The 144,179-nt window shown below is 38.1% G+C and overlaps 5 protein-coding genes and 1 long non-coding RNA gene across 16 annotated transcripts; 5 read left to right on the plus strand and 1 right to left on the minus strand.

The window, feature by feature from the left end:
- The first annotated feature begins 19,322 nt into the window (after positions 1-19,322).
- On the plus strand, positions 19,323-21,358 carry LOC118482025. The gene is made up of 3 exons (XR_004866894.1): positions 19,323-19,524; positions 20,690-20,777; positions 21,277-21,358. It is a non-coding gene; the product is annotated as an uncharacterized LOC118482025 (long non-coding RNA).
- Positions 21,359-40,500: 19,142 nt separating this feature from the next.
- On the plus strand, positions 40,501-72,219 carry LOC118482026 (histone deacetylase 5-like). Of its 8 annotated transcripts, none has more exons than XR_004866896.1 (4): positions 40,501-40,924; positions 41,005-42,883; positions 71,789-71,925; positions 72,022-72,219. XR_004866896.1 is itself a non-coding variant. In XM_035977450.1 (4 exons), the coding sequence occupies exons 1-3, from the start codon at positions 40,565-40,567 to the stop codon at positions 41,211-41,213; spliced, it is 456 nt and encodes a 151-aa protein (XP_035833343.1). In that variant the 5' UTR covers positions 40,513-40,564; the 3' UTR covers positions 41,214-42,883; positions 71,789-72,218. The 8 variants fall into 8 exon arrangements, 2 of the variants coding, with proteins under 2 accessions (XP_035833342.1, XP_035833343.1); XR_004866898.1 differs by having other exon boundaries at positions 41,005-41,298; positions 41,394-42,883; positions 71,789-72,219; XR_004866900.1 differs by having other exon boundaries at positions 41,005-41,516; positions 42,733-42,883; positions 71,789-72,218.
- A 9,430-nt stretch (positions 72,220-81,649) lies between these two features.
- Positions 81,650-86,992, plus strand: LOC110877408 (G-type lectin S-receptor-like serine/threonine-protein kinase At1g11330). The gene is made up of 7 exons (XM_022125544.2): positions 81,650-82,828; positions 84,580-84,705; positions 84,833-84,969; positions 85,384-85,594; positions 85,674-85,911; positions 86,038-86,188; positions 86,265-86,992. Exons 1-7 carry the CDS (start codon positions 81,754-81,756, stop codon positions 86,568-86,570), a joined length of 2,244 nt encoding a protein of 747 aa, XP_021981236.1. The 5' UTR covers positions 81,650-81,753; the 3' UTR covers positions 86,571-86,992.
- Positions 86,993-91,401: 4,409 nt separating this feature from the next.
- LOC110875486 lies at positions 91,402-92,282 on the plus strand. The gene is made up of 2 exons (XM_022123683.1): positions 91,402-92,167; positions 92,245-92,282. The coding sequence occupies exons 1-2, from the start codon at positions 91,402-91,404 to the stop codon at positions 92,280-92,282; spliced, it is 804 nt and encodes a 267-aa protein (XP_021979375.1).
- Positions 92,283-95,882: 3,600 nt separating this feature from the next.
- On the plus strand, positions 95,883-112,800 carry LOC110877409 (protein ENHANCED DISEASE RESISTANCE 2). 4 transcript variants are annotated; one of them, XM_022125545.2, is made up of 22 exons: positions 95,884-96,253; positions 97,876-97,950; positions 98,506-98,559; positions 98,753-98,818; positions 98,901-98,959; positions 99,381-99,463; positions 100,217-100,342; positions 102,076-102,110; positions 102,290-102,390; positions 102,832-102,927; positions 103,771-103,835; positions 103,925-103,996; positions 104,533-104,703; positions 108,188-108,393; positions 108,504-108,555; positions 109,495-109,625; positions 109,696-109,797; positions 110,513-110,560; positions 110,768-110,911; positions 111,846-111,941; positions 112,348-112,449; positions 112,525-112,800. In XM_022125545.2, exons 1-22 carry the CDS (start codon positions 96,080-96,082, stop codon positions 112,615-112,617), a joined length of 2,151 nt encoding a protein of 716 aa, XP_021981237.1. In that variant the 5' UTR covers positions 95,884-96,079; the 3' UTR covers positions 112,618-112,800. The 4 variants fall into 4 exon arrangements, with proteins under 4 accessions (XP_021981238.1, XP_021981239.1, XP_021981237.1 ...); XM_022125546.2 differs by lacking the exon at positions 112,348-112,449 and having other exon boundaries at positions 95,883-96,253; XM_022125547.2 differs by lacking the exon at positions 112,525-112,800 and having other exon boundaries at positions 95,883-96,253; positions 112,323-112,413.
- A 21,044-nt stretch (positions 112,801-133,844) lies between these two features.
- LOC118482027 lies at positions 133,845-134,295 on the minus strand. The gene is made up of 2 exons (XM_035977451.1): positions 134,203-134,295; positions 133,845-134,133 (listed from the first exon to the last, which is right to left on the minus strand). The coding sequence occupies exons 1-2, from the start codon at positions 134,293-134,295 to the stop codon at positions 133,873-133,875; spliced, it is 354 nt and encodes a 117-aa protein (XP_035833344.1). The 3' UTR covers positions 133,845-133,872.
- Positions 134,296-144,179: the final 9,884 nt, after the last annotated feature.

Below are 144,179 nucleotides of genomic sequence, written 5' to 3' on the forward strand. Positions count from 1 at the left end.
CCTTCAAGGATACTTCAATGTAAGGATCACATGCAGGAAGGATCATGTTCACATGAAGTATTTCTTTAAGTGAACAGCATTCCAGGCTCTTGGTAACAAGTTTCCTTCCATGGTTAGCAACCTATATGCCCCCTTTCCTGCTTCAGCTTCAATCAAGTAGGGACCTTCCCATTTTGGTGCTAGCTTCCCGTCAGCAGGATTGATAGTATTTTGAAATGCTTTTCTCAACACCATATCTCCGACTTGAAACTTCCTTATCCTGACATTCTTGTTGTAGGTACCAGCCATTCTTTGTTGGTAGCTTGCCATCCTTATCCTAGCTAGATCCCTGTTTTCCTCAATAGTATCCAAATCCTGAGCTAGGATTGTAGCATTTTCTTCAGGATCACGAGCACTTGTTCTAGCAGTTGGGATCACCATCTCTGTTGGGATCACTGCTTCTGCCCCAAATACTAAAGAGAAAGGTGTTTGACCAGTGGCATTCTTGGGAGTTGTTCTATCAGCCCATAGCACATAAGGTAACTCCTCTGCCCATTTCCCCTTCTTGGATCCTAGCTTCTTCTTCAGATTGTTGATGATGATCTTGTTGGATGATTCTGCTTGACCATTGAATTGGGAGCCATTATCACATACAATTTCAGAGGGAATGCCAAATCTAGTTATAATGTTTCTTTTAATGAAGGATATGACTTCCTTTTCTCTGACTTGAGCGAAGGCTTCAGCTTCTATCCACTTGGAAAAATAGTCAGTCATGGCAAGCATAAATACTTTTCCACCAGGTGCTTTAGGGAGCTTGCCAACTATATCCATTCCCCATCTCATGAATGGCCAAGAGGATGGTATGGGGTGTAGTAATTCAGCTGGTTGGTGAAGGATATTGCTATGTCTTTGGCAAGGATCACACCTCTTAGCATACTCTACAGCATCCCTTTTCATGGTTGGCCAGTAGTATCCTGTTCTAAGGATCCTTGAGAATAATGCCCTGCCCCCAGTGTGGTTTCCACAATCTCCTTCATGGAAGTCTCTCAATACTTCTTCAATTTCAGGATCCTCAATACATCTTAAATATGGTCCTGCAAGGGATCGTTTATATAGCATATTATTTAAGATTGTAAATTGAGATACCTTGATCCTGAAAGCTCTAGGATTTTCTCCCATTGGGATCTCTCCGTTTTGCAAGTATTTCATGATTGGTGGGATCCATGATCCTGAATAAGATCGAGCTTCTTCACTAGGGGTTACTGCAGTATCCTCTTCTATTTCCATGGCTACTTGATTTTCAATAGCAGGAGCCAGGATATGGATGATAGGGATACTTATATCTTCTGGAATTTTTAAGGATGATCCTAGGTTGGCCAATGCATCAGCTTCCGTGTTATCCTCCCTTGGTACCTGTGTTAAGCTAAAAGAAACAAAAGAGAGTGCCAATTCTTTGACTATCTCTAAATATTTGGTTAGTTTTTCACCTTTAACAGCATAGGATCCATTAAAGTGATTGGTGATCAATAATGAATCTACATATACTTCGAGATATCTTACCCCCATATCCTTAGCAATCTGTAAGCCAGCAATTAAGGCTTCATATTCAGCCTCATTGTTAGTTGCTTGGAACTCACAGGCTATGGAGTGGGGTATTATGTCCCCCTGTGGCGATTTTAGTAGGATCCCTAGCCCTGTGCCTTTGATATTTGAGGATCCGTCGGTGTGTAGTATCCAAGGATCCTTGGTCTCATCCAGCTGCTGGACCTCCAATTCTGCTTCCTTTTGTAGATCACTACTGAAATCAGCCACAAAGTCAGCTAGTGTTTGAGATTTAATGGCTGTTCTTGGTTCGTATCTTATATCATGGGCACTAAGCTTCACTGCCCACTTAGCCATTCTCCCTGACATATCCGGTTTCCTGAGGACATTCTTAATTGGAAAATTAGTTTTCACAACAATAGTATGGGTTTCAAAATAATGCCTTAACTTAGTGGATGCCATGATTAATGCAAGGATAAGTTTTTCGAGGTGTGAGTACCTGGATTCGGCATCAAGTAGACTTTTACTTACATAGTAGATAGGATATTGTGTACCTTTGTGATCCTTGACAAGGACTGCACTTACAGCGGTTGAGGATACCGCCAGGTATAAGGATAACACATCTCCTTTTTCCGGTTTTGCTAATGCTGGTGCTGAGGACATATATTCTTTGAGGGCTTGTAAAGCGTTCTCATGTTTCTCAGTCCATTCAAACTTCTTATTCTTCCTTAGGATATCGTAGAATTCTTTGCATTTTTCTGAGGATTTCGATATGAACCTGTTCAAAGCTGCTATCCTGCCTGTCAGTCTTTGGACATCCTTGGCATTGGCAGGAGATTTGATATTTATCAATGCTTTGATTTGTTCCGGGCTTGCTTCAATGCCCCTTTGGGTTACCATGTATCCTAAGAACTTTCCTGCCTTAACACCAAAATGGCATTTTGAAGGATTAAGTTTCATGTTGTACTGATCAAGGATATCGAATGCTTCTTCTAAGTCCTTTAGGTGATCCTCAGCTTTCTTTGATTTGACCACCATATCATCTATGTACACCTCCATAGTTTTTCCAATTTGATCCTTGAACATCATATTTACCAGCCTTTGATATGTTGCACCTGCATTTCTTAGTCCAAAAGGCATGGCAATATAACAATATAAACCGGTTGGGGTCATAAAGGCTGTGTCCTCTTGGTCAGATGGTTCCATCTGAATTTGTTGGAACCCAGATGATGCATCCATAAAGGTCAACAGTTCATGCCCCGCTGTTGCATCCACCATGGAGTCAATGTGGGGTAATGGGAAAGGATCCTTGGGACATGCCTTATTCAAATCAGTGAAATCGACACATACCCTCCACTTTCCGTTTTTCTTTTGGACAACAACCACATTGGCTAACCATTTTGGATACTTTACCTCTCTGATCATACCTGCTCGAAGTAGTCTCTCTACTTCTTCTTGGATAATGGCATTCCTTTCTGGTGCAAACTTCCTCCTTTTTTGATGGATTGGCTTGATAGACCTGTCAATGCCAAGTTTGTGAGTAATAATATCCTTAGATATACCTGTCATATCTTCATGTTTCCATGCAAAGGTAGATCTTCTTCTTTTGAGGAAGGATATCATGTCTTCCTTCATCTTGCCAAGGATCCCTGATCCGATATAGATTTTTGATTCAGGATCACTAGGATCCAAGAGGATTTCATCTACATCTTGTTCCCTTGCCTCCAAGACATTCCTCGGAGGATACTGTAATTGCTATTGCTCCCTTGGCTTCGAGGTTGGCTTCATGGATGAGGTATAGCAATCCTTAGCCTCTTGCTGATCACTGTCGATCTTGATTATCCCCCATAGGCTAGGGAGCTTCACACATTGATGGTAGGTAGATGGAACTGCTTTCATGTCATGTATCCAAGGCCTGCCAAGGATAACGTTGCAACAAGATAAACAGTCAATAACACAAAATTTTTGGTAATTATGTAATCCTTCCACGTAGATTGGGAGTTTGATGTCCCCCAGAGTTTTCTTCGTTTCCCCACTGAATCCTACAAGCACGGAGGATCTGGGTGTGATGTCTGATTCTGGGATTCCCATCTTCTTCAAGACATCAAGCTGGATAATGTTCACTGAGCTCCCTCCGTCAATAAGGATCCTGCGGACAAAATGGTTAGAGATAAAGAGAGTGATCACTAAACTATCATGGTGAGGATCCTGAATGTTAATGCGATCATTCTCATCAAATGTTATCATCTTCCCTTCTGAGACACTTGAGGTTCTAATAGGCCTTTCTCCATTATCCATTTTTGATTCTTTTGCATGTCTTTTGGCCGCTGAAAAGGATGTACCACAAATGTCCGATCCTCCGGATATAAAGTTAATCACTTGTGCGTCTGCCGGAGGTGCTGGAGCCTTTTCAGGGATCCTTTCAGGATCCTGGGTCTTTTGCTTTTTTCTCCCCAATAATTCTTTTAGATGCCCCTTGCTTAGCAGGTATCCAATTTCTTTTCTTAAGGCTATGCAATCTTCAGTTAGATGCCCGAAATCCTCATGGTATGCACACCATTTGGACTTATCTTTAGTCCCGGATGGTTTATCATTCTTCCTGGGCCATCTAGCTTTTTCACCTAGATTCTGCATTGCAAGGATCAGTTCATGATTATCGACGGAAAAACAATATTCTGAGATTGGAGGATATTCTTCATCATCCTCTTCTTGGTCAACAGCATGCACATTCTTGTTCTCGTTTCTATGGTAGGATTTGAACTTGTTGCTTTTGAAGGAGGATCCTTGCTTATCTTGTTTTGAGGATCCTACTTGTCTTTCCTGGATCCTCTTGTCATCCTCTAGCCGGATAAACCTGAGTGCTCGAGTTCTTACTTCATCTAAATTCCTGCATGGTGTCATAACAAGATCATCATAGAATAATGAATCCTTAAGCAGTCCCATTTTGAAGGCCTCAACAGCCGTAGCCATATCCAAGTTGGGAATGTCCAAGGATTCTTTACTAAATTTAGTTATATAATCCCTTAATGATTCGTTATGATTTTGAGTTATCCTGTATAAATCGCTAGTTAATTTTTCAAATTTTCTACTACAAGAGAATTGGTTATTGAATAAATTAACTAAATTGGCAAATGAAGTAATAGAGTAAGGGGGAAGACTTAGCAGCCATTTAAGAGCTGATCCAGTAAGAGTAGATCCAAATCCTTTACATAGGCATGCTTCCTTCAATTTTTCTGGGATAGGATTGATCTCCATCCTCTCCCTGTATTGTGCTATATGCTCCTCTGGATCCGTTGTGCCATCATACAGCTTCATGGTAGGGATATGGAACCTTTTGGGTACCTCTGCATCACAAATTGGTGGTGCAAAGCGAGATACCTTGTGGCTTCCATCTGCAATCTCTGGGATAGGCTCGACTACCCCTGGAACACTTGAGATCATGTCCTTTAGTTTCTGTAATTCCCTGGCCATAACATGATTGGTACCTGTATCCTGCATGAATCCAAGGTTAGTAGTAGGATAATTATTTAAAGTGTTACCTCCCATTGGGTTCAGGTTAGGGAATCCATATTGCTGGGATTCTGGAACAACGGAGGGACCAGTGGAAGCAATGGTCTGCATTGGAATGAAGTCCCCTTGATGGACATCTAGACTTCCTGTTTGCAAACTTTTTAGGGATCCTGGCATCTGTAAGGATCCTGGTATCTGGGATGATCCTGGAATGAAGGAGGATCCTTGAACCTGGGATGATCCTGGAATGAAGGAGGATCCTTGAACCTGGGATGATCCTGGAACAAAAGAGGATCCTTGGCCCTGGAATGATCCTGGAATAAAGTAGGATCCTTGAAACTGCTGTGCCCCCGGATAGGCTCCCGGATTCATGAAGGATCCCATGTATTGAGGATAGGATCCTATTGGCTGAAAATGTGAATCTGATGTCTGAGTCATTGCTGCCGAGTTGAGACGTGATCCTCTTGACTCCCCTATGATTTGCACGTCGGGGATCCCTGATGGCTGGGAAGTGATCATTGGAGTATCGAAGCTCAAGGATTTGGGCATCAGTGGAGAATGATCCTCTGTCGCTTTCTTTTGTCTTTTGAGATCTCCAATTTCCCTGAGGATCCTTTCGTTGGTTTCATCTTGCTGCTGCATACGATCCTTCATCTACAAAATTAAAGCAAATACATCACTAGTACTGGGAATAGAAGAATTCATAGCAGAAGAAGATAGAGGTTTAGAGGAAGTGGGAGTTGATCTCTTCTCAGTATTTTTTTGAGATCCTGCCGGTGGAGGAGGCAAGGTGATCTGTGATGAGGTGACTGCAGACATCGCCGTGGACGTGTTCTTCAATGATGAAGCCATGTAACTCTTTGAAATGATTTCGAACAAAAGATTTTCTTATGAATGAAGCACCAATTGCCCCACGGTGGGCGCCAAACTGTTTTGGTCAAAAATCACACAAGGACAATGTAACCAAACTTTATGTAAACGGGGTATGATGCTTGGTTAACTATGAAAGTAAAGGATCACTTCTGTGATAAAGGATGCAAAGACACAATGATTTATACGAGGAAAAAGCCCTTGATCAATGTATGATCTCCGGCATAAAAAACCTCGGGTGATGGCAATTACCGATCACCAACTTCAATATAATAAAAATGTAGTTACAACTTCGGATAGTAATGAGCTGAGTACAAGGATTACTGAGTGTCTAGGTGTTTGAGAGTTGTGTCGTATGTCGTGTGTGTTCTTCCGAATGAAGAAGAGTGGTACTTATACATGTGTAGGTGACCTATTTTAGGTAAAATGACTAAATATCAGCTCATTACCCCTTTAGAAATAAAGATAATCTAGCCTAAATTGCTGCTCTTAGATCAAGCCAAGTTTCCATATCCGGTACAACGTCCATCTTCAATTTAGCTCTTGCCATAATTGTGAAAACGCGTTCCTTGATCATGATGCCTAGAGCATATCCTGCTAGATGTTCCTGCAAAATAATATTGTAGTAAGCGAAGGTGACCGTTAGTATAAGGATCACCATAACGTCCCATGATCCTGATCCTGAAGTCCGGCTGAGGATCACTGCCTGCCAAAGAAACAAGGATCACTGGTTAGGATCACGTATAAGGATCACTTATAGTAAAAATCCAGCCCTAACAGCTAGGTACAAGGATCACTATAGTATCGTGTGTCAATGCGTGTGAGAAATGTGTCGTGTGTCTTCCGAATGTGGAAGAGTGCTATTTATACAAGTGTGAGTGGTAGTATTTTAGGTAAATAACCTATCCATTAGCTCGTTACCCCTTTAGGAATAGAAGTAAATCTAGCCTAAATTATCGCCCTTAAATTATGCTGGGTTTCCATATCGTCCACAACGTCCATCTTTGATTATGCATATGCCAAAGTTGTAAAGACGAGTTCCTTGCTTACGTTGCCAAGAGCGGATCCTACTCGAAATTCCTGCAAGATAACATTAAATCCAAGGAGAACAACTGTTAGCATAAGGATCCCTAAAATGGTCCGTGATCCTGATCCTGGAACTCTTCTGAGGATCACTATCTGCCAAAGAATCAAGGATCACTGGTTAGGATCACATGTAAGGATCATAGGTCATAAAAATCCAACCCTAACAATTGCCCCCAAAATATAAGGAGTTATATTGTAAATAAACGAGTTATATTTTGTTTGATCTTATCCGTAATCAAGTTAACGGATAACTAGCCGTTGAAGACGGACTAGCCGTTGCAAACCTTACGTCACAGAAGTGACAGCCCTGCAAATCATCATTATAAATAGGAGTTAGAGATAGGATCAATTTGCATTTAAATTCAAGAGAAACTCCCTTTATATTCTCGTCCGAAGATCAATCAGGTATCTCTCTTCCTCTTTCTTCCTTCTCTTACTCTGTTTCTCTGTCTCTTTCCATCACTCTGCAAAGATGTTGCTCCGGAACTCCTCTCATAAGGATCCTAAGAAGAACAGCCCCTTGAAGGGTCAAGGGATCATCAAAGATTCTCCCACCGAGAGGTGCTGTTTTACTAATCCTCAGGTCGATAGAAATCGTCACTGTTTTCCGGCGAACACTATCTTCAAGTCTTTCACTCCCACAGCTTTGAGTGACTTTATTTCTGATACTTGGGTAGCCTTTCCTGTTACTCCGTTCTTGATAGGATATTCGTATCCTTTCCCTCAATTCACCCAATCCTTCTTTTCCCTCACCGGCATCTCCTACATCCAGGCCATGCCAATGATCTGGAGGGTTTTATATACCCTTGAAAGGATCATTGAGCAGGAAGGGATTGACTTAGGAATGTCAGAATTGGCTGAGATGTACGATCTCACAACGTTTGGATCCCATCGATATCTGTTTAAGCGGAAGGCTAGAGAGGATCACCCTGTTCTCAAGGTTACCAAGAATGACACAAACTGGAAGCATCGGTTCTTCTTTGTTAGGAGAGATACCATCCCTGATGGGAAGGATTTGCCCAAAGAGTGGGCTACTCATGGTAGGATAGAGGATCCTAGAAGGATCACCATAAGATTTGTTCCTTAGGATGAGGATCACTAATATTTTCTTTGTTTTTTGTGCAGCCATATCCGTTGCTCATCTCAAGTTGACTCCTGCTGCAAAAGAGAGACTTTTGGCCTTCAAGAAGCTTGATCCTGAGATTAGAACTTTTCAAGTTGCCACCCAAGATTCACAGGAAGTATCCTCCGCATCTGCCACAATGTCAAGTAAGTATCCTTATTAAAAAGTAGTTTTACATAGGATTTCTAAATTAGTTAGAATACTTATCTTATTTTGGTTGTGTAGGTGCTGGAAAATCTGCTAAGTCTGCCTCAAAATTTGGCGTTGAAGATCTATCCAACGTCAAGCCTTCAAGGAGGAAGAATCCTGCCAGCCCAAGTACTTTTGTTCCCAAGGCGCCTGTTAGAGGTAAAGGAGGCAAGAAGAGAAAAGCCTCTGAGGATCTTCAAGGATTCCCCCTGCTCCGCCAATAGTTTCTTGATTACTTCAACGAGGTAAGGATCACTGCCCCTGCTTGTATATCCTGCTCGTTTGAGGATCACCTGGTCCTGAACTTACCCTTCTCCTTTTTTGCAGAAATTTGCTGAGATTGAGACTTATGTCGGCCATGTTGAGGATCAGGACCGCCAAATCGCCGACCTCCAACAAATGGGTGTGCTGAAGGATCTCAAGATCGCTGATCTTGAGAAGGAGCTCCGGGCTACCAAGGATGAAGCTGCCAAAATGCTGATCAACTTCGATTATGAGAAGCATGATATCACCCAGGATGCCAAGGTCTCTGCTGCGATAACCATGTACAAGATCCAGTTGCAGATGGCTGCGGAGGCTCAGGATCCTTCCTTCGACAAAAGCACATGGGACGTGGAGGGCTGGAAGGCGAGGCTGGCAGAGTTGGAGGATGATGATGAGGCTGAGGAGATCCCTATGCTTGAAGGTGGTGATGTTGGCAAGGATCAAGGTGGAGAGGCAAGTGGAGCTGGTGGAGCTGGTGGTGCAGCGAAGGCTTGAGCTGCAGGATTGGGCGATGAAGGAAACTTCTAGACATAGCCGGAGCCCAATTTTTTAAATTTGGTAGTGGTTTTTTTGTGGTTGTGATGTTTTGAACAATGATGGTCTGTAACTTTAAACAATAGTTTTAGGATTAAGGATCCAGGATCCTTCAGACAATAGGTAGGATTGCAAATGGTGGAGAGATCCTCTGTTTGGGGGATGAAGCCATTGTGATCCTGCCGCCTTTATATCCCTGCATTACTTTTGAACCTATTATCATGGACACCCTTTACCTACCCCAGCGGACGGGCCACGTATTGCTGGTAGATGCTCGGGGTAGGTAATTTTGACAACCTTTGAAGGGTTAATCCTTTCGTTTATAAATAAAATCTTAAACTTTTGTCGCTTATCTTGTGTTATTATCCTTTTTGCTCCTTTAATTCCCATTGTTTTGATGTACATTCATTAAATAAGTAATTTTGAATAAGTCAGATTGAAAACATTTAGGATATGATCCTTGATCAAATATCCTATAGTTGAAAAATCCCAAAAAGTAGTACATATTTTAAGGATCACAAGTTCAGTTGTCAAATTTCAAGGGTTAGCATAAAGAAACAATGAATAGGATTAAAAACAGTTAAGGATCATACCTGAGAATCCAAGTTAGGATCCTAACCTTTAATCAGGATAACCGTAAATGAAATTTTAATGGATAATAAGGATTAAGGATCCTTAATTGTTTTGACTTCAAACACCTGAAAAATAGAACATAACTTGGGACTAAGCCAATATAAAAGATAAGTTAGTTTCTGGGGACATGCCCAAAGGATCACTGGGGACAAGCCCAAAGGATAACTGGGGACAAGCCCAAAGGATCACTGGGGACAAGCCCAAAGGATAACTGGGGACAAGCCCAAGGATCGTATGTAAACTGGAGTATGGCCCTTGCTGGCGACTATCCAAACTTAGTGACATGAAAATGCCAAAACCTTAGCTAACGTGAAAACGTTAGAAACCTTAGGAACGGATGTATGGTACGTCTACCATTATACGTAGGATCCTAGATATAGCCAGTACGATGGGGTTGTCAGCCCCGAAGGTGGGTACTGGTCCCAAAGACGTGAACTATACCAGGATCATCGTGCGCTACAGGCGAAAACTGGGGACAAGCCCAAGGATAACTGGGGTTGAACCCAAGGATCTGAGATGCTTTTGAAGATTCTTGATGATATGCTGAGGATACCTGGACTATCAGAGCTCAAATTTTCGTGAGAGGAGGATGAAGGATACATGATCCTTATCCTTAGGCAAAAATAAGAAGATGGAATAGTTTAAGATTAGCACTTTACCAGAGTAAGGATCATTGACATTGCTGGGATCCTTTGAGGATACTTTCAATGTAAGGATCATATGTGCTAGGAGGATCCTGCTTACATGAAATATTTCTTTAAGTGAACAGCATTCCAGGCTCTTGGTAACAAGTTTCCTTCCATGGTTAGCAATCTATATGCCCCCTTTCCTGCTTCGGCTTCAATCAAGTAAGGGCCTTCCCATTTTGGTGCCAATTTCCCATCAGCAGGATTGATGGTATTCTGGAATGCTTTCCTCAACACCATATCCCCAACTTGGAATTTCCTTAAACTGACATTTTTGTTGTAAGCACCAGCCATTCTTTGTTGGTAGCTGGCCATCCTTATTCTAGCCAGATCCCTCATTTCCTCAATAGTATCCAAGTCTTGAGCTAAGTTTGCAGCATTCTCTTCAGGATCACGGGTACTTGTCCTAGCAGTTGGAACCACCATTTCTGTCGGGATCACTGCTTCTGCCCCAAACACTAAAGAGAATGGTGTTTGACCAGTAGCATTCTTGGGAGTTGTCCTATCAGCCCAAAGCACATAAGCCAATTCCTCTGCCCATTTCCCCTTCTTGGATCCAAGCTTCTTCTTCAGATTGTTGATGATGATTTTGTTGGATGATTCTGCTTGACCATTGGCTTGTGGATGGACTGGTGTTGATGTTATCATCTTAATTCCCCAACTGTCACAAAAGTTAGTAGTTCTGCTCCCAATAAATTGGGAACCATTATCACATACAATTTCAGAGGGAATGCCAAATCTGGTTATAATGTTTCTCTTAATAAAGGATATAACTTCCTTTTCTCTGACTTGGGCAAAAGCTTCAGCCTCTATCCACTTGGAGAAGTAGTCAGTCATGGCAAGCATGAATACTTTTCCACCAGGTGCTTTAGGGAGCTTGCCAACTATATCCATCCCCCATCTCATGAATGGCCAAGAGGATGGTATAGGATGTAGAAATTCTGCCGGCTGATGAAGGATATTGCTGTGTCTTTGACAAGGATCACACTTCTTAGCATACTCCACAGCATCCTTTTTCATAGTTGGCCAGTAGTATCCTGTCCTTAGTATCCTTGAGAACAATGCCCTGCCCCCAGTGTGGTTTCCACAATCTCCTTCATGGAAGTCTTTTAAAACTTCTTGGACTTCAGGATCCTCGATACATCTTAAATATGGTCCTGCAAGAGATCGTTTATATAGCACATTATTTAAGATTGTGAATTGGGATACCTTAATCCTGAAAGCCCTAGGATTTTCTCCCATAGGAATCTCCCCGTGTTGTAAATATCTCATGATTGGTGAGATCCATGATCCTGAACAAGATTGAGTATCCTCACTAGGGATCATCGCAGAATCTTCTTCTATCTCCATGGCCACTTGCTTTTCAATAGCAGGAGCCAGGATATGGATGATGGGGATACTTATATCCTCCGGGATCTTCAAAGATGATCCTAGATTGGCCAATGCATCAGCTTCTGTATTTTCTTCTCTTGGTACCTGTGTCAAACTAAAGGAAACAAAGGAGAGTGCCAATTCTTTGACTATCTCTAAATATTTGGTTAGTTTTTCACCTTTAACAGCATAGGATCCATTAAAGTGATTAGTGATCAACAATGAATCTACGTATACTTCAAGATACCTGATCCCCATATGCTTAGCAATTTGCAAACCAGCAATTAAGGCTTCATATTTAGCCTCATTGTTAGTTGCTTTGAACTCACAAGCTATGGAGTGGGGTATTATGTCCCCCTGTGGCGATTTTAGTAGTATGCCGAGCCCTGTGCCTTTGACATTTGAGGATCCATCAGTGTGTAGTATCCAAGGATCCTTGGTCTCATCCAGCTGCTGGACCTCCAATTCGGCTTCCTTTTGTAGATCACTACTGAAATCAGCCACAAAGTCTGCTAATGCTTGGGATTTGATGGCTGTTCTAGGCTCATATCTTATATCATGGGCACTAAGCTTTACTGCCCATTTAGCCATCCTTCCGGACATCTCTGGCTTCCTGAGGACATTCTTAATTGGAAAATTAGTTCTAACAACAATAATATGGGTTTCAAAATAATGTCTTAGTTTAGTGGATGCCATAATTAGTGCAAGGATAAGTTTTTCGAGGTGTGAATACCTGGATTCAGCATCAAGTAAACTCTTACTTACATAATAGACAGGATATTGTGTACCTTCATGATCCTTAACAAGGACCGCACTTACTGCTTTTGAGGATACCGCAAGATATAAGGATAACACATCTCCTTTTTCTGGTTTCATCAATGCTGGAGCTGAGGACATGTATTCTTTGAGGGCTTGTAAAGCATTCTCATGCTTTTCAGTCCACTCAAATTTCTTGTTCTTTCTTAGGATATCATAGAATTCTTTACATCTTTGTGAGGATTTGGATATGAACCTGTTTAGAGCTGCTATCCTGCCTGTTAGCATTTGCACATCCTTAGCGTTGGCAGGGGATTTGATATTCACCAATGCTTTGATTTGTTCCGGGCTTGCTTCAATGCCCCTCTGAGTTACCATATATCCTAAGAACTTGCCTGCTTTAACACCAAAGTGACATTTTGAAGGATTAAGTTTCATGTTATAATTATCGAGGATATCAAATGCTTCCTCCAAGTCCCTTAGGTGATCCTCAGCTTTCTTTGACTTTACTACCATATCATCTATGTATACTTCCATAGTCTGTCCAATTTGATCTTTGAACATCATATTCACCAGCCTTTGATATGTTGCACCTGCATTTCTTAATCCAAAAGGCATGGCAATATAACAATATAAACCAGTTGGGGTCATAAAAGCCGCATCCTCTTGGTCAGATGGTTCCATCTGAATTTGTTGGAATCCAGATGATGCATCCATAAAGGTTAACAGCTCATGCCCCGCTGTTGCATCCACCATGGAGTCAATGTGGGGTAATGGGAAAGGATCCTTGGGACATGCCTTATTTAAATCAGTGAAATCGACACATACCCTCCACTTTCCGTTTTTCTTTTGAACAACAACCACATTGGCTAGACATTTTGGATATTTTACCTCTCTGATCATACCTGCTCGAAGTAGTCTTTCTACTTCTTCCTGGATAATGGCATTCCTTTCTGATGGATTGGTTTGATTGACCTGTCAATGCCAAGTTTATGAGTGATAATATCCTTAGATATACCTGTCATATCTTCATGTTTCCATGCAAAGGTAGATTTTCTTCTTTTGAGGAAGGATATTATGTCTTCTTTCATCTTGCCAAGGATCCCTGATCCGATATAGATTTTTGATTCAGAATCATTAGGATCCAGAAGGATTTCGTCCACATCTTGTTCTCTCGCCTCCAAGACATTCCTTGGAGGATACTGTAATTGCTATTGCTCCCTTGATTTTGAGGCTGGTTTCATCGATGACGTGTAACAATCCTTAGCCTCCTGCTGATCACTGTCGATCTTGATTATCCCCCATGGGCTAGGGAGCTTCACACATTGATGGTATGTGGATGGGACCACTTTTATATCGTGTATCCAGGGCCTGCCAAGGATAACATTACAACAAGACAAACAGTCAATAACACAAAATTTTTGATAATTATGTAATCCTTCCACATAAATTGGGAGTTTGATGTCCCCCAGGGTTTTCTTAGTTTCGCCACTGAATCCCACAAGCACGGAGGATCTTGGAGTGATATCTGATTCAGGGATACCCATCTTCTTTAGAACATCAAGCTGGATAATGTTTACTGAGCTTCCTCCGTCAATAAGGATCCTGCGGACAAAATGGTTAGAGAAAAAGAGAGTGATGACTAAACTATCATGGTGAGGATCCTGAATGTTAATTCTATCATCCTCATCGAAGGTTATGATTTTTCCTTCCGAGACGCTCGATGTTCGAATAAGTCTTTCTCCGTTATCCATTTTTGCTTCCTTTGCATGCCTCTTAGCTGCTGAAAAGGATGTGCCACAGATGTCTGATCCTCCAGAAATAAAGTTGATCACTTGTGCATTTGCCGGAGGGGCTGGATCTTTTTCGGGGATCCTTTCAGGATCCTGAGTCCTTTGCTTTTTTCTTCCCAACAACTCTTTTAAATGCCCCTTGCTTAGCAGATATCCAATTTCCTTTCTTAATGCGATGCATTCTTCAGTTAAATGCCCGAAATCCTCGTGGTATGCACACCACTTCGATTTGTCTTTAGTTCCAGCCGGTTTGTCACTTTTTCTGGGCCATCTGGCTTTTTCTCCTAGATTCTGCATGGCAAGGATTAGTTCATGATTATCAACAGAGAAACAGTATTCAGAAATTGGAGGATAATCCTCATCATCCTCTTCTTGGTCGACAGCATGCACGTTCTGGTTGTCATTTCTATTGTAGGATTTGAATCTGTTGCTTTTGAAAGAGGATCCTTGCTTTTCTTGTTTTGAGGATCCTACTTGTCTCTCCTGGATCCTTTTGTCATCCTCTAGCCGGATGGACCTGAGTGCCCGAGTTCTTACTTCATCTAGGTTCCTGCATGGTGTCATAACAAGATCATCATAGAACAAGGAATCCCTAAGCAGTCCCATTTTGAAGGCCTCAACAGCCGTGGCCATATCCAAGTTGGGAATGTCCAAGGATTCTTTACTGAATTTGGTTATATAATCCCTTAATAATTCATTATGACCCTGGGTTACCCTATATAAATCACTAGTTAATCTCTCAAATTTTCTACTACAAGAGAATTGATTATTGAATAAATTAACTAAATTAGCAAATGAAGTAATGGAGTAAGGGGGAAGACTTAGCAGCCATTTAAGAGCTGATCCAGTAAGAGTGGATCCAAATCCCTTGCATAGGCATGCTTCCTTTAACTTTTCTGGAATTGGGTTGATCTCCATCCTCTCCCTGTATTGTGCTATGTGTTCTTCAGGATCCGTTGTACCATCATACAGCTTCATAGTGGGGATATGGAACCTTTTGGGTATCTCAGCATCACAAATTGGTGGTGCAAAACGAGATACCTTATGGCTTCCATCTGCAATCTCCGGGATAGGTTTGACTACCCCTGGAACACTTGATATCATATCCTTCAGCTTCTGTAGTTCTCTGGCCATAGCATGGTTGATACCTGTATCCTGCAAGAATCCATGGTTAGCGGTAAGACAATTATTCAAAGTGTTACCTCCCATTGGGTTCAAGTTAGGAACATTGGAGGTGAATCCCTGTTGCTGGGATTCTGGGATGATGGAGGGACCAGTAGAAGCAATGGTCTGCATTGGAATAAAATCTCCTTGGTGGACATCTAGACTTCCTGTTTGCAAGTTCTTCAAGGATCCTGGCATCTGAAGGGATCCTTGAACCTGGGATGATCCTGGAACGAAAGAGGATCCTTGAACCTGGGATGATCCTGGAACAAAGGAGGATCCTTGAACCTGGGATGATCCTAGAACAAAGGAGGACCCTTGGTATTGTTGTACTCCTGGGTAGGCTCCTGAATTCACGAAGGATCCCATATGCTGAGGATAGGATCCTGCCGGCTGGAAATATGAGCCTGATGCCTGAGTCACTATTGCTGAGCCGAGGTGCAATCCTTTTGATCCTCCCACAATTTGAACGTCTGGGACCTCTGATAGCTGAGTAGTAATCATCGGAGTATCAAAATTCAAAGATTTGGGCATTAGTGGGGAATGATCCTCTGCCGTTTTCTTTTGTTTTTTGAGATCTCCGATTTCTCTGAGGATCCTATCATTAGTTTCATCCTGCCGCTGCATACGATCCTTCATCTGCAAAATCAAAGTAAATATATCACTAGTACTGAGAGCAGAAGAATTTAAAACAGAAGAAGACGAAGGTTTAGAGAAAGCATGAGTTGATTTCTTCTCAGCATTTTTCTGAGATCCCGCTGGTGGTGGAGGCAAAGGTGGAGTGCTTTGAGACGAGTTGACTGCAGACATCGCTGTGGAGGTATTCTTCGACGATGAAGCCATGTAGCACTTCGAAATGATCACCAACAGAAAATTTTCTTATGAATGAAGCACCAATTGCCCCACGGTGGGCGCCAAACTGTTTTGGTCAAAAATCAAACAAGGATAATGCAACCAAACTCTATGAAAACGGGGAATAATGCTTGGTTTGAAGAATAAAGTATAGGATCACTTCAATGTAAAAATATGCAAATGACACAAGGATTTATACGAGGAAAAAGCCCTTGATCAATGATCTCCGGCATAAAAAACCTCGGGTGATGGAAACTACCGATCACCAAACTTCAATATAACAAATTATAGTTACAACTTTGGATGGTAACGAGCTAGGTACAAGGATCACTATAGTATCGTGTGTCAATGCGTGTGAGAAATGTGTCGTGTGTCTTCCGAATGTGGAAGAGTGCTATTTATACAAGTGTGAGTGGTAGTATTTTAGGTAAATAACCTATCCATTAGCTCGTTACCCCTTTAGGAATAGAAGTAAATCTAGCCTAAATTATCGCCCTTAAATTATGCTGGGTTTCCATATCGTCCACAACGTCCATCTTTGATTATGCATATGCCAAAGTTGTAAAGACGAGTTCCTTGTTTACGTTGCCAAGAGCGGATCCTACTCGAAATTCCTGCAAGATAACATTAAATCCAAGGAGAACAACTGTTAGCATAAGGATCCCTAAAATGGTCCGTGATCCTGATCCTGGAACTCTTCTGAGGATCACTATCTGCCAAAGAATCAAGGATCACTGGTTAGGATCACATGTAAGGATCATAGGTCATAAAAATCCATCCCTAACACATGACATCACATGTGACATCACCTTGATGACATCACATGTGATATCATGAACCATAAATATTAAAATTGTCCGTTTGTAGTTTCTCTAGTTCATGAGAAAGCCTTTTGGTGATTGGACCAACTAAAGGTCCAATGAGGTGTTTGTTTCAAAAGGCCCAATAGCATGGAGGTTCACTAAAGACAAATGAATAAAGAGATGGCTTGATGGTCAACTTGATGGATCGCTTATTTGACAAGTTGTAGGATCGCTTTTACGGTTAATCATGATGGATCGCTTTTACGGCAAATATATGAATCGCTTTTGTGGCTTCTGTCATTACGAGCGGTCCTAGATTAGTATAAATAGGCTTCATTGTCATTTCATTTGTAACGGTAGTTCAGATCTGATACTGAGGTATTGCCGGTTTTCCTTGTAAACGAAAACGTTGTAAAATCAATATAAAAGAGGATTAAAGTGTGATACAAGCTGTGTACACGTCCGTTTCCTTGTTTCCGCCTCTGAAACGGAGTTGAGCTCTTCCGAACGACTCGTTTAGGTCGAAATTCGATCCTACACATATAATATCTACTGGCATTGAAGCCCATGTATGAACTATACCAGTCTTTAGATACACCAATAAGAGGTGCTAGTGTCCACTTCAATGTAACGTATTGTAGTATCATGTGAGGATATTGCCTTCTTTTGTCAATGACTCGTATAGAACCTTCATGCCCTGTTCAGATGAAAGTTTTAGAAAAAAATGTAAGCAACAAAAAATATGAAAATAATCTAGCTTAAAGATTGCTTCTTATGTCATAAACCTGAGTCGGTATTGTCTTTGATATTATGCCAGTTATGCACTATACAGTATTATTGTAAGCCATTTCTTCGCTCATATCGCCTTCTATATACCTTCTAAACAAAGACTCGACAATACCATGCACCGCACCAAGTAAACAACCTAATATTTACCAAAAAGAAAACAAATTTATCATACTGAATATGTCAAGGCCTTGGTTTTAAAAGACATGAGGCGCTCCGAGATGTTTAGGTCCCAAATGTCAAGCCTAGAGGTGTACAACCAAAATCTACATATCAGCCTTCTTCGATCTTAATTCTTACCAAACTTGGGACCCACATGTGCATGAGGCGACACCTATAGCTTTTTAAAACCAAAGGACTACTATACAAAGTCAATTGAAAAAAAGGCTCACCTCAGTGGCTCTTCCATCAACATCCTGTACACACGTACAATATTTCTTCATTTAAATATCTCACAAGATATATACAGAATAAAGAAGAAAAGCAACCTGGTGAACAACAAAACTTGCATTGATTCCAGCTCCATTTATTTCTTTTCCTTGAACATACAACCTCCTAACAGATGGGCCCATTCCTTTCGGATGTACAACAACCACACTTATGTTCTTGGGGAAATCAAGAACAACTTATTGCAGATGACCAAGAAGAACCCATGGGATAACCCAAGTATGTTGTTTGGCTTCATGTGTGAAAAGATTTTCTCGTAGTTACCCGCTTGCATTAACTACAAAATCACATCAGCTTAATGATCTTATACTTAAGAGACTATACATTGGTCAAAACGTTCCAAACCAACAAACCCGAGCTGAACCAGAAATCAATAATAAAACCAAGTCACTGCCAAAAATAGCCTCATAAATATTTCCAAAGGCACCGGTTTCTTCAGTAAGTCTAGTAGCATACAGTAGTTATGAAGGTCACATACGTGGTAATATATCTTAAATAAGTAAAGCTCAAAGGGTTAACTGGCCTAAAATGACACATATATCCAATTGGTATTAATGGCAAATTGCATGAATTGAAGGTAAACTAATTAAAACCAACATCAAATAAAAAGTGGGTCCTCTACCTATCAAAGCACAAACAAAATAACAGTAAAATTTTAAGAAGAATAATAAATTTGTAGCAGTCCATTAATTCAACGTTATCACATTCAAGTAATCTATATCTATATATATCTATATCTATATCTATATATATAATAAATAAACAAGCTTTGGGACAGTGTCCCTATGTGGTGCAACCTCACCAAGGTTTTGGCAGGAAAATGTGAGATACTATGTTTTTTTACACGGGATCCGAATGGAGGTAACCATATCCCTAAATTTTGACCGGGTATATAATGTAAAAAAAGCCCTAATCATTCTAATCCTTCATTTTCACACCGTCGTCATAATCTTCCAGCCTCCATCATCTTCGTAGGAGTACACCATACATTCTGAGCCCTAATCTTCCAGCCTCCATCATCATGGAATAACCTAATTCCCTCATTCTTCTCATTCAAGCGGCTTACAGGATACGTTTCTTTTACAAAACACTATCATCCGCAATTATCTATCTCCTTCTTGGTATGGTTGTAAATGGTTTGTTCTTCATCTTCTTCATATCATGATTTCTTTTTCTTCATAATATGTTCGATAGTATCAGGTTTTGATTTAGGGTCTGTTTGGTAGGGCGTAATGGAATGGATGAGGGAATGGAATGAATGAGGTAATGGAAAGGACAAAGGAATGAAATGGATCATTACATTCCATAGTCTTGTTTGGTTACCATACAAGAAAGGAATAAATCATTACCTTGTATTGTTTGGTAGGTAAGAAAAGAGGAATAAATTAAATCAGCGATGGGTGGTGGCGGCTAGTGGCGGTGGCAGCAATGGGTGACGGTGGTCGGTGGTAGCGGTGGTGGGTAGGTGACGGTTGTTAGCGGTGGCGGCGGCGATGGTCGGGGTTGGCGGTGGTCTGCGGTGGCAGGTGGCGACGATGGTGGTGGCGACGACGGTGGGTGGTGGTGGTCGACGGTAGCGGGTGGTGGTCGCGGAGGGTGGTGGTGGTGGTCGGCGGTGGGTGGCGGTAGTGGTCGGGGCGGCGGTTGTGGGTTGCCGGCGATGGTGGTCGATGCTGGTGGCGACGACGACGGTGGGTGATGGTGGTCGACGGTAGCGGGAGGTGGCCGCGGAAGATGGTGGTAGTGGTTGGCGGAGGGTGGTGGTAGTGGTCGGGGTGGCGGTGGTCGATGGTGGCGGGTGGCGGCGATGGTGGTGGCGACGGGTGGTGGTGGCGGCGACGATGGGTGGTGGTGGTCAATGGTAGCAGGTGGTGGCAGCGAGGATGGTGGTGGTGTTCGGCGAAGGATGGCGGTAGTGGTTGAGGTGGTGGTGGTTTACGATGGCGGGTGGCAGCGATGGTTGTCGGTGGCGGTGGCGGCGGGCGGCGGCGGGCGGCGGTGGTCGACGGAGGTTGGTGGCGGGTGGTGACGACGATAGGTGGTGGTGGTGGTAGATGGTGGAGGTGATGGGCGGTGTTTGTGACGTAGGCTGAGAGAGGGAATGGAAAAAAAACAAGGGGAGTGGATGGAATGAATTTGAGGGAATGGAATGACTTATGTAATGGGTGATTCCATTACGTTGACCAACCAAACACACTTTTTTTCATTCCCTCGGAATAGTTCATTCCATTCCACCTCCTGTTACTGGATACCAAACACTACCTTAGATTCACGTTTGTTATTTTTCTATGATTCTAACAGGATTAAATGGTTTGTTGATATTCGAATCATCTTTGTTGTTACCAATCATGTTTTTACGGATTAGGGTTTTGTTTATCTTCTTCTCACTGTGGCAGCCTATGTAGCACGGGGACTCCATTTATGTGGCCGTACCCGTCTCGGGTACTTGTCGGGGACGGAAACACCATGGGTACTCGTCGGAGACGTTTCCTAAACGTTCCCAATTTCGGGGACGTATCTGGTAGAAGTATCCAGCCCGTTTTCATTTATTTTTAAGGTTTTTACCCTTTCAAATTCCAAAACCGGCCATTAAATAAATAGACCTATCATATTCGTTTTCTCTAATCTCTAAACTCTCAAGTCTCATCATCTCTAATTCTCTATCGATTGCCGATCTCTCACTAGATGAACTGGAATTTGAATATGATTTGATTATTGATAATTAATTACCTTTGGAAGATGTAGTATTTTTGGAATTTGTTTAATGTATTTTTATTTTTTTATATTTTTTATTGCCGTACCCGTATCTTGGAATTTTGAGTTTTGCCGTTCCTCGTTCCCGTATCGTCCCCGTACCCCGATCCCGTACCCGTTCCAGTGCTACTTAGGTGGCAGCGATGAAAGTAAGTATACGTTTTGTATACCCATTTTTTGATTGTTTGATTTTGCAATATTCATCTTCACTATTAACTTTGCTAGCCCACCTTAACAATTATAGCGCTATAGGATTAACGCCCCGCCCGCTATTGTAATTGGGTATTGTTAAGTTAAACATTACCACCCCGCTGAACGATTGGGATTAGGCTATTTTTATGCGTTGTATTCATGGGTTTGATCATATTGTACGCCAAAAATTGCATTGCTAGTAAATTTATTCACTTAGTAACATGTTGGATATGAGTTTTATTCTATTATGCTATGTAGTCAAACTTGTATACTCGCCTTTGCTTTTGCATTGAACTCTATTTTAATACATGTTGCAGGTTAATTATTGAGATGATACTCAAGACGAAACAAGATTTAGGGTGGACTAGATACACACCTAGATTAATCTATCTTTTGTTGTTATGTTACAATTTGAAACTATGTTGTTATTTCTATTTGAATCTTGTATGACAAATTAGTTTTGAAACGAAATTTGAATCTAATTAAATATTGTCACATAGTGTTATGACGTCTCTAGCAATCTATACACACTTCGTCTCATCCCGATGTTTCCGCCATCGGTTGGGGTGTGACAGATTGGTATCAGAGCCATAACTATAGGGAATTAGGAAAAGTAGGATACTTTAACCTAGTCTATAGTTTTAGAGCTTTATTTTCATGTTTTGATTGAAACTACTTGCATGCTACTTTATTTGTTTTTATTTATTCTCTTTTGATCTTTTAAGCTTGATTTGTCACTTATGTGTTAACACTTGATGTGCTATACTTGTTTTATTATGTGTTAATAATTTTTTTTATTGTTCTCTCCTTTATGTGTTATTCGTGATATACCTTTTTATATGCTAGTAAATGTTTCATTATTCCATTCTTTAGGTGTTATTCTTGACCTGTTTATACTTGTTCGTCTAATCCTTAACATACACTTTTCCTCATACATTTTACTTGATTATTCTAAATCCAACAACACTCATATTATACAAACGAGACGAGTTTACCAAAATAGGCGTGAAACCCACAATTTGGTAAACGACTCTCATCCCACATGATTCTATTTTTGCACGAAATTCACCATTTAGTTAGGAGTGAAATCCACATCTTAATGGAAATTTCAAATTTTAATTCTTGTGGACCCTCGTCAACGTGTCGAAATTTGGTTTTGACCCGACGAGCACCAACCACATTTAGGGTACAAAGTTGTCAAGCTAGGGGTGAAACCCACACCTTGTCGACTAGTCCCACTCCTTTATTTTCAAAAATCCCGCCAAGTCTCGAATTTTCGATGGATTGGGAACATGTAGTAACTGGAAGGGTGAATACCGTTAACCGAGATATCGGCGAGAGTATTCCACCTATTAGGCCAAAGCATGTCTCTCAGATTCAAAAGACCTTTCGACCACTTTGGTTAGTCAACGTTCCGTTTTGGAACCATCCAAGTTTCTTTTTTATCAGATGTACGCTTTATTATCTTCGATCTTTTATGATGAAACTCTTTCTTGTCAATTTTGAACCGTTTTGAGATTTCACTTTTACGCATACATCATACTATTACTTTTCATATGGTTATACATCACTAGCATGCATAATTTCTCGTAATTTTTTTTTACATTTTTCTTTTGTAACAACAAGTGGAGACATATCGTCGAGATAGGAGTGATTTCCTTATCTTGACGATTAACTCCGCTTCTTTTCCTCATCTTACAACGACCTCACCAATGGGTTAGGGGTGATTCCCTTACCTAGGTGATCGTTACCGATACTTTCTTTTAATAGACTATGTTATGTAAACACGATCATTTATACATCTAAGTCGTTTATCATTAGTCAAATCTCTAATTATTTCAAAATGCATTGTTTATATGAATGAACTTCTTATTTTACAATCTATATGTTCATATAGCTTACACACGTGAAATTTTAACTTTTCTGCAGACACTTGTTTCTCAATATTCAAAATTTCACGAAATACTACTCGTCAACTTAGTCGGTCTAACAAATCCATTGCCCACGAATTTTGTATTCAACATAACTAATAGAACAAGCTCATCACATATCATTAAACTAGAGATTTTCTATTTTTAATTGAGAAACAAATCAACTTTTTCGCACACCCCTATAAAATATTACCAGTATTATTTAAGCATTTACTAAAACTCCTTTTCAAAACCAATAAAACATTTTTCAACAATCACTAAGCTCGTATACCAAACTCCTCTTTCTAAGGATCAACTTTTCCTCGAGAATCTATAAACTTCAAAACTTTCTAATATAAAAGTTACTTAAAACGATGCAAGCATGTTAATCCCAAGAACTTTTCAAAACCTCGCTTGATACGCCAATTAAATTCAAAACACGTGGGCAAGGAAACTTCATAAGAACCGACAAGTTCTTAACTATGTAAATTCTTTTAAAACCACAATAGCATTTCCATTCTTTTACAAAGTATCCTTTCGCATAATCAAAAGATGTTTTCTTTTATACTCTCCTTACATTCACAAACTAGATTTTACATTCCATGACAACTCAATCTATTTTAACCTCACGTTTTGCGCAAACAACTATATATGTATATCATTTTACACGTTTTAGTCAATATCTCACAACAATCTCACGCTCGTCACTCGTTCTTTTTTCCTTCATACTCAAAACTTTTAATCTCTTACGCACATAAACTTGTGTATTTCGATTTATACTGTAAACAAAATCATTATTTCCTACATCCATACTTATACATTCTATGCCTTTACTTATGTTCACACCTACACATTTATGTTATACTCATAATTCAAAATTCATATGTGTTACGTTTATACATACACTCGCAATTATACATTTATGTTGTATTCATGTTTATACTACATTCATATTCATAAATTTTATGTTTTCATATACACTTATACAACTTTGTTCACACTTATATTCATGCACATATATTTTGTTCATACTTAAACCCTCATGTTTTACATTTGAAACCACGTTCATATCGATGCTCATGCATCTTATGTTTATACTCATACTTATATATGTATTCATACTCACAATTATAAGATTTATGTTATACTCGTACTCACATATATACTCTAGTTTATACGATTTATGTTTATGCCCCCGTTTATTCGTTATGCTCAGAATTTGTACTCACATTTTCCGTACACATTATGTTTATACTTGTAATCGTACTCGTATTCATACGTTTGTGTTATGCTCACATGCGTATTCATATTAAAGCTTATACTATGCTTATGTTTTTATTCATACTCAAAATTTATACGTTCGCACCTGTACGCGAGCGAAACCCGAGGGATTCGCTTGCGTTGGTCTTATACTATTTGGAACACAAATGTGCTTATATGCTACCTTTCTATACACTCGCAATCTTATTTTCAAAATTTATGCATACCTTGATTCATACGCAACTAGTACAAGATATGCGGATCATGCGACGATCGTTATAATCGCGGGTGCACACGGGATTATAGTAATAAGCGCATGAGAACCATAGAGTGTACTGCTGCGTATGGTAAGACACGGAACGTAACATGACACGAATAACGAAACGGACGTAACATGGTCAAAACATTGTGGATACGCCGTTGGTACTTCCTATATATAAGTGTTTTCACCATGTTACCAAACTCTCGTAAAACGTGCCATGAGAAATTCAGTGTTTTGCAGACCCTTTGACCTAATTCAAACTTTAAACAACTCGCAAACGCATTACATCCGATTATCCACGACGAGACGTCATCCTAAACACATCACTTCGTCTATCCAGTACTTATACTATTCTTACACTCGCAATTGTGTATTTAAAATCAATCGTTCACGTTCATACTCCCATTATTTTCCGTTATTCTTTATCTTTCATATGAACCCCGTTCGCGATCAAGTCTCATCTATTCTCTCTGTGGAATCTTTGGATATCATCTTTTCAAAAGCCTTTCTCTTAGATTTCGAGGACGAAATCTCCTAAAGTAGGGGAGACTGTAACATCCGTCAAAATGGATTCCTGAAATCCGACCCGTTTTGAAATTCGAATCCTAACCTTGAACCAACGGAAATTTTTCGCGAATCAAATATCCGTCGAAAGACTTTTATATGGTTATTATATGTGTAATTAATTATTGTTTTTGTCAAAAAAAAATAACAATAATACTTCAATATACTAAGTAATTAGTTAATTTAATTAACTTAAAGGTTATTTAGATAACCTAGTTAGTTAGAGGAAATGAAATAAACCAAGTTAAGTTAGCTATTTAATTAACTCTTAAGATAAGGGGCTATTGTTGTAAATAATTGAGTATATAAGAAAACTCTAACCCTAATTCTAATAACACATCAGCCGCACTCCCCCTTTCTCTCCCGATTCCGGCGACCGGAGCCGAATTCCGACGACTCCGGCGTCGACCATTATCTCCGGCCAAGCTCCTGTACCCCCCCTCGTCTTCTCCGACCGGTTTTTTGGTAAACACAACCAGCCCCACAACCCCTGTTACTGTCCATTTGAACGGCCGACCACCACCATTCTGGTGGTGGCGCACAGTAGTGACGGTAGACGGAGAGGGAGAGAGAACGAGATGAGAGAGAGAAGGCGACGGCGACGATTCAGGTTCGAACGAGCCTTGTTTCGGCTCGGATTCCGACGGCAGCGCCGCCGTGAGCGGCGACGATTCTGATTCCATACCGACATACCTCCGTAGTCCCGGTAAGTGCCAACTCCGTGTTCAGTTTCGGTTCGAAGTACAGTCTCGGGTTCAGTCTCGGTTCAAGATTCGTATGTTTGGATCGAGTTTTGTTCGGGTCATCTCAGTTCTGTTTCAGGTCTCGAGCTTTGGTTCCGGTTCACGTCTTATCGTCGCGGTACAACTTTCTTGTTCTTTTTTTTTCTTCTTTGCTTTCGTTTAAATCACGTATACAGTGAAGATGGTTGTTCGGTTTGGATATGGTTTTGTGAAGACGATGATTTGTATCAGTTCTTAAAGGAAATAATAGTATATGGATAATTGAACTCTGAATACTATAACTATTTGAATGTTATAATCGTTCAGCAAAACTAAACAGAAAGTTGAGTATTATATATAATAGTTTACGTATGAAGAAAATGATTCTGCTAGCATGTATAAATGAAATAAAGAAACTTGTTGATCTTGTATAAATGAGCTAAAAACTCAATATCTTTCAAAACAGGGATGTAGACTAGTGGGTTAGAATGTTTGTGAGAGATCAGGTGGTGCGGGTTCGACCCGACACCTGTGTTTTGTTACGGGTATTTTTTTTACCAAATTCTTTTGTTGACTTTTTACTTCTTAAAATTCTTTTATGTTATTTTTAATGTTTTACTGTAATATTTTTTTTCTCTTTTCTTTTCTTTGTTTTAATCAAAACCATGAATTCTAATTTTTTTTTTTTTAAACTGTTAACTCGTTTGTTTTTTTTTTATTAAAACTCTTGAAATGTCTTAAATGTTTGTAATACGTAACTATAAAACGCAAATGATGTCTCTTTTATACAAAATATTAATAAAGATTAGTTAAATATTCTAACTAATTAGAGATGTAGTTAACTTGAAAACTTTAAATATGAGGGAGTTTATTTAACGAGATCTCTTTTTATAATACCAAAAATCTTTAATTAAAATTATAGATAATTAAATTATTGAAACAATAAATATTAGGATTTCTTATTCTAACCAATAAATAATAACGAGTTCGTTATGTGTCATTCTAAATATCTAGGATAATCACTCTCGTGCATTTGGACTTCCTATCTTTCACTCGTGCATTATTTTAGTGAATCTCAAAACGCAACCAATGTGAGTATACTCGATCCCTTTTTCCCCTTTACACTTTGGGATGCAACATGTATACCTATTCAAAACAACTTTTATGCTTAAACAAAACATACTCTATCTATGAACGTGACATGAAACTATTATGAATGTTTCCTATGCTTGTATGCTCTATGAACGACTTGGAACGTTATATGCTCATTAACCTTGCTAGCCCACCTTAACAATTATAGCGCTATAGGATTAACGCCCCGCCCACTATCCTAATTGGGTATTGTTAAGTTAAACATTACCACCCCGCTGAACGATTGGGATTAGGCTATTTTTATGCGTTGTATTCATGGGTTTGATCATATTGTACGCCAAAAATTGCATTGCTAGTAAATTTATTCACTTAGTAACATGTTGGATATGAGTTTTATTCTATTATGCTATGTAGTCAAACTTGTATACTCGCCTTTGCTTTTGCATTGAACTCTATTTTAATACATGTTGCAGGTTAATTATTGAGATGATACTCAAGACGAAACAAGACTTAGGGTGGACTAGATACACACCTAGATTAATCTATCTTTTGTTGTTATGTTACAATTTGAAACTATGTTGTTATTTCTATTTGAATCTTGTATGACAAATTAGTTTTGAAACGAAATTTGAATCTAATTAAATATTGTCACATAGTGTTATGACGTCTCTAGCAATCTATACACACTTCGTCTCATCCCGATGTTTCCGCCATCGGTTGGGGTGTGACAGATTGGTATCAGAGCCATAACTATAGGGAATTAGGAAAAGTAGGATACTTTAACCTAGTCTATAGTTTTAGAGCTTTATTTTCATGTTTTGATTGAAACTACTTGCATGCTACTTTATTTGTTTTTATTTATTCTCTTTTGATCTTTTAAGCTTGATTTGTCACTTATGTGTTAACACTTGATGTGCTATACTTGTTTTATTATGTGTTAATAATTTTTTTATTGTTCTCTCCTTTATGTGTTATTCGTGACATACCTTTTTATATGCTAGTAAATGTTTCATTATTCCATTCTTTAGGTGCTATTCTTGACCTGTTTATACTTGTTCGTCTAATCCTTAACATACACTTTTCCTCATACATTTTACTTGATTATTCTAAATCCAACAACACTCATATTATACAAACGAGACGAGTTTACCAAAATAGGCGTGAAACCCACAATTTGGTAAACGACTCTCATCCCACATGATTCTATTTTTGCACGAAATTCACCATTTAGTTAGGAGTGAAATCCACATCTTAATGGAAATTTCAAATTTTAATTCTTGTGGACCCTCGTCAACGTGTCGAAATTTGGTTTTGACCCGACGAGCACCAACCACATTTAGGGTACAAAGTTGTCAAGCTAGGGGTGAAACCCACACCTTGTCGACTAGTCCCACTCCTTTATTTTCAAAAATCCCGCCAAGTCTCGAATTTTCGATGGATTGGGAACATGTAGTAACTGGAAGGGTGAATACCGTTAACCGAGATATCGGCGAGAGTATTCCACCTATTAGGCCAAAGCATGTCTCTCAGATTCAAAAGACCTTTCGACCACTTTGGTTAGTCAACGTTCCGTTTTGGAACCATCCAAGTTTCTTTTTTATCAGATGTACGCTTTATTATCTTCGATCTTTTATGATGAAACTCTTTCTTGTCAATTTTGAACCGTTTTGAGATTTCACTTTTACGCATACATCATACTATTACTTTTCATATGGTTATACATCACTAGCATGCATAATTTCTCGTAATTTTTTTTTACATTTTTCTTTTGTAACAACAAGTGGAGACATATCGTCGAGATAGGAGTGATTTCCATACCTTGACGATTAACTCCGCTTCTTTTCCTCATCTTACAACGACCTCACCAATGGGTTAGGGGTGATTCCCTTACCTAGGTGATCGTTACCGATACTTTCTTTTAATAGACTATGTTATGTAAACACGATCATTTATACATCTAAGTCGTTTATCATTAGTCAAATCTCTAATTATTTCAGAATGCATTGTTTATATGAATGAACTTCTTATCTTACAATCTATATGTTCATATAGCTTACACACGTGAAATTTTAACTTTTCCGCAGACACTTGTTTCTCAATATTCAAAATTTCACGAAATACTACTCGTCAACTTAGTCGGTCTAACAAATCCATTGCCCACGAATTTTGTATTCAACATAACTAATAGAACAAGCTCATCACATATCATTAAACTAGAGATTTTCTATTTTTAATTGAGAATCAAATCAACTTTTTCGCACACCCCTATAAAATATTACCAGTATTATTTAAGCATTTACTAAAACTCCTTTTCAAAACCAATAAAACATTTTTCAACAATCACTAAGCTCGTATACCAAACTCCTCTTTCTAAGGATCAACTTTTCCTCGAGAATCTATAAACTTCAAAACTTTCTAATATAAAAGTTACTTAAAACGATGCAAGCTTGTTAATCCCAAGAACTTTTCAAAACCTCGCTCGATACGCCAATTAAATTCAAAACACGTGGGCAAGGAAACTTCATAAGAACCGACAAGTTCTTAACTATGTAAATTCTTTTAAAACCATAATAGCATTTCCATTCTTTTACAAAGTATCCTTTCGCATAATCAAAAGATGTTTTCTTTTATACTCTCCTTACATTCACAAACTAGATTTTACATTCCATGACAACTCAATCTATTTTAACCTCACGTTTTGCGCAAACAACTATATATGTATATCATTTTACACGTTTTAGTCAATATCTCACAACAATCTCACGCTCGTCACTCGTTCTTTTTTTCCTTCATACTCAAAACTTTTAATCTCTTACGCACATAAACTTGTGTATTTCGATTTATACTGTAAACAAAATCATTATTTCCTACATCCATACTTATACATTCTATGCCTTTACTTATGTTCACACCTACACATTTATGTTATACTCATAATTCAAAATTCATATGTGTTACGTTTATACATACACTCGCAATTATACATTTATGTTGTATTCATGTTTATACTACATTCATATTCATAAATTTTATGTTTTCATATACACTTATACAACTTTGTTTACACTTATATTCATGCACATATATTTTGTTCATACTTAAACCTTCATGTTTTACATTTGAAACCACGTTCATATCGATGCTCATGCATCTTATGTTTATACTCATACTTAGATATGTATTCATACTCACAATTATAAGATTTATGTTATACTCGTACTCACATATATACTCTAGTTTATACGATTTATGTTTATGCCCCCGTTTATTCGTTATGCTCAGAATTTGTACTCACATTTTCCGTACACATTATGTTTATACTTGTAATCGTACTCGTATTCATACGTTTGTGTTATGCTCACATGCGTATTCATATTAAAGCTTATACTATGCTTATGTTTTTATTCATACTCAAAATTTATACGTTCGCACCTGTACGCGAGCGAAACCCGAGGGATTCGCTTGCGTTGGTCTTATACTATTTGGAACACAAATGTGCTTATATGCTACCTTTCTATACACTCGCAATCTTATTTTCAAAATTTATGCATACCTTGATTCACACGCAACTAGTACAAGATATGCGGATCATGCGACGATCGTTATAATCGCGGGTGCACACGGGATTATAGTAATAAGCGCATGAGAACCATAGAGTGTACTGTTGCGTATGGTAAGACACGGAACGTATCATGACACGAATAACGAAACGGACGTAACATGGTCAAAACATTGTGGATACGCCGTTGGTACTTCCTATATATAAGTGTTTTCACCATGTTACCAAACTCTCGTAAAACTTGCCATGAGAAATTCAGTGTTTTGCAGACCCTTTGACCTAATTCAAACTTTAAACAACTCGCAAACGCATTACATCCGATTATCCACGACGAGACCTCATCCTAAACACATCACTTTCGTCTATCCAGTACTTATACTATTCTTACACTCGCAATTGTGTATTTAAAATCAATCGTTCACGTTCATACTCCCATTATTTTCCGTTATTCTTTATCTTTCATATGAACCCCGTTCGCGATCAAGTCTCATCTATTCTCTCTGTGGAATCTTTGGATATCATCTTTTCAAAAGCCTTTCTCTTAGATTTCGAGGACGAAATCTCCTAAAGTAGGGGAGACTGTAACATCCGTCAAAATGGATTCCTGAAATCCGACCCGTTTTGAAATTCGAATCCTAACCTTGAACCAACGGAAATTTTTCGCGAATCAAATATCCGTCGAAAGACTTTTATATGGTTATTATATGTGTAATTAATTATTGTTTTTGTCAAAAAAAATAACAATAATACTTCAATATACTAAGTAATTAGTTAATTTAATTAACTTAAAGGTTATTTAGATAACCTAGTTAGTTAGAGGAAATCAAATAAACCAAGTTAAGTTAGCTATTTAATTAACTCTTAAGATAAGGGGCTATTGTTGTAAATAATTGAGTATATAAGAAAACTCTAACCCTAATTCTAATAACACATCAGCCGCACTCCCCCTTTCTCTCCCGATTCCGGCGACCGGAGCCGAATTCCGGCGACTCCGGCGTCGACCATTATCTCCGGCCAAGCTCCTGTACCCCCCCTCGTCTTCTCCGACCGGTTTTTTGGTAAACACAACCAGCCCCACAACCCCTGTTACTGTCCATTTGAACGGCCGACCACCACCATTCTGGTGGTGGCGCACAGTAGTGACGGTAGACGGAGAGGGAGAGAGAACCAGACGAGAGAGAGAAGGCGACGGCGACGATTCAGGTTCGAACGAGCCTTGTTTCGGCTCGGATTCCGACGGCAGCGCCGCCGTGAGCGGCGACGATTCTGATTCCATACCGACATACCTCCGTAGTCCCGGTAAGTGCCAACTCCGTGTTCAGTTTCGGTTCGAAGTACAGTCTCGGGTTCAGTCTCGGTTCAAGATTCGTATGTTTGGATCGAGTTTTGTTCGGGTCATCTCAGTTCTGTTTCAGGTCTCGAGCTTTGGTTCCGGTTCACGTCTTATCGTCGCGGTACAACTTTCTTGTTCTTTTTTTTTTCTTCTTTTCTTTCGTTTAAATCACGTATACAGTGAAGATGGTTGTTCGGTTTGGATATGGTTTTGTGAAGACGATGATTTGTATCAGTTCTTAAAGGAAATAATAGTATACGGATAATTGAACTCTGAATACTATAACTATTTGAATGTTATAATCGTTCAGCAAAACTAAACAGAAAGTTGAGTATTATATATAATAGTTTACGTATGAAGAAAATGATTCTGCTAGCATGTATAAATGAAATAAAGAAACTTGTTGATCTTGTATAAATGAGCTAAAAACTCAGCATCTTTCAAAACAGGGATGTAGACTAGTGGGTTAGAATGTTTGTGAGAGATCAGGTGGTGCGGGTTCGACCCGACACCTGTGTTTTGTTACGGGTATTTTTTTTACCAAATTCTTTTTTTGACTTTTTACTTCTTAAAATTCTTTTATGTTATTTTTAATGTGTTACTGTAATATTTTTTTTCTCTTTTCTTTTCTCTGTTTTAATCAAAACCATGAATTCTAATTTTTTTTTTAAACTGTTAACTCGTTTGTTTTTTTTTTTATTAAAACTCTTGAAATGTCTTAAATGTTTGTAATACGTAACTATAAAACGCAAATGATGTCTCTTTTATACAAAGTATTAATAAAGATTAGTTAAATATTCTAACTAATTAGAGATGTAATTAACTTGAAAACTTTAAATATGAGGGAGTTTATTTAACGAGATCTCTTTTTATAATACCAAAAATCTTTAATTAAAATTATAGATAATTAAATTATTGAAACAATAAATATTAGGATTTCTTATTCTAACCAATAAATAATAACGAGTTCGTTATGTGTCATTCTAAATATCTAGGATAATCACTCTCGTGCATTTGGACTTCCTATCTTTCACTCGTGCATTATTTTAGTGAATCTCAAAACGCAACCAATGTCAGTATACTCGATCCCTTTTTCCCCTTTACACTTTGGGATGCAACATGTATACCTATTCAAAACAACTTTTATGCTTAAACAAAACATACTCTATCTATGAACGTGACATGAAACTATTATGAATATTTGCTATGCTTGTATGCTCTATGAACGATTTGGAACGTTATATGCTCATTAACTTTGCTAGCCCACCTTAACAATTATAGCGCTATAGGATTAACGCCCCGCCCGCTATTCTAATTGGGTATTGTTAAGTTAAACATTACCACCCCGCTGAACGATTGGGATTAGGCTATTTTTATGCGTTGTATTCATGGGTTTGATCATATTGTACGCCAAAAATTGCATTGCTAGTAAATTTATTCACTTAGTAACATGTTGGATATGAGTTTTATTCTATTATGCTATGTAGTCAAACTTGTATACTCGCCTTTGCTTTTGCATTGAACTCTATTTTAATACATGTTGCAGGTTAATTATTGAGATGATACTCAAGACGAAACAAGATTTAGGGTGGACTAGATACACACCTAGATTAATCTATCTTTTGTTGTTATGTTACAATTTGAAACTATGTTGTTATTTCTATTTGAATCTTGTATGACAAATTAGTTTTGAAACGAAATTTGAATCTAATTAAATATTGTCACATAGTGTTATGACGTCTCTAGCAATCTATACACACTTCATCTCATCCCGATGTTTCCGCCATCGGTTGGGGTGTGACAATATGCCCCCTTTCCTGCTTCGGCTTCAATCAAGTAAGGGCCTTCCCACTTTGGTGCCAATTTCCCATCAGTAGGATTGATGGTATTCTGGAATGCTTTCCTCAACACCATATCCACAATCTGAAATTTCCTTATCCTGACATTTTTGTTGTAAGCACCGGCCATTCTTTGTTGGTAGCTCGTCATCCTTATCCTAGCCAGATCCCTGATTTCCTCAATAGTATCCAAGTCCTGAGCCAAGTTTGCAGCATTCTCTTCAGGATCACGAGTGCTTGTTCTAGCAGTTGGAACCACCATTTCTGTTGGGATCACTGCTTCTGCCCCAAACACTAAAGAGAAGGGTGTTTGACCAGTAGCATTCTTGGGAGTTGTCCTATCAGCCCAAAGTACGTAAGGCAATTCCTCTGCCCATTTCCCCTTCTTGGATCCAAGTTTCTTCTTCAGATTGTTGATGATGATCTTGTTGGATGATTCAGCTTGACCATTAGCTTGTGGGTGGACTGGTGTTGATGTTATCATCTTAATCCCCCAGCTGTCACAAAAGTTAGTAGTCCTGCTCCCAATAAATTGGGAACCATTATCACATACAATTTCAGAAGGAATGCCAAATCTAGTTATGATATTTCTTTTAATAAAGGATATAACTTCCTTCTCTCTGACTTGGGCAAAAGCTTCAGCCTCTATCCATTTGGAGAAGTAATCAGTCATAGCAAGCATGAATACTTTTCCTCCAGGTGCTTTAGGGAGCTTGCCAACTATATCCATTCCCCATCTCATGAATGGCCAAGAGGATGGTATAGGATGTAGAAATTCTGCCGGCTGATGAAGGATATTGCTGTGTCTTTGACAAGGATCACACTTCTTAGCATACTCCACAACATCCCTTTTCATAGTTGGCCAGTAGTATCTTGTCCTTAAGATCCTTGAGAATAATGCCCTGCCCCCAGTGTGGTTTCCACAATCTCCTTCATGGAAGTCTTTTAAAACTTCTTGAACTTCAGGATCCTCGATACATCTTAAATATGGTCCTGCAAGAGATCGCTTATATAGCATATTATTTAAGATTGAGAATTGAGATACCTTAATTCTGAAAGCCCTAGGGTTTTCTCCTATAGGAATCTCTCCGTGTTGCAAGTATCTCATGATTGGTGAGATCCATGATCCTGAACAAGATTGAGTATCCTCATTAGGGATCATTGCAGAATCCTCTTCTATTTCCATGGCCACCTGATTTTCAATAGCAGGAGCCAGGACATGGATGATGGGGATACTTATATCCTCTGGGATCTTCAAAGATGATCTTAGATTGGCCAATGCATCAGCTTCTGTATTTTCTTCCCTTGGTACCTGTGTCAAACTAAAGGAAACAAAGGAGAGTGCCAATTCTCTGACTATCTCTAAATATTTGGTTAGTTTTTCACCTTTAACAACGTAGGATCCATTAAAGTGATTAGTGATTAATAATGAATCCACGTATACTTCAAGATACTTGATCCCCATATGCTTAGCAATTTGCAAACCAGCGATTAAGGCTTCATATTCAGCCTCATTGTTGGTTGCTTGGAACTCACAAGCTATGGAGTGGGGTATTATGTCCCCCTGTGGCGATTTTAGTGGTATGTCGAGCCCTGTGCCTTTGACATTTGAGGATCCATCAGTATGTAGTATCCAAGGATCCTTGGTCTCATCCAGCTGTTGGACCTCCAATTCGGCTTCTTTTTGTAGATCACTACTGAAATCAGCCACAAAGTCCGCTAATGCTTGAGATTTGATGGCTGTTCTAGGCTCGTATCTTATATCATGGGCACTGAGCTTTACTGCCCATTTAGCCATCCTTCTGGACATCTCTGGTTTCCTGAGGACATTCTTGATTGGAAAATTAGTTCTAACAACAATAACATGGGTTTCAAAATAATGTCTTAGCTTAGTAGATGCCATAATTAATGCAAGAATAAGTTTTTCAAGATGTGAGTACCTGGATTCAGCATCAAGTAAACTCTTACTTACATAATAGACAGGATATTATGTACCTTCATGATCCTTAACAAGGACTGCACTTACTGCTTTTGAGGATACCGCAAGATATAAGGATAACACATCTCCTTTTTCTGGTTTCATCAATGCTGGAGCTGAGGACATGTATTCTTTGAGGGCTTGTAAAGCATTCTCATGCTTTTCAGTCCACTCAAATTTCTTGTTCTTTCTTAGGATATCATAGAATTCTTTCCACCTTTCTAAGGATCTGGATATAAATCTGTTTAGAGCTGCTATCCTGCCTGTTAGCCTTTGCACATCCTTAGCGTTGGCAGGGGATTTGATATTCACCAAAGCTTTGATTTGTTCCGGACTTGCTTCAATGCCCCTCTGGGTTACCATATATCCTAAGAATTTACCTGCTTTAACACCAAAGTGACATTTTGAAGGATTAAGCTTCATGTTATAATTATCAAGGATATCAAATGCTTCCTCCAAGTCCCTTAGGTGATCCTCACCTTTCTTGGATTTTACGACCATATCGTCTATGTATACTTCCATAGTTTGTCCAATTTGATCTTTGAACATCATGTTTACCAGTCTTTGATATGTTGCACCTGCATTCCTTAATCCAAACGGCATAGCAATATAACAATATAAACCGGTTGGGGTCATAAAAGCCGTATCCTCTTGGTCAGATGGCTCCATCTGAATTTGTTGGAATCCAGATGATGCATCCATAAAGGTTAACAGTTCATGCCCCGCCGTTGCATCCACCATGGAGTCAATGTGGGGTAATGGGAAAGGATCCTTGGGGCATGCCTTATTCAAATCAGTGAAATCGACACATACCCTCCACTTTCCGTTTTTCTTTTGAACAACGACCACATTGGCTAGCCATTTTGGATACTTTACCTCTCTAATCATACCTGCTCGAAGTAATCTTTCTACTTCTTCCTGGATAATGGCATTTCTTTCCGGTGCAAACTTCCTCCTTTTTTGATGGATTGGTTTGATTGACCTGTCAATGCCAAGCTTATGAGTGATAATGTCCTTAGATATACCTATCATATCCTCATGTTTCCATGCAAAGGTAGACTTTCTTCTTTTGAGGAAGGATACTATATCTTCTTTCATCTGGACAAGGATCCCTGATCCGATATAGATTTTTGATTCAGGATCATTAGGATCCAAAAGGATTTCGTCCGCATCTTGTTCTCTTGCCTCCAAGACATTCCTTGGGGGATACTGTAATTGCTATTGCTCCCTTGGCTTCGAGGCTGGTTTCATTGATGAGGTGTAACAATCCTTAGCCTCCTGCTGATCACTGTCGATCTTGATTATTCCCCATGGGCTAGGGAGCTTCACACATTGATGGTAGGTGGATGGGACTGCCTTCATATCATGTATCCAGGGCCTGCCAAGGATAACATTACAACAAGACAAACAGTCAATAACACAAAATTTTTTATAATTATGTAATCCTTCCACATAAATTGGGAGTTTGATGTCCCCCAGGGTTTTCTTAGTTTCGCCACTAAATCCCACAAGCACGGAGGATCTTGGAGTGATATCTGATTCAGGGATACCCATCTTCTTCAGAACATCGAGTTGGATAATATTTACTGAGCTTCCTCCGTCAATAAGGATCCTGCGGACAAAATGGTTAGAGATAAAGAGAGTGATGACTAGACTATCATGATGAGGATCCTGAATGTTAATGCGATCATCCTCATCAAAGGTTATCGCTTTTACTTCCGAGACACTTGATGTTCGAATAGGCCTTTCTCCGTTATCCATTTTAGCTTCCTTTGCATGCCTTTTAGCTGCTGAGAAGGATGTACCACAGATGTCTGATCCTCCAGAAATAAAGTTGATCACTTGTGCATTTGCCGGAGGGGCTGGAGCTTTTTCAGGGATCTTTTCAGGATCCTGAGTCCTTTGCTTTTTTCTTCCCAACAACTCTTTTAAATGTCCCTTGCTTAGCAGATATCCAATTTCCTTTCTCAGTGCGATGCATTCTTCAGTTAAATGCCCGAAATCCTCGTGGTATGCACACCACTTTGACTTGTCTTTAGTTCCGGCTGGTTTGTCGTTTTTTCTGGGCCATCTGGCTTTTTCTCCTAGATTCTGCATTGCAAGGATTAGTTCATGATTATCAACGGAAAAACAATATTCAGAAATCGGAGGATAATCCTCATCATCCTCTTCTTGGTCAACAGCATGCACGTTCTGGTTGTCATTTCTATTGTAGGATTTGAATTTATTGCTCTTGAAAGAGGATCCTTGCTTTTCTTGTTTTGAGGATCCTATTTGTCTCTCCTGGATCCTTTTGTCATCCTCTAGCCAGATGAACCTGAGTGCACGAGTTCTTACTTCATCTAGGTTCCTGCAAGGTGTCATAACAAGATCATCATAGAACAATGAATCCCTAAGCAATCCCATTTTGAAGGCCTCAACAGCTGTGGCCATATCCAGGTTGGGAATGTCCAAGGATTCTTTACTGAATTTGGGTATATAATCCCTTAATGATTCATTATGACCCTGAGTTACCCTATATAAATCACTAGTCAATCTTTCAAATTTTCTACTACAAGAGAATTGATTATTGAATAAATTAATAAATTAGCAAATGAAGTAATAGAGTAAGGGGGAAGACTTAGCAGCCATTTAAGAGCTGATCCAGTAAGAGTGGATCCAAATCCTTTGCATAGGCATGCTTCCTTTAACTTTTCTGGAATTGGATTGACCTCTATTCTCTCCCTGTATTGTGCTATGTGTTCCTCAGGATCCGTTGTACCATCATACAGTTTCATAGTAGGGATATGGAACCTTTTGGGTATCTCAGCATCACAAATCGGTGGTGCAAAACGAGATACCTTATGGCTTCCATCTGCAATTTCTGGGATAGGTTTGACTACCCCTGGAACACTCGATATCATATCCTTCAGTTTCTGAAGTTCTCTGGCCATAGCATGGTTGATACCTGTATCCTGCACGAATCCATGGTTAGTGGTAAGAGAATTATTTAAAGTGTTACCTCCCATTAGGTTCAAGTTAGGAATACTGGATGTGAATCCATATTGCTGGGGTTCTGGGATGATGGAGGGACCAGTGGAAGCAATGGTCTGCATTGGAATAAAATCTCCTTGATGGACATCTAGACTTCCTGTTTGCAAACTCTTTAGGGATCCTGCCATTTGGAAGGATCCCGGTATCTGAGATGATCCTGGAACGAAGGTGGATCCTTGAACCTGGGATGATCCTGGAACAAAGGAGGATCCTTGAACCTGGGATGATCCTGGAACAAAGGAGGATCCTTGAAATTGCTGTGCTCCTGGGTAGGCTCCTGAATTCACGAAGGATCCCATATGCTGAGGATAGGATCCTGCCGGCTGGAAATATGAGCCTGATGCCTGAGTCACTATTGCTGAGCTGAGGTGCAATCCTTTTGGTCCTCCTACATATTGAATGCCTGGGACCTCTGGTGGCTGAGAAGTAATCATCGGAGTATCAAAATTCAAAGATTTGGGCATCAGTGGGGAATGATCCTCTGCCGTTTTCTTTTGTCTTTTGAGATCTCCGATTTCCTTGAGGATCCTGTCCTTAGTTTCGTCCTGCCGCTGCATACGATCCTTCATCTGCAAAATCAAAGTAAATATATCACTAGTATTGGGAGCAGAAGAGGTTAAAACAGAAGAAGACGAAGGTTTAGAGAAAGCAGGAGTTGGTCTCTTCTCAGCATTTTTCTGAGATCCCGCTGGTGGTGGAGGCAAAGGTAGAGTGCTCTGAGATGAGTTGACTGCAGACATCGCTGTGGAGGTATTCTTCAACGATGAAGCCCTGCAATATTTCGAAATGGTCACCAACACAAAAAAATTTCTTATGAATGAAGCACCAATTGCCCCACGGTGGGCGCCAAACTGTTTTGGTAAAAAATCACACAAGGATAATGCAACCAAACTCTATGTAAACGGGGAATGATGCTTGATATGTCGAACAAAGTAAAGGATCACTTTAATATAAAATACGCAAGTGACACAAGGATTTATACGAGGAAAAAGCCCTTGATCAATGAATGATCTCCGGCATAAAAAACCTCGGGTGATGGCAACTACCGATCACCAAACTTCAATATAACAAACAATATTTTTACAACTTCGGATGGTAACGAGCTAAGTATAAGGATCACTATAGTATCGTGTGTCAAAGCGTATGAGAAATGTGTGTCCCCTTTCCGAATGTGGAAGAGTGCTACTTATACAAGTGTGTGTGGTCGTATTTTAGGTAAATAACCTAACTATTAGCTTGTTACCCCTTCAAGAATAGAAGTAAATTTAGCCTAAATTATCGCCCTTAAATTGTGCTGAGTTTCCATATCGCTCACAACGTCCATCTTTGATTATGCATATGCCAAAGTTGTCGTGACAAATTCCTTGTTTACGTTGCTAAGAGTGGATCTTACTCGAAATTCCTGCAAGATAACATTAAATCCAAAGAGAACAATCGTTAGCATGAGGATCCCTAGGATGGTCCGAGATCCGGATCCTGGAACTCTTCTGAGGATCACTATCTGCCAAAGAAACAAGGATCACTGGTTAGGATCACATGTAAGGATCATAAGTCATAAAAATCCAGCCCTAACAGTGCATATGACTATAATGCATCATTAATTAAGCTAAATGTTGTTGTGTTTTAGGAATTAGGTATTAACAAGATATTTATTTTTCATTGGGACGTCCATCACGGAAATGGTACTCAAAAGATGTTCCGGAAAGACTCGCGAGTGCTGTTCTTTTCTTTTCACAGTTACTTGATTTTTTTTTTACTCGTCCTAATATATGTTTGTAAAACACATATCTTTGTCATGCTTGTTTATAATTCACTGCAAACGTGCAGGCATGAGTATGGGAGTTTTTATCCTACGGGTGATGATGGTTCACACATCATGATCGGTGAGGGAGCTGGTGCTGGATATAATATAAATGTTCCATGGGAGAATGGTCAGTGTGAAGATGCAGATTATATTACTGTTTGGAACCATATATTAATCCCAGTTGCACGAGAATTCAACCCCGAAATAATTATAATCCCAACAGGATTTGATGCAGGTCAGCTCTACCAACTGCCAGTGAACATAATATATATGTGTGTATATATTTACTAAAGTCTAATTTGTGTCATTGAGCAGCCATTGGTGACCCTCTTGGAGGCTGTCGTATCACACCACATGGTTATTCTATACTGTTGATCGGTGGTGGAATGGTGTCGACGATGGTGTTAAGGTCACCTAAGATGATGGGGTACGACAATAACGAATCAGGAAATGAAGGCAACAGTAGATTTTCTGTGAGATTCGAGATTCTGACAAAGTCCGACAATCTCGAACTATGCAATTAGTTTCAAGATATCTTCAAGTGCTTAAGATAAAAGTAGTCACTTCTAATTGCTTTTTATAACGTTATAATTGTTATCTTAAAAAAGTGTAAGTCTGTTCATTGGTTACCAGGAATATAATCCTCGGTTCTCTTTTGTATAATCCTGATACCAGTTGGCTACAACAATGTCATTATTATGCAGACTCAAGCTATATGTCATAGAGGAAGCATATTTTTAGTTCCCTGGTGAAGAGGAAGATCAAGATGGTCGCTAATAACCTACATGCTTTGGATCTCAATCCACTAGACGCCGTTCATTAAGCGCGTAAGTTGATTTTTTAAGCGTATATTACCTGATCAATTGCAAAAATTCTTCTTTGTTCCTTCTGTTTTACTCATCTCCGATCCACGATTCAAGCTTCATAAGGTAAGAAATCTTCTATTGCTAATGGTTAATCCTTTTGTTCGTCTTTTCTACTCAGATTTTTTTATTTCCTTCGTTCGACCAGATTTATTGTATTGATGTTCGTTAATCTATGGATTCTGAAAATGAAACTAATTTCAAAGTTAATTGATATGAGTTTAAAAACTATTGAAATTTGCAATGATGCACAATGTGTAGATTTGTCCATAAAAATAAATTTCGAAGTGATTACATGAGATTGTTGCACACAAAGTGACTTTTTAGATTTCATGTGTTCCATCTTAACACATGACTCATATTGCGAGTGCTTGCAAGACTCCTTGGACTTTCTCTTTTGGTCATAGAGTATCTATGGTTTACCGTTGAAGGTCATCTTTAATACGCTTTGCCAATTCCTAGGGATGCGCAAATGGTATTGGGTTTCCAGAACCGAAATATTTTTTGTGTATCGATTCGGTGCCGACTTTTGGCGTTTTCGGTACCGGTCCGGTACTAGGATTTACCGGTTTTTACGTTCAAATACCGGTGCCTTACTGGGTACTTTCGGTTCCGGTTCGGTACCAGGATTTACCAGTTTTTACATTCAAATATCGGTACCTTACCGGGTATTTTCAGTGCCGGTGTCCATTTTTTTGGGGATTTTTTGGTATCGATTGGTACCGAGCACATCCCTATATGCAAAATTGTGAAATTTGATTATTTTAGTTGCAGTTCTGTTGTGTGTTTTTCTTAATTGAATTTGGAATGATAAATTAGGATTTCTTAGTTTAGCTACCAATGGTTTATTATAAAGTTATTTAGGTTTTAGCTCTAAAATGTGTAATTAGAGAGCTAATAGTGATGGCAGAGAAAGAAAATGATTATATAACATGAATTGGATTTACCTAATAGGAACATTTAGTTAATTTATATTGATAACTTCAAGTATAGTTTAATTATTATTAATATCTCCATATCAAATTTGTTGTTCATCTTTATATTTTAATCGTCCACTTTTAAAGTTGAATAACTATTTGCTTCATGTTAATGATAATTTTAAATTTATTTTCTTCTTCGAAAGAAGTTTTATGTATATTGGTAAATTAACATGGTTGGTTCATGTCTTAATGAATGGAAGAATTGACAACTATGGCTGGAACTCGGAAGGTGTTTACACGATCCCGTTTGTGTTGTGTATAAAGAAAAAAATCCATGTCATACCTGATATTGCAAACACTTGATCCTAATATGTTACTACCTTTGAGGAGTAGGAGATGCAAAGATATGAGGTATGTTAACTCGACCTTTTTTAAAGAGGTCCAATTTTGACCCATTTATTTGTCACTTGATCTAGGCTGTATTCTATTTTTAGCGAGTCGCGTAAAAAATAACTGCTATGGAAACAGGGTAAGGCATAAAAAGTTACAAATCAAACGTTTAACTACCAATCTGAATTTGTAGTTCTGATCACAATCTGTTAGAGATCTTGGTAATGAATATAATATAAAGGAGGATATGAACATTTCAAGCTGCTTACCTTTAATAGATTACCATTTTCTTACTTATGTTGGTATAGCTTAACTGAATTGGTCTGCAATGCAAGGATAACATTGATGGGGCTGGGGCTAGAAAAACAATTGATCAGTGGACTAAGATGCTCTTCTTTCTGGGAACCCATAGCTTTTCTGTCACGCCCTGGCTTTGCGGAAGCGTGGTTAATTTGGTGTGACTTCTTAATACCATAGCTTAATCATAACAAGCTATATGAATTAAAAATATGCAAGATCATCCATTGATAATAATAATTAAAACATTGTCTTAACGGGTTAACACCCAACAACCATAACTTTGTCTAAACATTACAAATGCAAACTTAAAGTAAACATGGTTCAGGGACTGTGACTTGTCCAGGAAAGAGTCACAAGTCTCGAACCCTGGATGACCTCGGGCCTAATGCAGCGGAAAACAAGCCATACCGCGCCAGATCGTTAGTTTCCTGAAATACATGTAAGTTGAAAAATCAACAATAATGTTGAGCGAGTTCATGCGAAAGTGCGTAAACAAACCTTTATCTTTATCAAAAACCTGGTATGTAGCAAATAAGGAAAAAGAGATCACCAATGGTTTGCAAGGCCATTGATATGTGTGAAGTGCAAGTAGTTTTTTACTCAAACCTAGCGGATATATGCGTCGGGCACTAAGTCACCCCGAGGTCCGTTCAGCTGGACCTGGGGCTGGGCTCGCTACACCCAGATAGATCTACCGCTCCTGTCCCTCGGTCCTACTATGAGGATTGATGGCCTAAAGTTTCCGCCTACCCACTCACATGATCTAAGTAACAAACCTCCTTACGCTAACCATACCATGTATAAACATATTCATAATCATTGTAACACGTATTTCACCCCCGCAGTTTAGAAAACTGAAAACAGTTAAGAGAAAAGGGGGACATGAACTCACAGTCAGTGCGTAGCTAAATCAAGCACTCCAAATGTCCGAAAGCTGTGCAACGACCTACATGTGCTAATTCTATTAGACGGATGGCCGTGCTTTAGCTTTATAGTTTAATTTTCGGGAAACAGTTAGACAACCGTTCCTTGTATATATTTTGTAGTTAATTTCCTTCCCAAGGATGGGGGAATTAATACATGTGCGTTTATAATATTAAGTCTCACTTAATATATTTTATTTCTCATTCCAAAATATAATTATTTTTCTCAAAAATAATATATTTTCTCTTCGTATAATATTTTCCAAAATAATACGTTGACAATATCCGCATTTATGAATATTTCCGGATAAGGCGTAAGTTACGTTTTGGCGATTTAGTGGTAATAGTAATTACCGTTGTAACTTATATGTTTGTCGTGTAGGCGTTGGTATTATTTTGGGTTAGACAAAGTTTATAAATATTATTTTTACTCTAAAAATAATATTTATATATTTTCACAAAATAATCATAAACAGTGTGGTGAAAAATATATTTATCGAATAAATATTTATCACGTTTAGTTTTTGTGAAAATCCCACCTCCGAATATTTGTAAATAAAGTCATGGCGAAATGTATTTTGAAAACATCTCAAAATAGTTTAACACTTATAAATAATTCTAAGTGTTAGATTTTTAGAAAAATTTCGCCAGAGTTTCCCCTGTAACTGGAGGTGGCCACGCTTTCAAGCGTATCATTTTCTTTTACAAAATCACTTCAACAATTTCTTTAAATCAACCAATCAATTTCCGATACTTCAAACCAGTTTCAATACATTAAACTTGTAGACTAGTATGTAAAATCACATTATTACATGAACTTGTAGTTTTTCCGAAAATCTTAATGTAGATCACCTTATATTTAGTGGATCTATGCATAAAATAGTTTAGTCTTGTATAAACCCCGTTTTTGGAACAAACCATTCTTTACAACTTCCCGACAACTTTTATAAAAATTGTTATTTTGTCGGATCTTTCGTTTCACAAGTGTTTATACTATTGTAGTTTGTAAAAATCATATTTGTTAACTTGTCATCCAACTTTTATAAAACATGATTTTCTCGACACTTGGTCCTACGAATATACCACTTGTACATACGTAGATCGGCTCGTTTTAAATACTATTTTACAAGTCAAAACACTTTTACACAAGTTCATGTTTCTCGTGTGGTGGAGTTTCACCTTTTAACCCTTGTACCAACAAAAACAAGCTTATGTCAAGATTCGTGATCTTAACAAAGTCGGGTTAAACGATGATAAGAGCCACCACAACGTAGATCGGGCCTCAATAATCAACATATTCGAATACTACGACTTTTACACGCGTTATAAGCTTTTAACCAACAATATTCGAGTTTTAGTAGCCTTTAAAGATTCAAAGCGCATGATTCCAACTTTTAACCGTTAAAAATCATATTAACCACTTTAGATACGCTCGAGAGTGAGTTTTAAATGTTATACCTCTAGCTCGGGGCTAGGGAAGAATCTAGTCGAAAATGGCATGGATAAAAGCAAATGAACGAGGTCCTTCAACTTCCGCTTGCTTCAAGCTTCCTTATACGCGATCCTCGACACTTGTATAAGCTTGGAACTTGCAAGACGAAAACCGAAATGGATGGTGTGGGTGGGGGGTTACGGCCGAGAAGAGAGGGAGAGCAAGAGAGAGTGAGTTGGGTGTTGGTGAAGTGGTGACAAGTCTAATGTGTTTAGTGTGCATTTTATAGACAAAAACTTGATCATCGTCCAACGGTTCTTGTGTCGTCTAGATATCCACGAAATCAAATAAATAAATCAAAAGCTTGTACTTCCTTGTCCCATTAGGGGGGGGGGTATCCGGTTGGATCTCGATTGTTCAGTTAGTGCTTGGTTACATTAAGTAGGTTACTTTTAGAGATTAACCCCGTTAGTTGCGTGACGCGTTATAAAGCGGGTGTTAGGGTAATCAGGGACCCTAACTGGCTCAGAAAAAGGCTAGTAATATTTTTGGCAATATTTTTATGTTCCGGGTATAGTCCGGTTGTTCGGTCGGATAGTAATCCGTTAAAGTGCTTAAGTAATCCTTTAAGCGTCGTAAATAATATTTTTAGCGACACAATTTATTCTGCAAAGTGTCAGGAATATTTCCCCATGTTTTGGCACTTATTTAATTAGCTAGAAGCTAGTGTGTTGATAAAAATGCTGTGTTTTGTGCTTAGAGTACGTTTTAGGCACATCCAATCTCTGTATCTTATTCCTAGAGACGTAGCTATACAACCCTTGTATCCCTACACACACTATGGGTGTAGTAAAATATTTCTGGCTCATTCAGGCCTTTAGAGGCAGTGTTTGCCTGATGCTGGCTATATCAGCACGTTCAAATAGGTTATCCGTTCAAATGCTACTGTGCTATTGTGCATCATGTTTGTCACTAGAGTTCAGTAAGTAAATAATGTAGTGACGGAAAATCAAAGTATGATGCAGATATGTACAGGTATCAACAGTCAAGTAGCAGTTTATCAGAAATCTCAGTTAAGCACAGTAATTAGGCAACAATTAATAGTTAATTAAGTCGTACGGATACCTGGTTTTGTGAGGGTTGTCACATTCTCCCCCCGTTAAATAAATTTCGTCCCGAAATTTTAAATTCTGCTTGTAGAAGCAGGGTTCTCAGGAAATAAGTGGGGGTATTTCTCCTTCATTCGGTCTTCACGCTCCCAGGTGAACTCAGGACCATGTCTAGCATTCCAACGAACTTTGACGAGCTTGACACTGCTCCGGCGGGTCTTGTTCATTTTCCAATCCGTGACCTCGACAGGTTCTTCAACGAAGTGGAGCGTGTCATCAATATGAATTTCGTCGGTAGGAATGGCAACGTTAACTTGAGTTGGACTTCTCTACAGATTGGATACATGAAATGTATCGTGAACATTATTCAGTTCGGCAGGTAGATCCAACTTGTATGCTACGGTCCCAATTCTTTCCAAAACCTTGAAAGGACCAATGTAGCGCGGATTCAACTTCCCACGCTTCCCAAAGCATGCCACACCCTTCCAGGGTGATACCTTCAACAAAACCATATCCCCAACCTCAAACTCCTGAGGTTTCCTTTTCAGATCTGCGTAGGTCTTCTGACGGTCACGAGCCGCACTAATGCGATCTCGGATTTGCGCGATCTTATCTGTAGTTTCCTGAACTACCTCGGGACCTACCAATTGTCTATCACCTGCGTCAGACCAACAGAGCGGCGACCTGCACTTGCGCACATATAAAGCTTCGAATGGCGCGGCACCAATACTGGTGTGGTAGCTGTTGTTGTAGGAAAATTCTACCAGGGGTAAATGCTTATCCCAGCTACCGCCTAAATCCATCACACATGCTCTCAGCATGTCCTCCAACGTCTGAATCGTCCGCTCACTTTGACCGTCGGTCTGCGGGTGAAAAGCTGTGCTCATATTCAGCTTTGAGCCAAAAGCTTCCTGGAAGGATTGCCATATCCTCGATACGAACCTCCCGTCTCTATCAGAAATAATCGAGAGAGGTACTCCATGGCGTGTAACAATCTCTCTCATGTAGATTTCAGCCAATTTGCTTGTATGATCCTTCTCGCGGATAGGCAAGAAGTGTGCTGACTTTGTTAAGCGATCCACTATCACCCAGATAGTGTCATGGCCTTTTGCCGTTCTTGGCAACTTCGTAATAAAATCCATGGAGATTTCTTCCCACTTCCACTGGGGAATTTTTGGTTGCTGCAGAAGTCCCGAAGGCTTCTGGTATTCCGCCTTAACTTTGGCGCAAGTCAAACATTTGCTCACGTAAATAGCAACATCGCCCTTCATCCTAGGCCACCAGTAATAATCCTTAAGATCCTGGTACATCTTATCCGCTCCAGGGTGGATAGAGTACCGCGACTTGTGAGCTTCATCAAAGATAACTTCTCTTAAACCACCAAACAGAGGAACCCAAACCCTTTTCTCAAAACATAACGTTCCTTCCCTGTTTGGCACCAATATCTTCTCCATCCCACGGAGATATTCTTCCTCAAGGTTTCCCTCCTTGAGAGCTTCCTTCTGTGCTGCACAAACGCGTGAGGAAAGGTCGGTTTGAATTATCATCTCCATAGCCCTAACCCTTATGGGCTTGATTCTCTCTTTACGACTTAGGGCATCAGCGACCACATTCGCCTTCCCTGGATGATACTTGATCTCGCAGTCGTAATCGTTCAACAACTCGACCCATCGCCTTTGCCTCATATTCAACTCCTTCTGGTTGAATATATGCTGGAGGCTCTTGTGATCTGTGAAGATTGTGCACTTCGTACCATAAAGGTAGTGTCTCCAGATCTTTAAAGCAAAAACTACTGCGCCTAGTTCCAAATCATGTGTGGTATAGTTCTTTTCGTGTACCTTCAGTTGGCGTGACGCGTAGGCAATAACCTTTTGGCGTTGCATCAACACACAACCCAATCCTTGACGCGATGCGTCTCAGTATACCACAAAATCATCTGTACCCTCTGGTAGGGCTAAGATTGGCGCGTTGCAAAGCTTATCCTTCAATATCTGAAACACTTCGTCCTGTTTGATTCCCCAATCAAACTTCTTATCCTTCTGCGTGAGGAGCGTCAATGGTTGAGCGATCTTTGAAAAGTCCTCAATGAACCTTCGATAATAGCCAGCCAAACCCAAGAATTGCCGAATCTCGGTTGGCGTCTTTGGCGTTTCCCAATCTTTGATCTCCTCGATCTTGGTCGGGTCCACATGGATTCCATCTCCATTCACCACGTGCCCAAGGAATTGCACTTCTCTTAGCCAAAACTCACACTTAGAGAACTTGGCGTACAACTGTTCTTTCTTCAGCAGCTCCAGAATAGCTCTAAGATGCTGCTCGTGCTCAGCCTTTGTCTTCGAATAAATCAAGATGTCGTCGATGAATACAATCACGAACTTATCCAAGTATGGCTTACAAACTCGGTTCATCAAATCCATGAACACTGCAGGTGCGTTTGTCAAACCAAACGGCATAACGAGAAACTCGTAGTGTCCATATCGAGTTCTGAAGGCTGTCTTCGGGATACTCTCCTCCTGTATCCGTAGCTGATGGTATCCAGATCGAAGATCGATCTTTGAATAGAAGCTTGAACCTTGAAGCTGGTCGAACAGATCATCGATTCTTGGCAGGGGATACCTATTCTTGATCGTCAGCTTGTTCAACTCTCTGTAGTCAATGCACATACGGAAACTACCGTCCTTCTTCTTCACAAACAAAACTGGAGCTCCCCAAGGCGAGAAGCTTGGTCGTATAAAACCCTTGTCTAACAACTCTTGAAGTTGTGTCGACAGCTCTTGCATCTCAGACGGAGCAAGTCTATAGGGTGACTTAGCCACAGGCGCAGCGCCTGGAACTAAGTCGATGCGAAACTCCACTTGCCTTTGAGGTGGCAAGCCAGGCAAGTCTTCAGGAAAGACTTCTGGGTATTCCCTCACGACAGGGATGTCTTCGATCTTCGGCTCAACAGCCTTCTTATCCACAATGTGTGCCAGAAAAGCAACACATCCTTTCTGCAAACACTTTCTCGCTTTCAGGCAGCTAATCATCCTTAGCGGCGTCTCACGCTTCTCCCCATGAACAACAATGGTCTCACCATCATTGGTCGGGATACGAATAATCTTCTCGTGGCATACTATCTCTGCCTTGTTACTCGATAACCAATCCATCCCTACTACCACGTCGAAGCTTCCCAACTGGACTGGTAGTAGATCTAGAGCAAACTCACGCTCTCCCAGCTCGATTACGCATCCTCGAATCACCTCGTTAGCTTCTACTAACTTCCCATTCGCTAATTCGATCGAGTATGGAATATCTAACTTACTAGCGGCTAAACCAAGCATGTTTCTAAATTCTAGCGATACGAAGCTATAATCGGCACCAGTATCAAACAAAACGGATGCATAGCGTTGGTTTACAGGGAACGTACCAGTGACAACATTGGGATCCTAGCGCGCTTCCCTGGCTTCCATGTTAAATACTCTTCCGCGTGCCTGGGTTAATTCTGGGCAATTCCTCTTGTAATGTAATGCCCTTGATCTCCACAGTTGAAACATCCGGGCCTCTGCCCGTTTCCACCATTGTTTCCAGCTTGATGGTTTCCCTGGTTCCGATTCATGGTGCCTGCTTGGTTAGCATTGTTGGCACGGTTCCCATCACCTCCCTGGTTTCCTTGTGGGCGGTTCCCATTACCACCACGGTTATTCCTATTCCCAGATCCTCCCTGGCTGTGACAACCCTCACAAAACCAGGTATCCGTACGACTTAATTAACTATTAATTATTGCCTAATTACTGTGCTTAACTGAGATTTCTGATAAACTGCTACCTGATTGTTGATACTTGTACATATCCGCATCATACTTTGATTTTTCCGTCACTACATTATTTATTTACTGAACTCTAGTGACAAACATGATGCACAAAAGCACAGTAGCATTTGAACGGATAACCTATTTGACATGCTGATATAGCCAGCATCAGGCAGACACTGCCTCTAAAGGCCTGATTGAGCCTGATGAGCCAGAAATATTTTACTACACCCGTAGTGTGTGTAGGAATACAAGGGTTGTATAATTGCGTCTCTAGGAATAAGATACAGAGATTGGATGTGCCAAAAACGTATTTTAAGCACAAAACACAGCACTTTTATCAACACACTAGCTTCTAGCTAATTAATAAAGTGCCAAAACATGAGGAATTATTCCTGACACTTTGCAGAATAAATTGTGTCGCTAAAAATATTATTTACAACGCTTAAAGGATTACTTAAGCACTTTAACGGATTACTATCCGACCGAACAACCGGACTATACCCGGAACATAAAAATATTGCCAAAAAATATTATTAGCCTTTTTCTGAGCTAGTTAGGGTCCCTGGTTACCCTAACACCCGCTTTATAACGCATTAAACAACTAACGGGGTTAATCCCTAAAAGTAACCGACTTAAAGTAACTAAACTCTAACTGAACGATCAAGACCCAACCGGATACCCCCCCCCCCTACCCCCCTAATGGGATCGGCCAACTAGAAAGGACAAGGGGAGTATAACTTTTTATTATTTTATTTGAGTTCGTGGATATCTAGAGCTTGAAACCGTTGGACGACGGAGCTAAATTTCTCTATAAATACCACACACACACACACACAAGACTCACACACAAACCAACATCACTCTCTCTCCCTCTTGCCCCCTCCCTCTCGGCCGAACATACCCACCACCATCCATCCATTTTCGAGTTCGTGTCTTGCCATTCCAAGCATATACTAGTGTCGGGGATCACGCATAAGGAAGCCGGAAGCAAACGGAAGTTGGAGGACCACGTGCATTTGCTTTTATCCACGTCATTTCCGACTAGATTTTTCCCTAGCCCCGAGCTAGAGGTATAACATTTAAAACTTGTTCTTGAACATATCTAAAGTGGTTAAAAGGATTTTTAACGGTTAAAAGTCGGTAACCCACCTTTTGAATCTAAAAAGTCTACTAAAACATGAAAATCGTTGGATAAAAGGTCACGTCTTGTGTAAATGTCGTAGTATTTGAATATGTTGGTTGTAGAGACCCGATCTACGATGTGGTGGCTCTTATCATCGTTTAACCCGACTTTGTTAAGATCCCGAATCTTGACATACACTTGTTTCTTTTGTACAAGGGTTAAAAGGTGAAACTCCACCACACGGGAAACATGAACTTGTGTAAAAGTGTTTTGACATGAAAAATAGTATTTATAACGAGCCGATCTACGTATGTACAAGTGGTATATTCGTAGAACCGGGTGTCGAGAAAATCATGTTTTATATAAGTTGGATAACATGATAACAAATATGATTTTTATAAACTACAAGTGTATAAATACTTGTGAAACGAAAGATCCGACAAAATAACAATTTTTATAAAAATTGTCGGGAAGTTGTAAAGAGTGATTTGTTCCAAAAACGGGGTTTTTGCAAGACTAAACTATTTTATACATAGATCCACTAAATGTAACGAGATCTACACAATAGTTTTAGAAAAAACTACAAGTTCATGTAATAATGTGATTTTACATACTAGTCTACGAGTTTAATGTGTTGAAACTAGTTTGAAGTATCGGAAATTGATTTGGTTGATTTGAAGAATTGCTGAAATGATTTTGTAAAAGAAAATGATACGCTTGAAAGCGTGGCCACCTCCAGTTACAGGGGAAACTCTGGCGAAATTTTCTAAAAATATAACATTTAGAATTATTTACAAGTGTTAAACTATTTTGAGATGTTTTCAAACTATATTTCGCCATGACTTTATTTATTAAATAATCGGAGGTGGGATTTTCACAGAAACTAAACGTGATAAATATATATTCGGTAAATATATTTTTCATCACACTGTTTATGATTATTTTGTGAAAATGTATAAATATTATTTTTAGAGTAAAAATAATATTTACTAACTTTGTCGAACCCAAAATAATACCAACGCCTATACGACAAACATATAAGTTACAACGGTAATCACTGTTACCACTATATCGCCAAAACGTAACTTACGCTTTATACGGAAATATTCACGAATGCGTATCTTGTCAACGTATTATTTTGGAAAGTATTATGCGAAGAGAAAATATAATATTTTTGAGAAAAATAATTATATTTTGGAATGAGAAATGAAATATATTAAGTGAGACTTAATATTATAAACGCACATGTATTAATTCCCCCATCCTTGGGAAGGAAAGTAAATTACCAAGTATATGCACGGAACGGTTGTCTAACCGTTTCCCGAAAAATTAAACTATAAAGCTAAAGCACGGCCATCCGTCTAATAGAATTAGCACATGTAGGTCGTTGCGCAGCAGTTGGATATTTGGATTACTTGGTATTGTGACGCACTCACTGTGAGTTCATGTCCCCCTTTTCTCTTAACTGTTTTCAGTTTTATAAACTGCGGGGGTGAAATACATGTTACAATGATTATGAATATGTTTATACATGGTATGGTTAGCGTAAGGAGGTTTGTTACTCAGATCATGTGAGTGGGTAGGCACAACTTGAGGCCATTAATCCTCGTAGTAGGACCGAGGGACAGGAGCGGTAGATCTATCTGGGTGTAGCGAGCCCAGCCCCAGGTCCAGCATAACGGACCTCGGGGTGACTTAGTGCCCGACGCATAAATCCGCTAGGTTTGAGTCATCCCTACTTGCACTTCACACATATCAATGGCCTTGCAAACCATTGGTGATCTCTTTTTCCTTATTTGCTACATACCAGGTTTTTGATAAAGATAAAGGTTTGTTTACGCACTTTCGCATGAACTCGCTCAACATTATTGTTGATTTTTCAACTTACATGTATTTCAGGGAATTAACGATCTGGCGCGGTATGGCTTGTTTTCCGCTGCATTAGGCCCGAGTTCATCTAGGGTTCGAGGCTTGTGACTCTTTCCTGGACAAGTCACAGTCCTTGAATCATGTTTATGTTAAGTTTGTATTTGTAATGTTTAGACATGTTGTGGTTGTTGGGTGTTTAACCCATTAAGACAATGTTTTACTATTTTATTTTAATGGATGATCTTGCATATTTTTAATTCATATAGCTTGTTATGATTAAGCTATGGTATTAAGAAGTCACACCAAATTAACCACGCTTCCGCAAAGCCAGGGTGTGACAGCTTGGTATCAGAGCCCTGATCATAGCGAACTAGGATTCCTTCTCGAGTCTAGACTATGATCACTAGGGCTCTCACGAAAACATTTTTCTGCATACCACTTAAGTCCAGATCCAAAACCTTTTTATAAACAAATGTTGAGCATATTTTATTTATTATTTTTAGGCTCAGTCTGGGAGGCTGAGGCTCGGTCTGGGAGACTGAGGCTCGGTCTGGGAGGCCGAGGCTCGATCTAATGGATCGAGGTAGTTGTCTAGTGGGACTAGGGAGTCAGTCTGGGAGGCTGGGAGAATTTGCTAGTGGGACTAGGGAGTCAGTCTGGGCGGCTGGGAAAAGTTGACTAGTGGGACTAGGAAGGACAGTCTGGGAGGCTGGGAGGCTAGTGGGACTAGGAGGATTATGTGATTATTACTTGGTAACTTGTGTGATTACCTGATTTACTGATTATTTGTGCATGTTTTATGAATCACCCGTGGCATGCGACATGTTTATGCGTATGTGATTCAGATACCACCGGACCTTTACCCATAGTGTCGGACGACATTGTGTCTTCAGAGCACGAGGTGCATACCTCCGACTTCACCAGCACCGATGATGATGACTCCTTGCCCTTCGCTCTACCCGAGGGTACTTATGAGCCTATTGATGGCGATCCTGCTGAGTATCTTCCTTTGGTTGTGATTCCAGCTCCGATTCCCCTTGCTTCATACCCAGCACACGAGTTATTACCAGACGCCGAGGCTGACGGCGACATTGATCTCTACGAGGACGAGCCTTACGAGGACGAGGTTCCTGATGCAGCCCCTTTACCCGCTGGCGGTCTCTTGATGATCGCTGGTGCCTCAGCTGGAGACTCGCCCGTCCATTCGCCAGTCCCAGACTCCTTTGAGTCTGTGGCATCTGTACCGTCACACGAGGCGAGCACGCAGCATTTTGTTCATGACTCGGACCCGATCAGGCATCTTCTACCGCCCCCATTCCGAGCTTTGTGTTCGAGCACGACGACATTGAGGATTCGGATCCCGTTTTTCCCCCAGGATTTGATCCTGACCGCGATATTGAGTATATTCCTATGGACCAGCATATGGAGGCCCCTGTTGATCCCGTCGATCCTATCGATCCCTTTGATCTAGAGTTTGATTTTGACATGGCTTTTGATGACCCGGAGCCTGCCGTAGCCCCAGAGCAGGCAGCTGCTTTCGATCCTGTGCATGAGCATGACTTGGTACATGCTGACGTTCCTATTGAGCCCGTTTTGGCTGACCCGCCTGTTGGCGATCTTCCTGTTGATGATGTCCCTTTGTTAGTTGCTGATCATGCTGTTGATCCTTTTGTTGACCCACCTTTGATTGCTGACGTCCCTGTTGACCATCATATTGATCATGTTGATCCTGTCATTGCTCCTTTTGATCCTGTACCCATTGAGCCTGAGCACGCTCTATTTGCAAAGCATATGGATCCACCTGATGAGGAGGCTCAGCACGGTTGGATACCGGCTGACGAGGATGTTCCACCGTTTCCACCACATCACACTGATGCACATCATACTGATTTTTCATTTCAGATCCCACCGTTTGTACCTCCAGCGGGGCCTGGAGAGGGCTCTTCAGCCCACCCTTTTGGTCACGTACCGATGCCTATGCCTTTCATACCTCAGATGACATCTGTTCCATCTTCTATTCATGTAGCACCATTCGATCCCACCAGCACGCCACTGCTCTGGTCATCTTCCTCTCCGATGCCACCCACTGATCCATATCATCCATTTCATATGGGGCATACCATTGAGGACGTCTTGATGTCCTTTGTCCATCAGCATGAGTCCCATACACAGCGACTCCAGGAGCTCGAGAGAGCTCAGTTATCACTAGGTCCACATCATGGTCAGACATCTTCATCTTTTCAGCCTTTTCGATCATTACCCCCGGACTTTGCTGCCCGACTTACGACCTTGGAGCAGCAGATCGCTTCTGTTATTCGCACTCAGCAGGCGATGGAGGAGGATTGGCTTCATTTACGCCGCTTACTCTACACTCACTTTCCCCCTCCTCCACCCCCATCCGCATAGAGCTCATCGGTGCCATAGTGGTAGACGATGGTGAGACAACAGCGATTGTGACTGCACAGCCTTTTGGAGACCATCTGACGATACTGATTTTTGTTGATATTTGTTGATGTACTGGATGTATGTGACACTGATGTGATATTGTTTTTGACAGGGGTGATGTAGCCCCTATTTGATTTGTGATTGTATGATACAGTGACATACTGATACCCTTACCACATTATGGTCTCGATATATATAACAATCGCCGTATTCTCACCATATCTGATTCACTTGATTGCTTATTTATGTTTTGTGACATGGGATGTTGTATGTATGATATTTGCAACATGGGATGTTGGGACATGGGATGTTGTGTGTATGATATTTGTGACATGGGATGTTGGGACATGGGATGTTGTGTATTAATAACATGAGATGTTATATGCTATTACTATTACTATATACGTATGTTTATTATGGCCTAATCGACGTACGCATCTTTAGAAGATGGCACCAAGACGTCAACCGCAGCCGATGCCCACTACTCATGAAGAACTACAGCAAGTTATCGCTAACGCCATTGCTCAATATGCTGCCTCGCAAGGAGGACCAAGCGGAAGTAGCTCGAACATTAACGGCAACCAAAATCCTCCTCAAGGGTGCACCTACAAACAATTCTTGGACTGTAAGCCCATAAACTTCGACGGCACAGGTGATGCTGTTGCTTTCGTCCGCTGGGCAGAGAAGACCGAGTCCGTACTTCGCATGAGCAAGTGCGCATTGGATCAGCAAGTCACTTACATCTCAGGGCTATTTGTGGATGGAGCCCTATCCTGGTGGAATCTACAGGTCCAGACCCTTGGCGAAGCCGCAGCTTACGCACTGACCTGGACAGAGTTGAAAGAGCTTATGCGCAAGAAGTACTGTTCTCGCGCTGAAATCCAGAGGTTAGAGACCGAATTCTGGCACCTGAAGATGGAAGGTTCGAAGATAGCTGAATATGTTCAGAGGTTCCACGATTTGTCGCATGTGGTACCCTATATGGTTACGCCCGAGTTCAAAAGGATTGAACGCTTCATCTGGGGATTGGCTCCTCAGATAATCAGCATGGTGACTTCTTCCAAACCTGCAACCATCACAGAAGCCATTGATCTGAGTGTGGCTCTCACCGAAGAGGCGATTCGGTTGAACGAGTTTGATGAGATTGAGCCCAAGAAGAAGGAGACTCATGTGGAGTCGTCAGGTGGAAACAAGCGAAAGTTTTCGAGTTTCAAGCAAAGCACCGGGATGGTGGTTAAGAAGGGAGAATCGAATGCGCCAGCTCAAGATACGGCTGGTGGTAGAAAGAAAGGGAAGGGATACATGGGCGCACACCCCAAGTGCAACTCATGCCAAAAACATCACTCTGGTCGTTGCAGCCTGAGAGTTTGTGAATCATGTGGGAAGACTGGTCATACGAAGGATTTTTGTTGGGCTAGTGCTGGCCGGGGAGGCCAGGGAGGATTTGGGAATAGGAATAACCGTGGTGGTGCTGGGAACCGCCCACAAGGAAATCAGGGAGGTGATGGGAACCGTGTTAATCATGCTAACCAAGCGGGCGCCATGAATCAGAACCAGGGAAACCATCAAGCTGGAAACAATGGTGGGAACGGGCAGAGGCCCGGATGTTTCAATTGTGGAGATCAAGGGCATTTCAAGAAGAATTGCCCAGAGTTAAACCAGGCACGCGGAAGAGTGTTTAACATGGAAGCCAGGGAAGCGCGCCAGGATCCCAACGTTGTCACTGGTACGTTCCCTGTAAACCAACGCTATGCATCCGTTTTGTTTGATACTGGTGCCGATTATAGCTTCGCATCGTTAGAATTTAAGAACATGCTTGGTTTAGCCGCTAGTAAGTTAGATATTCCATACTCGATCGAATTAGCGAATGGGAAGTTAGTAGAAGCTAACGAAGTGATTCGAGGTTGCGTAATCGAATTGGGAGAGCGTGAGTTCGCTCTAGATCTACTACCCGTCCAGTTGGGAAGCTTCGACGTGGTAGTAGGGATGGATTGGTTATCGAGTAACAAGGCAGAGATAGTTTGTCACGAGAAGATTATTCGTATCCCGACCGATGATGGTGAGACCATTGTTGTTCATGGGGAAAAGCGTGAGACGCCGTTAAGGATGATTAGCTGCCTGAAAGCAAGGAAGTGTTTGAAGAAAGGATGTGTTGCTTTTCTAGCACACATTGTGGATAAGAAGGCTGCTGAGCCAAAGATCGAAGACATCCCTGTCGTGAGGGATTACCCAGAAGTCTTTCCAGAAGACTTGCCTGGCTTGCCACCTCAAAGGCAAGTGGAGTTTCGCATCGACTTAGTTCCAGGCGCTGCGCCTGTGGCTAAGGCACCTTATAGACTCGCTCCGTCTGAGATGCAAGAACTGTCGACACAACTTCAAGAGTTGTTAGACAAGGGTTTTATCCGACCAAGTTTCTCGCCTTGGGGAGCTCCAGTTTTGTTTGTGAAGAAGAAGGACGGGTAGTTTCCGTATGTGTATCGACTACAGAGAGTTGAACAAGCTGACAATCAAGAATAGGTATCCCCTGCCAAGAATCGATGATCTGTTCGACCAGCTTCAAGGTTCAAGCTTCTATTCAAAGATCGATCTTCGATCTGGATACCATCAGCTGCGGATACAGGAAGAGAGTATTCCGAAGACAGCTTTCAGAACTCGATATGGGCACTACGAGTTTCTGGTTATGCCGTTTGGTTTGACAAACGCACCTGCAGTGTTCATGGATTTGATGAACCGAGTTTGTAAGCCGTACTTGGATAAGTTCGTGATCGTATTCATCGATGACATCCTGATTTATTCGAAGACAAAGGCTGAGCACGAGCAGCATCTTAGAGCCATTCTGGAGCTGCTAAAGAAGGAAAAATTGTACGCCAAGTTCTCTAAGTGTGAGTTTTGGCTACGTGAGGTGCAATTCCTTGGGCACGTGGTGAATGGAGATGGAATCCACGTGGATCCCACCAAGATTGAGGCGATCAAAGACTGGGAAACGCCGAAAACGCCAACTGAGATTCGGCAATTCTTGGGTTTGGCTGGCTATTATCGAAGGTTCATCGAGAACTTTTCAAAGATCGCTCAACCGTTGACACTTCTCACGCAAAAGGATAAGAAGTTTGATTGGGGAATCAAACAGGATGAAGCGTTTCAGATATTGAAGGATAAGCTTTGTAACGCGCCAATCTTAGCTCTACCAGAAGGTACTGACGATTTCGTGGTATACTGCGACGCATCGCGTCAAGGATTGGGTTGTGTGTTGATGCAACGTCAAAAGGTTATCACCTACGCATCACGCCAACTGAAAGTGCACGAAAAGAACTATACCACGCATGATTTGGAGCTAGGCGCAGTGGTTTTTGCTTTAAAGATCTGGAGACACTACCTTTACGGTACGAAGTGTACAATCTTTACAGATCACAAGAGCCTCCAGCATATATTCAATCAGAAAGAGTTGAACATGAGGCAAAGACGATGGGTCGAGTTGTTGAACGATTACGACTGCGAGATCAAGTATCATCCAGGGAAGGCGAATGTGGTCGCTGATGCCCTAAGTCGTAAAGAGAGAATCAAGCCCATAAGGGTTAGGGCTATGGAAATGATAATTCAAACCGACCTTTCCTCACGCGTTCGTGCAGCACAGAAGGAAGCTCTCAAGGGGGGAAACCTTGAGGAAGAATATCTCCGTGGGATGGAGAAGATTTTGGTGCCAAACAGGGAAGGAACATTGTGTTTTGGGAAAAGGATTTGGGTTCCTCTGTTTGGTGGTTTAAGAGAGGTTATTTTTGATGAAGCTCACAAGTCACGGTACTCTATCCACCCTGGAGCGGATAAGATGTACCAAGATCTTAAGGATTATTATTGGTGGCCTAGGATGAAAGGCGATGTTGCTATTTACGTGAGCAAATGTTTAACTTGCGCCAAAGTTAAGGCGGAATACCAGAAGCCTTCGGGACTTCTGCAGCAACCAAAAATTCCCCAGTGGAAGTGGGAAGAAATCTCCATGGATTTTATTACGAAGTTGCCAAGGACGCCAAGAGGCCATGACACTATCTGGGTGATAGTGGATCGCTTAACGAAGTCAGCACACTTCTTGCCTATCCGCGAGAAGGATCATACAAGCAAATTGGCTGAAATCTATATGAGAGAGATTGTTACACGCCATGGAGTACCTCTCTCGATTATTTCCGATAGAGACGGGAGGTTCGTATCGAGGATATGGCAATCCTTCCAGGAAGCTTTTGGCTCCAAGCTGAATATGAGCACAGCTTTTCACCCGCAGACCGACGGCCAAAGTGAGCGGACGATTCAGACGTTGGAGGACATGCTGAGAGCATGTGTGATGGATTTAGGCGGTAGCTGGGATAAGCATTTACCCCTGGTTGAGTTTTCATACAACAACAGCTACCACACCAGTATTGGTGCCACGCCATTCGAAGCTTTATATGGACGCAAGTGCAGGTCGCCGCTCTGTTGGTCTGACGCAGGTGATAGACAATTAGTAGGTCCCGATGTAGTTCAGGAAACTACAGATAAGATCGCGCAAATCCGAGATCGCATTAGTGCGGCTCGTGACCGTCAGAAGACCTACGCAGACCTGAAAAGGAAACCTCAGGAGTTTGAGGTTGGGGATATGGTTTTGTTGAAGGTATCACCCTGGAAGGGTGTAGCACGCTTTGGGAAGCGTGGGAAGTTGAATCCACGCTACATTGGTCCTTTCAAAGTTTTGGAAAGAATTGGGACCGTAGCATACAAGTTGGATCTACCTGCCGAGCTGAATAATGTTCACGATACATTTCATGTATCTAATCTGAAGAGAAGTCCAACTCAAGTTAACATTGCCATTCCTACCGACGAAATCCATGTTGACGACACACTCCACTTCGTTGAAGAACCTGTCGAGGTCACGGATTGGAAAGTTAACAAGACCCGCTGGAGCAGTGTCAAGCTCGTCAAAGTTCGCTGGAATGCTAGACATGGTCCTGAGTTCACCTGGGAGCGTGAAGACCGAATGAAAGAGAAATACCCCCACTTATTTCCTGAAAACCCTGCTTCTACAAGCAGAATTTAAAATTTCGGGACGAAATTTATTTAACGGGGGGAGAATGTGACAACCCTCACAAAACCAGGTATCCGTACGACTTAATTAACTATTAATTATTGCCTAATTACTGTGCTTAACTGAGATTTCTGATAAACTGCTACCTGATTGTTGATACTTGTACATATCCGCATCATACTTTGATTTTTCCGTCACTACATTATTTATTTACTGAACTCTAGTGACAAACATGATGCACAAAAGCACAGTAGCATTTGAACGGATAACCTATTTGACATGCTGATATAGCCAGCATCAGGCAGACACTGCCTCTAAAGGCCTGATTGAGCCAGAAATATTTTACTACACCCGTAGTGTGTGTAGGAATACAAGGGTTGTATAATTGCGTCTCTAGGAATAAGATACAGAGATTGGATGTGCCAAAAACGTATTTTAAGCACAAAACACAGCACTTTTATCAACACACTAGCTTCTAGCTAATTAATAAAGTGCCAAAACATGAGGAATTATTCCTGACACTTTGCAGAATAAATTGTGTCGCTAAAAATATTATTTACAACGCTTAAAGGATTACTTAAGCACTTTAACGGATTACTATCCGACCGAACAACCGGACTATACCCGGAACATAAAAATATTGCCAAAAATATTATTAGCCTTTTTCTGAGCCAGTTAGGGTCCCTGGTTACCCTAACACCCGCTTTATAACGCATTAAACAACTAACGGGGTTAATCCCTAAAAGTAACCGACTTAAAGTAACTAAACTCTAACTGAACGATCAAGACCCAACCGGATACCCCCCCCCCCTAATGGGATCGGCCAACTAGAAAGGACAAGGGGAGTACAACTTTTTATTATTTTATTTGAGGTCGTGGATATCTAGAGCTTGAAACCGTTGGACGATGGAGCTAAATTTCTCTATAAATACCACACACACACACACACAAGACTCACACACAAACCAACATCACTCTCTCTCCCTCTTGCCCCCTCCATCTCGGCCGAACATACCCACCACCATCCATCCATTTTCGAGTTCGTGTCTTGCCATTCCAAGCATATACTAGTGTCGGGGATCACGCATAAGGAAGCCGGAAGCAAACGGAAGTTGGAGGACCACGTGCATTTGCTTTTATCCACGTCATTTCCGACTAGATTCTTCCCTAACCCCGAGCTAGAGGTATAACATTTAAAACTTGTTCTTGAACATATCTAAAGTGGTTAAAAGGATTTTTAACGGTTAAAAGTCGGTAACCCACCTTTTGAATCTAAAAAGTCTACTAAAACATGAAAATCGTTGGATAAAAGGTCACGTCTTGTGTAAATGTCGTAGTATTTGAATATGTTGGTTGTAGAGACCCGATCTACGATGTGGTGGCTCTTATCATCGTTTAACCCGACTTTGTTAAGATCCCGAATCTTGACATACACTTGTTTCTTTTGTACAAGGGTTAAAAGGTGAAACTCCACCACACGGGAAACATGAACTTGTGTAAAAGTGTTTTGACATGAAAAATAGTATTTATAACGAGCCGATCTACGTATGTACAAGTGGTATATTCGTAGAACCGGGTGTCGAGAAAATCATGTTTTATATAAGTTGGATAACATGATAACAAATATGATTTTTATAAACTACAAGTGTATAAATACTTGTGAAACGAAAGATCCGACAAAATAACAATTTTTATAAAAATTGTCGGGAAGTTGTAAAGAGTGATTTGTTCCAAAAACGGGGTTTTTGCAAGACTAAACTATTTTATACATAGATCCACTAAATGTAACGAGATCTACACAATAGTTTTAGAAAAAACTACAAGTTCATGTAATAATGTGATTTTACATACTAGTCTACGAGTTTAATGTGTTGAAACTAGTTTGAAGTATCGGAAATTGATTTGGTTGATTTGAAGAATTGCTGAAATGATTTTGTAAAAGAAAATGATACGCTTGAAAGCGTGGCCACCTCCAGTTACAGGGGAAACTCTAGCGAAATTTTCTAAAAATATAACATTTAGAATTATTTACAAGTGTTAAACTATTTTGAGATGTTTTCAAACTATATTTCGCCATGACTTTATTTATTAAATAATCGGAGGTGGGATTTTCACAGAAACTAAACGTGATAAATATATATTCGGTAAATATATTTTTCATCACACTGTTTATGATTATTTTGTGAAAATGTATAAATATTATTTTTAGAGTAAAAATAATATTTACTAACTTTGTCGAACCCAAAATAATACCAACGCCTATACGACAAACATATAAGTTACAACGGTAATCACTGTTACCACTATATCGCCAAAACGTAACTTACGCTTTATACGGAAATATTCACGAATGCGTATCTTGTCAACGTATTATTTTGGAAAGTATTATGCGAAGAGAAAATATAATATTTTTGAGAAAAATAATTATATTTTGGAATGAGAAATGAAATATATTAAGTGAGACTTAATATTATAAACGCACATGTATTAATTCCCCCATCTTTGGGAAGGAAAGTAAATTACCAAGTATATGCACGGAACGGTTGTCTAACCGTTTCCTGAAAAATTAAACTATAAAGCTAAAGCACGGCCATCCGTCTAATAGAATTAGCACATGTAGGTCGTTGCGCAGCAGTTGGATATTTGGATTACTTGGTATTGTGACGCACTCACTGTGAGTTCATGTCCCCCTTTTCTCTTAACTGTTTTCAGTTTTATAAACTGCGGGGGTGAAATACATGTTACGATGATTATGAATATGTTTATACACGGTATGGTTAGCGTAAGGAGGTTTGTTACTCAGATCATGTGAGTGGGTAGGCACAACTTGAGGGCATTAATCCTCGTAGTAGGACCGAGGGACAGGAGAGGTAGATCTATCTGGGTGTAGCGAGCCCAGCCCCAGGTCCAGCATAACGGACCTCGGGGTGACTTAGTGCCCGACGCATAAATCCGCTAGGTTTGAGTCATCCTTACTTGCACTTCACACATATCAATGGCCTTGCAAACCATTGGTGATCTCTTTTTCCTTATTTGCTACATACCAGGTTTTTGATAAAGATAAAGGTTTGTTTATGCACCTTCGCATGAACTCGCTCAACATTATTGTTGATTTTTCAACTTACATGTATTTCAGGGAATTAACGATCTGGCGCGGTATGGCTTGTTTTCCGCTGCATTAGGCCCGAGATCATCCAGGGTTCGAGGCTTGTGACTCTTTCCTGGACAAGTCACAGTCCTTGAATCATGTTTATGTTAAGTTTGCATTTGTAATGTTTAGACAAGTTGTGGTTGTTGGGTGTTTAACCCATTAAGACAATGTTTTACTCTTTTATTTTAATGGATGATCTTGCATATTTTTAATTCATATAGCTTGTTATGATTAAGCTATGGTATTAAGAAGTCACACCAAATTAACCACGCTTCCGCAAAGCCAGGGTGTGACACTGGCCTCCCCGGCCAGCACTAGCCCAACAAAAATCCTTCGTATGACCAGTCTTCCCACATGATTCACAAACTCTTAGGCTGCAACGACCAGAGTGATGTCGTTGGCATGAGTTGCACTTGGGTTGTGCACCCATGTATCCCTTCCCTTTCCTTTTACTACCAGCTGTATCTGGCGCTGGCGCGTTCGATTCCCCTTTCTTAACCACCATCCCGGTGCCCTGCTTGAAATTCGAAAATTTTCGCTTGTTTCCACCTGACGACTCCACATGAGTCTCTTTCTTCTTCGGCTCGACTTCATCAAACTTGTTCAACCGAATTGCCTCTTCGGTGAGAGCCACACTCAAATCAATGGCTTCAGTGATAGTTGCTGGTTTGGAAGAAGTCACCATGCTGATTATTTGAGGAGCCAATCCCCAAATGAAGCGTTCAATCCTTTTGAACTCCGGTGTAACCATGTAGGGTACCACATGCGACAAATCGTGGAACCTCTGAACATACTCAGCTATCTTGGGACCTTCCATCTTCAGGTGCCAGAATTCGGTCTCTAACCTCTGGATTTCAGCGCGAGAACAGTACTTTTTGCGCATGAGTTCTTTCAACTCAGTCCACGTCAGTGCGTAAGCAGCAGCTTCGCCAAGGGTCTGGACCTGTAGATTCCACCAGGATAGGGCTCCATCCACAAATAGCCCTGAGATGTAAGTGACTTGTTGATCTAGCGCGCATTTGCTCATGCGAAGTACGGACTCGGTTTTCTCAGCCCAGTGGACGAAAGCAACAGCACCCCCTGTGCCATCGAAGTTTATGGGCTTGCAGTCCAAGAATTGTTTGTAAGTACACCCATGCGGTGGATTGTTGTTGTTGCCCGTGTTGCCAGAGTTGCTTCCGCTCGTTCCTCCCTGAGAGGCAGCATATTGAGCAATAGCAGCAGCAATAACTTGCTGTAGTTCGTCCTGAGTAGTAGGCATTGGCTGAGGCTGTCGTCGTGGCGCCATCTTCTAAAGATGTGTATGTTGGTCAGGCCATAATAAAGCGTACGTATATAGTAATAATAATAGCACATAACATCTCATGTTATCAATATATCACACACAACATCCCATGTCCCAACATCCCATGTCGCAAATATCATACATACAACATCCCATGTCCCAACATCCCATGTCGCAAATATCATACATACAACATCCCATGTCCCAACATCCCATGTTGCAAATATCATACATACAACATCCTATGTCCCAACATCCCATGTCACAAAAATATAAATAAGAAATCAAGTGCATCAGATATGGTGAGAATACCGCGATTGCTACATATATCGAGACCATAAAGTGTAGTAAGTGTGTCATACAACCATCAATCAAATAGGGGCTACATCACCCCTGTACAAAACTATATCATATCAGTATCTCATACATCAGGTACATCAAATAGGTATCAACAAAAGTCAGAAATCATCAGATGGTCTCCAAAAGGCTGTGCAGTCACAATCGCTATCGTCTCACCATCGTCTACCACTATGGTACCGATGAGCTCTATGCGGATGGGGGTGGAGGAGGGGGAAAGTGAGTGTAGAGCAAGCGGCGTAAATGAAGCCAATCCTCCTCCATCGCCTGCTGAGTGCGAATAACAGAAGCGATCTGCTGCTCCAAAGTCGTAAGTCGGGCAGCAAAGTCCGGGGGTAGTGATCAAAAAGGCTGAAAAGATGAAGATGTCTGACCATGATGTGGACCTAGCGATAGCTGAGCTCTCTCGAGCTCCTGGAGTCGCTGTGTATGGGACTCATGCTGGTGGACAAAGGACATCAAGACGTCCTCTATGGTATGTCCCATATGGTATGGATGATATGGATCAGTGGGTGGCATCGGAGAGGAAGATGACCAAAGCAGTGGCGTGCTGGTGGGATCGAATGGTGCTATATGAACAGAAGATGGAACAGGTGTCATCTGAGGTACGAAAGGCATAGGCATCGGTATGTGCCCAAAAGGGTGGGCTGAAGAGCCCTCTCCAGGCCCCGCTGGAGGTACAAACGGTGGGATCTGAAATGAAAAATCAGTATGCTGTGCATCAGTGTGATGTGGTGGAAACGGTGGAACATCCTCGTCAGCAGGTATCCAACCGTGCTGAGCGTCATCATCGGGTGGATCCATATGCTCTGCAAATAGAGCGTGCTTAGGCTCGAGGGGTACAGGATCAAACGGAGCAATGACAGGATCAACGGGTGCAACATGCTCAACTGGGTGGTCAACAGGGATATCAGCAATCAAAGGGGGATCAACAAAAGGTGGATCAACAACAGGATCATCAGCTATAGCATGATCATCAGCAATCAAAGGAACATCACCAACAGGTGGGTCAGCCAAAACGGGCTCAATAGGAACGTCAGCATGTACCAAGTCATGCTCATGCACAGGATCGAGAGCAGCTGCCTGCTCTGGGGCCAAGGCAGGCTCTGGGTCATCAAAAGCCATATCAAAATCAAACTCCGGAACAAAGGGATCAACAGGATCAACGGGATCAACAGGGTCCTCCATATGCTGGTCCATAGGAATATACTCAATATCGCGGTCAGGATCAAATCCTGGAGGAAAAACGGGATCAGAATCCTCAATGTCGTCGTGCTCGAACACAAAACTCGGGATGGGTGCGGCAGAAGATGCCTGATCAGGGTCCGAGTCATGTACAAAATGCTGCGTACTCACCTCGTGAGACGGTGCAGATGCCACAGACTCAAAGGAGTCCGGGACTGGCGAATGGGCGGGCGAGTCCTCAACTGGAGCACCAGCAATCATCAAAAGATCGCCAGCGGGAAGAGGGGCTGCATCAGGGATCTCATCCTCGTAAGGCTCGTCCTCAAAGAGATCAATGTCGCCGTCAGCCTCGGCGTCGGGTAGCAAGTCGTATGCTGGATACGAAGCAAGGGGTATGGGAGCTGGAATCGCTACCAAGGGAAGATACTCAGCAGGTGGGTCATCGATAGGCTCATAAGCACCCTCGGGTAGAGCGAAGGGCTGGAAGTCATCATCATCGATGCTGGTGAAGTCGGAGGTATGCACCTCGTGCTCTGAAGACACAATGTCGTCTGATACTAAGGGTAAAGGTCCGGTGGTATCTGAATCACCCGTGGCTGGTGAGTCCATGGGTCTGTAACATAACACAATCATACACAAAAATCAGTAAATCAGGTAATCACACAAGTTACCAAGTAATAATCACATAATCCTCCTAGTCCCACTAGCCTCCCAGCCTCCCAGACTGTCCTTCCTAGTCCCACTAGCCAACTTCCCAGCCTCCCAGACTGACTCCCTAGTCCCACTAGCAAACTTTCCCAGCCTCCCAGACTGACTCCCTAGTCCCACTAGCAAACTTTCCCAGCCTCCCAGACTGACTCTTAGTCCCACTAGACAACTACCTCGATCCACTAGATCGAGCCTCGGCCTCCCAGACCGAGCCTCAGTCTCCCAGACCGAGCCTCAGCCTCCCAGACTGAGCCTAAAAATAATAAATAAAATATGCTCAACATTTGTTTATAAAAACGTTTTGGATCTGGACTTAAGTGGTATGCAGTAAAAATGTTTTCGTGAGAGCCCTAGTGATCATAGTCTAGACTCGAGAAGGAATCCTAGTTCGCTATGATCAGAGCTCTGATACCAAGCTGTCACACCCTGGCTTTGCGGAAGCGTGGTTAATTTGGTGTGACTTCTTAATACCATAGCTTAATCATAACAAGCTATATGAATTAAAAATATGCAAGATCATCCATTGATAATAATAATTAAAACATTGTCTTAACGGGTTAACACCCAACAACCATAACTTTGTCTAAACATTACAAATGCAAACTTAAAGTAAACATGGTTCAGGGACTGTGACTTGTCCAGGAAAGAGTCACAAGTCTCGAACCCTGGATGACCTCGGGCCTAATGCAGCGGAAAACAAGCCATACCGCGCCAGATCGTTAGTTTCCTGAAATACATGTAAGTTGAAAAATCAACAATAATGTTGAGCGAGTTCATGCGAAAGTGCGTAAACAAACCTTTATCTTTATCAAAAACCTGGTATGTAGCAAATAAGGAAAAAGAGATCACCAATGGTTTGCAAGGCCATTGATATGTGTGAAGTGCAAGTAGGGATGACTCAAACCTAGCGGATTTATGCGTCGGGCACTAAGTCACCCCGAGGTCCGTTCAGCTGGACCTGGGGCTGGGCTCGCTACACCCAGATAGATCTACCGCTCCTGTCCCTCGGTCCTACTATGAGGATTGATGGCCTCAAGTTTCCGCCTACCCACTCACATGATCTAAGTAACAAACCTCCTTACGCTAACCATACCATGTATAAACATATTCATAATCATTGTAACACGTATTTCACCCCCGCAGTTTAGAAAACTGAAAACAGTTAAGAGAAAAGGGGGACATGAACTCACAATCAGTGCGTAGCTAAATCAAGCACTCCAAATGTCCGAAAGCTGTGCAACGACCTACATGTGCTAATTCTATTAGACGGATGGCCGTGCTTTAGCTTTATAGTTTAATTTTCGGGAAACAGTTAGACAACCGTTCCTTGTATATATTTTGTAGTTAATTTCCTTCCCAAGGATGGGGGAATTAATACATGTGTGTTTATAATATTAAGTCTCACTTAATATATTTTATTTCTCATTCCAAAATATAATTATTTTTCTCAAAAATAATATATTTTCTCTTCGTATAATATTTTCCAAAATAATACGTTGACAATATCCGCATTTATGAATATTTCCGGATAAGGCGTAAGTTACGTTTTGGCGATTTAGTGGTAATAGTAATTACCGTTGTAACTTATATGTTTGTCGTGTAGGCGTTGGTATTATTTTGGGTTCGACAAAGTTTATAAATATTATTTTTACTCTAAAAATAATATTTATATATTTTCACAAAATAATCATAAACAGTGTGGTGAAAAATATATTTATCGAATAAATATTTATCACGTTTAGTTTTTGTGAAAATCCCACCTCCGAATATTTGTAAATAAAGTCATGGCGAAACGTATTTTGAAAACATCTCAAAATAGTTTAACACTTGTAAATAATTCTAAGTGTTAGATTTTTAGAAAAATTTCGCCAGAGTTTCCCCTGTAACTGGAGGTGGCCACGCTTTCAAGCGTATCATTTTCTTTTACAAAATCACTTCAACAATTTCTTTAAATTAACCAATCAATTTCTGATACTTCAAACCAGTTTCAATACATTAAACTTGTAGACTAGTATGTAAAATCACATTATTACATGAACTTGTAGTTTTTTCCGAAAATCTTAATGTAGATCACCTTATATTTAGTGGATCTATGCATAAAATAGTTTAGTCTTGTAAAAACCCCGTTTTTGGAACAAACCATTCTTTACAACTTCCCGACAACTTTTATAAAAATTGTTATTTTGTCGGATCTTTCGTTTCACAAGTGTTTATACTATTGTAGTTTGTAAAAATCATATTTGTTAACTTGTCATCCAACTTTTATAAAACATGATTTTCTCGACACTTGGTCCTACGAATATACCACTTGTACATACGTAGATCGGCTCGTTTTAAATACTATTTTACAAGTCAAAACACTTTTACACAAGTTCATGTTTCTCGTGTGGTGGAGTTTCACCTTTTAACCCTTGTACCAACAAAAACAAGCTTATGTCAAGATTCGTGATCTTAACAAAGTCGGGTTAAACGATGATAAGAGCCACCACAACGTAGATCGGGCCTCAATAATCAACATATTCGAATACTACGACTTTTACACGCGTTATAAGCTTTTAACCAACAATATTCGAGTTTTAGTAGCCTTTAAAGATTCAAAGCGCATGATTCCAACTTTTAACCGTTAAAAATCATATTAACCACTTTAGATACGCTCGAGAGTGAGTTTTAAATGTTATACCTCTAGCTCGGGGCTAGGGAAGAATCTAGTCGAAAATGGCGTGGATAAAAGCAAATGAACGAGGTCCTTCAACTTCCGCTTGCTTCAAGCTTCCTTATACGCGATCCTCGACACTTGTATAAGCTTGGAACTTGCAAGACGAAAACCGAAATGGATGGATGTGGGTGGGGGGTTACGGCCAAGAAGAGAGGGAGAGCAAGAGAGAGTGAGTTGGGTGTTGGTGAAGTGGTGACAAGTCTAATGTGTTTAGTGTGCATTTTATAGACAAAAACTTGATCATCGTCCAACGGTTCTTGTGTCGTCTAGATATCCACGAAATCAAATAAATAAATCAAAAGCTTGTACTTCCTTGTCACATCAAGGTGGCCGATCCCATTAGGGGGAGGGGGTATCCGGTCGGATCTCGATTGTTCAGTTAGTGCTTGGTTACATTAAGTAGGTTACTTTTAGAGATTAACCCCGTTAGTTGCGTGACGCGTTATAAAGCGGGTGTTAGGGTAATCAGGGACCCTAACTGGCTCAGAAAAAGGCTAGTAATATTTTTGGCAATATTTTTATGTTCCGGGTATAGTCCGGTTGTTCGGTCGGATAGTAATCCGTTAAAGTGCTTAAGTAATCCTTTAAGCGTCGTAAATAATATTTTTAGCGACACAATTTATTCTGCAAAGTGTCAGGAATATTTCCCCATGTTTTGGCACTTATTTAATTAGCTAGAAGCTAGTGTGTTGATAAAAATGCTGTGTTTTGTGCTTAGAGTACGTTTTAGGCACATCCAATCTCTGTATCTTATTCCTAGAGACGTAGCTATACAACCCTTGTATCCCTACACACACTATGGGTGTAGTAAAATATTTCTGGCTCATTCAGGCCTTTAGAGGCAGTGTTTGCCTGATGCTGGCTATATCAGCACGTTCAAATAGGTTATCCGTTCAAATGCTACTGTGCTATTGTGCATCATGTTTGTCACTAGAGTTCAGTAAGTAAATAATGTAGTGACGGAAAATCAAAGTATGATGCAGATATGTACAGGTATCAACAGTCAAGTAGCAGTTTATCAGAAATCTCAGTTAAGCACAGTAATTAGGCAACAATTAATAGTTAATTAAGTCGTACGGATACCTGGTTTTGTGAGGGTTGTCACATTTTCTTTGTGACAATCTTTTGGTGAATATGCATTTCGTATGTCTGATTTCTTTGGTTGGGTTACATTAATGGTTTATTCCATTGTGTATGCTTTCGGTTTGCGATTAACAATTCTGTGACTTTCTTCAATCTTCGATCACAACCTCGAATACTTAGAGCCTACCGGTTCTTATTCCAATCCTTTTTTGTAGGGATATTCCAGGAATTTAAGTTCTTACATGTTAATCACAAAATAATAACTTTATCACATATCAGTTGTATAAATACTTCATAGATGCTTCTATTGGTTATGGCTTCATGAATTTCTAATTGCAGATGACTTCATAAATTTCTAATTGTAGATCTCAATACTGGTTTTTGGTTATTTGGATGTTCTTAGAATGATGCACGAGATGGAGGATGACCATGTTGAAGATATGGAGGTTGAAGTACTATCTTCAATGTGAACAGAAGACATTGATTAAGCTAGAAAGAAATTTCAATGTTAATCTCCATAAGCTTGAAAAAAAGTTCAATGTAATATTTTCAGTCCTTTTGCGTTCATATTAGATAAGGTATAAACGTGTAGTTACTAGATGTTGAATTCTCTACCACGGGACCATGTTCACTCAGGTATATTATATGTACATTTGTTTTATCTATAATGGGTAGATGCGAAAAAACAAGCAGGACGGGCTACGGGCAGGTCGGATAACGGGTCACTTTGGGTTTTATAAAGCTCAAAACGACCCAAGCTATAATGTAGCTCACTTAGTAAATGAGCTCGAGCTTGAGCTTCAGTGCCGAGCTTGACTACGTTCATGACCATAAATCAGTCATTTGTTTATATTAAAAAAATGTTTTTATCTTGGATGATAAATATATAATTGCATAATCCACTTTTGTTTTTTTGTGTAAATATTGGTAAAAATACCTATGTAATTGCACAACCGTTGAAAGATGTTTTGTGTTAAGCTATCTCAATAACTTATTCCCTTTAAAGCAATATTGTTTTATCTTTCATGAGTTGGTGACATCATATGTGTGTTGTTACTTGCTAAATTAATATATTGTTTTCACCAAATATGAGTGAAGTATTGGAAAATTCTAATTTAATCAAAGTGAACTTACTTAATATATGATCATTACCACTATGAAATCACAATTTCAAAATTATAGTCTGGAACAGTTTCAAGGTCAACTAACAATTCAGTTTCACAAAAATGATGCGACAATTTATCACCAAAATATCTGGTACAGTGGAACTTGGTTTCCAAAAGCCTAAAAGAAGTTAAAAATAGGGCATTATATATAAAAACTAGAATTACGACCCGCCTCATTACGGCGGGAATTCTTTAGCTATAACTAAGTCGATTTAGGACGCGCACGTTATGTTGAACTTGTCAAACAAGAAAAAAAATAGATGATGTAAAAACGTTCACCTACACACGCACGTTGCGTTATATTAACTCGCAAAATTTAGAACGAAACTTAAAAACGCTAAACCAAAGATGCATGTTGTGATGTGTTAAGTCACAAAATTTAGAACGAAGCATAAAGCGAAAATTTTGCGGAAAATGAAAACTATAAAGGTACAAAGTTGAAAGTAAAAAGGGTTGTGAGAACAGATTAAAAAGTTTTGTGTTTAAAGTAAAAAACAAATAGATAGTTTTAGGTTAAAAGTAATTTATGAAATAATTTTGGGTGAAAAGTAAAAAAAAATCATTTTTTTTTTGAAAAAACCCCAAAGACAAGGTTACAGCAACCATCTGCATAATCATTTTTTCTTTGAAAAACTCCCAAAGCCAAGATTACAACACATAAGTAAAAAAATAAAAGTGGTTAAATCGCAAAAGATGACAACTTTTGAATTAGAAGTGGAAAATCAAATTAATCAAAGGGGTTAAATTGTATAAGATGGAACTTTTTGAATTAGAAGTGACAAATCAAATTAATCAAAGGGGTTAAATTACCAAAGATTAAAACTCTAAACTTAAATTGTTAAAGAATAAAACTTTAGGGTTAAAAAAAGAAAAATTCCAATTATTTTGAAAAACACCCTAAGCCAAAATTACAACTCATATATGCATAAAGATGTTGCTTCTTTATAATGTTTAATAAATAGGCGTCCCATTAGCTTATGCATTGGTCTTTTAAACTAATAAAATAATAATGGGTCGAGTATTTCAAAAGTCACCGCATTGTATTTTTAATTTATAACTAGGGAATTTCTCTGCGCGTTGCGGTGGTATGTGACCGCGAGCATTCGATGGGTATTGGTTCAATTCGTTACAGTACTTGTGCGATACATACACTCGCTCGGTATACAAACCAACGTGTGCTTTACATCATCCAAAAACAATAAAAACAACACTAATACTGACACCAATGTTGGAATAGTATCGATTAGTTTAGATCGTCATGGTACTGTTACCAATACACATTTATCGCCGCGGATAGAGTTGTATAAAGGAAATATTATCGAAATCAAAAACCATAAATATGAATCTAAGTACTGAGTGCTTTATTCCTATATGATAACATGATAATATTGAGTAATATCAAACAATATTTATATACATATAGAGAGAGAGAGAGAAATGAAACTAATAGTTATACACAAAAGAAATATATAAGTTATATATTAAAAGACTTTATTATTCATCACCATTTTGAAATAATATGTATAATACATCTAAAGTGAAAGTGTATTGTATAATATGTCATATCGTACGAGCATACGAGCTTTGAAGTCCGCACGTTAAAAACTCCATATATAAAATCCCGCATGTTGTAAAGGATAAAAAAACCCGCAAGTTAAAAAAACACATGTTGAAAATGAAAAAAGCGCATGTTTTATAAAAAAAATGCATGTTATAAAAAAACCGGCATGTTCTGAATAAAAAGCCGCATTTGTAACTCAATCTCGTACGCATCGTGCATTAACACATATTCTACGTTAACGAACCTCTACATCTAAAATCATCTTTATTAAAAACACATGTTGGAGGTGAACAACGTAAGAAAGTGACACGATAGATTAAGAAAGTGACGCGATAGATCACTGATAGTGTGGATTTGAAGTGTGGGATCAGCAATCCAGCTCAGAAGGCTTGTTTTTCCAAGTTTCCGGGTTGAGTTTGAAATTGTTTGATGTTTTATATCATCTAACACTAAGATTGATTCATATACCATTAAAGATGCTTAGAGATTTCGTATGGGGTGTTTAATGAATTGTAACTTTTGGTGCAAATATCAATTCTGGTGATATACAAATCGAATTGAAAATTGAAATTTTGAGGTTTGGATTGGATTGATTTTTGAGCAAACTTGTGGATGCATATGCATAGAGTTTGATTGATGAATATAAGCTGTTTTACTTTAATAAGTATAAATTGTGCATCTTTTTTTCTTGATTGAGAAGGAATCCTAATGTTTTTGTTCATTGATTTGTTCAAAGTACGCCCTGTCATGTTTCTTGAATCATTTAGAAAGATCTATGGGGTTACGTTTATTCTCTATTCCTAATAATTTGTTCTTTACCTCTTGTCAATAATTTGATGAGTCTTAGCTCAAGTAGAGATATAACATATTTATTAAAATATTAAGTACTTCCATCATCAACCACACACGATCGCCTTTTGCGATGTTGAACATCATAAAAATTCAACCCTAAAAGAGTAATATAACATAATTAAAAAACAAACAATATAACATTTTCTATGGGTTACGTAACAACTTTTAACTCATATCTCAATAATAATTAAAAGGTAATAGCTTTACACGAAAACTATGAATACACATGTAGACAAACTTAGGATACTGATGAAACGAAACAAATAAATTATTTTCAGAAGCGAAAAAAGATACTAACGGCTTTCAATATGTTGTTTGTGTACCTTTTATTATTGAAAACTAAATTCTCCTAACCCGGGATGTTCCCGGGTGATAGCCTAGTACTGAACTAAATAAGTTTGAGACTATCATGCTTGCAGTTTCGCTATATATATTTTTTTCTAAAACAAACCATTTCAACTCAAACCCATTATGATTAGCTACCTCACACTTCAAATTCAACCCAAATCCATTTCGGGCAGAAACTAATTTGACCCAAACCAGTTATGACCTGTTACTTGACCCACCTGACTCTTTCAACCCAAACCACTTCGAACATAATCCATGTTTCATTCGAACCTATTACAATCAGTCACTCGACCCGATTCTTATACATAAAAATACCCAATGTTGAAGTAACCAAAACCAGTTTGACAAACCCCTAGTCTACAATTTAGAAGTCAAATAATTAGTTCATCTCAAAGTGCTCTATGAGTTCATATATTTGCAAAATTTTTGGAACATGTATATCTGATATGTGTGAACACTTCAAAAGGTTAACAAAATGAATTATTTAATTATATTTATGTTTACCCTGAGCTTACCCAAAATCGCAAAAACCATCGTTACAAAATTAGAAAAAAGTCCAAAATAAGAGCAACAATAACCATAAAGATAAACATTAGGCGATTTCCAATAAACAACAATTAAGAAAGCTAACCTTCACCAGCCACAAAAGAGCCAAAATGTCAGAGGCAAAAGCAAAATTGTCAACCCATATTATCTGTTGAACGAACAAAGGCGGTAAAAAGGAAGAACATACGCAACAATGGAGAAAAAAGATGGGTAAAACACCTTATGCTTCGTTGGTGTTTTGGGTGTCGTTTCAGTCACATCGACTATCTTACAATCACTTCACAGTGAAGTTTTCAAACCTGACCCTTGTAACTAAACGTGCTCACGGGTCCGACCTGAAACCTGACCCAAACTTTTTAAGACTAAACCCAATTGAAATTTAAAAACTTAATTGAAAGTAGAATATTGTACTTACATAAAGTTTCTAAGTTGGACATCAAAGGCCTACATTCTTATTTGGCTCCTTTCATGTTCAGCACCTAAAAAATTGGAAACCAATAAATCCCAACATTCAACTTGACTTTTAAGGTTAACATATGAACTTTTCAATTCCAAAGTTATTTAACATTTTTTTTATAAATTCAAACATATCACCGAAATTCCACACACAGCCAATTCTACATGTAACGACTCGGACAATCTTAATCCTAAATCCTAATCACAATCACTTTTCCAAACATCAAAACTTATTCTAATGAATCCCTAAAAAAAGAACTTCAAATGAATAAAGCAAAAGCCCTAAAAGAAGTAATACCTGATGACCAAATTTGCCATAAGCGGCTTTAATATCTTTAATGGTGGCAGATTTAGGAACACCAAGAGTAGAATAATTATCAGCAGCCACAAACACCATGAACCCATTACAACGTTTGTCGTACAACTTCTTTTCAAATTGCGAAGACGATGAAATGGAGATACAATAATATAATACGTATATTAGAAAGAAGATTACAAATTTTCATTAATTCAATGAGAAAACAAACCCTAAAAACTATTTAACATAAAAATTGAGGTTCAAAAGTAGAATTGAAACAGAGGACTAACCAGATTTTTGAAGATGATGAAGGCGATGACGAAGAAGAGAATGTAAAGGATCTCAAACTCAGTGAATCGAACGAACCGAAACACCGAGTCAACAGCCCGAGTTAGTACTGATTCGTCGTCTCTTCTTCTAGCGGTACCTGATCGCTTCCCCATATCTGCAATCTCAATTCATAATTGGATATTTTGGTAATCGATCGCTTATCAATTAGGGTTTTTGAATGTCAAGAAGGATGAAATAAAAATGGGAAATAAGAGAGAGATGGCAGAAGAAACTTACATGAGAAGGAGAATAGAGGAAAATGTTTGGCGCCCAAGAGAGAATTATCTGGCTTAAGAGGATGTCCATATCAACAAAATGATTGGCTAAAAATAAACCATGTGGCTAAGATGTATTCTTTTAATATAGTAGATAGATTTGTCACTATAGTTTAAAACATAAACAAATGTCACTATCAACTTTCTCGATCATATAATAACATATGAATCTTTATTACTCGTAAATGAGCTTTCTTATACTAATAAATCTTGTTGCTCAAGAAAATATAACATGCATCTTGAGAGTTTTAGTGTCATGTTAATTTGCAAATAATATCTTTTACCACACAAATATTTCATAGAATCAAATCACATATTTAAATATCAACTAGCAACTAAAAGGCTTATACAATTGCAATAACAATGATATACAACAAAATTAACTAAGTAGTTGTCATATTATAACATATTATCATATAAACATGTGCATTATTGTAAATTCATTAACAGAATTGCACTAATGATTATCTTCAAATATAACTATTAGACATCACCTTTTAGTACAAATTGTATTTTGGTAGTCATCATAAATTGTATAAATACTAATAACAAAAACTAATTAATGGACCAATCAAAACTCATAACCATAATAATAAAAGCACATAATTTTTTTTTTTGAACGGCCGACAAAAATATTTTATTCAATGTAGCAAGGAGCTACCACCAAACATACAAAGTATTCACCACCAACAAACAAATAAAAAACAAACCAGACTACATGAATTCTTTATCAACCAACCTTAAATCTACACCAATCTTCCCATGTTAATGACGCCACTTTTGACCGATTTTTCACCCATAAAAACGCCATTGCTTTCACTTCATCTAGAGTCTTTGCCATACTCGACCCTTTTTGTGTGAACACCAACTCGTTTCTTGACTTCCAAATACTCCAAAATGTTACCAAGATGACCGCATACAGAGCTTTTAATTTCTTTCTTGGGCCGGCGCTAAACACATGTACCATGAGAAGATCTTTAATGTCGAAGGCGACAATCGGTGGGATATTACACCATCTCGCTATATATTGCCATATTGACTGAGCATAATGGCATGAAGTGAACAAATGCTCACAAGTCTCCTCATAATTACCACACATAACACACAGCCGGTTATTCACCGGGATGTTCTGGTTTGATAAAGCTACCTTCGTCGGCAAGCGTTCCATTTCAGCCCTCCATGCTACGATACTAACCTTTTTCGAGACCCAGTTGATCCACTCGAAAACTCTAGCAGGTCTTGTGCGATTAGCCGAACCCAGCATCTTTTTAATACTTGCGACACTAAAACAACCTGAACCATCAATCTTCCATGAAGCGATAGTTGAGATATGCAAGGACGTATGTGGTTCTGCGGGACATGAACAGCCAGGTAGCCCCGCTGGACCGTCGTCGAGCAATCCAAGTTTCAGAGACTGGATACCTGGTGTCAGGTCAGATGATAAAGAGCCTTCCGCAGGAGGATGCAGAATTAGTCGGTGGAATGGGTACAGATTCAAAAGCGGTGTGTGTTGAACCGCACCCCGTAGAAGCGATTCTAGCAAAACCAGTTCGCAGTTTTCGTGCAAAACCCCACGGAGAACCTGAGGCAGGGGATATCGGCTTAGAGCCAAAAGATCTGACCCGATATGAGCAGAAAGTGTGGGCATTTGTTTTCCAGAAAAGGGGTATGGAAGCATGGAAGACACAAACAATACTAGAACTGTAACTCAAGGACCCAACATCAAATACCCGATCAGTGGATGCAACACAAGTTTCCCGTAAGTTAATGTAGGAAAAAAATAACAAGCACTTTAAAAAATTTAATAAAGGTGTAAAAAAGCTTAATATTTTACATGTGAGGTATGTTATGTTTGAAGATCAGTATGGGGGTAGTGCAGACACAGAGAAGCTTCAGACGTTGGCAATTGGTTGCGACGTGTCAGGGCGACAGCAATTGGTTGCAACAGTGGTAATGCGTCTTTCGTTTTCCTTTCAGTCACCGTTTAAGTTTTTAAAAATAAAAATAAAAGCACATAATGATCTCAAAACTCATAACCATAATAATAAAAGCACATAATGATTTAGAATTTGTAATGTCTCTTTGAAACGTAATTTGTTGTATAAAATTTAGAACAACAATAAAAGGCTATTTAATTACTATTTACTAACCATAAAATATAATAAAAACAATTTATTAGAACAACAATAAAAGGCTATTTAATTACTATTTACTCATTTTATAAATTAAAAAAATAGGTAAATATACATCAACATGAATTAATGATGAGGAAATCGGAATTAATTTTATAATTAATAATATTCAATCCACACTCATAAGTTATATATTAGAACTTTAATTGAATTTATGCTATATTAATTAAAACTAAATGATATATATAACTTTAAAATATATATATATATATATATATATATATATATATATATATATATATATATAATCAACAAGTAAATGCAAGATCATGGATATCATAATACAACTTTTCTTTTCAAGGTTTATCTATTAAACATGCATAAAAAGAATTTATCAAACTATATATCAATTTCTAAACCAAGGAATAAGCTTGCAATATAACTAGCAAATAGATAAGATTAGACTTAATAAATTAATAACAAGTATTTTCTCATCGGGTTTCTGTAACAAGTGTCCATGTATATATTAAACTTATATTTCCTATTTTTTTCAATACCGTGATGAATCATTTATTCTAGAAAAGGTCATTGAAAATGAAAATGAAAATTATGAGTAGGATTTGAACATCCCCTGTTCAACCAACTTTCAAAAATCTCATTCTGGTTAACGATTATTCTTATAATGGTAAAATCAAGTTGAAAAGATAAGGCATATTCAACAAAAAACAATACAGGTATAAGAGTAGTACCTTATGTAGATAAACATGTATGGTGGAAAAAAAAAACTTACCTTGAAATAACTAAAGGAAATAGTATCTCCGTCACTTTTCAATCGCCATGTCTACGAAATCCAATCTTCGTTGGAAACACCTCGGGCCACCAAAACTTTTATCAACGAAACATCATCAACGACATGGGTCAACCGAGACTTTAATCAACGATTAAAACCAATGATGATTCGAGCACTTTCGTGCTGATAACGTGTTATGTAATAACTAAAACCTATTAGCAATGTATAGAAGAGAACGAGAGAATGGGAGATGAATTTCTTATTGATATATCTCATACAAAATACATGAACAACTATATATAGGCTATAACATTAATACAAACATAAATGTGACATGTGAGTTAGAAATGTGGATAGTCACTAATAATTGACGCATTCATAATTTTGTTTATTTTTTTCCTGAACATTGCGACATAAATTTTGATGAAGACTTCTCAACATCTTCACTATATTTATCAACGAAAGATTTCATTATTATTATTATTATTATTATTACTGTATATGTTTTAACAGTGTTTTAAACAAAAGGCCGTAATTTATATACTATTATTTTGTAACATTTGTATGCATTTGTAGTTGTAAATTGAGCTTAAGTTGTTGTACCTTATTTATATACTATTATTTTTTAACATTTGTGTGCAATTTATGGTTGTAAATTAAGCTTAAGTTGTTGTACCTAAATCAAATAATAGTTTCATTATCTTACCAAATTCAATATGTTTTGTATGCATGTATGGTTGTAAATTGTGCTTAAGTGGTTGTACCATAATTAAATATTGGTTTCATTATCTTACCAAATTCAATCGGTTTGATCCATTTAAAGTTGTGTTGTTTTATGTGTAAATTATTATTATTTATAATAATCTAATTAATTTAGCCAAAATCTTGTATAAATATAATTTGCAACATATTGATGCAATGGTTGTTGTAATTTATGCATAATGGTTTGTATAGTGGTAATGATATATATTATATATAGATTACGATGAACCTGTCAAACGGAAAAAAATAGACGCGGGTTTATCGTAACGCGCAAGTCCTAGATCAACTTAGTTATTTTATTCTATATTTTACGTTTCGGTTTAATTTCTTCGCATTAACACGCCGCAACTTCAGTGTCGGTGGTTGCAGGCAGTGGTGTGGCATTAGTGTTCGCCCCCGCCGCAATGCGGTGGTGCGTAATACTAGTTAAATTTAAAACCTAACTAAAAAATAGTAAAATAATAGTGTGTTTAGTTTTTGCCCATTTATCGTTTTGTCACTTATTTTTCTAAACCCATTTTTCCTACTCACACAAGGTTCATGAGGACTCTCGATTACTCAGAGACGGCCCTGAAAAGCACGAGGATTGCTAAATCATTACCAAATTGCCTCAAGACATGTGGCATGGAAAATTACCAACCTATTGCAATCAAGGTTGACTGACCTGGTTGCCCATTTATTGCATTTTGCATTTTTCAACAGAAAAGTTATCAACCCAACCCATGTTTGGGTCACCACCAATGAGAACAGCCTAACAAAAGCGCCATGATTTTTAGTACATATAGAAAACTACTCGATGAGGAAACAAAAACAAATTCTTAACAAATTGCCTTGTAATTGTTTTCCAAATTCATGAGCATCCTTCCTCTTCTATTCCTCTTCATCTCCCAATCTTTATGGAAAACTTCAGCATCACAAACATGGATCAAAGCCGGTTATTGGTACACCCAGAGCGAATACCCGATACCCAACATAAACACAGCTCTTTTCACTCACCTCATATGTGCTTTCGCCTACATCAACCCCTCAACCAACGAGCTAATTTTAATAACATCAGATGAGCCATATGTATCCACGTTTGCATCCACGGTCAAGAAAAGCAACCCATTGGTTAAACCACTTTTATCAATACGGACACAAAATGAATATTATGGAACCAACAAAAACTCATCCTTGTTTTTATCAATGATCAACAACCCGGCCTATCGAAAGACTTTCATCGAGTCTTCAATAAAAATGGCCCTGGATCACGGCTTTGAAGGGCTTGATCTTTATATTACTACTTTGTTAAGTACAAAGGGAAACATGACTAACTTGGGTATTTTATTTAACGAGTTGAGACATGCGGTGGATCAAGAAAAACTGATCTTGACCATGGGAGGTCATTACTCCCCTGAATTTGATTTACAGAGTTACCCGGTTGACTTGGTAAGCAAAAATTTTGATTGGGTGCACATTAAAGCATACGCCTATCATACACCTTTGGTCGATAATTTCACGGCTGCCCATGCAGCCTTATATGATCCATCTAGCCCGGTGAATACGGATTATGGTGTAAACGAATGGATCAAAAGAGGATTACCGGCTAGCAAGTTGGTGTTGGGCATGTCATATCATGGCTTTGCCTGGACCCTTGTGGACCCTAAGGATAATGGCTTCGGTGCACCGGCTAAAGGTGTGGCTATTACGGATGATGGGACAGTGGGCTATAAGCATATCAAGCAGTATTTGAGAAGTTACGGAGTTAATTCAGTGCGTAATTCGACATATGTGGTAAACTACTGTGCAATTGGCTCATTTTGGATTGTGTTTGATGATGTGGAAAGTATCAGAAAAAAAGTTGCTTATGCCAAAGAGAAGGGGCTTCTTGGTGTTAGCGTATGGCATGTTTCTAATGACGACAACTGGGAACTCTCAAAAGCTATCGGTAAGTCCAAATTAGATTAGGTGAGAAAATTACATTTTATGCTCAATCTTTTAAACCTCTTTTATAAGTAATTTCAGTGTTCAATATGATTATAGATAAAACATGAACTGTAATTGTATATTGATTGTGATTCCAGTAGGGTTATATATATACAGATATCAGGGATTAATTACAAAAAGGGTAAACTTCAGTTAGTTGGTTTTATATTAAAATTTATTACATTTTCATACAATTTACCCTTTAGAAAAACATATGCTATTTTTTATTAAAATGATTATAGCATAATTTATAGATTAACAACCATTTTGGCCAATTACTTTTTTTTTTTTTTTTTGAAAGGCCAACAATATAATTTTTATTTCATCTTGGACCAACAGACAAGTTAGTCCATCACCAGCATACAGAGTTCACCAAACAAAAGAAAACATTACATTTTCATACTATGTAAATCGAACATACACCACTGACTCCATGACAGATCTTGTGCCTTCGACTTACTCTTTATCCAGAGATAGCCCAGCTCTTTTATCTCCTCTTTCACGCCTTCAGTTGACCCGCCTTTACGGTTGAAAACCACATCATTCCGGTTCCTCCATATACTCCATAGTGTGACTTGAATAACCACGTTTATTACTTTCTTCCATCTTTTGGATCCTCTAACATGTTTCCAGGTATCCAATACATCCTTAACACTAATTTCCAATAAAGTCCCAAATGGACTGTGCAAAGACACACGACACAAACAAGTGTTCCGCAGTCTCGTCTTCCAGCCCGCATACCCTCTAACCCCCACTCCCACCTGTCCATGCCTGATCCGGAGCTGAACCGCATCAGACCAATGTGAGCTCCTCTAACTGATCCATTTCATCGACTGAGCTAGGACTTCTAATCCACTGGTACCTGATGCCTTCAAGACCTTCATTAACCGTTACCCGTTCAGCAAGAGGAACATTTTTGACCTGTTCCAAAACAAACAGGTCTGGGAATCTATTGCATAAAGATTGGTCTACTAGCCACCTATCCTTCCAAAAAGAGACTTGCAGTCTGCTTCCAGGTATGCTTCTGAAAATGGACTCCAAACTTAACCCGCTTTCTTCTATATCTTGACCCGTTCTTATAACTTGCTTCCAAATTCCTCCCATGCTTAGCTTTCTTGGGATGAAGTTCCATGTTCTTGAGCTGTAGTGTATACACCATATGACCCTTCGCCACAGTTTAAAACTTTCGTTTTTGAACCTCCACCACCATTTCGCTAGCATTGCAAGATTTGCATCCCTTAATGACCCAATACCCAACCCGCCTCTGTCTTTTGGAGCCATAACCCTTTGCCAAGCCACCCAGCTCATTTTCGAATGATCCAGAGTAATACCCCATAAAAACTCTCTTCGAGTCCTTTCCAGCTGATCGATTACAGAAAGAGGCGCTTTATAGAATGAAAAGTAATAAGTTGCGGGGAATTTAGAACTGACTTGATTAAAGTCAATTTTCCCCCAAACGACAAAGTATTAGCTTTCCACATTGCTAACCTCTTCATAAATACGTCCACTACCGGCTTCCAGTTTTTGACCAAGTTCATATTTGCTCCTACCTGTAATCCCAAGTGTTTAAACGAAAGCTTAACAACCTTGCACCGAAGAATTCCAGCCATGCTCTGTAGTTGGTTATCATTTTGGCCAATTACTATACACACACACACACACACACACAAGTATTTTGAAAATTGAATGCACTTACCATGACAAATTTTGCAGCACAAGAAGAAGATGCTTACAACCATCACAAGCGATTATTGGTGATTACTTTGTGCACAATTACTTTCTTTATCCTGCTCCTAGGCTGCATGATCTGTTGCCTGAGAAAAAGGATCATATCTAAAGGTAGGCCTTTGACTTCCAAATTATCTTACCTGCCAATCCTGATATCAGTATTAACTTGTACACCTCTTTCATGATTCTCTTCCCCTTCTAACAAGGATAATATATTCCATTCCATTTGCTTTAATAGTGAAACAGGTGATGAATAGTGGCAAACCATCAGATCATAACCACCAAGTACTTAGCTTTGAAGACATAAGGGAAGCAACAAATAGCTTCTCAGAAGAAAATAAGCTTGGCGAGGGTGGATATGGACCCGTCTACAAGGTACTTATTTCTTTTAATTTACTAGTACCGTAATCTTATATCAATTATGATAAAAAATGAGTCTTCACCAACATCAACACAAGTGTTAGAAGTCTATAAAAAAATAAGTACATTATCGTTCGATGACATGGGGAAGCATGGGGACTAATGATCGAGTTATCAGGGTAAAAAATGTATATCAACATATTTAGATGTATATTGCAAATCAATAGTTTCCCAAGAATATATGAAGTAACTCAGCAACATAGCTAGAAATGGCTTCATCCACTAGGAATGACTACAAGTTATACAGACTAACGGATTGAATATAGGTCATGACTATAACATGGTTCTGATTATTTTTCCATGGTTATATATGCTTCTTGTTTGATCCTACAGCTAAGATGTACAACTTTAATCTTGTGGTTTCACCAGGGAAAATTGTCAAATGAACAAGAAATAGCGGTAAAAAGACTTTCGCGTAGTTCTAAACAAGGAGTCAAGGAGTTCAAGAACGAGGTTACATTTGCAACAAAACTACAACATGTGAATCTAGTAAAACTCTTGGGGTTCTGCACTGAAAGGGAAGAAAAGATGTTGATCTATGAATACATGCCAAACAAAAGCTTGGACCTCTACCTCTTTGGTGACTAGTCTTATATATTCTTAATATTGAATCAATTACATGATCCCACATTTTGGTTTACCATAAATTACTTGTGTAGATCCAAGTAGAAGGTCGATGTTGAACTGGGAGAAATGGGTTGAAATAATTGAAGGAATAATCCAAGGACTTTTATATCTCCAAGAATACTCGAGACTAACAATAGTTCACAGAGACTTGAAAGCAAGCAACATTTTACTTGATGCTAATATGAAGCCTAAAATATCAGATTTTGGTATAGCAAAAAGCTTTGAGAGCAATGAAATAGAAGCGAATACCGACCGGATTGTTGGAACCTAGTAAGTATGCTCATAAGTTGGAATCATCAATCCAAATACTTTTGATTTTCAGTTCATTGATTTTCAGTAATATAATAGATCACTATTCTTTAGACACTTTCTAAGTATTTCCTTGGACCAATGCAGTGGATGTGTTCCTCCCGAGTATATAAAACAAGGTTTATACTCTAGAAAATATGATGTTTACAGCTTTGGAGTTCTCCTTCTGCAGATCATAAGTGGGAAGAAGAATTACAACGTCTATGGACCACATCAAAACCTCAATCTCCTAGAATACGTACGTTTTTTTTTTTTTCTGTTCTTTGCACAAATTAGATGCTTCAACTTTGACAATTGTCCATGAACAATTATAGGCATATGTTCTTTGTAAAGAAGGCAGAGGAATGGAGTTTATAGATTCTTCATTGGATGATGAATCTTCAACGTATAAATTAAGTAGATGCATCCAAGTGGCCCTGCTATGTGTTGAAGAAAAATGGACACATAGGCCATCAATGTTGGAAGTTTCAGCCATGTTAAGGAATGAATATCAAAATCTGCCTATGCCAAGGCGGCCTGCTTTTTCAACAAATAAATACGAGGAAGAAAAGAAAAATAAAGCCAACGGAAAAGTCTATTCAGTTGATATGGCAACCATTTCCCAACTTTTGCCTCGATGAGATGCCACTATGTCTCGCAGTGGTGGAATCAAGGCTTCTTTAACTCGGGCTTTCAACTCCAATTCCTAAAGCAAACACGGATTGTTCTTCTAGTTCTATTGCTACCGAACCTTTGCACAATCAATCCATGATTCCACCATGGCATCAACCGCTATGCTTCTATTCAACATTTTTAAATCCTTTTGATATTTTGGTGCGACTTAATTATGCTTATGACTTCTGGAGCTTTGGAGGATAGACTATCAAAATATGATGATTTTTTTTCTTCTACACTAAGTCCTGTTATTTTTTTTTTCTAGACAACAAGTTAGAAGGCTATTCTTGAAGACATGAAAGAGTCTCAAGAGTTCAAAAATACTTAATGAAATGAATTAGACTTTATATATCCTATGAAATTGTAACATGCATTTGTGGAATTATGTTTGTAATATGATTTTTATAATAGCGTCGGTCACCCTAGGAAGTATGGGTGTTGAACTACTTAATTATTAGTGTCTGAAATTATGAATTTTAAATTGACGTCAAAAAGATATAAGAGGGGTGTATTGGTTTATATGACATTGTACATCAACAATATCCCCTTTTGTGTCATGACAATACTACTAAGCATAAGCCGGCCAACTGTTTATACACACTCGATTCATTGCTTCCATGTTTGGCTTGGTAATCTTTATCCCTCTTTCACGTATCAAAGAGGGTGAGTTAATTTTTTTTATAGGCGGCCAAATTTTAAACAAAGGTAAAAAAGGAAACCAGCCAGGAGCTAGGAGTACAAAGAAACGCCCAAACTTAACAAATTTAAATTTGAAAAATTAAAATCTCTCCAAATCCTAGTCCAGAGCTTGCAACTTTGGGCGATTTTAAATCCGTAAGAATCCAATTGCCATGATATCTTTGAGCAGCCTAGTCAAGAGGAAAACCTGGTGGGACATTTTCTTAGGAAAACCATTGGATCGAATCTGGTTAAGAATCTCCAAAAGAACCTGCGTGGAGAAGGCATAGATGGGGGTATGTGGCACCGCATGCTTAACTTCTGCCAAACAAGGGATGATATTAGACAGGAGGTGAAGAGACGATCAATATTCAAGGGAATCCTCATATAGTGGGCCCAAAATTAACCAGAAGTGTTGTTTGTTTTTTGGCCAGAAGTACTTCTGGCCACTTATGTCTGCGCGACGCAGACGCGCGCAGACGTTTGATGTCTGCAGCTTGTTTGTTTTCTCGCAGACCTTTCATTAAAAAAGGTCTGCGAGACCTCTTCTTGGAGCAGACATGGACCCAAGTCTTCTTGGAACCTCTTCACCACGCAGACCTCTTCACCTCCAAATCTGCCACCACCATCTCCACCTCCGCCACCATCTCCAGCTCCACCTCCACCTCCGCCACCATCTCCACCTCCACCTCCCTCCACTCCGCCACCACCTCTGCTCCACCTCCACTCCGCCACCACCTCCGACATCATCATCAACATCACAAACAAAACCCCCAAATCGACAACCCTCATCATCATCAACATCGATCTGTGGAAAAACCCTAAATCGAAAACCCTCATCATCATCATAAACAGAAGGTAAAGAAATAGAAGGGGGCGGTTACCGTGAATCCCGTCAAACCGAATCACCACCCCCGCCGTTCCATTCTTCTTCTGGTTCTCCTCTCTCTCACTTCTAGTCTGCTTATTTTCGCCGCCGCACCACCACCGAACGGTGGTGGTGGTGCTCAGTGTCGTCAATCGAAGGGGAACTAGTGGGTGATTGTGTCGATGACCTGCTAGTGGAGACGAACGGACGGAGAGGTCCGCCGGATGCCGGTGTTCGGCTCTGGTCATCAGACCGAGAAGATGGAGAACGAGGGAGTATGGGGGTGTTGGCTATAGTTTGTGAAAAAGGAACTAGGGTTTCTTGAAGTTGAAGAAGAAAGAGAGATGTCTGGTGTGTGTTGTGTGTGTAATGTGTGTGAAGAGGTTTATGTATAAAAAAAAAAAAACAAACCCTCTTCTTCTTGCAGACTGCAGACCTTTGGTCCACCTCTTCTCCTGCAGATGCCTGCAGATGTGGTCCGCAGACTGCAGACCTTTTCCTACAGAAAAAACAAACAGAACCTTATTCTGCGTTTCTGCAATCTCTGTTACCACTTCGGGTCGGTCCATAGCAAGGTTTGAACTAGATTTAAAAAAACAGGAAAAAACAAGGATTGAACCCATGATCTCTTGTTATTAAAGAGGGAGGTTTACCACTACACCAGCTTTATTTTTCTTTCTAGGGTGTCCACCTAATTATATTTATAGGATCCTTATAAAATCTAATATACCGGATCTATTAAATTTTTAAAAAACATTGGGGTCCAGAGACCCCGACCCGTTAAATGTAGGTCCGTGGGAGCTAATGATTCCGTTTAAAAGAACATAATGCATCCTCTTACTTGGTAGCTAGATGTCTAAGAGATTTTAGGGTGAAGTACCTATTCGAGTCACCCAACCGTGTCCACCTATCTTTATTATCAAAAAAGGGTTACATCTGATAACAACTCCATATATTTTCGTAACTCTTCCTTCTCATTTACAGTCAAAGGTCTTCCACTCCCATGAAGATTATAATCAAGCCATCCGAAATTTAAAGATATTTATTATTTCAGTTATTAGTTATTGGGTCAGACTTTTATGTGTTTATTATGTTTTAGTTTAGGCTAGAGGCCAACATGTTATTGGATCAAAACAATAGAGTTCATTAGTGTCCCAGGGGCGGACCCACCACCATGTCAAGGTGGGCGGGCGCACTCCCGAGAAAAAAAAATTTATGTAAATTTCTGAAGAAAATCCCGTCCGCACCCCTTGTAATTTTTCGTCCGCACCCCTTGGAATTTTTCGGTCGCAACCCTTGGAACTTTTTGTCCGCACCCCTTGGGTAAAAAATATTATGGATTTATATTATAAATATTTTTTAGTAAAGTCTGATTTTTTTATAAAAAAAAACTACCTATATTAATACATTATACTACTCAAACCCAAACCCAAACCAAAGCTTAACCCATTAGTTCATTAGTCCATTACCCAATACCCAACAATAAACAATAAGCTCACTAGTCCCTTATTACCCAACAATAAACAATTAACAATTAGCCCAAACCCCTTCAATTTCCTCCCGCCCTTCGGTTTCTGTTCTACGATACCACGACCTGAGTTTTTTGCCTCCTGCCCAGCGACTTCATCAGCAATTCCAGCAGCAACAAAGCAGCGACTTCCATAATTCCGGTTGGAAATTGACCAGAATCCAGCAGGCAGCAGCGACATCATCAAAGGGTAAGTTTTGTGGTTTTTTTTTGATGATTTTACTTGATGATTTACTGCCTTAGATGATTTTTATGATGGTTTTTTTGATGATTTTACTTGATGATTTACTGCCTTAGATGATTTTTTTTTATGATTATGTTATTTAGATGATTTTTAGGGGTGATTAAACAATTCTAGGGCTTGATTGCTTGAATGGTTGAAAGTTAAAATTAAACAAAAAGGTTATGGAACGATGAATCTATGGTCATGGATCAATTTGATTGTGATAGGAACCATGTGTAGAGACGTTATGGCGCGATTTCTCAAGAGGAAAGTGGATACATCATCCGAACTAATTGATTTGGATACTCTTCCTTCGGATCCGTATGATCGCAAGCGATAGAATCATATAACGTGAATCAACGGGATGCGATTAGAAGGGCATATATACTAAGAGGACCGTATCAACCAAGAGGTATCGAATTCCCACAAACAAAATTTCAAGGTGACGAGTTAAGAAAATTTAAGGAAGAATGGTATGACAAACATGAGTATAAGGGATGGTTAGAGTATAGCTCAAAATCGGATCGCGTGTTTTGCTTATGTTGCTATTTGTTTAGGAGCCACTTCGGAGATGGTAGAGACACATTTGTGTGCGGTGGGTATAACAATTGGAAAAAGGTACATGTGTCACTTAAAAAAACATGTTGGTTTAGTTAATAGTCTACACAACAAAAGTTTCCAAATGAGTGCCGATTTAGTTAATGAAAATCAAGCGGTACACACACAATGGGACAATAGGACCCCTAAGGAGAAACGTGAATACCGACTTAGACTTAGTGCTTCTACTTTGCTTGGGAAAGGTTGTTGAATAGCGGATTGGCGTTTCGTGGACATGATGAATCAAAAGATTCATTAAATAAAGGGAATTTCTTATAGCTTTTTGAACTCATGGGTGAAATGAATGAAGAGCTTGCTAACGTTATCTTAGAGAATGCACCCGCCAATAACCAAATGACAAGTCCTAAAATTCAAGCGGACATCAAACATTGTTATGCTCAAGAGGTAATTAAACAAATTTTAGAAGAACTTGGTGATGATGTTTTTTCTTTATTAGTAGATGAATCATGTGATGTATCAAAAAAAGAACAAATGGCGGTTGTTATTCATTTTGTTGATAAAGTTGGGATTGTTAAGGAGCGTTTTATTGGGCTTGTTCATGTCAAAGAGACAAGCGCAATAACACTCAAAACGGCTATTGATGATATATTGGCACGTTATGGGTTAAGTTTGAAAAGGATTAGAGGCCAAGGCTATGACGGGGCAAGTAACATGTCGGGCGAGTTTAACGGCCTAAGGGCTCTAATCTTAAAGTAAAATGTTTCGGCCTTTTATATTCATTGCTTTGCACACCAACTTCAACTAGTTGTTGTGGCGGTGGCGCACAAACACACACCAATTTGGAGAGTTTTTGAAACGATAACATGTGTAACAAATGTCGTTTGTGCATCTTCTAAACGACAAGATATGCTTCGTGAAAGCCAGAGAAGACAATTGGAAAAAATGGAAGACGTACTTTGTACCGGAAGTGGGTTGAACCAAGAAATGACACTTTCAAGGCCCGGGGATACACGTTGGAATTCCCATTACAAGACACTTTCCCGTTTAATTTCTTTATATCCAAACATTATGGAAGTTCTTGGATGGTTAGTAGAAACGAGTCAAACTCTTCCTTGTAGTAGACAAGCGGACGGACTTCTAGAGGATATGAAAAAACACGACTTTGTATTTTACATACACTCGATGGAGCATATTCTAAACATCACACATACGTTGTCCCATTGTCTTCAAAGAAAGGAGCAAGATTTGATGAATGCGGTTAAATTGGTTTCTTCTACCAAAAACCAACTTGAAAAGTTTAGGTTGGAAGGTTTTAATGAGTTCTTGGAGAAGGTTAACTCCTTTTGTGACATGTATGAACTTGAGATGAAAAAATTGGATGATGAATACGTTAACCCAAGGTGGCCAAGAAGAAAGACGAACATCACAAATCGACATTATTACGAGTATGATTGCTTCAATGTGGTTCTTGATTTGCAAATACAAGAATTTGGGAACCGTTTTAATGAGGTAACATCGGAACTACTTGTTTGTATGAGTTGTTTGAGTCCTTGTGATAATTTTAGTACATTTGACATTCCAAATATACTAAAGCTAGCCGAGAAGTATCCATATGATTTCAATGAAGAGGAAAAACGAAGGCTTCCGGTTCAACTCAGAAACTACTTTAATTTTGTGAAAAAAGATAAACAATTCGCCAACTTGGATGGTTTGTCAAGTCTTGTAAGGTTAATGGTTTCAAGAAATATTCACATAACTTTTACATTGGTATATCGGTTATTGAAGCTTGTTCTCGTATTACCCGTCGCAACCGCAACCGTTGAAAGATGTTTTTTGGCAATGAAGAATGTGAAGACCGACTTGCGTAATCGGATTGGGGATGAGAATTTAAGTGATAGTTGTGTATGTTATATAAAGAAAGATTTGCTTAAGAAAGTAGCTTTAGATGATGTTTTGGATAGATTTCAAAAAATGAAAACCCGTAGGGCGACGTTTTAATTATGTTTGTACAAACTTTGACGTGTTTGCCAAATATATAAATTTAGTTTGATGTTCTTTTGTCTTACATGACCCGACCCGACTCGATACAACTGATTTTTTTACTTATGTACCTAGGGGCCTAAAATTTTAAAAATGTTCCGCACCCCCATGGAAAAATTCCTGGGTCCGCCACTGGTCACACCCTGATTTCCCGGTGGACCCGGACTTGGTGTTTATGTGTGACGATTGATATAGATATTCACAATTGACACAACGGAAGTCTTAGAAGCATAAAATAATTATTACAAAGTACAATGTCCGAAAGTTCAGAAAAATAATATACAGACGAAAGTGTACTAAAAGATCCACAGGCGGATCAAATAACAAATGATTACATAAAAGACTACTAGGCTTTTTTCTTGGAGTCGAAAATTCCAATAAGCAATTACCGGGCAGCTTCCAGCCTATTCCGTACTTTGCAAACATGCACTTAGTCTTTTGAAAATACGTCAATTTTCACTAGTAAATACAATTAACCGACACATTTTGAAAATATTTCAAAATCATTTTATATACCATTTGGTATATCAATTTTCATAAATAACTTGGGACAAACTATATCTATTGTTACCAGTATTACATGCTTGTCAATACATATGGGGCCCGGAACTAAACTCTGATACATGTTTAACCGACACACCACTTTATCCACATATTGGGTAAGAAAAATATTTTATCATAGCTTTAGCATCTCTCAGGTGTATGCCTACAACCCGTGCTTAGGTTGTGGCCACTTGCAATTAGGTGAGCCGTGGATATCCAGGACACGGTCGCATTAACCCCTCAATGTTTAAGTTATCAAGCATAACGGATTAAAACGGGTTATTTGGATTTTGGACATATTGGTCATTGATCCCATACCCGACCAAGCGGTAATAATATATCGTATCCCAAGCTAGTATAGGAAAAATTGGTTAAGAGTATTTACCTGAGCTTAAATCTTTACCATCCAAAGATATTTATAAGCACAACCATTTAAGTCAAAACAACTAACAAGGTTGCAATTTACTAGACGCCCTTAGTCTGGAACTAACAGAACTATGATCCGTTAGAATATTAACGAGTGTTATTCAAGTCATATGACGTGGACCGGTTAATTAATAATAAAATTGATACGGTACGCTAGATTAAGCGAAGACCGTATAAAATGTAGTTTGTACCCTTACGAGTACTATAACTCGTATAATATGGGTCAAACAATAACACATTCTGATTAGAACTGATTTAAAAGGAATTTGACCCGATTCGGCTAACTTATATAAGCAGGAAACGACGGGTTGGACATGATCTAACATGTCCTAATATGTTATACCAACTGATATAATATTAAAAATAATGTTTAGATGCTTAGAAGTTCATTTAATCATATTTTACGAAATCTGCGTTTTGACTTTTATTTTATTACAACTTTGACTCGTCATTTGACCAACTTAACGTGATCTCTAAGAGGTGCCCTCATAGAGGATTATCACATACCTTATTACGATCATGTAGCCATGTTTGATTTGATCATTGGCTTGACCGAAATGGTCATAATCGAAAGTCAAAGAAAAAGTCAATTTACTTAACTTTCAGCTAATAACTTAACCTATAATTGAAACAAGACTAGGAAGAACACATACAAGTGTTCAAGAGGAAGATTAAACTTCAGTAGAAGGCTTCTATAAGCAGAAGCAACTCCAATGGTTGATTAGAGAGAAAGAATTTGAGAGGTGCAAGCTAAAATGGTGCATTTGCACCTCTATTTATACTTGCAAAATGTTTATAAGATCATACCAAGTGTTGGCTATGATCTTCAGATGTTTACAAGTGCCTAATGAGGTGTTTGAAGCAAGAGGATTGTGGCACTTTGCGAGCTAGATGTCACAAGTAGCAGACTGCCATGGCAGTCTGCACATACTGCCAGCGCACCTCTTACGGACCGTAAGGGTAATGACTTATGGTTCGTAAGGACCTAACGCACCCATGGAATTCAAATACCTTACGGTCCGTAAGGCATAAGTCTTGTGGTCCGTAAGGGACTATCAGATTAATATTAATAACTGTCTTACAGTCCGTAAGGCATATGCCTTGTGGTCCGTAAGGATCACTCAGAAGCCAAACTTTGGCATTTTGTCACAAATGATCCCTCCACATCCAATCATTCACAATTTTACACATTTAGTCCCTCTCGTCTAAATAATTTGGCATATTTGAGAGTTGATTGGAGACATGTTGTCATATGATTCGATATAAATTTCCGAGGTGTTACATCCTCACCCCCTTAAAAGAAATCTTGTCCTCGAGATTTTATTTAAATAGATAGGGGTACTTTTGTTTCATATTCGCTTCAACCTCCCATGTAAATTCTGGGCCACGACGGGAATCCCATTTGACATTCATGATTGGGATCAATTTCTTATGAAGCTTTTTAACCTGTCGAACCTCGATCGAAATTGGCCACATGGACGCACGAGGAAGAGATAGCACTTGTAACGAGCGTCGTGGACGCGATGAAGGGCCGCCAACCCGGTGAGACCCGTTACTGGCCGGAAGCTTTCGCTAGCTACCGGCACAACGTGGGGAACGACCGGCACAATTTAAACACGTGCCAACACAAGTGGCGCGAACTACGACCGAAGCTCGACCGTTTTAAAACCTACTACGACAGCGTCCCGGGCGGTGATATAAGTCACGAAGACCGGGTGGCGGTGGCCAACATCGAGTTCCGGGGCAAGGAGCGGAAGCCGTTTGACAAGCTCGCCCTGTTTGAAATCTACCTAACGCTTAATTAGGGGTTTTTTTATATGTCTAATTATGTTTTTTTTAGATTTGTAATCCTTTTTTTTGTAGGATTTTTGTAATTTTTAGGAAATTTTAATAATAATTTTAGGCTTTTTTTTAATTTTGTGTGTATTTTTACAGTAATTTTAGGTTTTTTTTTCAATTTTTTTATAATAATTGACATGTGACCAACCCACGCGGGCTAGCCACGCCTCGCCATACCGACCCAACCCACACGTGACCAGCGGTGCCCCTCGAAGTCCACGTGTCAACCCATGCCCCAAACCCCTGCCCCACCATACCCCACGGTCATAATGAGGCTTTTAATGGTTCAGACTTCTTACTGGTTCAACACTTAATGGTTCAGACTCTTTGTTTCCCGAGCAGATGTCTGAATGGCTCAGACATTTGCCTCTGAATGGTTAAGATTTATACAGAGTCTGAATGGTTAAGACCTCTAATCTGAATTGTTCAGACATTTACCTCTGAACAGTTAAACATTATACTGCCTCTTAATGGTTCAGAACTCTTACTGATTCATCACTTAACTATTCATAGTTGCTAAACAGCCCCTTGTCGTTTAAAAATAAAAACTTCCTATCCATAGGACTAAGCCCGGTTTAAACCAAATCCTCCAGCAAACCGGTGAAGACCCATAGACCACACCTACCGATTACCCCGCCCTTTCATTCTACCACCACCTCCTCTCCCTTTTGTCATCTTCCAACGGTCCCAATTTTTCCATATATCTTCCATTTTCAAGAACAACTTCCCCATGAATTCTTGAATCCAAGAAGACCCACAACGATCGAAGAAGATGTTGAAGAGCGAAGGATCAGAAAGTGAGAATGTCGCATTCGAACATTCCGGATGGGTTTATCATCTGGGCACCAATTCCATCAAACGCGAATATTGTCATCGGAGATTTCTGCATATTAAGGGCAAATACGTTATGATGTATAAGCGTAATCCTAACGAGCATGCAGGAACTGTATGTACAATCTTTTATTTACCCTCTCATTTTGATTACATTGTATACATATTGTAGATAATTATTAGGGATTATTATGAATTCTTGGATAATTGTTTTTGGTGGGATATTTAGTATACTTTGATTTTGTTTTTTGTTGGCAAAGGTTTGAGGATGATCTTGAAAGAACAAACACCCAAGTTGTTTTGGGTTATTGTTTCATTAAAGTGCTATATGGATTTTTGTATAACAACTGATTCAGATTCATCATTTGCCTTCCGAGTGTCAATTAGCTATTACTTTGCATATTACATTACTTTTTGAGTCCCTATGTTTTAGTGGTTTTAACTATGGCTATAAACGAACCGAACGTTCAGCGAACAGTTCGTGAACCGTTCGGCGGGAAGTTTGTTTATGCTCGTTCGTTTAATAAACGAACGAACATGAACAAGAAATTTCGTTCGATTAGTTAAATGAACGAACATGAACAGAGGTCTCGTTCGTTCGATTGTGTTCGTGAACGTTCGGTAAGGTGTTCGTGAGCATTCGTTGATTTGCGTTCGTTTATGTTCGTATGTTTGTGTTTTAATTGAAGATCTTTGCACTTTCTTATACTTTATTTGTACTTTATATATTATTAAACTTTTATTTATTTTATTACTCTAACAATTAAACTAGGAAACCCACTTTCACCTTGTTCATGCATCATTTCCCTTTTATTTCTCATTATTTACATCGGCGAATAAGGGATTCAAGTTCGAGTGCTAATCTTTGGGCCATCTATCTTTATCCTTCGTCGCGTTCGGCAAATTTATTTGTGTTCGTGAACCGTGCGCGAACACGCTCATTTCCTTAATGAACGAACACGAACATAAAATCTCGTTGGGTAAGTGTTCATGAACCGTTCGTGAACACATTTATTTCCTTAATGAACGAACACGAACAAGGCCTTATTCGTGTTCGTTCGGTTTGTTTACAACCCTAGTTTTAACCACTTGAATCCAAAATCAAAAAGTTTAACGCCCTGAGTCCCTAACCGCTCATTTATAACGTTTTGAGTCCAATTTTTCAGCACTTGTACTTTGATTTTGGACTCAAGTGGTTAAAACCACTAAAACACAGGGGCTCAAAACGTTATAAAATGAGTGGTTAGGGACTCGGAGCGTTAAACTTTTTTGATTTTGGACTCAAGTTGTTAAAACCACTAAAAACAGGGACTCAAAAAGTAATTACTCATCATTTATTTTTAAGTTTGTTTGTTGATTGTTATGCAGTGCCATCTCTAGTTTGAATATTAGGATAGTTATTGACGTTTATCATTATGTATATTGAAAGATGTAAATCATTCATGATTGATCAGTATATGAAAACCCTAAGTTTGTCGGTTACAATTAACACACTTTGAGTTTACCTTAAAAATGCTATCATGTGATATTGAATTTGAGTATGAGAACTACTAAAATATTAAACCTTAAAAATCAAGTCCGGGCTCATTTTTTTAAGGACCGAAGGAGTATATGTTTTCTCTACATAAGTTGACAAACATCATGGTGTTTTGGGTTTGATAAACATGGGTAGGAATATGATGGTTTATGAGAAATGACAGGGTTGTTCTTCATTGTATTGCATTTAACTGTTTACAGAAACCAATAAGGAGGGGTGTTGTTGGCCACACACTTGTGCTGGAGGAGCTGGGATGTCGCAAGGTCAATGATGGTGTAAGGATCTTTACTCATGTTCCTTCCTTAGTACACGTTGCAAAATGGGCAGGGTGGTTAACGGGTCAAAATGGGTAATCCTTAACTCATGTTATCTTGTTCACATGGCTAAATGGACTGGTTACTTGTTGGGACAAATGGGTATTTGCTCATATAAATGATACTTGTGAAATGAAATTGTGCATTAACTTTCTCGTTTCCATTGCTGTGACATTTTAATATCTTGGTCAGTTTACGGTTTTTTTACCATGTATCAATCTTATGGGGTGTTTGGATGTGCATTTTCTATCTTACACGATTATTGCAATTTCAAGTGACAGCCATTCAGTTTCTAGTGTTTGGGTAGAGTCTATCTGATTCTGATTACGGATCATTTATTTCTATCAAGTCTATAACTAATAAGAAATTGCCAAACACTCAAGCAGCATGAGTACACCCAAACACCATCCCGTTTTGTTATACGATTATATGTTTTATCAATATATCACATCCAAACACCCTTTAAGTTACTTTTGTAATCCCGTGAGTAACAAAGTTTACTTGTCATATTTGCAGGAACTTTATGTTCTGAAATTCTCCAATCGATTGGATGAGGATAAAAAGGGAGAAGTAAGTTACACTTTCTAAATTAATTTCTATCTACAATTCGAAGATTCCTTTCTTTTTTTCTTTTACATAATTTATGCAAAGAAGTATATGTGTTTGTACTTATATTATTACTTATCTTAAGTATTAATTTCCGATAATCGGTGTTGGAACTTATTTCCATTGTTGAAGACATATATTATTACATTATTGCAAGATTGCTTGTGCTACAGCCGGAGAAACCCAAAAATGGATGGAAGCATTAGAACAAGCTAAGAAACAGGTACAAATAATTGTTGAAGATATATTATTACGTTATTAATTTTTTTTGTTATCCACTAATGTCTTTTAACCATCATTAACAGGCTGAGTATGAACTTTCTCAAAGTTCTAATACCCGGAACAAATTGAGCATGGAAAACGAGTATGTTACAAGATCTCTTTATCCATTTCTATGCAGTTAATATCGGTGATATATCGGTCCCCTAGTAAAATATCTGTGTCAAATATCCGTCAGAATATCGGCACCGATATTATCGGCGATATTGACCGATATATCACTGAATTATTAGTGTTGAATTGCTATATATATAAATTCTGCATTATATTAAAATTACCTATATCTCACCGAGATAACCAATATCTCAAATATCGTTCCTTCACCGATATCCAATATTTTACCACATTACCTGCATAGATCAAAATATTAAAACTAATTATTGTGACGTAAATTCATGATAACGAGATAATTATGAAACGCTTATCCAAACTTACCCTTTATTTTCATAAGCAGTCTATTTTATATTTGTTTAATGTTCTTACTATACTATTTATATATATGGAAGGATTACTCTTGGAAAACATGGTCGTCGCCATAGGGTGAGACAATATGCCAATGGTTTAAAGAGGCTCATAAGTACAAAAGGCGGTAAGGTGGTTTTTATTTATTATTTCAACTTACTCACATACCCGCAGACCTGCTTTATGATATGATTTTTATCATACTTTATTATATGCAATCTTCTATGGTTTCTCCTGAAGGTAAAAGAGATAATATTTCTTGAGATAATATTTCATGGATGGTCTCTGTGATTTACCACAATTTTGTATTTGGTCCCTAGCTTTCTAAAAATACATGGTTGGTCCCTGTGGTTTGCATTTTGTAATGCATTTAGTCCCCAACTTTTTCCAAAAGTAACGTATGGTGCTAGTGGTTTGCAACATATTTAGTCCTCAACTTAGACCTGCTGAAACTTTTAGATTTGTTGGCTAGGGACTAAATGCGTTACAAAGTGCAAACCACAGGGACCATCCATGTACTTTTGGAAAGCTAGGCATCAAATCCAAAATTTTGATAAACCACATGGACCATCTGTGTACTTTACTCTATAGACATAATACAAAACCTTAATCCTAATTGGCCTAACCCCTATTCTGACATTTCTTAGGAACTTAAGAATGCAGGAAAATAAGAAGATAAGAACAAGGAACGTTTAGATGATTCCGTAAATTTTTATAAACTCCAAATGGTTTAAATAAGTTGTTGCTCAAGGAACACATATTTTCTACTTTTTCTAATTGTCAATCGTCGAATCATATTCCCTGTTCAAAATATTACTTATAATGCTAGAAAATGCAATTTCTATTGTATATTAAAGTAACATTGTGCCCTCATGTGTAGGTGGTGAGTCACTTGTACGTAAATCATTAACCTTTAGTGTAAGTAACAAGAATGCTGACTTCTGCGAATTCGATGCTGCTGATGTCATTGAAGAACATGAGTGGAAATGTGTATGTGCATTATATGGTAAACTGCAATCTCTTACAATATGGCGACATTTAAAAATTTGAAATACTTAGGTCATGCGTAGCGGTAACCTTCCTTAACCCCTTGTGATGTGGGGTTATACGGCACGTGGTAAATGCGTAAGAAAGGGGGGGTTATATAACTTGAGTGTGTAGTGGTTAACCCCTTCAATTATATATATTTTTATCTATGTATATATATGTGTGTGAGAGAAACCTTAGTTGTGATTTTCGCAAGGATGGCCGGAATCCGCCGTATGGCGCCCCTCGGGGCGGTGTGTCGCAGAGCCATAGGGCGCTATATGCTGCCTTGGCGCCATATAACCTACCACTACACACAGACTTAGGTGAGAAAAAATGGATAGGTAACATGTTAAAACGGGTATTTAATTTGGTACTAGTTGAAAGGGTCTGGTTGGGTTAACCCGAAACACTTTGTGTCTAAACTTATAATTACTTTTTTTTGTTAATGGTTAGTGTCTTATATGAAAGTAGAATCTTTATTGTTTCATACCAATCTAATTTTTTGAGCAATACGATGTAGGGTATTTTTTGTGCTGGTTGGGTTAACCTGAAACACTTTATGTCTCAACTTAAATTTTTTTTTTTGTTTTTTTTTTTTGTAAATACTTAGCTCTCTAATATGATTGTACACTTTTTAATATTCCATACCAATCTTTTCTTACTAATATGATTTAGGAGGTTTTATGCAATAAAAATAGGGTGACTATTGAACTTTGTTACCCTTTCCACTAAAATTAATTTTCTTTTTTATATATTAACTACTTGACCCGTTTAGAGATTAAAAAAAAACTTGAATTGACCACTCTATGGATCTTTTTTTATAAAAGATAGCATGTGAAATCTTATTTGTCCGAAATTATTAACCTTTTTTGTAAATAGTTAGCTTGTGAAATTGATTGAAAAAAACTATATTGTTGTCATGAGGATTAGGATCAAACACAAAGGATCCTAATTGTAAGAAGTGTAAGAAGGATTTATAGAGTGACAAGTGTCCAATAACCTAAAAAAACCCACTACACAAAAAAACCCCACTACAAAAAAAAAAAAAAAACCTTAAACATCCACCACCACCAAAAACCTAACCCCCCCCCCCCCCACCACTTCACCCACCCTAAAAAAAAAAAAAAAATTTTTTTTGCCGAGGGGGTGGGGGTTTAGGTTTTTGGGTGGGGGTGGGTGTTTAGTTTTTTTTTAAGGTTTTTTTTAGGTTTTTTTTTTTTTTGGGGGGGGGGGGTTAGGTTTTTTTAGGTTTTTGGGGGGTGGGGTGGGGGTGGGGGGGGGTTTAGGTTTTTTGGGGGTTTTTTGGTGAGGTATAGTTTTTTTTTGTTTTTTTTTGCCGGGGGGGGGGGTTTAGGTTTTTGGGTGGTGGTGGGGTGGGGTGGTGGTGGGGTGGGGTGGGGGTGGGTGTTTAGGTTTTTGGTGGTGATGTAGTGGGTTTAGTTTTAGGTCATTGGACACTTGTCACTCTATAAATCCTTCTTACACTTCTTACAATTAGAAGCCTTTGTAGAATAACTTGACCCGTTGTCATGATATCTCACTTTTTGAATAAAATGAATTTGGAGGTTTTGTGCATTAAAAAGCACTTTGAGCTACACCCATGTTGTCCTATTTCAGTTTAAGTTGTTTTTTTTTTCTGTTTTACCTTATGACCCGTATATGTGTATGCATATTGGTCAAAGTTTTATGCCTTCATATGTTGGATTTCAGGTGTTAGAATCTTTGAGGATGTGTCTGGTTATAAGGTGCTTATCTTTTATACTCTCTCTCTCTCCATGTGTATCTCTCTCTCTCTCTCTCTCTCTATATATATATATATATATATATATATATATATATATATATATATATATATATATATCACACTCTCGCACACACTTGTACATTCTGTACCTTACGGGCCTTTGTCCATAAATGTGTTTAGGGCGGTAAAGGTGTCCTTGTGAAGGCTGTTACTTATATGGATGTGAGTGCAGATTCCATTTTTGAGGTGATAATGAGCCTTGATCGACAACAAAGATATGAGTACGCTGATGCTAAACAATTTATTTTTTTGGCATGTTATTGTTAAATATGACAAAGTGGGCGAGTCAACCGGGTTGGGTGAAAAGTCAAAACAATCAACTTTTATGCGTTAGGTTGACTCAAATCACTTTTTGTCCACCATTTTAGTATCTCACTAAACAACTAGTGTGAACTTGATTAAAAGCTTAAATCATTTTAATTATAATAATCTGATTATTTGTATAAAATGATATAAAATGTTTTATACATTAATAATACACCTTGGGCCACTGTCAACCAGTTGACCCAACCCATTTGACCAGTGTTCTTTCTCTCTCCTTTTTATTCCCGAATCAACCTATTCATGAGTAAATGGGTCGAGATTGCCACTATTATTTCTTTTATTATTCAAGATATTTGTATTTAGAAATTTAGAAAGCTAATATAAGTATACATTTGCAGGTGGGATACGTTGACAAGTGACGTGGAACTCGTAGACTCTTTAAGTGAACATTCTGATGTTGTTTATGGGACTTATGATTCTAGATATTTAACACGGTAAGTTGTAGTCTGGTTTGCCTCTTCAATTATTTGATTTGTCATTTTACTAACTGATTTGAATAAACAATATAGGAGGTTGTGTGCATTAGAATTTAGACTTTGGGTGACTTTCAATCTCTTCCACACACGTTCTCATTATATATATACAGGGTAGGGATAATGTACATTAATTCAGAAGTGTGAAAAGTGTATTGTAACACTATATAACACCATATAAACACCGTATAACACAATGTAACACCATATAACACCATATAACACTATACATCTATCATAGACATGCTATCAGACAAAATATAGTGTTATATTTGTTATATAGTGTTATATAGTGTTATATGGTGTTACATAGTGTTATACGGTGTTTATATGGTGTTATATACAATGTTATAATACACTTCTCACACTTCTGGATTAATGTACAGGATCCTCTACCTATATATACATATATATATATAGAGAGGAAGGCTAAAAGGAAAACCCATTTGAATTGCGAAAACTACAAAAACCCTATGTAACTAAACGTTATTTTTTCTAAAAAAACTAGGGCATGTAATATCCACATTTCGAACATTTTGAGCCATAAAACCCAAAAAGCGCCGAGTAGTTTTTTTTTTTTAAATATGTATATTACATGCTCTAATTTTTTTAGAAATAAAACATTTTGTTACAAAGGGTTTTCGTAGTTTTCGCAACTCAAGTGGGTTTTTGTTTTAGTCTTCCCCTATATGTGTGTGTGTGTGTTTATTTGGGCCGTTTAAGATAAAGCACAACTCATATTGACCCGCTTTTTAAGTAAATGAACCACTTATGTTATTTTTCATGGATATGCTGTTGTTGTAGGTGGAAGTGTAAGCGCGATTTCATATTCTCTAGGCAATGGTTTCGTGATCAAGATGGAACATACAGTAAGTAATTTCTTTTTATTGAAAATTTGAAATCATACATTTGAAACTTCTAATTGCTGACTTTTGAACTTATAAATTATAATATGCAGCAATCTTGCAGTTTCCCGCAGTACATAAGAAGCGACCTCCAAAAGCAGGATATAGGCGAACAAAAATTAACCGTGAGATACTTACTTTGTTCATCTACTAAATGAAGATGGTAAATGGTCAAAAGGAACTTTTTTAGTTGACTTTTATGTTTGTTCTTTCAAAAGTCAAATTGGATTTTAATAATCTCAACTAAAAATATTCTTACCACCTTTCTAACTAACCTAGTTGAAAAAACTCAACCCAGTTAGTATTTTTGCTGATGTGGATAGTTTTTTGTTGACATGGATGATGACGTGGACATATGAGGTGGAATTTTTTTGTTTTTTTGCTGACGTGGGTGATGATGTGGACATAAAAATATTTTTTCCCCACCTCATATGTCCACGTCAGCAAAAAAACTAACGGGGTTAAGTTTTTTTAACGGGTCCATTGAAAAAAAAATTAGTTAGAAAGTAGGGACTGGTGGTAAGAATATTCTCAGTTGGTATACCGGTTATAGAAAATACAAAAGACCGCTAAAGTTTTTCTTGCCCCTTGATATCTATCGTTTTACATGAACTATGGTGGTCATATGGTTTCTCTAATAGTTTATAAAATTTTGCATCAGCATCCACTTGGGAGATCAAGAACTTAAACACACGTGCGCCAACGAATGGTAGTAGGTGTCTTGTAACACACATGTTAGACGTACATTCTAAAGGCTGGTCTAGATGGAAGGCTAATCAATCCTCCAAGTTTGAAAAAACGGTTCCCTTTGCTTTGTTGAGCCAAGTATCAGGTTAGTATTTACCGACGATATGTGTCACTAGGGATGAGCATTTCAGTACCGGTACCGAATGGTTCCATACCGTTAAAATTCGTTACCAGTTATTTGGCGTTTTCGGGATTGGTATTTTCGGTTCGGTATGGTACCGGTGTATTTCCGAATTTTACTTTGAAATACCATAACGGTACCAGTACCACCGTACCGATCATTTTCGGTTCCGGTACCCACATTTAGCAAATTTTAGGATCGGTATTTTCAGTACAGGTACCTGTAAGTTCATCCCTACGTGTCACAATGTGGGCCGGCTCATGTTGACCTAATTTTTGTTACTTTTTCTTTGAGTTATAAAGTCACTAATTTATTTAACACGAAGAATATTATTTGTAACATTCGGTAAAGAGATTTTGTGGGGTTGTAAGCATTTATACTTCTTGTCACTTTCGCATCATTTGTTAGATGGAAACACACACATATACACATGTGTTGTATAGAGCTTCTTAGTATCTTAGTACATTAGGTTTTAGTGTCCTAACTCCTAATTTAGTAAGGTTTTTGCATATAACTTGAGGGCTTACATCATAATGTAAAATACCAAGAAATATATTCAATGTTTACTTTCACTAGATAGATCACCATGATGGTATTAGAGCCCTAGTCTTCGAACCGTAACACCATTGACGCCACTTTTGCCAATGTCTACTCTATTTAGTTAATATCGGATGGCATATCGGTGGGATCTCGGTTATCGGCCCTCTACAAAATATTGGTGTCAGATACCGGCCTAGAATATGGGTTCCGATATTATCGACAATATTGACCGATATTTTGTATGCCATAGTTGATGTGGACTCGGAGGTAGATTTCATGGCTTATGATTAGATCATGTTTCAAACATTGACACTTTTGAGTTTTGACTTTTGATATTACTATTAATATTGTACATGTTTTACATTTTATATATGTATATATATAAATTCTGCAAGATATTAAAATTACCGGTATCCCACTGCAATAACCTATATCTGATATATCGGCCCTTGACCGACATTTGATTTTGGACCGCATCTGCAAGATATTAAAATTACCGATATCCCACTGCAATAACCTATATCTCATATATCGGCCCTTGACCGACATTTGATTTTGGACCGCATTAACTGCATAGCGTCTACTCATATCACCCATCTCTTTCTTGTCCTCGTCACGCGAAACTCTAGCCACTGCCAATGACCCCATACTATAGCAACATTGCTTTATAGTTTGTTTCCTACTCCCTTTTACAGTCCCTTTGTGCTAACAACCCTTTCCAGCCATAACTCGTCTATGTGTCGATTTCATGTTGAATATCTTTACCACCTATTTGAAAGTATCACACATTCCTATTTATCCAAGTTGACAATGGTCACTATTAGATAGATGAAGCCTCATTCTTTTATTACTCTTGATTTTAGTAAGATTCCAACTTAAGTGAAACATCGTTTTGTTCGATTTTTTTTCCTAAAGATACCATGTTTCCTTTGATTCTTTCTCCCCTAGGTCACGTGGTTGCGTCTCTTTAACTCATATCACCAAGCTTCAACCATGTGCTTTGAAATGTGTATTCCTTGGTAACTACTCACATTTAAAAAGTATATGGCTTCTATAGAGTCTTAAATGTTAGTTCACTTGTGTTGATGTTACCTTTATGGATTTATTGTCACTACAGAGCTTTTTAACGATTTAGAAACTCCTAGCTTCTCGGCCTCCTCTTTCGCCCTCTTTGGAAACCGTTCATAATTGTCCAGGTCTTTGACTAGAGCAGGGCACCTTTTAATTTCAGCTTTTTTTTCACACAGTGGAGCTCCAAAAAAAATGAGTGTGTGTTTGAATGAGAAACTTGTAAACTTTCCGTTGCAGTGTTTACAAAGCCACACTCTAGCACCTCCTAGGTTTTTACTACCACCAACACTTATCAAATTGATTTCATCATATAAAGTCTTATCATCTATTGTATGTGGTTGCCGCTATGTAACCTAATTTAGAATGTCACAAAAGATAAGGATTCAATCATTGCATTAATTTGCCTACAAATAATTAGTATAAAGTAACCAAGAAAGAAAGGGAAAAAGAAATAAGAGAAACTAGAGGTAACACATATGGAATAGGAAAACTATACGACAAATTAGGAGTAAAAGTGAATGGAAATGTCGTTAGGCTAAGTTTACCTTGTAACTGCTTATCCGTATTCTGGTTCTGGTTGTCTTCCTCAATGTTTTAAAAATCGGTTTTTAAATCAAACCGGATTAGGCTAAAAAATGGTTCAACCGGTTGAACCGGATTGTACCGAACGGTTCTACCGGGTTGACTAGGTAACTCTATAATTTCATAAATTACAACATCAACTCAAAAGTTAATCCAAAAATGTATGATTACATATTAAAAATGATGCAAAAGTAAATCCATAATAAAAAATAATCCAACATATAATCGAAAATCATTCAATATTCCAACAAACTCTTTTAAATGAAAGTGTACGATATGTTTAAGCCATTTGGGTGTTGAATACATCAAGTTCACGATCACATAAAAGATGAAATTCACTATTATCATCATCCTCATCAACTAGAGGATAACTATTTTCGTTTCATACAATATTAAATAAGAACTTTTAGTTACGAATAATCATAATATCTAAAACTTATGTAAGATAAGTAACATATATATAATAAAAATAAGTAACAACCATGGGCCGGTACCGGTATTACGTTTCAAACCGGTATACCGGATTTTACCGCTGGTACAAACCTTATGCCGTTTCACTTATTTACCGGGGTGTTTCGTACCGGATTTACATCTGGAAACGGTAATACCGGTATAACCGGCCGGTATTTACCGGTTTTTAAAACATTGGTCTTCCTCATCGCCAAGATCAACAAAATCATTTTGCTTTACCTTTGCTTGCTGTTCAACTCCATTATCATCCTCATAGGCAATACTTCTTTTTTTTTCTTAATACGATGATTAATCGGAGAATTTTTAGAAACCGAAAGGTGGGAAGCCTAATATAGGCTTGAATACTTAGCGAGAAACCGAAATTGGAGGGACCTTTCAACTGAATTTTTAGAAACGTTAGTGACTTTACAAATTCAGTGACTTTCCGAATCCAGTTCGATGTTCCCATGGAGTGGCGGAACGTTTTTCGAAATCAAGGATTTCGCGATCCCAATTGCATCAAGTACAAATGTACGATTGAATTGATTTTCTGGAACGCCGATTTCATGATCGGAAACGCGAACCCGGAACATGTCCGTATCGCGCTTTGATAAGTGCGATCCAAAACCAAAATTTGTATGTTTATTTAGTGTGAAATTTTGAATTTCAGGAGAGATAAAGAAACACTGCACCTTAACCATTTTCTTAAATTTTAAAAAAAATTAAAGATTAAAAAATGAATGATTTATTTTGTTCTGCGCGTTCTCACCAACATACTCATCATATTTTTATCATGCCATTTCAGGTTTAAAGGCTTACACCTGTGCAAAATCCGCAACATCCACAGTTTTGGATAAGGAAGTTTCTTTGTCGGTTAACGACTTTGAGGATGACGATGAAGTTGCTGATCACTTTTATGATGCAATTTCTGCTTATCCCTCCTCCTCATCGTCATCAGAAGATGATGATTACGATGATATTGATTATGATGACGCACAAGATGTCTGCAAGGTTTGTTTATGCAACTTCATCAATTTGTATTATTTGTGTGTACATATAGCTAAAAAAAAACATTGTTAGATAAATAAATTGTTGTAATTCTACTCTTTTAACTTTACTAGGATCAAAGTTTGAAACCGACAGTTTCCGGCTTGAATCAAAAGATGAACCCAGGTGTCTGCTTTTAGTTTATGCACATGTTATGAATGGGTCAAACTAGGGGTGCAAACGAGCCGAGTGGCTTGCGAGCTGCTCGAGATCGGCTCAAGAAAAAGATCGAAACGAGTCGAGCTTTATCAAGCCCGAGCTGAAAAGCTCGTTAATTTATCGAGCCTGAGCTCGAGCCTAGCATGTGAAGCTCGTCAGGCTTGTCGAGCCTTAGTGTAATATATTAGTTTTATTAATATTTGATAACATTTACCCCTTATTTAAAGTTGTCTAGTAAACGACCCTAGCCCAGCTTATTTAAATTTGTTTACGAGCCGAGCCCGAACCTAAAAATAAGCTTGTTTAGTAAACGAGCCTGAGCTTCACTTATTGAGCTTGCCAGCATAAACGAGTTTATTATTTTTATTTAATATATTAACTAATAGATTATAAACGAGCCGAGCTCGAGCCTTAAAAGCAAAACTCGAGCCTGGTCAAACTCAGGCCTGGCTCTTTTGCACCTATTAGAATATAGTATTTAGGGTTTTCGTAACTGAGCCCACAGGCTTGGTATATCTCTACATATTGTAACCCTAGTGATATACCGGGCCCGTCGGCTCGATACGAAAACCCTAAATACTGAGTCTATGGGTATACGGGCTCAGTTAGGTTTTTAAGGTTACTCGTAATCTCTATATATATTGTAATAGCACCCATAGGTCAAACGGGTCAATTTGGTTGTATTTTATCATAAACAGGTCAACCATGTGGAAAGTGTCTATTTTCAACACAGACAACCTCCAGAATCGTATTTATTCAAAGATTTCGATGTCTTTGTAATCATAAATAACTTAAAAGATGGACAAAAATGTTTGCGGATCGACCCACCTGACTCGTTTCAACCCCAATCTATTTTGACCCGCCCAACAACCCGCTTAACGTATGTGTATTTTTTCATGTGATTAGACCCTGGTTCTAGCCACTTATGTGGTTCTCTGTGTGAAGCAAAGAGTGAAACCGATACCAACTGTTGGATGTCTCCAAGTGGTACGGGATTTATGATACGAGGAAAGACATACTTAAAAGATAGTGCTAAGGTGAAATTTGGTTTATTTTTTATGTTATTTAAGGATGATTGGATGCTTGTTTTGAAAGTGCTGCGTTCAGGTATCCGGAGGGGATCCCCTTTTGAAACTTATAGCAGTTGACTGGTTTAAAGTCAACAATCCAGCAAGTAAGGTGGCTTTGCATCCCAAATGTCTTCTTCAGGTATTCAAAAGTTTTCTCATCTAATCTTTTAGTTATGGTATTATGGTATAGGCATGATAATTTTGACCCGTTCACTTATGAATGGGTCAGTTTGGGTTGAGTGGTCAAACGCGTCAGAGGTATCCCGAATTCTGTTTTTAGTGCATACGACCTCCTAAATTGATTTGTTTTAGAAAATTTGATAATTGTTGTACTAGACTCATATTTGTCACAAAAAAAAAAGAGTAAAGTACACGGTTGGTCTCTGTGGCTTACCTAATTTTGGGATTTAGTCCCTAGCTTTCCAAAAGTACACAAATAGTCCCTATGGTTTGCATTCTGTAATGCATTTAGTCCCCAACTTTTTCCATAGGTACATTGATGGTTCTTGTGGTTCGCACTTTGTAACGCATTTAGTCCTTAACTTGGACATGCTATAACCTTTAGATTTCTTGGTTGGGGACTAAATGTGTTACAAAGTGCAAACCACAGGGACCATTCATGTACTTTTAGAAAACTTGGGACCAAATTCAAAATTTTGATTGACCACAGGAACATGTACTTTACTCCAAAAAAAAAAACTATAAATGATCGGACCAAGTGTTTCTTGTTAAACCAAACCGACCCATTTCGAACCGTTAGAAAAATTACTCATCGTCTATGTGTTCTTTTTCCTGCACTCGTATTATTTACCTTTTCTACTGATATATACATGATTTCATTTTCTTATTTACAGTCGGAAGCAGGGAAAAAACTTCCATTTGTCCTGGTCATGAACCTGCAGGTAATTTGGTAAACAAGTCATCACCCCTAAATATGAATACTCTTTTAACTTCTTTAGCGAGAAACTTGGTGAACAAGTCATTACAGTTATACAGAATTGTTTTTGCAAAAGTGAACTAAAAAGTAATAAGTAAGAAATGGCACCTAACCCCTCAACGATTGCAAAACCACCCGCACCCCTTTTGAAAAAGGATTTAATGAATTTCAGGTGCCTGCTAAACCTAACTACAGTCTAGTTCTCTACTTTGCTTCTGATAAGCCGGTTGTAAAGGACTCCTTGTTGGGAAGGTTCATTGATGAAAGTAACACTTTTCGTGATTCAAGATTCAAATTGATCCCGAGTATCGTTGAGGTACATTTTTTTTTTTTTTGTAGAGGTAGTAGTTTCGACTCATTAAATATTTTGGTAGCCTTTATCTGTAATATGGGCCATACAGAAAATAGCTAACATAAAACCACCATAATCAACACATTAAATATTTTATTAATGAGTTAAATGCCATTTTAGTCCCTGTGGTTTGGGCCATTTTGTCAGTTTAGTGCAAACGTTTCATTTTTCACCTGTGGGTCCGAAAAGGTTTCACCGTTGCCATTTTAGTCCACTAGGTTAACTTCATCAATTTTTTCTGTTAACGAGAAGGCCAATTCGGTCATTTTATATGTAATTCTGTTAACTAGAAGGACAATTCAGCCATATAAAATGACCAAATTACCCTTCTCGTTAACAGAAAAAAATGAATGAAACCCAGTGGACTAAAATAGCAATGGTGAAACCTTTTTGGACCCACAGGCGAAAAATGAAAATGGCCCAAACCACAAGTACTAAAATGACATTTAACTCTTTATTAAATTATACACATTAACTATTTATTAAATATTTTTCTGTTAACGAGAGTCGCCCAAAGTCTTTTTAATCTATATAACGACATGATTCCGCTTCATTCAAATATTCAAGTTCAAATTGAATAGTAATATATTGTTTAATCAACACATTAAAATTTTTATTAAAAGAATAAAAATAGTGGACAGACTAAAGGCTTCAAATCCCAATTGAGACAACTTTGTAGAATTTGGGCGTGTGAGTTTGGGCCCGAAAAAAGAAATTGACAAAAAAGGGTGTGGGTCACCTCAACCCGCCCACTGTCATTCTTTACTAAAAGTAGACCCGTTTCTAAGCAAACCCACTTCATCTGTAACCCAACTTGTTGGGCCACCACTATTTTCTTGTTTGTGACAATAAATTTTATTTAGGACTCGTAAAAATTTAACAATAAGTTGTGTAACAGGGATATTGGATGGTAAAACGGGCCGTCGGAACAAAAGCTTGCCTATTAGGGAAGGCTGTATCATGCAACTATCTAAGACAAGACAACTTCTTAGAGGTAAGTTGTCAAATGTCCAAAATACCCTTGTTAAAAGTGCTTATGTTGACCGTCTTTTTGTCTAACAGGGTGTGTGGATGTGCGTTTTGAAACTCACCTTTTTCGATCTGAGTTATCAAAACGCACATTTGGACACCCCTTAAAGTTGTGAAAACTATCTAAGACAAGACAACTTCTTAGAAGTAAGTTGTCAAATGTCCAAAATATCCTTGTTGCTTATATTGACCGTCTTTTGTCTAATGGGGTGTCTGGATGTGCGTTTTCAAACTCACTTTTTCGATCTGAGTTATCAAACGCACATCTGGACATCCCTTAAAGTTGTGAAATGGGAAAATCGTGTTCACTACGGTTGACTTTTTATCGAAAGTTTAATTATTTCAGCGTTTTGGTAACACCTCTTGTTCAGATTGATGTGGATATTGGTTCCTCATCTGTTGCAAGAAATGTCATTGGTATCGTTCTTGGATATGTAACGAGCATCGTTGTTGATCTTGCCATCTTAATAGAGGTCCGCTCAAAATGCCTAAAGTACCCTTCTATATAAGTTATAACTTTGATCCTTATAAGTTACAATAACTTGCAGGGCAAGGAACAAGAAGAACTTCCGGAGTACATTCTTGGAACTGTTCGGTTAAATAGAGTGAGGCCCGAGACGGCAGTTTCTCTCGAAAGTTAAGCCAAATGACCTTATTACCCTTCACCTTGAACTAGTGACATCAAATTTCTGTTTGATCATAGCGGTCAAATCCAGGGTACACTAATCATTGAATTACTATATTGTGGGGTTGGAGTTATGCTTTTTTGTGATATTATGTAATTATTTAATATGACAATAATAAATGATAATTGAGAAGTGAAATATGAAATTACGGCATTACCCTTTACCTTGAACTAGAGCGGCAAATGAGCCGAGCTGAGCCTGAGCATTACACTGCTCGAGCTTGGCTCTTTGGCTTTGTTGATGCTCGAGCTCGATTCAAGCCGATGTTTTTGGGCTCAAGCTCGGCTCGTATAAAGAATTTGAAGCTTGAGATCGGCTGGGGTCGAGCTCGGCTCGTATAAAGAATTTGAAGCTTGAGTAGTTAATACATAGAAGTCTAAAAAGAGTTTAGTTAAAACTTAAAAATACAAAAGGCTCAATGAGCCTAAGCGATCCTTCTATCTAAGGCTCGTGCTCGGGCTCGATCACTAAATGAACTTTATTTGTGGCTCGAGCTCCACTTGATAAGGCTCGGCTTGTTTCGAACTTTATCGATCCAATCTCGAGTAGCTCGTGTTGGGTGAATTGGTGTGGAGGCCCGATCAAGGGAGGGCGGCCGATCCTAGCTTTGAGTCGGCCCACACGTCTTTATTTGGCAGTTAAATTAGGGTTTTAATTTAGTTGGCCCTAGTTATCTCTAGTTGCAGCACAGTGGACGTAGGTCAACTGGCTGAACCACTTTAAATCTTTGTGTCGTTTATTGCTTTCGTGCGTGTGTGTTCAGTTTTGTGTGTGTATTCAATCCTAGCAATCCTAAAAACTGGTATCAGAGCTTTGGCTCTTGATCGGGATTACACGAGAACCGCCACCTTCAGTTCTTTCGCCGTCAGCCACCCAGTCAACCGTCGCTGCTACCTAGCGTCGCTAGGTTTCTGCCGCCGCCGTTAGGGTTTCTATCGCCGTTGCAGAAGGAGTTTTGGGTTCTGTTTTTTTCTAAAGCTTTAACAACCAGTCCCATATCAGCCGAAATCAAAGATCTATTTTGCAAAAGAACAGTTTGGTTGAATCAAAGAGACTTGACTACAGAAACCTAGAACCAGAGTCAACCGCGTTTGTCAAATTTTATTGTTTCAGTTTTGATTATCAAGTTCGTTATTCCGTTGCATATTAAATAGATTGATTTGTTGCGTTTGTCTCTATTTATCCATAACCAGTGTTTCGTTTAGTCACTGCCATGGCTGTAGATGGAAAGGTTATAATAGAGAAGTTTGATGGAAATAAATATGGTTGGTGGAAGATGTAGATTGAGGCACTACTTTGTAGAAAGACTTAGATGTAGTGCTTGAGGGTGAGAATCCAAAAGATATGTCACAAGCAGATTGGGTGAAATTGGATAAGAAAGCCAGAGCAGTGACAACGCTTTCTTTGTCAGAGAATGTTGCATATAACATCCAGAAGGAAACCTCGGCAAAAAGTATGATGGAAGCATTATCTAACATGTATAAGAAGCATTCTGCAACAAATAAGGTTTATCTTATTCGAGAGCTTGTGAATACCAGGATGAAGGAGGGTGACTTGGTAACAAATCACATTAATAACCTAAACTCAATCTCATCACGCTTAGTGTCTATCGATATTAAGTTTGATGTTGAGGTTCAAGCTCTACTATTATTATCCTCATTGCCTGATAGTTGGTCCGGAACCGTAACTGCTGTTACTAGCACTTCGGAATCGAGTAAGTTCACGTTTGCGAAGATGCGAGATCTTATTTTAGGAGAGGATGCTCGACGTCGTGGTTCAGGCGAGTCTTCAAGTTCTTTGTTGAGTACAGAGACCGGGGGAAGAAAGAATCAGCGGGAAAGTCGTCAGAGCAATAGGAGTGTCTAAGGCTCGGAAGGATGTGGTATGTTAGAATTGCAATGAAGTAGGACACTTTAGGAATCAGTGTTCCAAACAGAAGCAAGAAATAAACTCTACAGGAGACCACAATGATGGTGATGATGCGTTAGTCTGTAGTGTGGAGAGTAGTGTGGATTCCTGGGTCATGGATTTTGGTGACCTTGGAAAGGTAAAATTGGCGAATGATGAGGTACTTGATGTTACGGGCATTGGTGATATTGTTTTGAAGACTTCAATCGGTTCGTGGACTTTAAGAGATCTCAGGGTTATTCTAGGCCTGAAGAGGTTGTTGATTTCAGTTGGCCAATTGGATAATCAATGACATGAAGTTAAGTTTGGGAATGGACAGTGGAAGGTTGTCAAAGGGAACATGGTCATGGCTTGTGGAAAGAAAAAAATGGCTTGTGGAAAGAAAAAAAGGTTCATTATACATGGTCAGTATAGTATTAGAAGGAAGTGACGTTCTAGTTCTGAAAAAAAACAAAGTCGAGTTTACAGAATCTTGGGGATAGAAGAGGGCTTCGTTTGCAAGAGAGAAACCTAGAGTCACAGGGAAGATTCGGGATGAACGAGTTTGGAAGGTCAAACTAGTCAGGGGACATCGTGACAGTGGGAGCACAAGGCGTCTTTCAATTATAGTTTTAAGGCGACAGTGGGTTAAAAAGACCAGAATTCCAGGGAATTTGTTGCTAGTATTGGAGAGTGTGTGTTCTCAGGATTGGGCAGTTCGTTTAAATGGGAGCCGACAGGGACAAAGAACAAGTCATAGGTTGCGACTGATGAGTTGAGGCTCAGTGGGAGCTTCAACGTGCCTTCAGGTTATTTATCGAGAAGGCTGTTGCAACTAGGTAGTAAAGGAAGACTACAAGATGTACAAATGTTGAAGACTATTGGGCGTTCGAGCCTCCAAGTGAGAGATTGTTGGGTGAATTGGTGTGGAGGCCGATCAAGGGAGGGCGGTCGACCCTAGCTTTGAGTCGGCTCACACGTCTTTATTTGGCAGTTAAATTAGGGTTTTAATTTAGTCGACCCTAGTTATCTCTATGTGGGCTTGGCCTAACTTGGGGATCAAGTTTCCTAACTCTAAATTAGTCTCTATATATTGATATCATTGTACTTGTAATTCCTTGAGCACCTGAATAATAAAGAAACCCTAGTTGCAGCACAGTGCACGTAGGTTAGCTAACCGAACCACTTTAAATCTTCGTATCGTTTATTGCTTTCGTGTGTGTGGGTTCAGTTTCGTGCGTGTATTCAATCCTAGCGATCCTAACAACACGTGAGCGAGTCAACTCGTTTCCAGTACTTTCCACCCTACCTTGAACTAGTGAAATATCACATTCCTGTTTAATCATAACGGTCAAATCCAGGGTACAATGATCTTTGCATAACTTATTATTCAAGGGAAATGTGGGGTTGTGGTTATGGTTTTCTGTGATATTATTGAAATTATTTAATTTAATATTAGTTAATGATAATTGAAAAAGAGATTTTGATCCACTAATCTTGTCTTTTTATGTTTTCTTTACTTTATTTTTTTCCTAAAAAGAAGAGTTTGTTGATTTGTGCTCATCTCCCAAAGCCCCACGGTGGGTGAATGTCGTTTTCGATTTGTTATGGAAACAACTTTTCTCAAGATTCTCTAAAATGTGATAATATTATATTTTTTGAACAGCAACGACAAAGCTTTTATTCATCCAAGTCAAAAATTAAGCAACATATAGCAAGATGATAATATTATATGACCAATAAAGTGTCAATCATATCATCAATTATTCACTTATTATCAATATTATAAAACCCATAGCGTAAAACTACAACACAAACCATTTAGAATACGTTTTTCAAGCTTGTATTGATTTACATCACAAACCATTTAGAATATGTTTTCAAGCTTGTAATGTAAAATTGTATTGTATAAACTGGTATGTAAGAAAAAATATAAAAGAGGTTGGTAATGGGCCGAAAGGCCGACCAAGACCCAATTTGGTTGAAATGAAATGGCTAGAAATCGATTCCACCATAACATTGTCTACAATTTAATGCATCGGGTCTCAGTTGGGTACGGAGGAACCGGTTCCGGGTAGAAACCGGGTACGTATCATTTTTTTTATAAAAAGTGGAACCGGTAAGAACCTACGGGTTTTTTCAACCCGGAACCGAACTTCGATAAGGCGGGTAGGGACTGGAACCGGTTTCAGGTCGTGTTTGGAACCGGTTATTATGCCCATCTCTAGACCCAACCAAGACAAAAAAAAAGTATCGTAAGTTAAGGCTTGGTTTTCTCTAGCCGTGTTGTCATTCCGGCTTTTGTAACTAAAGGACCTTTTTGTGTATCAAGTGTTCGTATCTTTAAAATTATTAGTTTATTTATGGATCTATCACTTAATCACATAATATGGATTTAGAGGGTGTTTAAGTAAAAGGAAAAGAAGTTAAATGTAAATATAAAATAAAAACATAATACTTCTTCTGGATTATGTATAAGGGTATACATCATAGAAAACCAACATAGTTTTTTATTTTTTTACAAAAAGTCGCTCAACATATTTCACATATTAAAGTCTTTAAACATGTCAAAACTATACGACAAAGTTTATCAACCTGATTTTGTTATATTAAAGTCTCTACACTTGTTTAGAATACATCTATTTGTAAAATAAATAATAACTTATTACCTTTAATCAGATTCTAAATTTTTTCATGTCAAAAAGTTGAGTGTCACTTTATCAAGTTTTGATAAGTGTAAGAAGTCATTAATTTTTAATATTCTTTTTCACAAATATATGCATTCTAGACAAGTTGATAGACTTTAATATAGTAAAATTGAGACGATAGATTTTTTTTCGTTTTTTTACATGTTGAAAGACTTTAATATGCTAAAAGTATATTAACCGACTGTTTCAAGAAAAAATAAGCAATTATGCTAGGTTTTTCTTTTTTAATATTATCCACACGCTACTGTAAATACTAACCGACAAAAAAAGTAACACAGATAGAAACATATATAACATGAGAAGAGAAGGACGAAGATTATCTGTTCTTTTTTGTTGTGTTATGTATATCCCATCTTCAATGAGTACCAAAACAGTTTAATACACCTAAAGCATTTTGGTCAATCATAAACATTCATTTTGAAGTATTGAGCAATCAATCAATTGGTATCATGTAGCAACTTGAACAATTGAATGGTCCCTAGCTAGTGGAGTAGCTACTAGGGGTGTAATTAAACCAAGTCAAGGTGCAACACATAGTAATCAAGTCAATCAAGATGATCTCACCTCATGTATTAGAAACGTGAAGCCTAACTGAATTTTTTTTGAATGATGTACGGTTAGGATATCGCTAATCGGATTAGTATTAAGTATGTTAGTATCACCAAGTTAGTATTAAAACCTACTTGTCTGGACTTAAACCTAGGACCTCCAAGAGAAGCAAAACTTTCCACCTCCCCCGTAACCACTAGACCAAGAGATCATTAGTTGAAGCCTAAGTAAATTATCATACTCACTATCAATAGAAAACTTTCAAGTTTGACTCGACCTAATTGAATTATCATATTTTATTGCATGTGTACACTCGATTATCATGATTAATCAATACATTTGAGATCGGCTTCACTTGATGAAATAAATATTCAAACACATACATACAATTAACATGTAAAAATTCTAAAATAACTGAGTTAATTTGATAACATTGATCTCGACTTAAGTACAATTAAATTTAATTGATTATGAGTACCTTTTAAGTATTTAAGTATTTAACACCAACGCTTGCGGTGTACGCATATAATGTATATATGTGTGGGCGCTCAGGAGACAAACGTGAAATTCCACTAATTTTAACGTTATTTTACTAATTTCGTGTGAAAAAAAACGTTAAAAGAGGCGGACGGTTAATCATGCATCATGTGGTGGCGTTGGTAGCCGAAAGACATGGGGATACTTGCACTAATCGGTCTTTGTCGCGGTTGCTGAGTGTCATGTGTCTTATGTCCAAGGCTTGATGCAAAGCTACTATTGAGCCAGAGGTCTCACTGGAAGCAACATCTCTATTCCTACAGGGTAGATGTAAGGCTGTCTATATCTTACACTCCTCAAACCCTACCTTAGCTTTGCTATTGGTGAGATTTGCTAAGTATGATGATGACGATGATGACTCGAATAAACTTCTAGTTACAACAACCCGACATCTCATCTCGAAGGTGGATTAAGGTAAAAATGAATTGTTATAATAATTACATATAAATATTTTTTAATATGTTTTTAGTATTTTAGAACCTTTGGGTAAGGAAAGAAAATCTAAAATCAGAAATAAAATTAACATATTTAAATTAGTAGGGTTATTAGTTTAGTGGGAGTTGTTAGTGTCACTTGATCTTGCTGAAAAAGTTAAAGCTTGATTGAAGGATGTCTCCTTGTGTTAAATGTACTTTCTTTGTTTCATACCTTGACATGACACTACTTTAGAATGATTGCCGTAAAGCTAAATTTCATATAGATACAATTTAAATGGGGGGATTCTATTAGCTTACCGGTCTATCTATAGGCACACTTTGCCAATTTAATATGCATCGTATAGGCTTATACGACGCGTATTGAATAAAGTAAAAGACATGGCAGACTGGCAGGTGCAGGTGTTGTCTGGTTGGCTGGCCTAATACACATCGTATAAGCCTATACGATGCGTATTAAGGAACGGAATTTTTGAAGTTTATTTTTTGGTATGTTGTATTTGGTTTTTGGTATTTTAAGTTTGTTATTGGTGTTTATTATTGGTTATTTTTGTTTTAATGAGTTTTAAAATCCTTATTATTTTCTATCGTTAAGTATCGTTTTAAAATCTTGATCATAATCAAGAACCAAACCATAAAAACTGTAGATTTTGATCATAATCAAGAACCAAAAAACCAAATGTCACACCCCGATATTTACAGCTCAGCCCGGTGGGCCCGGTGGGGAGTATCGTAACGTAAGATTGATATCATCATAGTCAAACATACACAGAATAGCAACGCGGAAGTCTTGGAATATAAAATATTATTACAAACCCAAATGTCTGAAAATACCGAAAGGATAATTACATACGAGCTTGCAACTATAAATCCACAGGCGGATCTATATAAAATGTACAAAATGAAGTTTAGCAGACTTTAGGGCATCCAAAGGATTTGCAAGATCCTTTATTAACACCAAGCAGCTCCCAGCCTATTTGCGTATAGTACATGTCACATAGTCTTTTGAAAACACGTTAGTTTAAACTGGTAAATACAATTAACTGACACATTTGAAAATGTTTATGAAAATTGGTTTAGGTGAACAAGGCACCAAAATATTTTATGAAAATTTATTTAAATGCACAAGGCACAAATATTCTTTATAACTTGGGACAATTATATTAATAACAATCTTGTATCAGATTTACATGTTTGTCCAACATTTAGGGCCTGTATTAAATAAACCGAACAAGATTAAACAACACACCACGAATATAAACTCACGGCGGGTTATCCCCAGTAAATGAGTATATCTTTCACATATGCACTGACAGGTGTATGCCTACACCCGTGCTTAAGTCGTGGCCATTTACGCTTTTTAAATGAGCCAAGGATATCCAAGACACGGTCGTTAACCCCCAATGTTATGTGTTATCAAGCAATACTGATTAAAATGGGATTATACAATTTAACCATTTCCGATTAAAAGGTTTCTACACCCGACCAAGCGGTAATAATTTACCGTATCCCAAGCCCATGGATAAGGGAAAATAAGTTAAAAGTATTTACCTGAGCTACTTCTCGATTTACAACAAGATTTATATAACTCAGCCGTATCCAATCTAATTAAATGCAGATAGCTTTTACCGGGAGGTTCTAGTCTGGAATGATGGTAATATATATAACCAATTTAGAATGCTAACGGGTCTTATTTAGGTCATAGACCTAGACCGGCTAACTTAAAGTATTAGAAACGGTATGATACGCTAGATTAAGCGATGACTGGAATAAAATGTAATTTAGACCCAACAAGTATGAAGACTTGTATAATATAGGTAAACTAAATACATTCTGGAATTTGAAGTTAAAATGATAAGGTTTGACCCGTTTCAGCTAATTTATGCAAACTAGTTACATAAACCGTACCGAACGCGTATATGCATAACGGGTAGCCGGTTGAGTCATGTACAAGTTCCATAAGTTATTAAGCTTTAAATATGTTATGATATCAGTAGGATATCAACAATTATGACCAAAAAGATTTTAAAACCAAATTAAGTCCCATAAGGGCATTTTGGTCATTTTAGGATTTATAAAAGAGGTTTAAACATAAACTGATGTTCTGGTCTAAAATATTCTGTAAAAATATTTATTTTATGATTTTATAACAGTATGATATCATACGTATGTGTGGTTTACCATTTATGGCCAAACTATGCACCGCAGGGGCATTTTGGTCATTTCACATATGTTTTTAAAGGCAAAATTGGAAGTATGAGTTCACAACTTGTACTTACTGTAGAAATATTAAAGTTTATTTATTTAATCAGTAGGTAACAAGTCTTAGGTGTTAAATATGGTTTTAAACCATACTATGCACCTAAATAGCGTAAAAGTCGACAATTGACGATTTATGCGATGTTTATGAAATTCTGAGATTTTTATCAGCCTTGAATGTTTAAAATATTTTATTTTTCATATAACATCAGTAGGAAAAGGTTTGGTATGTTAATGATATGTAAGTCTCATTTTATTAATGAAAAGGGCATTATCGTCAATTACCGAATTCATACGAGAACTCTATGTTATGGTCAGTATAAAATCTGACCAAAAATTCCAAAAATCACTAAAAATTATATCATAACAGTAGGCAATGAGTTTGGTGCCAAAAATTGGGTTTAAATATGATTTACGCTAAAAAGCGCAATTTAATTAATAAAAAGTTATATTTTACGATATCGTGCATAACTTTAGTTTGAGACCAGAAATTGATGTCAAATTTGTTTGACATGCTTATATATCAGTAATAAAGCTTTTTATCCTCTCACATTTTTAAAAATCTCGTTTTTATAACATAAGGGCATAATAGTCAATTTTTAAGCAAATAACGGAACATGCAAATGAACTATGATTTCTATGGGACCATGAAGTATAACCTTAGAGGGTTATACTAACATATAAGGTCACAAAGGAACCTTAAGGCATGACTAATCTAAGCTAATTCAGGTCAGAACTGAAAGTCAAAGCAAAAGTCTACTTTTGCGACTTTCGGTTGCGAACCGATCCTAAACTCAGAATTGTCGGGTTGAACATGCCTAGACATGTTCAATTAATATTTACCAAGTTATTAAAGTAACAAAACTGATTTTATAGCTTCTACATTATCAGTTATGAATTTTATTTAAAAACTGACCCGTTTGACTTTTATTTAGTTACTTTGACCCGACAATTAACTAAGTAAACGTGGTAATTAGGAGGTGCCCTTTTGAGGGTTTAACACCTACCTAATTACGATCACGTAGCCACGTTCGTTGCGAACAATGGCTTGACCGTTTATGGTCTAGCTAAAAGTCAAAGAGTTTATCGAAAACGCTTGACTTTTCGGCTCTAAAAGCCAAATAAAATAAACTAGTCACGAAAGGACACTTACAAATGGTCCTATGGACTGAATAGAACTCAAAAGAGGTTCCAAAATGTTCAGGATCCTCTATGATTGAGAGGAAAGTGTGATTTTGAAATGAAATCAACACCCCCTTTTATAGTGTTTAGAGAATGCTTAGATGATCAACAAGTGTCCTAGGGAGTTCTAGGATTAAAATAAGTGTAAAACCAGTTTATAAATCAGTATAACATGCCGCTAGTATAAGTTTAATGGTTTTGGAAACATGAGAGGTGAACAAGGAAGAAGAACCTGCAGGTGCCAAACACTTTCTATCAAAATGATGTCGTCGCGTCGCGCGAGCATAGGGGGAGTCTTGTCGCGCAGCGCGACGCCACAAGGAACCAGCATAACAAGTTTCAATCTTGGCAACTTTGGCCCCTGCACCTTTATATGCTATGTAACTTTCATTTTAGGCACAATTGGCCCTTAAAGTTAGTTTGTGGATGATCTTGGGAGAATAACCAAACCCCGTTAGGTCCGGTTTCGTTAAACGATCACCAAAAACACTAGTTTCTCCCTGTTGACGCTTTTGGCCCCTTTAATGCACAACTTGCGCGCATTATCGTTTTATTGCGATAAAGCTCTATGTTATCCATATTAGGCATTCTCGAGAGTAATATTGAACATTACGATGCTTCGGGTTTGTTAAAAGGTCACTCAGAGGTTAATTTGAACGTGTTGACGCTGTTAACCCATCTTCTTGATAATTGCAATTTAAATCGTTTATTTGCATCGAAACTCCACGAAATTATTATCCGAGAATCGTGAGAGTATAAAAATATTCTACAAAGCTTCGGGATCGTTAAAAGGTCGTTCAGAGATAAGAATTAACATGTTGACACTTTTAACCCCTGTGATTTGTAAATTTTTGGTTTTAAGCACAAACGACTTCTTATGTCCGACAATTTATTCAATAAAGAATACGAACATCATATGAGGTCAATCAGAGGCACAAGTTTGGCATGCTGACATTTTTGGTCCTTCCACGTTCATAGTTTTCGTTTTTGACGAAATTAGTCCTTCATAGTCAACGTTTGACTTTATTAGGGTTTATTACACGTGTCAACACATCATTGGACACGGTTTTTACGAGGTGTTACACCAAAAAACCATACCATGATATGGAGACCCGTACGAGGAACCGTAACCGACCTCATAATACGGAGACCCATAACCATGATCATAGATAGGCACGACTAACTGAAAAAAAAACAACGGTTAAATCATAACGGTACATCTAAAAGCCTTCAGAATAATAAGTAAATTTATTTTTACCATGTTCAGATCTGATAACAATGGTTGGCGGGGCACAACAAACTAAAAAACCAATGGGTAAAAGGTAATGGTAAGTTTAACGCCGAATAGAAAAAAATAAATATATACTTACCTCGTTGAGGTCTGGCAACAACGATTCATTATGATGGGGACGAAAGCCGGACACGACCTCCTCCTCGTGATCAACATTTCCTCTCCCATCGTAAGAATCAGGGACAGTAGACCCCTTCTAATACAAACAGTGTGCTAAGTATTTCATAAACAAAAGAAAAAAAAACAGAACAAGTTAAAAACAATGCTATACCACACTGCTTTCCGGAATAAACGTGCTCGTATTTGTGTCGAACGACTCGTCGAAAATGTGGTTGAACCAGGACATGTTGTTAGCGAATGTGAATATATAACAAAGACGATATATATCATCGTCTTCTTCATCGTTTAAATAGGGGAAGCAGAATGCAAATTTACAATTCAATACGGGTCGTATATGCCTATACTACCCGTATAGGGCTGACGTCAATCATTCTATCACCTTTGAGTGATAGAAAGCAACCTCGTACTACAATACGCATCGTATAGGCCTATACGATGCGTATTATGGTTGTATATGAACCCTAGATGTCAGCTTTGAAGGACAACCTAGTACCAATATGCATCGCAGCATCGTATAGGTCTTTACGATGCGTATTACTGCGCATGATGGGGACATTATCAGCCTTTGACTGATCTTGAAGTTTCAATTTCACCTAATACACATCGTATAGACCTACACGATGCGTATTAAAGGTGTCGATTTAATTTTCCAAGATGTGTCAATAATACAGCCCTTTAAATAACAACAAAAACAAAATATTTGGACCTTCGATTGGATCAAACACAAAATATGATACGGTTTGACGTGATCATGCTTTAAGTTGTTTAATAAAGTCTAGAGCTTTGAAAATTAGTTTTTTTTTTAAAAGAAGGGAAGGGTATTTCATGTTTATCAACATACATTCATATATTACATACTAAAACTACAAGTAGATATTTCAATTATTCGTCGTTAGCCATCAATAGTCTCAACTTCAAAAATAACCACTGCAAGTCCCAACTATTAACATATTTGCCTCCAATGGATCCTGATTGACAGAACTCTAACATCGTTAGTCTCCAATCGCCGAAAAAACATTTTTGGCCGGAATACTCAACCTTTATGTCCCAAATCTCTTTGTAACCTTATTACGGATATTTAGAAACCTTTTTATAGTAAAAGCCCTAACAATTATTGAGATCGTCAGAAAACACTATTTCACCAGAAAACTTCTTTTTACCTGGAAAACTCATTTTTTTGGCCGGATAACTCAACATTTCATACTAAACCTCTTTATAACATTAGATCGGACCTTCAAGAACCTTTTTTGGCCAGAAATATTGTTTTTGGTGACTGGAGACTAACGACGTTAGTGTTCTGTTAGTTAGGGTCCATTGAAGGCCAATATGCTAATAGTTGAGACTGCAAGTGGTTATTTTTTAAGTTGGAACTGTTGACGACCAACGACAAATAGTTGAGATTATTAAAATCCAATAAAAGAGATTTCGGTTCTCCCTTGACATAACTTTAACAAACTCAGTGTGTTTGACTACAACACTTTAACAAACTAAGGCGGTTAGATGGTGGTTGAGGCTCGCGTTCGACGCGGGTCCCATAAAAGAGATTTTGGTTCTCCCTTATGTCACACCCCGATATTTCCACATATTACCGGTGGGCCCGGGTGGGAGTATCGTAACGTAGTTGATATCATCATTGTCAATACACACAATATAATAGCACAGCGGAAGGCTTGGTGAATATACTATTACAAACCATAATGTCTGAGTGTCCGAGTGAAAGAATATACAGACTGGAATGTAATAAGATCCACAGGAGGATCATAAAAAGTACAAAGAAACAAAATAACAGACTTCAGGTATCTTAGGGATTTGCAAGATCCTCTTATACGACACCTAATAGCTCCAGCCTATTACGAGAGGTACCTGTCAATCAGTCTTTAGAAAATACGTCAGTTTACACTAGTAAATACAATTAACTAACTCTTTTGAAATCATTTATAAAAATTGATTTAAGTGCACATGGCACAAATCATTTATAACTTGGGACAATTATTTAAAGATAATCTTGTATACAGATTTACATGTTTGTCATACAATTGGGGCCGGTTGGAAGCCGGTCATGATTAACCGACTCACCACTTATAGAACCCACAAAGGAGTTATCCCCAACATGTGGGTTTATATTTTAGCATTTGCATCTGTCATGTGTATGCCTACACCCCGTGCATAGGGCGTGGCCATTTTCAAATGAAATGAGCCGAGGATATCTAGGACACGGTCGAATTAACCCCCAATGTTTATGTTATCAAACAAGACAGATTAAAACGGGTTATGTAAATTTATTAATCACAATCCGATTAAATGATTTCATACCCGAGTATTATTATAATACCATATCAAAAGCCCGTATAAGGGAAAATAAGTTAAAAGTATTATTATAATACCATATCCTAAGCTGTATGATAGTACCTTCTACTGGATGCTACTTAATCTATATAGAAGGTTTAATAACCTATTAGGATGCTAACGGGTCTTTAGTTAAGTCAAAGACTTCGACCGGCTAGCTAGAAAGAAACCTTACGGTGCTAAACGCTAGATTAAGCGGAGACCGGAATAGAATGTGGTTTAGACCCGACAAGCTTGGATACTTGTATAATATGGGTAAACTAATCACATTCTGGAATTTGAGGATTTAATGATAAGGTTAAAACCGTTTCGGCTATTTTACGTAAACTAGTCACATAAACCGATCCGAACGCATAAATGCGTAACGGGTAACCAAATGAATTACATATAGGTCTTAATTGTTATTATGCTTAAAATATGTTAATACATCAGTAGGATGTTAACATGTATGCCCAAAAAGTAATTTAAACCAAGCTAAGTCCCATAAGGGCATTTTGGTAATTTTAATGCTTATAAAAGAGATTTTATAACAAACTGAAGTTCTGGTCTTTTGAAATCAGTAAAAATATTTAATTTATCACATTACATCAGTAAGATATCATACATATGTGAAATTTACTATTTATGACCAAACTATGTCCCGAAAGGGCATTTTGATCATTTCACATAGGCTTTTAAGGGCATTTTTGGAAACCTGAGTTCATAACTTATACCTACTCTAATAATATTCAAATTTGTTTAAAAATTCAGTAGGTAACAAGTCTTAGATGTTAAGTATGGTTTTAAACCATACTATGCACCTAATTAGTGTAAAACTCGCTAATTGACGATAATCAAGATGTTTATGTAACTCTGAGATTTTGATCAGTTTTAAATGCTCAAAATAATTTATTTAATGTATGAAATCAGTAGGAAAAAGTTTGGCATTCAAATCCTTTGTTAATCTCATTTTATGTCTAAAAAGGGCATTATCGTCATTAACCGAATTACACAAGAACTCTATGTTTTAAACAGATAATAATCTGACCAAAAATCTTAAAATTCCTTAAAAATAATATCTTAATAGTAGGTAATGAGTTTTGGTTCAAAATCCAAGTTTAAAGGTGCATTATGCAAGATATCGCAAATTAATTAATAAAAAGCTTCTAATTACGATATCGAGCATAACTCCTATTTGGGACCAAGAACTGATGTCAAATTTTCGGGACAAGCTTATATATCAGTAGCAAAGGTTTTTGTCTACTCACATTTCTAAAAATCTCATTTGTGTGTCAAAAGGGCATTTATGGCATGTTTAAGCATATTAACGATTTAAGCATATTAACGATCAAGAGCATATAATTCAAACCACTAAGAACCATGCAATATAACTCCAGGTGGTTATACTACTGAGTAATGTGATCCTAATGGAAGCTTAAAACATGGGAGAATTAATCTTGAACGGGTCAGAACTGAAAGTCAAAGCAAAAGTCAAGCTTCTGAGACTTTCGGTTATAAACTGACCTTAGACTGATAATTGTCGGGTTAGGACTGATAAAACATGTTCTAATATTAATTACCAAGTCATTAGAATGTTAAAATATAATTTAGAACCTCTGTTTTATTAATTTAATTTATTTTTAAACTTTCTGTCCAGTTTAATTTAATTTGTCAAACTAGTTTGACCCGACAATTAACTAGTCAAACGAAATAATTAGGAGGTGCCCTTTTAAGGGTTAATCACCTACCTTAATATGGTTTCATAACCACTTTCGTTTCGGTCAGTGGCTGGACCATTTGTGATTAAACCGAAAGTCAAAGCCTAATTACGATAAGTTTAACTTTTCAGTTTTTAAACTTGTAGGATCGTTGTAGGACCCGACTGAGTCGTTCAGAAGAGCTTTATATCCGATTCAAAGGGGGAATCAGTGAAACGGACTTGGAAACAGCTTGATACTATTAAATCTGTCACTTATATTGATTATAACATCAATTACAACCTGAACAGATTTTGGCAGCACTTCGTTACAAATCCAGAAGCGTTACCAAATGAAACACAAGTACCCTATTTATACTAGATGGGATTCCGCTCGAAATGGACAAATGTGGTTTCAAGCGGAATCAGATAGTTCTGATTTCGCTTGAAATGACTCCTTGCACTTTCAAGCGGAATCAACCATATATCCACTAAAACTTGTTTCTTGAACCTCGGGCACTGGATATCCTATCCTATCTCATTACATGATACAAGACGAAGTCAATAGACGTAATGCACTAACAGACTCCCCCTCGGATATTGACGAAGTCTTCAGTGTCTAGTCTTCATCATGACACATCTTCAGTCTTGATCATTCTGTCTTCTCATCCAAATTGTAACATTGTAAGCATCCTTCAACCTTTATCTTCTACTATCAGCTTCAGGCTCCCCCTTTCGTCAAGCTTCCGTGCTTTGGGATCGACACCTAGCTTTCCATCTACAAGCTCCCCCTTGCTTCAAGCTTGTCTTCAGACTCCCCCTTAGACTCTGCTCTTGGGATCGTAGTCTGGACTCTTACCTGCAATCACTCATACAACTATAAGTAACAACATTTTAAACTTCCAGATATCGTAATCTGGCTCTTTCAAACCTTCTATATCACTCTCCCTATCAACAAACTTTACGTATTTGGCAATATTAAGAATCCAAAATCCTCACAGTTTATCATCCAAGTCCAAACTAATGACCTTGGAGATATCACAAACTATTTTTGATTTTTATAAAAAATCAAGTTTCAAATTAATGAACTTGTTTTATTTTCAGAAACACAATCAGCTTACTTAGATTTTAAAACTCAGCATTTCAGACATCGATTGTCGAAAATAAAGCAGAATCAAAAAATCTTTTTGTATTTTTCTGAAAATATAAAGCAGTAAAGAAATATGTACAAACATATTTACAGACAATATTTTTGTTTGAGTATGCGTCAGAGGATCATATCAGTTTTAATGAGGGTCCTGAGTCGCATAATGATTCAACGGCTGCATTTATCTGCTACAGTTCTTGGTTTAGAGCTAAAATGAGTGTTAGCTTCTGATCAGGCTTATCTAATACTCATAGTAAATGATTACTCGACTAAGTAGGAGAATGTAAAATTAAATATATTATGATGTAATATTTAATCTAGTAGCCATTATAATCATTTACATTATATAGATTAAAATATATAACAACCTATTAAATAATTAGTTGGTAATTGTTGATGGACCATATTACCCTTATTAACTAATTAGGTTTCCTCTTGGGTGCATATATAAGGAGACTAATGTATAAGTTAAAAGGTTAGACTTCAAGACAACCTAATTACTCAACAACATCATCTCGCCTCCCTCTCCTCAACCGATTACCCTTTATCGGTTCATCAATCACCATAATTAGATTGCACCATAAGGAGGAACCAGATCACTCTGACAAGCATGTCGAATTCGATGGCTGCATCACTCACTGGATTCTCTGTTGTCCTGTCTGCAATCATTGGCGAAGCTTGCCCCCCCCCCCCAAATTTTCCGAAACCAGGGGGGCCGAAACGTATATACCTAAAAAATTTATATACGAAAGTACTATTCATAACACTACGCATCGAAAAGTTCGGGGGGTTGGGCGCCCCCTCGGGCTATGCCTAAGCTGCACCACTGTCTGCAATCACGGGTATGTATTCATATTTTCCGTTATGATTAAACATAACTGATCAACAAAAATGAGACGCTTATAGAAAATTGCAATAAACAAAAATAAATTACGTTAATATAGATTTAAATTGGACAACCAAAACTTGTTATTTAAATCTAGCAAAAGAGTTGAGCCGTCAACATCAACTTACTGCTAAGCCATGCATCAACCACAGAGTACGGCAGTAAAACACTACATTTTGTTCATCACCGACGGTCAGCATGTGTGTGTATACGCAGAGGGTGTTTCACATTTATCAGACCATGTGTAGTCATAAAGCTTCTTTGAGGGCGTTATGCGACATTTGGCGTGCCACGTTATAGACGGGTTTTATGGGGCGTTATATCACTAAAGCCCGTAGTCATAAATCCCCTACCTCATTATTACTCAATTATTTAATTTTCAATTTTTTTAAGAGTAAATTGCCAATTTCGTCCTTGAGTTTTAACCAAATTTGCCATATCCATCCAAAAAAGTTTTTTTATCACCTGGACCCTTAAAGTTTTTAATTTACTGCCAAATCCATCCAAAACCTAACTAATGTTATTTCCAGCTCTTAAATGAAGGGTAATTATGTCATTTACCATTAATTTGTGTTTAATTTTTAATTTCATGAATAATTATTTAATGTTTAAAATGCCTGTTCATTCCATCTCGTGCAGGAACCCTAAAATTTCCCCCATTCATGCGATTCAACCTAATACGATGATTCCAGGCGAAAAAGACGAAGATTGGGGATGCTGGTGTGTACGAGAGCCAGATTCGACCTTCAATCCCAGTGTTGAATATGGTATGTATCCCAATGTTGATATAATTTTAAACCTGTGGCACATTGTGACTCTTTATTGGTCAATCTTGCAGCAAATAGGGAAGAGTTCTTCAGCTTAGAATTACATCATGGAGGAAAGTTTACTGAGTTTACAGATGTTACGGACATCAGATACGAGGGGGGCTTTGTTAGTTTCATAGACAAGGTGAACTCTGACCTTTTCTCAGTTATTATTGTGAATGATATGCTGGTATCATTAGGCTAATCAGAAGAAGACATAGTCACTTATCATTTTAATGTTCCTGGAGAAGACCTGGTAGTAGGTTTAAGACCTTTAGGCACTGATCATGATGCACTGAATTTGATCAAACATTCTGAGAGAAGTAAAGTGATAGAAGTATACGTTGAACATTTAGAAACACATCCAAGGAAGGCTGTAAGTGATAAGGATATAGTAGATGAGCATGAGAGTGAGATTGAAAAAGAAAATGACCCTGATTATATAGTAGATGAGGATAAAATAGTGGAAGAAGTGCATGTAGATGACCTTACTGAATTTTTAGCTTTAGTGGAGCATGAATCAGCTGAAAATGAGGATGTTCAGCATGATCATGAGGTATAGGCACCAGAAAATGAAGTAGATGAGGAGTTTGAAAATGAAACTGATAATGAGAATGACACACCATTAGAACAGGTTGTTAGGCAAGTTAGAAGGGAGAAAAAGAAGTGCCAACTGTCTTTGGATTCTCCATTTTATGTAGGCCAGGATTTCAAAGATAGAGAGGAGATAACTGATCTAGTAAAATCACATGCAGTGTATTCAAGGAGGCAACTACACATTTCAAGGAATGAGTTGTCTAGATTTCGGGTTGTTTGTGTGGGTGGGAATCTTGATCTTGGTAGTTGTGGAAGTAAAGAGGAAAGGACAAAGGTGGGTGAGGATCTTGTTAAAGCCAAATGCAAGGCACATGGTGGGACCACCCAAAAAGAAAAGGGCAAAACAGGAAGTTCAGATGAGTTGTCCAAAAAACCAAGTGTAGAGGAGGGTAGTAGTGTAAATATGGCAGTCAAGAAACCTAAAAAGAGATACCCACCTGCAAAGTGTCCATGGACTCTATTAATATCCAGAAAGAAGAAAACAGAAGTTTGGGTTGTAAAAACATTTATAAATCAACATACCTGCTTACACACTAGGGTTGTGAACCTCGGCACTGTTGGATGGCTGGCCAAGCAGATTGAACCAACAATTAGAATCAACCCAGGCATACCTCTAAGGAGTCTTCAGGATGATCTACAGAAAAGATTTCAAGTGCAAGTGACAAGTAACCAAGTCTTCAGGGCTAAGAAAATGACAACTAACAAAATTCAAGGGGATTATGTGTTACAATATAGCATGCTAAGGGACTATAGTGAGGAGCTTCTTAGAGCAGATCCAGAATCTACAGTAAAAATTGATGTTGAACCAGAGCCTAATACAAGCAGTAGTACGCGGCAGTTTAGGAGGATTTATGTGTGTCTTGGTGCACTGAAAATAGGGTTTAAGGCAGGTATGAGGGAGCTAATTGGGTTGGATGGTTGTTTTTTGAAAGGTCAGTTTACTGGTCAAATCTTGACAGCTGTTGGGGCAGATGGAAACAGTGGGATATATCCAGTAGCTTATGCACTGGTTGAGGCTGAGACTCATGCTTCATGGAGCTGGTTCTTACAGTTGTTAGGGGATGACTTGGGTCTGGCTAGTAATAGCAACTTCACTTTTATAAGTGATAGGCAAAAGGTAATATATATAATCTTAAATGTTTAATGTTCAAATGTCTTAACTATTGTAATGTTCAAATGTCTTAACTGTTTTATGCATAGGGCTTAATACAAGCTGTAGCTGGTGTTTTTCCAGCTGCAGAGCATAGATTTTGCTTGAGACATATACATGACAACATGAAATCCACATGGAAGGGAGATTTGTACAAAGACTTGTTGTGGGGTTGTGCAACTTCAACAACTACTCGGGCATTTGATAAGGCTATGAAGAAGGTTGAAACAGAGAACAAGGAATTGCATGAATGGTTGAAAAAACTTCCACCTCCAAGCACATGGTGTAGGGCTTATTTTTCTGGTATGTGCTTTCCTTTGATTGTAATTACTTATAGTTGTTATGCATTGAATAACCATCTTAGTGGCTAATTTTCTGGTATAACTATTGTTGTAGGGAGAGCCAAATGTGACATGTTATTGAATAACCATTGTGAGGTTTTCAATAAGCAGCTGGTACTAGGCAGAGACAAGCCTATCATTACTTGCTTGGAACAAATTAGAGAGTATCTCATGAAGAGGATTATTATAGTGCATAGAATGATTGCAGCTTGTAATGGCCCTCTAACACCTAATGCTACAAAGAAATTTGATGAGATCAAGAAAAATGCTGCTGGTTGCACAGTTATCTGGTGTGGACCCTCCAAGTACCAAGTTTCTGGTCCAGATATACATGAACAAAGGATAGTGAATGTGGAGCAGAGGACCTGTTCATGTAGGAGGTGGGATCTAACTGCAATGCCTTGTAGGCATGCAGTTGCTTGCATATGGAATATGAGGCTGCATGGTATAGGAGATGGAATACCTGAGAAGTATGTGGACAGGGCGTATTGGTTAGAGACTTGGAAGTCAATTTATATGCAAACAATTGAGCCAATCAATGGAATGGACATGTGGCCCAAATCTACATGCCCAACAACCTTGCTTCCTCCTAAATTTCACAAGACTGCAGGAAGACCAAAGAAAAGTAGGAAAAAAAGTGCAGTGGAAATTGAAGAATTGAAGAAAAAAGTTGAAACATCTAACAAAATGCCAAAACATTCAAATTCTCTTCGTTGCAGCATATGTAATGTCAAAGGGCACAACAGGAGAACATGCAAGAATAAGGGAAGTTCAAGTAGGGCAGATGGCATTGCTGGTAGTTCTGGAGGGGCTGAAGGGATGGCTTAGGTTGAAGGCTGCAGATGGCATGTTTTGTGTTTTATGTAATTTGAAACCCTATTGTTCTTTTGGTTGATTCCTGAATATTTAGATGGTTCACTTTTGGTTGTTATGTAATTTGAAACCCTATTGTAATATGACATGTTATCCTCAGGTTTATGAATGAAAGTAAATGCTGCATATGCAGTATGTTCTAGTGGGTTATATTGGTCATTAGCACATGTTCAAATGGGTCAAAAGGATGGTACACTACTAGACATGTTCAAATGAGTCAAAAGGTTTATTGTACACTGCTTTTATATGCAGTATAACTCATATTTTTGTGCATTCAAATGGGTCAAAGGTTCTTGGTCATTTGTACACATACACACATGCTGGAAAAACAAATGAGTCATTTCATTCCTAAATTTGTTACACATTCATAATACATATTAAAATTAGAGTCATAATACAAAAACGAATTAGTCATTTCATTCCTAATCAGTAAACTTCATCTTGCACATGAACACAAACACACAAACCAACAACATTGTTTTCAGAAGCTTATTCTCATTCTTCAAAGTCCTTGCAACATCTTCTAGAATCCTATTTCGTTGAGTCAACACCCGATTACGTTCATTCAACACCCTATTGTTTTCTTCAACCTGGTTCAGTGTGTTCATTAAACCTTGTATCAAATCATTGGCATTTGGCGACACTGCTTCTTGTGCCCAACAAACAAACCCACAACTTCGTCCCTGTTTAATTAATTCCCCAAATTAGGTTAACAATAAACAGATCAGTTGGGGCAAAATTTGATGGCATACCTGTCGATTACAACAATAGAACTGCCTTCCGGGGTTCGTTTGTGTACACGATGTTCGGACTAGGGTTGGGGCTCCACAATCACAACGAACCATTGTTCAATTTGGACCTGCAATTTAGTGGGTGGTTTTTTAGGGTTTCCAGGTCTCTGTTATGCTTATAAAGATGGAGAGAAGACCAGAGAAAAAATTATAAATGAAATAATAAAGAGAAATGACATAAATACCCCTCCATTTAAATAATTATAAATTAATTTAAAATGGTAAATGACATAATTACCCTTCATTTAAGAGCTGGAAATAACATTAGTTAGGTTTTGGATGGATTTGGCAGTGAATTAGAAACTTTAAGGGTCCAGGTGATAAAAAAAACTTTTTTGGATGGATATGGTAAATTTGGTTAAAACTCAAGGACGAAATTGGCAATTTACTCTTTTTTTAATTAATTTCTAACTTTATAAAATTAAAAACCATTTCATTAAATAAAAAAAACATTACAATAAAATAAAAATAAACATTAAAATAAAAAAAAAACATTACACTAAAATAAAATTAAAAACTCAAAGGTTATATCTTTTTTCGATTCGTTCCTTTTGTGCCAACGCCATCTTCAACGCTTTTCAGTTAGGTGGTTGTGCGGTTTCGAGTAGAACCGGAGACACGAGACGGGTAGGAACAAAACCGCGGTTGAAGGGTTGCATTGTATAAAAATTCTAGATTTAAAAAAAAAGAGTAGAGAGAAAGAGGGTTTGAAAGTATGTTGGTTGTATTGAATTTTATAAAAAAAAATGGAAGATGGGGGTATATTTATATGAGAGATGGAAAACTAATTGATTTTTTTTTTTTTTTTTACTTTTTGACCATTGCAAACGGCCAAAAAATTTGAAATCATCTTCCTTCACGCCGCGAACATCATCACGGGAACAACCAAAATCAACCCCATAGCGCCGCCTGTTTTGGTGTGCGCAAGCGCTATGGGGTGCCATGTCTCAATTCCTCACCCGGTCGCGCCCTATTACACATGCACTTATAGCTAAGGAAACAATATACAAGAAATGTTCCCACTTATATAACACTAAGGTTTGTTCACTCTTCTACGTGGAACAAGTTTCGTACCATGTTTATGATTTTGTCAAAAGTTGCCATCTTGTCCAGGGATGGATCCAGGGGTGTTTTGGGGGTTCCCGGGAACCTGCTTGGTTTAGAAAAAATTAGTGGAAGCTTTGTATGATTTGGAGAAAATGACTAAGAATTAGTGAAAATCTATTAAAAGGAACCCTGTGCAAAAAGTTCCTGAATCCGCCACTGATCTTGTCCTAAAATACATATATTTTCTTTACGTTTTGCATGCAAAAGTTGCATTTTCCATTAATCTACACACGTACATAAGAGACATCTTATAAAGATCAAGTAAACTAGATACAATGTTGGTGAGTTAGATAAGGTGTAGGATAATAGGAGTTATGGGTTCAATCCCCATGGTGTGCAAGTTTAGACATTCAAAAAAAAAAAAAAAAAAAAAAAAAAAAAAAAAAAAAAAAAAAAAACTAGATGAAATATAGTGTTGATTATTTTTGCAATTATTATTAACTGAAAAAAAGTGAACTTTAGTTAATTAAAGAAATTTGTTTTTAAATAATAAATGCAACATTCTTGTAAACGAATAGAGTTAAATGCTTGGTTGGTCCCCGTGGTTTGCGAAAATTGCAGACTTGATCCTAATGGTTTACTAATTACACATTTAGTCCCAGTGGTTATATTTTCTAAACTCGGGTGATCCTTAACACTAACTTAGGTTAAATTTCTCAGTCAAGTGTATGTAAAATTACTAAATTGCCCCTATACAACTAAAAACTAAAACTAATAGCCCACCATCTTCTTCCTCCACTGTACCACCACCGTCTTATCTTTTTCCTTCTAATTGTCATCCACACATACAGTTCTACACACGCATTTTGCACATTTAGGGCATGTTTGACTAAGCTTTTCAAAACAACTTATTGGCTTATTGACTTATCAAAAAGCCAATAAGTTGTTTTTGTGTTTGGCTAAGCCAAAAGTCCTTTTAGAAATGGCTTTTTGCAAAGAAGAAAAAGGAGGTTTCAAGAAGTCACAATATTGTGACTTCTTGGCCAGCTTTTAACTTTTCAAACTACAAATTACCAATATACCCATTCTTTACCCCCTTATATCTAAAAGAATGCCCATTTTAGTCATTTTACATCAATAAGCTAATCCAAACACTTTTTTTAAAAACTTGTTTTCAAAAAGTCCTTTTCCCAAAAGTCCTTTTCCAAAAGTCCTTTTTAACTATAATAAGCTTAGCCAAACATGCCCTTAGAGAAACGCAAAGAGACATAGAGAGAAAGAGAGAGAGAGAGAGACAGAGAGATCGAGCGCTTGAGGGTGGAGGAAGAACTGACCGAACCCGGCGCAGCCTTGGCGAGGGTAATCCGCTGTCAGATCGGGAGCATTCTTCACCTCCGTCTTCTTCTCCGCCACCGTCATCTCATTCGTCTCCGATCGGATCTTCGCATGCTCCTCCGCCTTCAGATCTGGATCATTCTTCGTCTCCGGATGAATCTCCGTCGTCTTCTCCGGCTACATTACCCGAATCTGCACCGGAACCGGCAGCGGCTAGTGACGTCACTGCTGAAGTGAAGATTGAAGAACGGACGGAATCGATTGGAGTTTTTCTAGATAAGTTTTCGAGTTCGGAGTTTGAATTTGTTTGAGTTTTATGGGTTTCTATGTTTAGATCTAGATCTATAGATTCAAAGTATCATATCAATTACTATACAGTTATACAGTATACATTTAGTTCATTATATATATATAATCAATTTCACCTCCTGATCAGAGTTCTTACTTAAAGAGAGTTTTTGAATTTCGAGTTTCGAATTTGATTGAATTTTACCTGCAAAACATTTCTACGAGCTTCAGGTACGTTTTTTCGGCGTGGTGGTGGGCGGTACAACGGTGGTGGTGCTTGTACAGTTGTGTTGGTGGTTCAGCTAGTGGTGGTGGTACAGTATTGGAGGAAGAAGATTGTGGGCCATTAGTTTTAGCTTTTAGTTGTTTAGGGGTAATTTAGTAATTTTACACACATTTGACTGAGAAATTTAACCTAAGTTAGTGTTAAGGACCACCCGAGTTTAAAAATTGCAACCACTGGGACCAGTGGCGAAGCTTGAGATTTCCGACCGGGGGGTCGAAAACGTATATACCAAAAATTTCTATAAAACCGGGGGGTCAAAAACGTATATACCCAAAGATTTCTATACAAAAACTAAATACTCTCCACTAACGAGTGAAAAGTTCGGGGGGTCGGTCGCCCCCTCCCGTCCCTACAAAGCTACACCATTGACTGGGACCAAATGTGTAATTAGTAAACCATTAGAACCAAATCTGCAATTTTTGCAAACCACAGGGACCAACCAAGCATTTAACTCAAACGAATATTATCTTCTTTTACAATTATCTCGGTATGATTCAGGTTTGTTATATAATAGACGGATAATATTCTTTTCTCTTCTTATTTTAAGTAGGGTCGACTCAAATTTATAGTAGTGGGCAAAATGTCCAACATAACCTCGTGAATGTATGTAATGCAAGGGCGAATCAATTTATTGCATGTTAAGGTTCTTGTTTTCCAAGTACCCCATCACCACTCTAATATGTTAGAGCACCTCTAAAGACGGTCAATAATATGTTACATCAATTTTTTACAATTACATCAATTTTTTTTTTTTTTCTGTTTGGTGCCAGCATTTTGGTGCAGCTTTGTTTTGGAGTTTGTATGTTTGGTGCTAGCTGCTGGCTAGAGTTTTAATCCTATTCAGCTGGCCGTTCAAAAAAAAAAAAAACATCAAAAACATAAATTTTCTTTTAAATACTACAAACATCCTCACTAGTATTTACATTTCCACATCATCACCACTCCTTTTTTTTAACGGTGACTTTCGATTTGAGTGACCCAATGTCATTAAAAGACCATTTTGCCCTTCATTTAAAAGGGAGGAAAAAGACAAAAAAAAAAAAACTATATGTTAACTAAAAAATATGACTAGATTTGGATTTTAGATGAAAATAGCAACAAAATTAAAACCACAGGGACTCAGATTCAAAAGGTTTGAATTTTGGACTAAAGTGCAAAACTAACCAAACCTCAGGGACTATTTGGGCAGTTTACTCTAGAAATTACGTAGAGTTAATTGCTTGAGTTTGTTAAATACCACATTTTGATCTATGCGCACAGTTTTTTTCTTCTTTTTTTCGTTTAAATTTCTCTTACATTTTTTAGTTTAAATTAGTTTATTAAATTATTATTATTACGACTAAAAAAATGTGACTTCCAATTTTTTTTATCTTATGTTTCAGTTTCCATAACAGAACCTACTCAACTTTATACGTTTCTCTTTAATTGCCTAACCACATCGACTTCACAGCCGTAACTGGGTTCGCAACAACGTTTCAACGTTGGTTTTGAAGTTTTCAAATGTGCCCTTAAACACCTTAGTGTCATTGTAAGGCCTCGCTACAATGTGTGAGAAGTAATTATGGTCTTTTGCTTAAAATACTTTTCGAATTTTATAAAGTCGTAATGTGTGAGGCATAATATGGTTTTAATATGTTTTCATACCGTGGCGGACTTATAGTATTAATAGGGGTAGCACAGGTTACCCCTCAACCCCGTCTCCGTAGTGTAAAAATACCCTTTAACTCCATTTTCGTAGTGTAAAAATACCTCTCAACTCCGTTTCTGTTATATAAAGGATACCACTGATCCTAAAAAAAAAAAAAAAATTAGAATACCCCTAACTATTTGGGCTAGTTCCGCCACTGTTTTCATATATGTACTTAAACACGTTATTGTCAATGTCGCAACGAGTATAATGAAGTTCGCAAACGCGCCGTTACACGCAGTCCCGCCGCAACTTTGATCCACACATTACGTTAAAAAGCGCATTCTTATATGGTTAACGCATCACAATACAATCTTTCCAACGGACCCGCATTGCATCCCCGCATCGTATTCCCAGTTATAATTTAAAGACACAATGGAAACAAAGTGTAATGCCCTTTTATTTATCACCGGTCTTTCTCCGGACCCATCCGACCCGACAAAGCAACAAGTTCTAAAAAAATTGCACTATGAAACTTTTTCGGCTCGTTTTTATGATGTATGCAGGCTTACTGCTACTTTAAGGAGTATTCTAGGTCTACTTTAACTCAATTTGAAAAACTTTTAACATAATACAAAATTTGTACCCGATAAATGAATTTATTTCTTGTGTATAATCGTTATATTTTATAACTAAACTAGGTTAGAACCCCGTTTGTTACACGGGTTGAATAAATGTAATTTTATATATTAAATAATAAAAAGTTATATTTTTATGAACCCCGTATATTGTACGGGTTAAATAAATGTAATTTTATATATCAAATAATAAAAAAAATATATCTTTAAAACCATGTGTATTACACATATTAAATAAATGTAATTTTGTATACTAAATGCTAAAAACGTCGTATCTTTAAAAAAACCCGTGTATAATCGGGTTGAATAAATCTACCAAATAATAAAAAAATTACGTCCTTAAAAACCTCGTATGTTACACGTGTTGAATAGATCTGAAAAAGAGTTATATCTTTAAAAACCATGTGTATTACATATATTAAATAAATGTAAATTTGTATATTAAATACTAAAAACGCCGTATCTTTAAAAAACCCGTGTATAGTCGGGTTGAAAAATCTAACAAATAATAAAAAAATTATATTCTTAAAAACCCTGTGTATTACACGTGTTGATTAAATATAATTTTACATAGCAAATGATAAAAAGTTATATCTTTAAAACTTCGTGTGTTACACGAGTTATATAAATGTAACTTTGTATAGTAAATAATAAAAAAAGTTATATTTTTCAAAACCTCGCATTTTACACGAGTTGAATAAATATAATTTTGTATACCGAATAATAAAAAAAGCTATATTTTTAATAAATTAGGATAACACTTAATATTAGTTTATTATTTATATATATATTTAATATAAGATAAGTAGGAAAGAGAAGTATTTGTTTTAAAGGGTTAGGATATAATAGAAAGTTTATTTGGCTAAGAAGGCTAGGAAGTGATCTTAACCATCCATTTAGTTGATCAAGGGCTAAGATTAAATGAGAGAAATTGAAGGAAAGAAAAGAAGCGCGTGAGTTTGTTTAGGGGTATTCTAGTCAATCTAAGGCAATAGTTTCTCTCTCCTCCAATTCCCCCCCCCCAATTTTTTAAACGTTAATAACTCTTTCATACGACATTATTTTTTTATAAAAATTGCACCAAAAAACGAGCATTTTTTTATTTTTAAAACGAGTATACTGTTGGTATATTTTCGAATTTTTTTTCTAAAACCCAGTTGCGTAAAACGCTAAGGGTGAGCAAGTTTAGGTCCGGACCGAAAATAACCGAGAACCGAACCGAAAATATACCCAACCCAACCCGAACCCAAGTACCTAGGTATTTAGATCGGTTCCAATTTTTCATATAAAATCGGGTCGGGTCGGTTCTCGATTATTTCATGGTGAAACCCGACTTGGACCTATGGACCAGAACCGACCCTATATTTAGGGTAGTAAATCGGTTCTGTATTTTATGTTTGATCGGTTCTCGGGTCGGGTCGGGTAATGTTCGGGTAGGGTTTTTCCTTTTGCTCACCCCTATAAAATGCAATGGAAAAAACTCAGTTGCGTAAAACGCAATGAAAAAAAAAACCTAAAAAATGACATTTTTGTAAAACGCAATGCACAAAAAACACAAAGAAATGTCTTATTTGTAAAACGCAATGGCCAGAAAACACAAAGAAATTGTCTTATTTCTAAAACTCAATAGCCTAAAAACACAAAAGAAAGTGTACTTTCTAAAACGCAATGGACTGAAAACACATAAAAATGTGTTTTACCTAAAACGCAATGCACCAAAAACACAAACAAATGTCTTATTTGTAAAACGCAATGGCCAGAAAACACTTAAAATATCTGTTTTCTAAAATGCAATGGATTGAAAACACATAAAAATGTCTTTTGCCTAAAACGCAATGCACAAAAAACACAAAGAAATGTCTTATTTATAAAACACAATGGCCAGAAAACACTTAAAAATGTCTCATTTCTAAAACACAATGGCCTAAAAAAACAAAAGAAAGTGTTCTCTCTAAAACGCAATGGACTGAAAACACCTAAAAATGTATTTTACCTAAAACGCAATGATTAAAAACACTTCAAAAATGTGTTTTACCTAAAACGCAATGACTAAAAACACTTAAAAATGTGTTTTTTTTTCTAAAACGCAATAGCCAGAAAACACATAAAACTCTCTTATTTCTAAAACGCAATGGACACATAAAACTGTATGTGAACTGTCTGTGAATTGTCTGTGAACTGTCTGAATTGTCTACGAATTATTGTCTTCGAGTTGCTATATTTTCGAAATTTTTTTTCTAAAACCCAATTGCGTAAAACGCAATGGAAAAACCCAGTTGCGTAAAAAGCAATGATAAAAAAAAACCTAAAAAATGACATTTTTGTAAAACGCAATGCACCAAAAACACAAAGCCAGGGGCTGCCGCCCCTAGGACCCTGCTACCAGGGGCGCTGCCCCCGGACCCCCGCCAAGATCGTAAAACGCAATGACTAAATCAAAAACCCAGATCATAAAAATGAAATTAAAGAATTTCTTACATGGATCGAAGTCGGTTTCTTCAACGATTGACGAAATTTGAATGATAGAAACACTTATCAGCGATCGAATCGAACGGATCGAGTGATTATCTTCAAAATCACAGGAAAAAACGAGATTTTATATGAAATTAAACTGGGTTTTCTTCAAAAAAGCTGAAGAACACGTTGATCGGGTGTTTGATTCAATGATTGGTGACGAAAATCGCACTATAATGTAGTGATTATTGAGATAGAAAGTGAAGAAATGGTTGAAGATGGTGGTTTTTGATGTTACTGGGAAGAAGAATGAAGAAGAAAAGGATAAGATTGACTAAAAATAAACTTTTTATTTGATCCTCTCCCTTGTTTGAAAAATATATTAAATTAATAATTTATATTTGAGGGTAATATTTTATTAAAGTATGATAAGATTTAATATTAATTTAATTTTTATTTAGTTAATATAAGATAAATATAGATTTGAGGATACCTTCAATGAATAACATGCGTCTAAAAGTTAGTTTCTTTTATTATAGTAGACTAGCGGTAAGACCCGTGTGCAAACACGAGTCGTTTCTTAGAAAACCATGCATAACACATATTGATAGAACATATAGATATGTGTATAGATATTGTACCAAAACGTGTTATTTATTATAGCTAAAAGACAACTATAAGTAAATATAAAAGATATTTAACAAAGTTAATAAAAGATGCCTAAAAGATGTCTAACAAACTTAAAGTTTAGATTGTGCAAACACGGGTGGTTTCTTAGAAAACCATGCATAACAAATATAAACGACGATTATAGTTATATTTATATAGACTCATAAATAAAATAAATAAATAAGTCAGTCAGTAAATACTTAAAGTTTAGAGTATAAAAACTTAAAGTTTAGATTGTGCTGAGTCTTGTTTTTCTTCCGTAAATGTCTGAAAAACCATTTTGATGATGTAATCTTCTTGAGCCTTGTCTTCTTTTGTTAATTCATCCATCTGCTTTTCTTTCCTTCTTTGATAAAGGATGCTAGCATGTAGTAGTGATGGAAATTGTTGAGATAACATCTATTGAAACAACTGAAGTACCAACAACTGTTGATACAACATGAGTTTTAACATCCGTTGGTTTGGAGGTTTGATGAGAGGAACTTTTGGGAACTTGAGGAGTTCGTTTGGTGGTTTTGGAAGGTGTGGTTTTGCGTTGACTTACTTTTCTGGTAGGCTGTCTTCTTTTAGGTTTAGAGGTACCCTACTCTTCTTTTTCCATCAAAACTTTCTTCTCCTCCTCAAACCTTTTAGACCCTTTCATGTTTGCCTTTAATGCAGCAAATGCATTTTGAGTCTCATCAATCTTTTTGGAACCATCTGGCCTTGAGATTTCTACCACAAGTTTGGACATTCGATCTGGTGGCATGTATAAACCATCTTCTTTTCCCTTCTTCCCTTTGGTTTTCTCCCACTTTTTAACATCATTAGGATTTTCAACATAGATGATTGAAGGAGGAGCAGTGCCAGTAGTTTGAAGCAGATGAGCTTTAATGGCTTTGATATCTGCTTGAGTATCTTTGAACCTAGCTTCCATGATATTTATGACCATTTGAAGTTGAACTTCATGCTGTTGATATGATTATTGTCTTTGTTTGTGAAACAGAGGTTGAAACAGATGCCATAGCTTAGCAGCAGATGGATCAGATTTTGCGGATGGTGCAGCAGTGGGTGTAGCCTTTTGAGCTTGTAACAACTGTTGCAGCATAGTTTTGATTTCTGCAACAGATGTGTCAAGTTTATCAACCCTCTCCGTCAATTCTTTGTACTTTAAACCATCACCCAAGTTAATGGGATCATCTGATTTCCTACCAGTGGTGGTTGTATCAGTAGTTGACTTAGGAAAAGTTTCCCAAAAATCATCCACTGATGCCCCTTGTTCTCGGTACTGGGAACTTCTTTCTTCAGCAGAGCTTACCATTTTAAGGTCACCAGCGTATAATGGAAACACACCAGTGGACACTATGGTTCCCAAAGAAGAAATTGCCTTCAAGGGAGTCTCACTAATGAAACTACTGTCCAGGTATAAACCAGTGGGTTCAACACCAGTAGTAGCTACTCCACTTGAACTCCTGACAGGAATTACTTGTAATTCCTGCAGTGTAGCTTCCTTAACTATTGGTGGGTTAACAGAGATAGAGACACCAGACTCAGTCACTTGTTGTGGTACATTCTCATTGACAGGTGATTGAGAAGAACTGATTTTTATCTGAGC

Source organism: Helianthus annuus, chromosome 9 (assembly GCF_002127325.2).
Source record: "Helianthus annuus cultivar XRQ/B chromosome 9, HanXRQr2.0-SUNRISE, whole genome shotgun sequence".
In the NCBI taxonomy this organism is placed as follows: Eukaryota; Viridiplantae; Streptophyta; class Magnoliopsida; order Asterales; family Asteraceae; genus Helianthus; species Helianthus annuus.

What these genes read in the sequence shown, in the direction of transcription:
- LOC118482026 (XM_035977449.1), top strand. Translation starts at nt 40,579, where the DNA reads ATGTTCCGGAAAGACTCGCGAGTGCTGTTCTTTTCTTTTCACAGTTAC. An exon ending in CCCAACAGGATTTGATGCAG is followed by an intron (nt 40,925 to 41,004) that starts GTCAGCTCTACC and finishes GTCATTGAGCAG; the next exon opens with CCATTGGTGACCCTCTTGGA.
- LOC110877408 (XM_022125544.2), top strand. Translation starts at nt 81,754, where the DNA reads ATGAGCATCCTTCCTCTTCTATTCCTCTTCATCTCCCAATCTTTATGG. An exon ending in GGAACTCTCAAAAGCTATCG is followed by an intron (nt 82,829 to 84,579) that starts GTAAGTCCAAAT and finishes CAAATTTTGCAG; the next exon opens with CACAAGAAGAAGATGCTTAC. An exon ending in AAAAAGGATCATATCTAAAG is followed by an intron (nt 84,706 to 84,832) that starts GTAGGCCTTTGA and finishes TTGCTTTAATAG; the next exon opens with TGAAACAGGTGATGAATAGT.
- LOC110875486 (XM_022123683.1), top strand. Translation starts at nt 91,402, where the DNA reads ATGGAAGACGTACTTTGTACCGGAAGTGGGTTGAACCAAGAAATGACA. An exon ending in ACAATTCGCCAACTTGGATG is followed by an intron (nt 92,168 to 92,244) that starts GTTTGTCAAGTC and finishes CGGTTATTGAAG; the next exon opens with CTTGTTCTCGTATTACCCGT.
- LOC110877409 (XM_022125545.2), top strand. Translation starts at nt 96,080, where the DNA reads ATGTTGAAGAGCGAAGGATCAGAAAGTGAGAATGTCGCATTCGAACAT. An exon ending in TGATCCCGAGTATCGTTGAG is followed by an intron (nt 110,912 to 111,845) that starts GTACATTTTTTT and finishes GTTGTGTAACAG; the next exon opens with GGATATTGGATGGTAAAACG. An exon ending in ATCTTGCCATCTTAATAGAG is followed by an intron (nt 112,450 to 112,524) that starts GTCCGCTCAAAA and finishes AATAACTTGCAG; the next exon opens with GGCAAGGAACAAGAAGAACT.
- LOC118482027 (XM_035977451.1), bottom strand. Translation starts at nt 134,295, where the DNA reads ATGGTTCGTTGTGATTGTGGAGCCCCAACCCTAGTCCGAACATCGTGT. An exon ending in TCTATTGTTGTAATCGACAG is followed by an intron (nt 134,134 to 134,202) that starts GTATGCCATCAA and finishes TTAATTAAACAG; the next exon opens with GGACGAAGTTGTGGGTTTGT.